This window comes from Atractosteus spatula, chromosome 14, assembly GCF_055471065.1.
Source record: "Atractosteus spatula isolate fAtrSpa1 chromosome 14, fAtrSpa1.hap1, whole genome shotgun sequence".
NCBI lineage: Eukaryota > Metazoa > Chordata > Actinopteri > Semionotiformes > Lepisosteidae > Atractosteus > Atractosteus spatula.
In genome coordinates this window covers 8358366-8502544 of record NC_142719.1, presented here as the reverse complement: position 1 = coordinate 8502544, position 144179 = coordinate 8358366, and the positions used below count along the sequence as shown (strand labels likewise).

Sequence of the window (144179 nt, the reverse complement as noted above, 5' to 3'; positions counted from 1 at the left end):
TAGATACTTTTAGCTCTTCTTTTAACTTCACTTTGCCAGTAGCGCCATGATTCCCGATAAAGGGATGCTATTGTTAAACAAGGCACAGCATGTTTGCATTCAGAATTTATTTTCATTATGATGCAACACGCACACTAGATAAAAAGGCTCCAAAGCTATGCTTTGTTTCCTGAAGTGACAGCTTGTTTAATTACACTTATAAACACCCAAAGAGAACACGGTGCAGAAATTTCATTATGTGAAAATTCTTGCATCTGTCACAGGGGAACGTAAGCATTCTGCTCCCTGTGCCCAGACTGTGGCTGGCAAAGCTCTGTGCTCAACTTGAGTTTGCTGGAGCCTTAGTACTGTCTATTGAACAATATGATCACACAAAGAAGGTCGTGCTCAATAAATTAGCTGTGTGTCCTGGACTTCACATACCAGTGAGGTTTTAGTGAAATTCATGATTTGAAACAGAAGGAAAAGTCTAGCCTTGAGGATGCCACCTAGCTGGAATACACTCTTCTCACTAATGTAGTTACAGTACGATGGATGTATCATGGTTCCTTCCGATAAGATCCAACAGCTGGGGGTACCACCCTATACGAACCAAAATTATACAGTAGCTAATGTAGCAGCATCAGCACGCTGGATTTGAGGAAAGCTTGTGGCAGCCCAAAAGGTGTCAGAAGTCAAAATGTTTCTCGTCAGTTCTCCAGCCCATTTCGCTGCCAAGCACTTGAATTTTAGAACTGGTGTCTGAAACCTAGCAATTTTAATTTGCTTTCTTCACCCGCAGTCCAGAGTCCAGTCTCTGAGTACATCACTTTCTTAATGCAATGGATTTTAACAACTTTAGCATAGCCTCTTTATAGTTCAACTCCGCACCTCGTTCCAGTACCTCTAATAGGTTTCTTAATTGCTTCTCTGCATGACACTGATCCTGATGGAAACAGTGCAAAAATGATTTGATATTCTCTTTTCCTAAACTCTCTCTCTCTCTCTCTGTATGCCTTTGAAAAGATATTAGCCTGGTAAAATAACTCTGATTAATTAACTTGGATAGAAGAGAACTCTGGCCTCCTACACAAGAGGATCAGAAGTGATTGGACTGTGCACTGAGGTGCCTCACAACAGTTTTTGAACTGAATTTGAAATGAATCAGGAACAAAAAAAACTTTCACTCAGTGTCACCTATCACATTTGGAACCACTTGCACCTATGAAGGAAGTCTTTAAACAGGCCTCTTCCAATACCAAGGGCAAACTAACTTACCTCCCTCTCCAGGAATGAATGTCGCAGGTACAGTACGTGAATTGTTTGCCTTTCCAGCTAGACCTGAAAGAAACTTATGGTTCATTCCCGAGTACTTGTTTCTAAGCTGTAATGCTAAGAAAAACAAAAACGGGTATCAAGAGTTGTGACAGCTACTTAGAGTTAGATTCTACACACAATAGGCATAATTTATTTCCATTAGTGAGAAAACAAGCACATAATTTCAATCGAAGTAGGGGGGGAAACTGTTAAATTGATGGATACCAAAGACTATGCCTGAACAACTTTCTCACCAATTTTAATTAAGTGGTCACAGGTGCTATGCAATATTTCCCTGTGACAGCTGTTTAAGTGTTGTACTGTACGTCGTACGTATAACCAGGCTCATTTTTCTGGGCCAAGACTATCATTCACAGCAGGAGCTTCTTCTTTTCCTTGTCTCAAAAACTATTCTCTCAGCCGCAATTTTCTTTTCCCTGTAAATGACAACGGCAGTCCTTCGGGTGCATTCCTACAACGGCCCGTGTCGTATTGGAAACAAATGGAAAGTTCACTTCCCACTTTCCACAGGGCTTCCCACTGGGGTCCAGGGGTCACCTGTTTGTGACCCCCAGCTTCCTGCCACACTCCAGTGGGACCGCAACCAGTCACCAAGAACACACAGGGCTTCGAGCCCTTTTCTTGCCTTCCACTGTAGGAGGCTGGGAGAAGGACCTAAGTAGACTGTGACTGCTTATTTTCAGAAATGTTTGTTAGGAATCAAATAACTATAATGGAATATTAGTAATGCAATTAGTCACTTGGTTATACATAATGTTCAATGCATTCTGCAGCAATGTAGTGATGAAATTAGTAATCCTGCTTTGATTACTAAAAATTACTGCTTTGAGCCAAAAAATGTACAATTCTCCTTGAGTGATCTTAATGGGTTTTTTACTGCTGGTTGCAGAACCTTCTGTTTGAATTACAGTGCACCCTACCGTGTTCCTTCATACTTCTGTTTGCAGGCATCCTGGGCACTGATAGAGTAGACAGGACTGCTGAAAAGCAATTCAGGTTTCAAGCCCATCAAACTATGTAACCAGACAGATAGTAAACATACCCCTTCCAGGATATCTGACTACATTTAAATGCCACAGATTAACTCAAGCTTGGAATGCACTCAGAGCTGCAATTTATCAATCCATTTTCTTGTCTTGCATTTATTTGAAAAAAATCATTTTTAATTTATTTGATCGCTGAAACCGCTAGATTTTAGGAAACATTTTCTGCATTCTAATTTCTAAGAGTTTTTTTTACGCTTTTCAGTTTTGAGACCCCTGCTCCACATACTGTATGTTTAGCTGCATGGTGGCTGTTTGGAGGACACTTCAAAGAGCAGAAAAAGTCTCGTCTTGTTATCTCTCCATAAAAAGCATCTTATTCTGGCACAGCACTATTATTTCTTTTGTTTCTCGCAGTGAGTAATCATGCAAGCTTAATTAAAAACCAAAGCTATTTTTTTTTTAATTTGCAGCCTGTCAGAACTGCTAAGTTTTCTTCTGCTTCGTCAGTAGATCACCCACTACTTCAAAAACAAGCTTGTCAACTGATATTTGGATTTAGGAATAAGCCACTGTTGTCCTATATTATACAAATGTCAAAAATAGCAATCCAACGACTTGAAAAGGTATTATTTTATTTCCAGACACAGGCACCGAATTATTCCCATGTGTGTTTCCCCACAGAAGAGGAGTATTGCTAATAATACAGTATTTTCTTTAAAAGGGAAATAATTCTGCAATTCTGTAGCAGGTAGAATGGAAAAAATGTCAATCACCATGACTCATTTTAATCTGCGAGCATTAAATTCCCGAAAGGACATTGTTCTGCAGCAAATTCTGGGAATCATCTAAGAATGAAATTGAACACATCCAGCTTGCTGTTTCTGTCTACTGCGTTTAGATGAGTAGTCATATTTGAATTATTTTGTATGGGACAAATTCAGAAGGGTGTATTGTGACATTTTTGTTTTGTCTTTTTTATTCCCAGAAATGCCTGATCTCAAATCTGAATGACTTTTAAATAGTGAGCATAAAAACTGATATTTTTCAACCTAAGGCCATTACAGTTTTTTTTAAGTGGCAATACATAAAGACCATGGCACTGGTACTTTATTGGTAGACTCTGTGTTCCTCTCTCACTCTCTCTCTCTTCAGATTAAATTATGTTCACACTCTTTGTCGAGCTCTCAGTGCTTCATCTCCTTTGCTCTGTGGGTAGTGAACCTGCTTTGCCTGATCAGGATCCCTCTCAAGCACAAAAAGCTTTTTGCAAGATCAAACTTATTTCTGGAGCAAGCATAATCTTGCAGGGGTTTAGTTAAAGTGTGAAGCTTGTGACCACGCCACTGCACAACAGGGCTGGGAAGTGTGCCTCTGTGCTTTAGAAGTTTTCATCGTCTACTGCATTTTCCAAAGGCTGATTCATATGAGCCTGAAGGAAAGTGTTTCATACTGAAGAGAAAGGAAGTGCGCCTTGCTTAAATGAAGGCCTCCTGAGACATTACCGCCATCCTCAATGGTATTTGGCATCTAGTTTAAAAAGATGCCCAATGTAATAAGATCGTGGTGCTATTCATTCTTTCTGCTTGTGTGTGGAGATTGGGAGACTTATGGAACTTGACTGCCTTTACCGGCTCTTACTCCTCATGGGAGTTTCTTTGAACTACTGCTGATGTGACCGAAATCCCTGTTTCACCTTCATCTTTTCAGCAACCAGCTACTTGCCTCTTACTTTTCTTATCAGCCAAGAGGCTGCCTTGTATTTATTAGGTACTGATGGTAACAGAGTGCTGTGCAGTGGTAAAGCGAAGGCTAATGGATTAATTAGTCTCTCTGTGGGTGCCCCTTGTGTGTCCACTCTCTTGTTTTGTTTTCAAAGCTATTTCTCAAAACGCATGTCCTAGACACGGAAGTCCTCCTTGGGGGGGATCTGAAAACACTTCAGTGCGACAGAGTAAATTAGATTATTCATTTCTGTGTTTGGTATAGCAGATAGCTGCCCTTTCTTGCTATGATGCTAAGGAATGGTCAATCTGTCTCAACAGTTAGACATTTAACCCCGACTCCTGCGGACTCTCATACGAATGATTCTTTAAAGGTTGCTGTGCTGTTTTGGCAAGGCTTTTAAATTTCTATCCTCAATGTACATTTCAATCGATTTGGACTTTGGCACCTCCAGAGTTGAAAATAAATGAGTAAATCAAGTCAATTAAAATTGATCGAAGAGCTAACAGCTAAATAAATTAGCACGTGAGGTTGTCCAGCTCAGGGGACTGTAGCTACGCTGAGCTACACATAGCAACTTGTCAGCAAATTTCTGTCTTCAAAGTAGAGAGACATCATAAGGATACACCAACTCAGGAGAAGAAAGGACAGGTTCTTTGCTCTTGCAAAACACGTGTTTCTTTTGTATCTCTGCAGCTGTCAGTTTATAAATAATCCTGCTTCTGCCTGCTGCATGTTAAGAACGACTTCCCTGCACACTCAAGACCGGGGCTCTGCTGCTGAATTAAGGAGTCACCTTGTGAGTTTCAAAATAGTTTCCACACAGTTTATTGAATTGAATTCTGCTGTCAAATGTTTCAGTATCCATAGGTGCATCTTCATTCACCTTCCAAATAATTGCAGATCGGATGCTACATAGGTCAGATTTTCTAGATCAATTCACCACACTCAAGCCCTGCAGCACTACTGTTGAGTTCACAAGATCTGGTTGTGTCTTTCATTTCTTACTCTCTCACTCCTTGATATGTTTAAATAATCTGATGCTCTGAAAGGGTACAGATATCAATTAAAAAAACATTAACCATACCATCACAGATAGGTCCAACTACAACAGTTTTCAAGATTTCTCAGTACAGGTACAGTACACAATATATCCAAGACCTACTTAATATTACATTTTCATTTCCAATTTAAATTCCTCATGTAAAAGATAAGTCAATATTTATTTGGGCTCCCAGTGCTTCATCTCCTTTGCTCTGTGTGTAATGCAACGTAATGCAAATACTTTTAGCACTTTTGAGACATGAGAGAAGAATTACAGGATGCTAACAAATGGTGTAGACATTCTCCCAGGTGTTCACCAGGAGAAGGTTTCAACTGCTTATTCAGGAACGGAGGTGATGCACTGCGAATGTTGTGTGATAGTAAACCCAGTGCATGTGCCGGCGTGATAATAAACAAGCAGTTTTGATAAGCAATATATGCTGTGAAATGAAAGCCAAACACGTCCGCCCTGCTGCATTTTCTGTTGAGATGATTAGTAAGTTTTAATCTGAATGCATGGTTTGTAGTGATTCATCTTGCCTGGGCTGTAATTCACTATGGTTTAGCTTATCAAATCATTTTGACTGGCAGTGTTCAGAAGCATACATTTTTGTAAATCAAAGTGTTTCAGGGTAAAAGAAAATTCTGGTATTGATTACAGCTCCAAAGGTAGCAATTTCAAGCTGAGAAAATCTGTCATTTTCCTTGGCAGATGTCTGAGGGCTTTGGATTCCTTTAGGTTTCTGTATAAATGTACAACCTTGACTTTGCATCTGGTCCCCTAATTCTTAATCACTTGAAATGCCTCTATAAATACAAGCTTGCAGCAATCACGACATGGCACTGGTTTGAGCATGAGATGAATTGATATATTGCATGCAGGAGAAAAAACGATTTGTCTGATTGAGGATTAATTCCAACACATCCTCATTTTTACATTCCCTGGACCAGTTAAGCTGTGATTTCCTTGCGTATTATCCATCCATCCATACAATCCATCCATCTCCAATGTAATAATGCTTGCATTAAGGTTTGGAATTACTAGCCATCACACAAAGCTGCATCTTCCATCTGCTGAATATGTAATGTCTAAGATGAAGGCGTGTTCTGTGCCTATTTTAAAAGTTTTGTATTATTATTCATGCTGGTTGCAAAGATGATGAGAATCTAGCATCAACGAGGATCATTTTTGTACATCTCAAGTAGCCAAGAAGCATTTTAGAAAATCATAAATAAACACCAGCCATTGGGCAGTATTGGACTGAGGCCTATTACCAGATGGGGACTCTTGCTTTCTAAAAAACCTATACACTTGTTGAAAGATTGCATGTTGTCCTTCATGACAGATATGAATTACCTTTAAGCGTGATTTATTTTTTCTGGTTCAGTTGTATTTAAATGTGTCTTATATCTGTTATGCTGCGGTCCCCGAGATCTCAGGGTAGTGGAGAATGTCAAGCCGAGCTCCAAGTGCAGGTTCACACAAGGAGCCTCGGGAGTCTTGGGGAAAGCCAGGTGGCACTGAAGCTTAATGAGAGATAATGAGCTAATAATGCAGACTGATTGAAGGATGGAGCTGTATGAATTAATGGGAGATGGAGAAAGGTTGCCTAGATGCAATGGAGAGGCTGGTTTAAAAACGGCTGACTGAAAAATATATCCGCTTAGAACAAAACTGCATTGATGCAGCGGAGAGACTGGCTTGAATACAGCTGTATGAAAAAGAGGCAGGCTGGAATAAAGCTGCCTGGATAAAGTGAAGGCTCCCAGCAGAACGAGACCCTCTGGAACAGCAATAGAGAAGGCTGGCTCTGAAAAAGACAAAATGTGAAAGATTACAGCCACAAAAAAAACAGTAAGGGCTGAATGAGTTCAGGTGGGTAGCTGCGTCAGCAAGTGTAGGCTACGAAGGAGCGAGTAATAGGTTTATTCCATGCTGAAAAGAGAAGAAAGAAAACACAACATTTCGGCCATGGAGCCTTCTTCAGGTGTGAGGAAGACAGGGCAGTAAGCAAAGGTAATGTAGCATAGGGGAACAAAAGCTGGGAGAGAGGTGGGGCGGGAGGCGGGAGCAGGGGACAGAGTGGCCAATCAGGTGGTGTGAACTCAGGATAGGTGAAGAGAGGTGTGAAATGAAACCTCAAAGGGCTGAACGCCCCTGCTGATTCAGCACTGATGAATTCAGGAAAAAAGTAGGCATTTGTCAAAGTTTCCGTACTGCAAAGGTTACCACTGAGCACTTATCCTAATGTCAGAGCACTGAATAAGCAGGGAAGAAGCCTTAAATAGTCTCAATGTCTGGCTAAGATTTGAAGGGTCTTCCATATTTGAAAGATTACTGGTCTCTGGGAGATGTGTCCTGAGCCAGTTTGCATGGGCTCGGAAGGTAAGCTGAGAAACCTGTATAAATGCGCTGGTTGCCTGGGGCAACATCAGGAAGCGAGCCGCTCCAATCCATCAATATCTCTGCTTATTTTAGCAAGGGAACACAGTTATTTTAAAGTGAGAAATTTAGAGAAGTACAGAATTCATAGGACAAATGTACTGTGTCTACTTAAGAGACAATTTAGTGCAACAGAGGAGAAGGAGCTTGGCTGGGATGCCAATCAGAAGGCTGTGGAGCTTGAGCCAGGCAATGCCCAGAGCCGTCCCCAGAGTATGACCACAGCTCCAGGCCTGGGCAATGATAGGCCCTGCACTGTGACATCAAAATGTCCAACCCTGCGGCATGCTGTGACTTTTCTAACAAGGCATGGAGCAACATACATCCAAATATGTAGACGTATATGGAGAGGTATTAAATGTGAAACACATTAAAAATGTAACTTAAAATGTTTTCAAGGCAAGCTATTAACACCAATTATTTGGCGGTTGCACATCACGTATACAACTGGTGTCCCATCCAAGGTGTACCCTGCCTTGCAACCATTGCTTGCAGAGATAGGATCTGGCTCCACCATAACCCTGTATTGGATAAAGCGGTTAGATGAACATCACATATACATGTTTATCTTAGTTAAACTGACTTTCTAGCTGTCTTCTCTTCCCTAGGCATCTGGTTTAAACTCCTGGCTTATCAGCATGGATACTAACACATGTCTGATTTTCAGTGCATAATGTTAATCTCTGCTAGGAAAGTAAAATGTATTACTCATTTCCTTTAAAATTACTTTCCTTTACTATGAGCCACAGTTATGCAGCTCCCAGATTGCTGAAGACTGAAAAATCCCAAACCCCTAAACTCTTTTTTCTCCCAGCCTTTGTCTGACCTTGGTTAGTAATCTTCATCTTGCCCATTCATGGGTTGCTGTTGGCTAGACCTATGATTAATCTCTCTCTACTTTTGTTTCCTTACATTGCTGTTAAAATCCAGTCACGTTGCACTTTCATTAACAGACACCTGACTGTAATGCTGATGTTTTGTTCAGCTACAGATCTCCCTGTCCTCTTTTCCAAAATGAAACACGTTTTCTTCCTCATTGCCACAGTCTTGGTTGGCTGCTTCTATTTTCCCCCACTCTCCTGTAGAGTGTCTGTGCAATATTTTCACTGACTAGACTAAATCAATAATGCTACCATGTATGAGAATAGGTAACCTTACTCAGTCTTTCGTTGTGAATTTGTAAGAAAAACTTCCTAATCTGTTTCGAAGAACACCATGTGAAAACTCTCATTTCGCTGCAGAGATGTTATCAGGCTACTTTGGGCATTGATTAACCACATGTGACATAAGAAATAAAGCACCGAAGAAGATTACTGTCACTTCAGATAAAAAAGACTTTGCAAAAAGAAATAGAATTTAACACCATCGTGCTACTTAGAGATCAGAAAGCAGTTCCTTCATTGCAGCAATTTGTTTACTCAAATCCAGAATGCTTATGTTTTACAGTGGTGTTCAGACAGACACTTGTTATGGACATCCATAACAAAAATATTTCTTTTGGTGAAGAAAAAGTTGAAGAGAAAGCATTTTTGAGGGTAGTTAAGAGTAATGCATTCACAGAGAAATGTAAGTGTGGATCATACATTAAACTCCCAATCATTCCACCCACACTACCTGTGCAGGATGAACCTTTCCAATCTAGAAGCAGAATTGAGGTTGTGCCACTCGACAACAGCAGACCCGCAACTCCCAGTAACGTCTCATGTGAAATGACCTGTATGGCCATGTAGTGCAGGTACGCAATGTGCAGAAGCCTGACTGCTTGCACCCCTCTTCTCAGTGCTAAACGAGGTATCTAGTTTCATTAATGGAGCCTTTAGGAAAGCTGTGTTTGTTCTCTACATCCCTACTGCCCCCTGTCTTATGACAGTAATACATTTCAGTAGCATGGATGAAGTGAATAAGAGTTGGCTACTCCAAATGTGAGCCAGAAAGAGATTAATTAGCCGGAGAATGTCAATTAGTAGCACAATAATGTAAGTGGGCCTGAATAGATAAGCAAGGAGCAGGCTGTTCTATAATGGCATGATGAAAATCATAAAGAGTGCCCTTTGTACAAGAAGAACAAAGCGAGTTCCAGCCACGCATAATTAATCTGTTCCTACTTCTTATTGCTGCAAAGAAATAAGAAAAGAAAGGACTTGAAAATAATAATTACATGAACACTTTAAACTTTTTTTGGAAATATTACACTGCAAATTTTGCTGAAAGCTCCCAGTGCTGAATCTGTCTGTGATTAGCTAGCCAACAGAACCCACAGACAGCAGTGTGACCAGGCTGGATGTGATCGTCCCCAGGTGGCCCAGATGGGAGAATGGGGGAGTGGTGTTGCCCCCCAACATGTACAGTAGATGAGTGATTACACACAGTGTATCTAGCAGTGATTTGTACCACTTACAGTGCCTATAGTAAGTCTACATACCCTTTCCAAAGTAACACATTTAGTGGCCTTATAGCCTGAAATCGAGACACATTAAATCATAATTTATTTAACCCTTATTTACACATTGTAACACATAATCCCTGAAAATCAAATGCTCAAACATTCTGAAGATCAATTACAAATGAAAACCTAGAAAAATGAGTTGGATTAGTGTTCACACCCCTGAGTTAGTACTTGGTGGAAGCACCTTTTGCTTGAATTACAGCTATTAATTCCTTTTGGATAGGTCTGTACCAATGTAGCGCCCCTAGATTTGGCAATGTTTGCCCATTACTCCTCACTGAACTGTTCAAGCTCAGTCAAATTGCAAGGAGATCGTTGAAAGACTGCAACCTTCAAGTTATTTCACAGATAGCTAAATACCTTGGGAAACCACTCATGGCTCAAAACAGGGCCCCATTAAAGAAATGTTATGAAAGTTCAGAGCATCTGACAAGTTAATATACTGTGAAGACAGTAAACAAGCCCCTCCTTCCACCATTGACCCCTGGCATCTAGTACACAAGCAGCCACATTAACAGAATAAGCCCAAATGATTCCTCGTGCTTTTTTTCTTTTATCAGCTCCATCTGGTACTGTAGTGCTTGATTGGCAGATCTAACAACCACAGAGGCCACAGACAATCAAGTCAATGAGCTCAATCCAATTAAATATTGTATAATTTTGCAGCAGAAAAACACACACATTCTTCACAACTGATAGGTCACACCCTAACGTCATAAGGCAGTGATAATGCTATGTTGTTATGTTTTGTCATTATGATTTTTAACCATGCTTAACAGAAACCCAAAGGGTCACATGTCAGAAAAATCAAGAAAAGATACAAAAATTATCAAACTGAGCTTTTTCACTAAAGGTATTAAATTGTCATGTAAGAAGTGTCTGATTCAGCACAGATTATGTTGCTATTTTTCTCTCAAGAGTGTCTCAGAACTAGCTGAGTGATGTGTTTTTTTTTTCATTTAATAATTCATTGTGCAAAAATGCTAGACAGTGCCAGAACTTATCAAGGAAAAAGATCTCCTTTTTACAGCTCTCATTCTACATTCTCACAACACTGGTGGAAGATTTTATTGCTTCCCTTCACAGGTTTAATTAAAATCTTTCCTTTCACAAACAAAGCTGGGTTTGGATGAAATGAAACAAGACACTAGTTTTTGGGGTACTATTTTAGTGTCGTCATACAGAGAAACGTAGACCATCAGTGTCTTCCCTGGTGTGTTCTGTGTACTGTATATATTTATTTGATCTCTCTAAGTCTAATGGTTCAATGCAGGGACCTCATTCACAATTTTAAATTTTATTCACATTTGTATTATTTTTACTTGTGCATAAAAGGATACAACTTGTGGAAACACAATCTGAATGCAGAGATAAAAAAGTTTGGGCTTAAATGTATGTTTTGGTGTCTATAACATGTTTTAACTGTGTAAGGAAGACTGGAACAAAATAAAAAATATTCTCAACTTACATTTTCAATGAGTTTGAACACATTCTCACACACTTACAGAACAACATGAAGATAATAACAGCAAATGGTTATTGATCCTTTTCTGGTAAATGCTCTACTGTTCAATAATGAAATAACATTCCTTTCCCTGCAGGGAGAATGGTAAAGAAAACATTAAGAGTTCAAGTAACTGTTAGTAAAGATTTTTTAACAAGAGCAATGAATGATTTTGACAAGGCAATCGCTTAACATTACTGAGTAGAACTGATGGCAGAATATGCATTAAATTGTATCTCATTTCAAGTTGGAATTCAAGGCCAAAGTGAGTCATGCTTTCCTAGCCATCTGCAGTGCTGTATCACAAAACACATTTTCTATGCTTCTATATCTTCTCATTTTTTGTCTGCTGTTTAATATGAGGTTCACCAATGAGCACAGACTACAAAAGCCATGGATGTTCAGACGCTCCTGGAGAGTTTTGAAACGGACAGATTGGTAAGATGTTTATAGTTGGTAGCACAAACGTGTTAGGTCCGGAGGTTTGGATACCAAATGTCACAGAGTGGATGATCCCCACTGGTCCACTGTCCAGGATTTCTGTCCTGTTTAGCATACCAGAGAAATCGCAGTGAAGCTTTGCTCATAGTAAGTGCCAACTGAGATCCACCAGAGTCTTTGTGATGCATTCCAATGAATTAGAATATGAGGCAGGAAATGTGTTTCACCCATGTTGTTTTAAACTGTTAATTAATCCTAACAGATCTGTATTTTATAGACAATAAAGAAGACTTCTATCTTTATGAATGTGTAAATAAAAGTTTGGAAGGTAATGAGGAGGAACACATGAGTCAATTATATTTGATTGGCAAATGTGATGGATCAGCTACTACAACAGTTCGTACTTGCTGCTCATGTACAGTTTACTTGGAGTCCTTTTGATCGTGTTTCTGAAGATTCTGATCAAAGCGAATTTAAGATCACTAAATGGCAAGCTTGGTTTCTTGTCACTCAGATACGCTGCTTTAATAACTAAGGTGTTATGATGGTAGAAAACAATATTACTCATCACATAGAAATATCGTAACTCCTGATTGTTGATTGTGTTTGAAATGATTTTCAAAACCTTGTGTAAGAGGTGCCAGTTTTCAAGCAGATTTTGCTATGTGCAAAAGCCCAACTTGTGATTCATTGAGGTGTGTCTCATCTGGAAAAAGTGCATATTGAGGATACTCTTGCATGGTTTGCATATATGCTGTGTAGCTATACATTATGAATAATTTGACAATAAAAGAACCAGCAGGCACCTTTAATTAAATTATTTATTGAATGCTATGGTTGCTCTCAAGCTATTTTTCCTAATACATTTACACTCTTTTACTGCAATGTCGCATAATACATGTTTTCATTGTATTTTTCATTTTATATATATTATATATATATTAAATATATATATTTATTTAGGTCTATCCTCGTTAATGTTCTGGTATAAAACTGTACCTTAGTTTTTAATGTCTGGATGCTGGACATAATAGAACCATATTAGTAAATGTAGCCATGTTGAAGAATTGGAACCTGCAAAAGATTAATAACAATAATGCTGATTTATTTTCACAGTTTCAATCATTTTCAGGGTAAATATTTTTTGCATCTTGTTTTTTAGCATACTGTATGTCTTTCTGACTTTGGAAGCTATGTACTTGGTCTGAGATGACTTTTAGAGAAGATGCAGCAGATGCCATTAAAAGGTTTCAACATTTTTAGGCATTTAAAAATCTTGTTTCAAAATGTTGTTTATTTTGTTACTTTGAATACATTATTAACCCAGTTGTATGGGGTGGACTGGAATCTCTGAGCCCAACTGCAGTGTGAAACCTTCAACCTGTATGTTCAGAGGCCTGGTCACTGCTGTATTCCTGCCTCTGTTAAAAAAACAAAACAAGTTTGGCCTTAATTTCAAAGAAAGTTTTTTTTTGTTGTTTTTAGTGTGAGGCTGTGTCAGGTTGTCAGTGAGTTTGAACACCGCACCTGTTCTGCTAGACATTGGAGGGTGGTGATTTGCCCTGCTCTATATAGCTAACCTCATTGTGTCCACACATATCCATTAGTAGGAGAAGCATAGCCATTATACACATAAAGAAAGAGGAAATGCTGAAAGAGCTCTCAACACCCTGTGTTTGCCAGAGCCCTATCTGTCAATGGTACTGGTGCACTGCCTGCAGATTTTGACATGTTCAAGATGCATGTGATTAAATAGGATGCCAATTTTGGGTTCCAGGCTCTAGCTAGTTTAGATTCCCAGCATGTCAGCTTCATGTTCTGAATCAGATGGTGTTTTTTTTCCCTTTCTGAGAGAAAGACCAGAATATATTAACTTATCTCCACCTTCTGTGTATGAAACATAAAACTGCAACTGGCTGCTACATCCTAGGGAACTAGAGAGGAGAAATCGAAAAATGTACCAACAAATGGTTTTCTAGTCCTGCTGAGCTTAATTTAACTCGCAGTTTAACATCTCCTAGCTGTATATTCTATGACGTTACACAAGATGAGAAGACTACAAAACAGCTTTCACTTTTCATCTTGTGAGGCTGAGAACTGCAGGTGTTTTCTTTTTGATATTTTTTTCCTTCTTCCTGGTTTTCTCCACATTTTCTAAAACAAGGTTATGTACATGTATCTGATTGAGCTCTTTTATTTTTTTAAGGTTACTGTTTGTAGTGATTTCAGGGTTTTTTACTGAGAGCAATAGTTAGAATTTGTAACAGTAAATTGAGACTACTTGACTACTTTAAGAAATCAATCAAACATCATAATTTACAGTCTCACACACAGATTCTAAACATACAATTATTATTATTGTAATTATTATTGTATTTTGATGTTATTGATATAACATCAAAAATATGTATAACACAACAAAACACAATAGAATATATTTGTGGAACGATTTGCCATGATATGAAAGGCTGACTGTTTATTCAAGGATTACAAGAAGAATAGTTAACTTTAGAGTTATTATACATCGACTTTAAGGTTTATCATCTAAAGCTTTTAGCATACTCAAATAATTGCATTATATTCATGTTTTTAGATACAAATAAATGAGCATTTTCTATCTTGAAATATACATCAAATGTGCTTGTAATAATAGTTCAACTCTCAAGAATTATAAATGTGAAAGAATAATTTTTATATCAAAGTTCTGCTGCCCAATGTTTGAGTTTGACCACTGAGAAGAAGGAGCTGGACTGGATTGGTCTGTGGTTTGACTTGACAGCTGCAATTACTGTGAGGCCACGAAGCTGCTTGGTTGAGACAACACAAAGACTGTTCGAAATCTTTAATAACACTTAATTCTAAGTGTAATAATAGGCTTTGCCATTACAGTTATATGGGACATTCTTCTTTGACCATTTTCATTCTTGTGTGGAAATAAGTTAATAACCCTTGAATAACTGTTAGAAAATGAGTGTTACTTCATAGCTGCTAAGACCTGACAAAAAACAAATACTGAATGAACTAATAAAATGAAAATGGGAAAAAATGCAAATCAATTTAAAGTGACAAAATTAAGTTTTTAATAAAGAAAAAAAGCTCATGGAGTGATTTATTTGCAAAATTATTGCAGAATCAGTAGTTATTTATTGTACAGCCTGTGTGCAAGACATTCTGATCATTTGTTGGGAGAAAGGTTGTAATGTAGCTTAAAAAAGAAAAACAAATCTGCCTCAATTTCAGTTATCTCATTTTCTGATAAAGCCCTTGTAGGATGTGGTATCCCCCAGGATGTGTGGGAGCCCCTTTGTGTAGAGCCAAGAGAGGCTGCACATAGTAAAGTCCTGCAGCAATAAGCAGAGTCTTTGACATGAAACTGGATAAACTAATGGCAAATAGAGCCAGTTCCAGTTAGTTTGCAACTGAAGGTTTTGGAGTTGCCACACAATCAACAGAAGACCAGTTGACTCCTGGAGAAAAATAATAGCCAGGTGGTGAAGCTGGATGCCGTGGGCTCAGTGAATTGAAAAATAGCTAAATCCTGCAAGCTAACAAGGAGAACAAACCTATTGGAGTTCTTTCAAGTGCACTCTGCAACTGCATCAGCTAACATTCTCCTTGCACTGTCCAGCAACACTCTCATCTCACTTGTTTTCAGTCATAATTGTAATATAGGTCTTTTGTTTCTTCATAGTTGTGGCTTCATTGTTTCTAGACTGTTTTTCTTACTTTACTGTTTCTAAATTTGGCTTCATTCCCACTTAATGAAAGCTGTCAAGCTAATGAGCCGCAGACTGAGCGATTCAGGTGAGAGCTGCCATGGTACAATCAGGTGAGCCTTTTCTCTCTCCCTTTCTCTGTGTATGGCATATGCCTGGACAATCTCTCTCTTTAATGTGTATACTTTGCTCATTGTACAGATGACACTCCTCTTTTTAAAATATAATTTCCCCTTCATAAATAGATACTTGCAATAGGTTCTGCTTTTAAGAAGAAGTAAGAAGATATTATTGATCATTTCCATTATAAAGAAATGGGAAACTTTCTTGGAAGGACTTTTCCCTCTGAGAATAACACCCCCCCCCCAGCCTTGTTTATTTAAACAGAGACTCCCCAATATATATACACAATATTTTAATCCTGAAAATTGGGGAAAAAAACTTTTATCCTCCACACTGATGTATGTGTTGGCAAAGCAAGACTTTCAAGACTGTATGTATTGTGATGCCACATGGGGTAGTTCACAGCAGGGGCACAGGTTCTAAGTGGGTCCCTGACCAAAGATGCACCAAAGAAGACCAAAGAAGTCTGAAATCAAAGTATATTTTATTTGTAATTAACAGTTTACACTGCTGGCTTATTTCTGGCACACCAACAATGGTGTATAAGGCAGCTATATGCAGACCTGTAGAGTTATTATAGAGGTTGAGCACAACACCTTATGTCTTCAGTCTTAAATCTGACTGGTGGGTGAGCAGCTGGTGCTGTAGTACAGTAGCCTGTGCAGCAGCTGTTATTCAACCCAAAGGCTTGTTTTATAGCCAAGCAGCTGGAAGGGTGAGTGAGTAACTTAAGCTGCAGTAGTGGGACTTGTGCACAGCAGTTAGTCTTCAGCTAGAAGGCTTGTATTATAGCTGAGCTTCTGGAGTCTTCAGCCCTGAGGCTGGAATGATGAATCAATAACTTAATCTCCACTAAAGTGGCTTGAGCAGCAGCACAACAGCTAGTTTTCAGCCCAAGGACTTGCTACTGTATTTAGCTGAGTGGTTTAGCAGCCTGTGCATTACTAATAATTAATGTGATGATCCTGTTTGTGTGCTGGAGCAGGATGCACAGCTGATCTTTGCTCCAGTGACTGCCAGCGTTAACCATCTTGGTAGCAGCAAATTCCAATTGAGGTGTCAGGGAAAGTATTGCCTCTCAAAGAACCCTGCCCCTCACAGCATCACAGTAATCATTGTTTCGGAGAAAAGTAGGGTTTTGAATGCATGTAGGGTTACAGACATGACAATCAGTTATTCCCTTTGTAATTCATTTGTGAACTCCTTAATCCAAACAGGTAATAGTTAAGGGTTTCAGTTAAATAAACAAGTTTGAGATATACTTGAAATGTGCAGTGTGCCATTTGTTTATGCCTGCAGCTGTACATGGGATTAGTTTCAGACTTCAGGGGCAGTGGAAGTTTGATCCCAGGCTGAAAACACCTTTTCAGATTGTACAGTTTTGATAGGAGTAGCATTCCACGCCATTCTAAAAGTTTTTTACGCATTTCTCATGTCCATTCTAACCTTTTTCTACAAATTTACCTCACTCATAGAATGCTTGTGTTCTGCCAGGATTGCTTTTCTGGAGTATGATGACACCATGATTTACTGTACAGTATATCAAGTAAGAATAATTATTCAATAAAAAATGCAGTGCCTTGTTTAACAAGTTAGCTTAAAACTTATATGTTGCATGTTTTTACCTCCAGGGATCCTGTTCATGTAATGAAACTCTTTTGAAACCTCATGACACGTTACCTAATATGTAATTTTTCTGATGGCTAGTGATATCTTGCTAGAGCTGCAGTGACAAGCACTTACTTTGTTGGGCATCTAAAATAAAATTAGCTCAGTACACCTTGGGGAAAGAGCCCAGATGATATCTAGATGGATCACCTCCAATTTGCAGGTTAAGTGGTTTCCTCTAGTAAACTCTTATCAACACAAGCCATGCTTCAGTTCTTTAAATCTGATAACAGTTCATAGCATTGACTAGCACTGCACCTTAGCCTGTATCAGTTGCTTCTCACACCGAAAGCAACAAGACCAAAGTGGTGCTGTCTCAGGCATTTCCAAATTTATGTCTGTTAATTCAGGTAGTTAGCCTTTTATCATTTTGATGACAGACGTTTCTTCTTTTCTGTTATAGATTACATATTATTCATTTTAAGTATCCGAGAAGGCAGGCGCGGTGTTGGATGCTATCAAATGTGCTCTTGTAATGAAATTCGCTGACAGAATGTATTTAGTCAATGAAACTGAAGGCCTGAAGGAGAATATTCATTTTGTTGTGCTTCTTCTTTTTCCGCAGCAAAATTATCTATACAGTTGTCAAAAACAAACCCCTTTAAAAGGGCCCCTGATAGATATTTTTCCTGATGTTTCAGCAGCCCACATGTGTCCTCATCTAGAACGTTGTATTCAGTTCTGTCCTTCACATGTTTAGGAGGGCAAGGCATGGAATGGTAAATGAAAAGCATCCATTAAGCCCCAAAAACCGGGAGATTCAATTGAGGTCTGGAGAAGATAGAGAAAAGTAAACAAAGAACATAAACAGTAGTGGACTCTGAAAGTACTTATAATGTGTAGTAAACATTGAGGACTTGAATGGGAAAAACAGAGGCAGGCACTTTTAGAAAATAAGCTTAGGGCTGAACCATGCAAAAAAAAGTAGCTTGTTCTTCTTGTAGTCTATCTTCTTATGAGCCTTAATGCTCAAGAGAGACAGGGCTTGTGTATTCAGAGGATGAGCTCTGCTCCTTTATTTTTTTTTCTGAGTGAAGTATGTGACGTGCTTCAAAGCAGCCTCTCACAAGGTCAAAGACATTCCGATGAATAGAATAAAACAAACACAGAAGCTTATTGAAAAATCTGGCCCCTATGAAAATCTTACTTATTAAAACAGTGGACAAGCTGCATCTCTGCTTTCATCAACCGCGGTTCCTCTTCACCGTTGTCTGCTGCGTATTAAAAATGAAATCAGATTAAGAACTTTAATAAAGGGGATCATTTTCTGTGCTGATAGTTGTTGTTTTTTCAGGGCAGCATATTCTCCTCCCTGATTGAATTATTTCCAGTCCCTTCATGCTTGTCTTCTCTGTAAAACAAAACCGAACCATTGGTTTAAAAGCATTTCTTGCAAATTGCAAATGAGCTTTAACATTCAGTCCTTGTGGAGGCATTGCTCCTTCGCTGCCACCAGCAAGAGAGTCTTTTATTTCTGTTTAAAATGAGTTGGCATTTTGAGAGGCACTGAAGCTAGTGCTCGCCCCTTCCCCTCCCCCATTCCATTTTTTCTCTAATTCAAATGGCCATCGCCTTACCCACAGCTGTAATGCATACTGCTGCAGACCCTGAATGCATTAGCACAGGATGAGGGATCACAATGTGCTCGTGTCTGTCTTGTGCAAATAGACGTGATGTTATAAATGAGCTGCCCAAACAGTCGTATTGCTTTATGGTAAAATATCCTCGGGGGAAGAACAGGCATACACTGTCTGTGGAGAATTATAGATCTGCGTGTTCTTCTCTTGCTTTGAATTTTTGTTTTTTAGTTTCCTTGTCCAGATCTAGGAGTAAAGCTCTGGATGATATAAAATTATACATAAACCTTATAAAAAATATAAAAATATAAAATTGAACAATAATACATATTTGCTCAATTCAGACACGTGTGTTTAGAAATACAGCCAGCATGTGAATATGTCTGTGCATTTTTTTTTTACAGAATTATTTTGGAATGAGATAGAGAACTTCTTTCTTGTGATTGGCAGTCTTGCTGACACCGAACCCACCGTTGATCACCTGACCCGTTTTTAGAAACTGGTCCTTATGATCACCCATCTTTCCACTGCCCCCCACCCCCCCCCCAGCCAGACAGAGAATTAGTGATGAAAGGATCAATTTCAGAGGCATGCATGTAGCCACAGACTGGCACCTGCAGACAAGCCTCAGTGACATTCCTGGCACCATGCTAGAAACATGCTAGAAACATGCTAGAAAGGCCCATGGGAAGGAGCCACAGTGGCGTTTCCTCAGTACCTCAGTAGCTGTCCTGCAGATGAAGTGCTGCCTTATGAGATGTGTGGATAGATAGCAGTACATCATGAAAAAGCCAGAAAGCAAAACGAATGCAGCAACAAACGCAAGTTGCTCTCAGAGGGACGTAATGTCTATGTTGCTATCACAGCAACTTTTCCACCACTTGGGGAATCTTAATGAATGGTGTCGATGTGAAGAAATACACGCCTTTAGTTTTGTTGACACCCAATTAAGGGCAGGATGAAAGTCTCTAAGGCTAAAGTGAGAAGCCAGGGGGAAAAAACGGTTGTGACTATCCCTGGCTATCATAAACAGAGCCCAATTCTTTCCACACTGAGATTAACCCAAACAGTCATTCACCTCACTGGCAACAAACCAGCAGTTCTCATTCACTCCGATGAGAGTGCAAATGGATGTGTACAATTTGCTATTACATGCAAAACAGTAATAGGGAATGTGACAAATTGTGGGAATGCTCAATCTGTGCTGAGTAATACAGCATATATTTTTATTTTTTTTACATTTTCTGCTTCCTTTTTTTTAGAGAAGGCAATCTCTGAATCATTGCTAGGTCTGGGGCTCAGCACTCAGGAAGTGGACCCAGCTAGCCACAAAGTGAATATCCCTAATAAAAACCTTGTCAGTATTTTAAATGTGTGCAACGTCACAGCAGACTGAAACCATTGTAGTTTTCTTGGATAAATATATTTCCTGTTCCTGGAACCATAAAAGTAGGATATCATCACCTTCATTAACACCCACGTTTATATTTTTATTACTATCACTACTGCTACTACTACTAAGAAAATGACCACTTCTAGGCTGATATTCAATTAAACAAGATTACAGTATGTGTAAGTTAAGGAAGTAGCTGAAAAAAGCAAATACTCCAGGCATATAGGAGAATAATGCAAGTGCTACATGAAATCACACAGATGGTTAACTCAAATTGTACATATTCATCTAGTAAAAGCCTGCTGTTCATTTAAGTATGTTGTATTTAAAGGTCTGGTTGAAGTAGAGAATTTGAAAAGGAATATATATGACCTTACGCCATAAAGCTGATTTTTCAGAAGGATTTGTTTTATAAATCTGCTCATGTGTGTGAAGATATAAAGAGTAATAATATGATCTAAAGCAATCATCACAATACTCTGATGCAGAAGCAAATCAGTATAATAATTTCCTCTTTTTTTAAACAAAATGCCCGTTAAGCAGAAACCTTTTGCCTGTGGAATTGCAGGTACCCACTTTACATTAGTTTCCAATCTAGCACTTCTTTGTAAAGAATTTATAATGCTATTTGGAATCTCTCCTAAAAAACTCTCTCATTTAGCCTAAGGACTTTGCCACCTAAAAACTGAGGCTTATTAGTTGTGTGACTTTATGAAAGACATCTGTATCACTACAGTGCAGTGTTTTAAATACACCTGAGCAATGTTTGCAGTGTTATTGTAATCAATGCACACCTAAGAGGTGAGATCAGAGCACAGATGTTGGGTGGCAGACAGTTAAGTGTCTTTTAAAGCCCGATCACTGTAAAACAAACCCCAAAAATGTCAAATTATGTCAAACATAATATTCACAGTATCACTTTCCACTTTTATTTTACACTCTGTAAAACCACCTTGCACAAACATCTTTGGTTTATATCAATTTATTTGCAACTACAACTGGAATTGCAGTGAATCTACAAGATAAAAGCATTTTTGCCCTGCTGCAGACTCTTGATGTAATCTCAGTTTCATGTTTATTTTGACCTTTTTCACAACAGCACGGAGTACTTTTGAAAATGTTCTTTTCCATTGAAGCAGCATGTCTCTAAAATAGATCTTGTTTTCTCTGAACCCGGTTTGAGCAACAACCTGTAGTGTTCTGCCCTGCCTGCAGGGGAGTATGTGCAGAAGGAGATTTTCATGCATGTCTTACATAACAAAACCAGGTGTCCAATGAGCGGGAGAGATTAAAGAAAAAGAGAAACCCTACCACACATTATTGATTTTCAAACAATATTCATTTTTAACAGCAAAAAGAACCTACCAATCTTGTTAAAAAAGGGAAGACAGGTTTGAAAGTGAGGGTCATGAGTGATTTATCCTTTCCCCTTTGAGTCTGCTTTGGTGAGAGATTTTTAAAAGGTCAAATCAGACAAGGAAAGAGAGACAAATTCACGAACACAGCTCTCTATTTGGGAGTGTAAAGCCATAGCATTTCTTTGTGGATGTTTTGAGCTGTGTTTGACATAAAAATCCATAAACTACATTCATGGTGACAAACTGTTGACCTGATTACTTAGTTACACCTACATAATACAATGAATTAGTTCAGAATTGCATGTGTGAACATGAGAATACTAATGATGTTTGGTTATAAAAAAGACAATAGAATTTATGCAGCAAAAAAAACATTTTAAAATGCATCTCATGCTGTGTGGCATAGATTTGAAATGATATTCTTTGAACAACAAATAAAGAATTTGCATACAGTACCCCAAGTCTATGTAAATGATAACTATTGTTATTTAACACACTGTAATAAACTTAATGATGGGTAAAAAGCAAGCAAGATATACAAGAGTGAACCAGATGTTCTGGTTTCTTTAGCCTTTGGTAGATTAGATAAGATGAGTAAATAACAATTTGTTTTTAGAATTTTAGGCACCTTCAGCGCTTAATCATCATTTGATAAGTGACAGGTAAGAATATTTTAAGCTGCACTGAAGATCATATTAAGAACAATCTGTGAGTAAAAAACAGGTTGGTATGATTTGAAACCTTCACTGTGATTAATGGGACTCTGTTCACAGCTTACATCATGTGCTTAACAATCCGTTTTCAGCAAAATACATACAGTATATAGCAATTCTTTTCAATTACAAATAGTTGTAAGGTGATCGTGGTATTACTTGTAGAGCAAGTCTTATGAGAAAGCAGCAGAACTCTAGCCTTGCTAACAACAGAAAGGTATTCAGTACTTCATTACAGCAAGATGTCAACAAACCTCCCATTAACCTCTGTTTAGGAACCGATAGTTTCTTTAAGTTAGTTAGATTGGCTTTAAAGATGTATGATGTTAAAATATAAGCATTCGGTTTTACTCACTGTTTTTGATGAGGAGTCCTACTCCATTGGGCCCCTGAGCAAGGCCCTTCACCCCAACCGCTCCAGGGGTGCTGTATAAATGGCTGACCCTGTGCTCTGACCCCAAGCTTCTCTCCCTGTCTGTGTGTCTCATGGAGAGCAAGTTGTGAAAAGACAAGTTCCTAATACATGAAATTGTAAACGGCCAATAAAGTGATCTTATCTTAAATGTGACTGTAATGGCATGTCTGATGAGTGAGGGAGCAATGGAGTAGAATTGCATTCCCAGTAGAAGACCAGTCCTCATCGACCTGTGCAGGAACCTGTGTTTTTTGCGTAAAGAGCAATTGCAGCCAGTCTTGCCGTGGCTTGTTTGTTTCTGTCCAATTATCCATAAGACATCATTGACACAACAACGTTTCAAAAAATCAATATGCGGAATTGTGCTAAATGTGTTGAAATGATGGTGATTGCTCATCATGCTAGCTGTGGGTTGCAGCAAGTGGTTCATATTTGGAAGGACCATCTAGAGTTTCAATGCTGTGAAAGTGCTTGAGCACATCTATCCCTCCCTTTCCTAGAAATTGTAAGGCTGGATAGTTTGGTGAAGCTGAATCGATGTTATTAGACCAGCATAACTACGGCTAGTAGTTCTGATATCCATGTAGAGATATACAGTTGTGGGTGTTAGTGCTAGAGTAGTTACAGTATCTAAGAATCATTACTCCTACTTGTCTACATTACTTCGTATAATTTCCTGTATGTTAACAGGTTGTGGCTTTCAGGTACAGTAGCTGTTTGTCCAAATTCTCCCGGCTATGCCATTTACCTGTTTGTCAAATCTTTCAGCTATAAAAGCATACTGGATGATTAAGGAACCAAAATCATCTGTCAGAAGCATCATACTCCTGTAATTATTTATAGATGCATAAGATCTTAACTAAACTGCATGAAACGATAAAATAAATAATAAATAAATAATCACCTTGGTGCACCTGTGTTTGGGATTTCTTTTTCAGGTTATTGCCCCTACAAACTCAGTTGTGCGTATTCATAATTGTGCATTTGAAAATACCTTAAAGAATTTAAAGTCAGCCAGATTTCTCAACTCTCAGTGCTGCGATCACACAGCAGTCAAGTGCCATTTTCCTTATGATACCAGGACAGTGGTATCATATGCACAACAGGTTTGGGTTATCCCTTACCACTCTTACCAGGAATCAACAGCTTACGTGTGTGGTCTTACTCCATGTTTCTCAATGCTAAATCCATGCCATTCCCTGGAGCAAAGCTGGCCAATCGCTGCTGTAACATTCCCGGTTGAATTGTATTCTCTTGATGTTCTTTAGCCTAAACTGTCCTTCAAGGAGGAGAACCTTAGTGAGCTAGTCCCTAGCACACAAAAGGTTGAAAACCACTGTTCTAATTGATAATGCATGAAAGGGGCGGCAAAGTGTCATTTAATTTACTTAATCGAGTTTTTTCTAGCAATTTAATTTTTCATAAGCGTGATCTTCTACCTGGATGTGTTCATAAAGTCACTGAATCAGACATTTTGACTAGTTTGGCACAAACTGATTCTGTAGCATTCAGTCCTTCAGTTCTGTATCTTGTAATGCTCCATCAGTGTGCTGATAGAAAGCACAGCACAAGCCTAATACTGTAACTGCAACTTCTGCAATATTGGGAATTAAGCAGGGCCATTACGGCCATTATATGTTATATATTTAATCTGAATATGGTTTGCTACACTGTCTTCTAAAGTGCAAATGATGCAAAAATAAAAAAAATGTTTGCAAGGTATTACATTTGGGAAGTGATAGAATGGTAACAGGTGATGGGTTTTTTTTTGTTTCCCATCTGGAGGCCCAAGTGAGGATCAGCAGTGTGGAAGTGTCTAATTGACAGTGGAACAAGAAGCTTGCTGAAAGCCATTAGCCACCTGTCAAAACCACAGTTTAACAGCACGAGCCTGACAAGTGCTGACGTTTCCTACAGTATGTTAATTAGCATTGATAACAGGTGGACATAAAGTGACGCAAATGGGTCCTGGGTCGAAACGGAGCGTGACCTCATGTTGAAGGTCCTTAGCTTATCTCCCCTGGTTTTGTTTCTCACTTATAAAATGGCATTTTGTCTGTGTGTGTATGATACAGACACTTTCAGAAAAAACGAAAAAAACTCCCTTTTGTACTTAATTGCAGTTTTAACAGTTTGAGCTGGGTCATGTTCTCTCCTTTCACTGTATCTTAATTAAGTGCCAGTCTTTTTGTGGTCTGAAAAGAAACTGGAGCAGCTCTGTACACTAGTAACTTAGCAGACAGATGCCATGGGCTTTCTTCTTCTGTTTCTTGTTTTTTTTTTATTTTAGAATCAGCAATTATTTTCTGTCATATACCCGCCCAATTTGAAGTCACCAAGTGTTCCTTTTCAGGAGTTCGCAGCTCTCATGAATTATACAGGTAGAATAAGACAGGGCAGAGAAGCTCGGTCGACCCACAAGCCATTCGTTTGACACTCTTCAAGCTACACTTTCCACAGCAATTTGCAGGACAGGCTAGTGCTGACTGCAGCAGTGGTGTGTTCATGACCGATGTCACTTCAAGCCAGCCGGCACCCAGGAACTCACAGGAGTCACTGTTTTTCGAAGAGCTCCGAGTGGCCTGATTGCTGAAACCTGGCCGTACTCTCAGCAATTGCCAGTGATAATAACTCATATCTTTACTGAATGAGCTTATGTTTTGTCTTAGCAGGCTTCTAAATTACTGAATACTACTTTTTGTGTGCTAAATACTGCTTTTGTGGTTTATATTGCACATTAAAAGCATTACTTTTTTGTCTGATGTTATTGTTTTCACAAATATAAATGTCTAAAATGTGGAAACTTTTTTTTCCCATAATATTAAATTATATGGTATTGTTACATTCTAAAATGCAGCATAACTGCAGATGATTAGTGAACTTTCAATGCCAAGAGTTGGCCTCTTTTTAGGTGACAGTTTCATACTTTGCTGAAGCTTTGAGGAAATAGTTTTTTAAAGACCAACACTGCAATTGTTCTGTTTCATCTCACCACAAACATAGCTAAATGAAGCTTTATCCCATTAGTTCTTTCAGTCAGTGTTTCCCAGCAATTGTAATTGTATTCCAGCCTGTCATTGAAACTCTCTCATCTCGAGAGAGCTGACAGTTTTTGTTAGTTGGTTTTATGCTCAACACTTACTTTACAGGTAACTTTAACTTTAAATTTCCAATATTCAGCAAAACCTTTTCCAGCTCCTCTCTTCAGCTCTCGGGTGAGCTTGAACAGTTCTGTAAGGGTGAATAGGCAAACCCTAACCCTGCCTAATCTATGTGAGCTATATTGGCACAGACCCATCCAAACAGAATTTGGCTGTAATTCAGGCAAAAGGTGCTTCCACCAGATCCTAATGACTTATGCAACCCATTTTTTCTAGGTTTTTATTTGTAATTACTTCTCAGAATGTTGGGCTTGCTTTTCACTTGGGGGATATGTTACAATGTCTAAATAAATGTAAATTAAATTAGGATTTAATGTGTCTTGATTGCATGGTCACAAAAAGTGTGTTACTTTGGTACTGTAGGTGCAGTTCATACTCATCTCTTGGTTGGTACATTTCAGTAATCAAATGCTTAAAATCTGGAAAAATGTACTGCTATCTCCAAAATATAACTGTAAGCTACCTCAACTGAGGTCAGGTGATGTTATTCATAACACTTCCTTTCTGGAATACTCAAACAGGTCTCAGGAAACCAAATCCAAACAGAAGGTAGAAATATAAAATATATATAATAAAATATAAAATCAAAACTCTGTTATCTGTTGCTGCACTGCACCTGCAGCCAAAATATTTGGAATCCCAATCCACACGGCATGCTGGGAATGTGCAAGCAGCAGGAACAGCTGGAGCAGGACATGCAAGGTATTCCTCAGGGATCACCCTCAGTGGAGGTACAATGAGGACAATGGAGTGTGGGGCTGAACTGCATCTTTCACTGGTTCCACCTTTGTCATCCAGCAAGGGAAGATGGTGGAAGTCAATCTAATGCTTTCCTTAGGCCACACCACACATTGCCTGGCCCTATGATTCTATTAATTCATGACCACTTCCTCATGGTCTGGCCGGCGGATGTATGTTGCAAAGAATTATGAACCCCCGCTATTTAAGGAGGAAAGTTGTCTATCATTAAATATTGCAAATTAGATTGTTATGCACAGGGGCCTTTGGAAAATAACAACAAATAGTCCAAGTACATAATATAGAATCTGTACTGTAGCATGCACACTGTCAATAACTGGCAATGCTCACCACATGATGGCATATTTATCAATTGGAAGGAAACCGTGCCGAAGCCCTAGGATTGAAACACGGGAACTGTACGCCTAGCTGGGAGCAGAGACACATCTCCGGCCCCACTGACAGCTTTTGCAGTGTCATCCATAAACCTAGTGGAAGGTCTGTCATGAATGGATTACAATCATAAACCCAGCAGTGACAAGAGATAATCTGTCCTGTTTCTTCACTGGGAAAACCAGTTGTTTCTGGAGAATAGCTTGTCTCAGGTGATTTTTTTTTTAATTAAGTGCACCTCATCGTTACACATTACAGGTTTACTGTGCTAACAGGACAGGCTCTCTAGATAACAACTTACAGCTTTTGTTTGTTTTATTACAAAGGACATCTGTGATCTAAATTATGAGCTTTTGACCTTTTCTCTGTTTGCTTTTTAATGAGCACCTTCTGTTTGTAAAAAAGTAAACAATAAACTCTGTGATAATTATTTAAGTGATATGAAATGATAAAAATAGCTTTTTTTACTTTAAATAGAAATATCATACTATTACTTAAATATAATACAATTTGCAAATATTGCCTTTAGCTATAAATAGAAATACTATTGCCATTGTATAATGCAACTACTGTATAATACCATGTTTATTCCTTTCAGGAATAAAAACTATGTTTTTGGAAAGTTTTAACAGACTAAGGAAGATGGGGTTAATAAAAAAAGTATATGGGAAAATTAAGTAATGCATAATGTATAATTGCTACCAGCCTGACAGTGAGTATGTAATAAGCTAATTTAAAAGGGCAGTTAGAACTTAAACTGTATGGTATTTAGTCCAACTGATGAATATCGGGTTACATTTAGGCTGGGTATATTCACAGGTCTGTTCCTGCTGCAATTCCACTCTTGATATTGTGTCATTTCTGATGCATGGTTTCCAGTTAATCCATTATATAATCATGTGCTATTCAGATTAAACTCTACATGTAGTCCTTTGTGGAAACAAATCACTGTTTTAATGAATAGATATGCATATACAGTAGATTATTAATTTGCTTGATCCTCTCAAAGTGCAACAAATTCTTTCCTTTTTCACCCAGACCATGAATCAACACAGATGCAGTGAAAACGTGTAGTATTGCCCTGTGCCTCACTGTAAACAGTCCAGGCATAGAAATAACAATGGGAGATATCTGGAAATCATACAAAGACTCTATTGTTTTTGTTTACCATTACATAAACAAGGTAATCTAGTAAGAAAATAAATTTTATTTGATTTATAAGAAAAAAAACTGGAAGCTTAGTAAACATCTGTTGTTATTAAATGTAGTAGGCCAAATGTAAGAACTTTTTTTTAACACTGTGTTGCAATTGTGGCATAGAAGGAAAACATATAGAATACAGAAAAGAACACAAGAACCCTCAAAGATTGTGACAAATCTGTTTTACAAATAACTGCAGATATCTCTACTGGGGAAATATCCTATGTCCACATGTGGCTTAACAATCTGAATTTCAGGTTTGGATGATTTGTAAATATTGAAATACTCTTCTCTCTCTGGAGTACAGCAGTGTGGCTTGCTGCACAAGTCAGGACTGAATCGGCGGACACAACTGAGGCCCTCCGACCTTTGCTGGTATATGAAGCACAGGGAGCTGTAAGCCAGAGAAAACCTGATTTTTCTCAAGACTGCTTAAAACCAGAGTGCATGAGAAGAACCCCCTAGAACACTCATATATTTCTTCATTCTAGACTATCCAAAAACAATGTAAAGAGTTGTAAAACACCAGAATCTTAAATTGACTTCTAAAGAATCAGAATCACCTTAATTCACCAAGTACCTTTAATGTATAAAGAAATTTATTCTGGTGAACTTGGTGCTGCAGAAACATTGCATATACAGTATACCATACTGTACATAAACAAGAAAGTAGACATCATTAAGACAGTGAACATATAACAAGGAATTCTGGTTAAGCAAAAAGAAAGCCCTATAAGCTGGAGTAAGCTGTTCAAATACTGGGTGGTTCTGGTTTTAATAGACTGGTAGCATCTTCCTGAGGGAGGTTTATCAAACACGTTTTAGCCTGGGGACATCAGCAATCTTTCCTGCCAGCTTCTTTGCTCTGGAATTGTACAGATCATCAATGGAGGGCAGATGACAGCCACTCACCCTCTACGCAGAGTGAACAGCACAGTGCAGTTTGCCTTGGGAGCAGGCAGACACATTGCCAAGCCAAGCTGTTATAGAGGCAGTCAAAATGCTCTCGATAAAGGTGCTGAAAAACTGTATTAGAATCAGTGGAGAGACCAACCAAGGTTTTTCAGTTGGCACAAAACACAACGTCTGCTGTGCTTCTTTGTGATACTCGTGATATTCATGTCCCATTAAGGGTATTTGAGATCATAAATCCCAAAAACTCCCCCACACTCACAGCCACATCAGTGATTACCAGGGAGAGGTGTTTTGGAGCACGTTCCAGAAATCAACCACCGTTTCCACTACTTGAAGGGTATTAAGCTCCAGGTGGTTGTTAGCACACCATAATACCAACTGATTCACCTGCCTCCTGTGCATGGTTACCTCATCATAAGTGATGACACCCATAAGGTTGAGGTCATCCTCAAAAACGTAATTTGTTTGATAGAAGAGTCGCTTGAACTGCAGTAATTGCTGTACAAGGAATAGAATAATAGGGAAAGCACACATCCTTGAGGTATATCAGTATTCACAAAGAGACAGTCTGACAAATAAGGGCGTAGCTGCATCCATTGACTTCTTTCTGTGAGAAATGGATGATACAGTGTGTCTGTAATGTTGTTTTAGGTTTCTGGGAAATTCATCTGCTGAAGCTTTAAAATTGAAAATAAATCTGAGTGTTAGTTAATTCCACCATGAACATCTTTGCAATTTTGTAATACCGATAGATTTTGAGTAAATTAGCCTAGAAATCACTGTACTCTCATGTCCAGATTTCTGAATATCAACACAAGTTTCCTTTAAAACAGTGGTTACAGTACATTCCTGAGGCGTGAACACGTTCTGAATTTGATCATATTTGGGCGCTGAGGCATCCATGCAAAAAGGTCTTTTTTTTTTAAAGGCACTGTATAGCGATAAAGAAACACCCAAATATGAACTCAGAAGAAGTGGATTACTTTCCCTGTTGAATCTTTTAAAAGAGAATTTAAAGTTGATGACTGCATATGTTTTTTTTCAAGATCTAGATATTGGCCAGAATTTGCTTTGGCTTTATTAAATAGATTTCTGGAGCATTTTTAATAATTTAATTTTATACTCCCCACCTTACAAAGAATGCAGGTGGGTATGCACCTCTTCCTCGTCTGTTTCTAAAAAAATAATCCAATAAGAAGTCAAAGATAAAGATCCTATGCTTTTTTTTTTGCTTTCTGCAGCACCTCTGATTACCCACCTCTGTGCAAACCGCTAGCTCAGCGCAAGCAGGGGGTCTGAATGTCCCTGCTCTAACCTGTCCTTCACACGTGCTCTTTTATAAACGCTGCCACTTTACATCTCAAAGTGGGATCGATGAGGTCAATATCCACCCTGATCTCCAGGGGAGCTGAATCTGTGCATGGTTTCCTGATGCACTTCGCACACCGTCTTCCCTTTCGCTCAGCTGGGCTCTAGCAGGCTGCCTAGGCAACGAGTCAATATGTTGTAAAACCGCACAGTGAGCCCCACAGATTCTTTCCAAGGTGGAGATTATTATTGAGCCCTGCAAGCATAATTCCAGCCCACGAAGACCTTCACATCCAAGGCCATCGGCAACTATTGGATGACCTTGAAGCGGTGGCTTTGACTCCATCACCCTCTATTCCATTTACTTAGGAATTTCGTTTTGTAAATCCGTCAAAAGTACCACCTTTCTTGTAGCAAGTCTCCTTTTAAGTGTTACAACATGCATGCACCCACTCTGAATTAACAGCAGACACAGCAGTAATTCTGCACCCCAGCAGCAGTTAAATCACGGAGCATGGGAATTCTCTCTATTAAGATGTACAATATCTCAGATCCATCCATTTTCTATCCACTTATCCAATTCAGGATCACAGGCACATGGCAGGGTACACGCTGCCCTGCCGGTCCATCGCAGGGCAAACGCAGACACAGATACAGACAGGCACACACTTGCACCAGGGCCAGTTTTCCCAGAAGCCGATTAATTTACAGTAGGAGGAAACCAAAGCACCCAGAGGAAACCCACATGAACACATGGAAAACATACAAACTTCACGCTGACAGTATCGCAGGAATAAGAGCCAAGGCCCCATTGATGCGAGGCGGCAATGCTTACCACTGTGCTTAGTCCAAATCTTATAATATGTTTTTTTTCTAATTCATATAAATGCAGTCTTCATCTAGCATGTAGATTATTCCAACAGTTGTGCTTTGAAATGCTGTTCATATTCATCCTTTCCTCAGACACATTGCTCCTTTAAAAACTCTACGGAAATTAAGTAACCTGAGGATACACACATACAGTAACATTTTTTCATTATCACAGACTGGATAGTAATAAACCCTTTTAAAGCTCAGGAAAGACACTTACAGATGGATAGTGCTCCTGAGGCATGTTACTAAAGTCAGAAACCAAATACTTTCGAAATATGTAGACACCCTTGCATTTAGATTTCCCTTTTCAAGTCAATTTCTTTAGAGGTTGAGAAAGTATGCACACTAAAAAAAAACACGACATAATTTCCTAAATAGGTTAAATCTGCTTCAGCTTTTATTTATTTTTTTGTGTGCTTCCGGCAAACAGTTGTAAATCCATCAGTGAATGCACTCAAAAGCAATCTTCTCTATTTCTGTTTGGTGGCTATCCTGCTGTCTTGCTAAGTCGGGAAACTATCAGAGAAAAGTGAGTATCCTTTATCTGAAGAGCATTCCTCAATGCACCCAGGCTATCAATGGAAATACATTTATTTCTACATATTGTATACTTCAACACTAGAAACCACTACAGAAGCTAAAGGCTTGACTCACAGGTAATAGATCTTGATACAGTATATTGGATCGTATTACAGATTTCAGTCAGTGTCACAGCACACACTCTTTCCTGATTACCTTTAAAGACTGAGCTTTGCACCAATATTTCCAGGTTATTCAAGATAGGTTCAGGCAAGTTTTATTTTCTTTTTCCATGTGGCATTATGTGTAAATGATTGCCTCTATCCCAGCTAGTAGCTTAGGAATTACAACTGCTGACATAACCAATATGTCTAAAGGACGCACAAATCAACCTTATTCACTGACAAGCAGAACCCCCTGTGAGACATACGAACTGAAAAGAATATTAATTTAATTATTACCATATTTGATTCCCTTGCCCTGCAAATAATGGGCTGCAATATTATTGATCAGAAAATAACAGAAATCAATCATGTACAGAGTCATTAGGTACAGGTTCCAGCAGCCAATAAATAAACATGGTGAAGCAGAACGATGTAACCTAATTTACCCATTACTCAAGTGATTTGTGAATGTTTCAGAAAAACACAATTAAGACAAACAAAGGGAGAAAACGAGACACTGAGTGCAAATATACCTGGATTGCTGGTTTGAGCTGGGACATAATTAAGAAAAGTAAATTGAAAACTCAAAGAGATAGTGTTAGTATCTTCACCATTGCTTCAGAATGGTAGACAAATACATATCGTAAGTCTTGCAAGCAAAAGCTTGCAGGGCAGTCTAAAGTTATCAATATGGTTTGGAGAGGCTCAGAGAATGGTCAACATTAGACCAAATTGCACATCAGAAGTATCTTTGCATAAGTATGACCAAAGAAGTTTTCCCTGTTTAACATTTGGAAAAGGAACATATTAGTATTGCCAGCTTATACACCTTAACACAGTTGTGAGACAATGTGGAGCCTTTCTTTTAGGGCTGTCAGACAGATGAATTTGTGGTCAATTCCTAATATCTGTATTTCCATAATTCAGTAGAGTTCTTTAAGAAATACCTGTTGTCTTCTTATCAGAATTTTCTTTCAGTGTTATGTTATATGGGAGACATGGTGGTGCAGTGGTTAGCATTGTTGCCTCACAGCACTTGGACCCTGGGTTCAATTTGTGGGGTACTACCTATATGGAGTTGGTATGTTCTCCCTGTGTTCATGTGGGATTCCTCACCACAGTGCAAAGACATGCTGGTAGGTTAATTGGCCTTTGGAAAAACTAGCCATGGTGTGAGTGTGTGTGTGCCCTGTGAAGGACTGGTGTCCAGTCCAGGGTGTACCTTGCCCTGTGCCCATGGAATAGGCTAAAGCAAGTCTGCAACCCTGAAGTGGATGAAGATACCATTAGAAGATGGATAGATAACATTATATTATTGTTAAAGTGCTTGTAATATCACTGTACTACACAGTAGTGTTGACGTATTCACCTCTTTCCAACAATTTTGTTGAATCACAAATTTATGTCTATGCGATATTTAAAGTAAAAAATTCAGTCAGAAAAGGAATGCTCAAATTGAACAAATTTCTGACGGATAAAAGTACAATGCCAGCAATACTCTTCCCTGGCACTCCGTCTTATCTTACATTAACATACTGAAAAGACCAGGATTCAAGGCCAGGGGACATCAGATAGTGGCTAAAAACAAGAGCTTGCAAAAGCATTGTTTTCTGCCCCAAGGTTGTGTGGTTTTGTTTTTCACTCTACATTACAGATGGAATTTAGAAACAGGCACTGTAACACAGAATTTGCATTTATTTCTGAGTTTCCCACTGCTGGGCATTTTTTTCATTGTTTTCAGCTAGCTCTGGCAGCGTTTGGCCTGATTTGAATCTTTCAAGTATTCCCTGATTGGCCACTGAACTGCAGCAGCAGCAAATCAGCTTGCCTGAAAATAATCACCTTTCTTGACAGAGTGTTTCTAGCACACTGAGCACCCTGTATGCATAAGTCTTTCACAACCTGTCATTAAGCATGCCACTAGCAGTCAGAGTGGGTTTCTTAGGGACTGGCTTAACACAGGGCACAGACATCTGTCTACTGACTAGTGATAATATGACAGAATGGAAATATACAGCTATTCAGCACAGTTAGAATATGTATGCACTGAAATGCAATCTCAGAAGGAAAGGCAGCTGATTTGCCTTGTGGGCTGCAGGTACAAAGTTGTGAATGATAAGGCTGTGGAGTTTAAACATAACTTAAAACTGCAGAGAAGCTTTCCAGTGGCATCAGTCAAAGGGTCAGAATATTCTTAGCCTTTTACAGGCTGATTGTGATGCTTGAATGCCATTACAGTTTCACTGCTGCAATTTGACAATATCTGATTATGCTGCAGCACAACAAAACTACACCCAAAAATAATTTTCTAGACAGACATGCAACTGTTTGTAACTTTCTAAGTTGTTTCATGCATTGACAGCTGTGCATAAAGATTATTGCAGGGGAAAGTTTTCTTTCAGTGCTCAGCTGTAAGACACTTGAAATGCATATGCAAAGAGAAACAAAAAGGCACAGACATGTAATATAATATTAGACTCTCTCACAATTTCATAGTAGTAGTAATGATAGTCATAATCCTTCTTGTAAGGAATATGAAATGCATTTATATGTAGGTGTAGACCATAGTTTTATAACAGGCTTTATCTCTTAGAAAGAAAGGTTTTTTTCCTGATTTCCAAACTTCAACAGAAAGAAGAGGTGTGGTCTTTGTCTTTTCTTATTAGTTTTCAGGTTACCTAAGTAGCTGTGAAGCGATACCCAACTTAAATGTACTGGAAAGTCCCTTTCACAGTTCAGAGCCATTTCATTCAATGAGTGACTGCACTCTACAATCATTTCTGATCCAGGTGGAGAGAAGATGTGGAGAGGTCTGGGATCCTTATTTGTCAGGATACCTCCAGCACAAGTGCCTTTCATTTCTGGAGAACTGCAGCATCTTCACATTTTCATTCCCACTCAGCTCTTAATCTACACTATATTAGCCCATTGTTGATTTAATTGGACAACTTTAACACCAACTTCCAACTCTTGAGGTGCTGATGCTTTCAAGAGACCTATAAGATCTACTAAGGGAGGAGCCCTCTTTGATTAAAACCACACTCCTCTAGTCTTAGATGATCATGTTTTTTAGCTGGCAGACAAAAAGACTTTCCGTGGACCAGGACAATTCCAGTGTTTTTGTCCAATTACCAGCTATGTCCAGGAGAGACGTGTGATTTCAGGCTTTCTTACAGTGGGCACACTGTAACCAGGTTCTCCTCTTTGCTGCGCCTGTGAGAATAAAAGAGATTAAGTGTCGGTCCTTTACCCCATCCGAAAAACAATCCCCGAATCCCCAAGGGCTAGAAATGTCAGGTCCTGCTTCTGTGGACGTATGCTCAGCAGGCCACAGTCAACTCAGAGAGACAGAGGACGAGAGAGTGCAGAGGCGTATTCAGCCAGAGCTGGAACTGAGGAAGTGACACACCTCTCAGCATCGATAACAGCCTTCAGCTAAAGAGCTCAACAGGGACTGTTGGTGGGAGACCTCGCTTCTTTCCGCTTTCCTCCTCGTTTTTAGCCAGCCCGTTAAACGATGGTGTTGAGAGAGTCATAAAAATTAATCAATTGCATGGTTAAGACTGCGCTCTGCGGACAAGGCAACCAAACACATTTCACCTTCCCACCCGCCTGAAATTGAGACAGATGGCACTAACTCCGACTTATGACAATTCTGTCTTTAAACTCTTTTTCCGTTCCTCCTTCCTTTTGCCTTACATATTTGCAGTTCTAAACCTTGTCTCACCTTTGCTAAGATGCATTCCATTGTTTTGCTGTGTTGCAGGAAAGTCTCACGTCTTACCCAATTGTCTTGAAGATGCTTTCTGTTCTACTAAATGACAGTCAAACCCTCTTATATACATGTTTTAAATCAACTCATAACCTTTACAACTCACTACATTTTCATACAGTAAGCTCCTCAGTTCTTTCATTGATAATTATCAGGGGACATCTAATATTTAGGACATTGATTTATTAGAGTACTGCTGTGGACGATCAGAATACTCCTCCTGTTCTTCTAATTCTTCATGATTCTCCTATTCTGTACTGTGTCCTGAGCTCTAGTATGCAGAAATATGGAGAATACAAAAAAAAACTACAAAAGAACAATACCAAGATGGGAAAGATTTATTTATTTAGAATAAACAATAAATACTTACTAAATAATTTTAAAACATTGTCCCTTTATGAACTTTTTTTAAAACAAAAGACTAACTTGTCCTATCTTGTTCAGTAGAACCCACTATATTAACAGTTGTTAAGAACAAGAATCTTTCATCTTAATCCACAATTCTCCTAATGGTATTTTAAAAAAGCCAGCAGATAACCTGTAACAAAACCCACCCCCACTCCCCAGCATCACATTTCCTTTCATAATGAAATCTATCCAGGTTAAAAATTAGTTTTATATTTATTCTTGCATTCTTTCTAATGTAACCCATTTCATGTTATAAAAATCCTTGTCTGTGGAAAATATGTGGAACTCACCCAAGCATTCTGATTGTTCTCAAATTCTGTTGTGTTGAAGGTGACAGAGGTGAGAATATATAATATAAATTACCTGAGCAGCATCTTATAGGGATAATTACCTTTCTTTTTAAGGCTTTAGGAAGAAACCATTTTTTCGCACTTTGGGCCTCGGAAGGGGCGTTTTGTACCACTAGGATATCTCTTGCAAGTGTTAATCAGAGTATGTTGGAGGCATACTTAACTTGTCAAATTCTCTTTATGAACAAGATGAGGACCTATTATAAAGTTATCTGACCTGGATCTGCCAGAACAGGTCATAGATAAGGTTTCATTAAGGTTATATACCCAGATACATGCGTTGTGTGAAACTGCTAATGCTCTGCTTTTATTAGGACTGAAGTGTTAAAGGGTTCTGTTTTATGCAGAGTAATGTTCAAGACCTAACCTTTTGGAATTAAAAGTCCTGGACAAAGCTGCAGTGCTCAAATCAGGGAAAAGGGTCTGGAAAACACTGCATCAGAAACAGTTGATGTTGGAATCCCAAGTAATTGTAAATATTGTTTGTTGTGTTTTATCCTTGTTAAAAATGACAAGAGGATGTGTGCTGTAGTCAGTGAACTTCAGATAAATTGTTTCTTATTATTAATTTCCCTTATTTAGTTAAGCCTACTACACCCTCCACTATTTTTCAATATGATTTTGGCTTAACATTATCTTATTTGATCTTCTTGGCTTGAAATGTGTTTCCAACAAAGCCTCTGGCATTTGTTATCTTTTTTTAATTAATCTGAGAGAAACAACAAGGTGACCTTGATATTTGTTGAACAATAGCTCCATCTTAATGAAACTGTGGTTTTCTCTTTGCTGATGAACTGGCAGTCATTTTGAAACATTTATTGGAGCAAATGGTGGTGGGATGTCATGCATTGAACTCACATCTGTGAAAATAATTGAACTTTACATTCAAATGTCATTACCTGGGATAATAAATTACCCTATTTTCACAAATCAGTCTGCTTTGTTTAAATACAGTATACGTTAAAAAATAAATTGAAATTAGCCGGATTTCAATTTGTCTTTCTACTGTGGGCTTTAGTCTCTACTAGATAAAAGCATTAACAGTTAATGATCCTAAACTAAAATAATGAAGACTTTGAAGTCTTTCTTGTACTTAAGGTACAAATACATAAGGAAAGGCTGATCAAGAAATAAATGTATTTTAGATTTTTGCACTTTAAAAAAAATAAATATGAGACGTTAGAAAAAAAATACAGCAAGAATACAACATGTGCATTCACAGGAAACAACTAAGGTAGAAAAAGGGACTGCTATCTGTCCCAAAGACGAGAAGAAGCCTCAGACTTCACTGTTGCAGGTTTTGCACTAGCAAATTGACATCTGTCAGAATTATCCTGCAGATAAATAACCACTGAACATGATTTAAGGGACTCTTATTCTCCACCCAAATCCTCTGTATGTTTTGTACACAGCGCTGGTTACTGACCTCTCCAGTTAAACCTCTCCAGTGCCATTGGAGAGTCAGTAGCTACGGTACTATAATCAGCAAACACCAGCAGCTGCCTCACTGCCTTCAGTTCGTTGTAGAGGTTAGTTTCCCAATTCCCAGGCAGATGATGGTTCTGAATGCAGTGGGAATTATGGGGTGTTAAACTGACAGGTGCACTTCTGATCAAAGTGGGATGAGTTTCTCTCCCCTGCCCACCTCCCCCCAGCATCGCTCTGCTCTCCCACACAGTCGTCACAGCTCTCGCCTGGATGGCTGTAAGCGGGGAAGACAGCACTGTGCAACAATGCAAAAAGATCAGATGTCTCTAATACCTCTTTCCAATAAATTCATCTCCTTGATGAATTTGATACTAACACTGAAGAGAACTATGTGGATTTAGCTTTCACCACTGCAGTCTGCTTTGCCAATTTTTGTCTTGTTTTATTGCACTGGCATTTAAAATGATCGTTATTAGTTACGAGCTATCTTAACAGAGTTACGATGCTATGTTCTTGTGCGCTGTTTCATATTCTCATGCTTGCTCCCAGGTAATATATGAATAGACAATTATGAGTCTCTGGGAGAAAACTGACTCAAATTGGCTTTGCAGCATGAATCCGGAATGCATCACTGACTTTGACCTACAGCTCTGCGACCCCTTCAATCGACTGGCGTTTCTGATTAAAAACCCTCTCCTGCAGCCTCCTTGAGCAGGACGGCTTGAGACCAGTCTGTGATGTAATTGGAACTGGTGCAGTTTTCTTCAGCAAGTGAAAGCTGCTTCTTTGTATTCAAACTAGAGTATGACTGGATTTTGGTGTGCGATATACAGTATATATGATAGCACTTTTCCCATTGTGGCTTAAGCAATGTCTTCCAATAGAATTATAAATGCCAGTGATAAGAAAATCAATCAAACAGGCGCATCAGCTGTTGGCAACAGTTTCTGTAACAAGAGCAGCTTTTCAACAAAGCAGGGACATTAAAAAGAATGATCAACTAAGAGTGTACTTAAAAGGCATATAGGAAGCACACTTCTTTTAAAACTATAAGTGGACAGCAGTTTAAATCGAATGAGGAAAAAAGACGGGACTAATGCAGCTAATTTAAAGGAAAGCCTGCTTAACTGATCTTTAATTAGAGGCTTCTGTTACAAAAATTAGCAGGTGGCTTTTTTCAAAGAATTGCAAAAGGCTGTGTGCTTTCTGTGACATTCATCTGGGACATCTCAAATCAAATGAAATACCGTCTGGAAAGCTTTCCCATTTTCACAGCTACTGCTGCCAAAGAAAAAAGAGCATGATTCTCTCTCTCCTTTTGATCCCAAACAAGCCTCAGTCCTTGTGAAAATAAATAAATCAAGTTTAAGCCTGCAACTGCAATTTGCAGCATCGTCAGATAAACCTAATTGTGTGTTTTGGGTTTGCTTTCTCCTTTTTAACCTTTTCCAAGCAAGCAGTGTCTCCTGGAATGAGGTTAGAAAGAGAAAGTTCTGGAAGAAAGGGTTTCTGCCAACAAACAGCACGTAGGGCCGAGGGAAGGTTTTGACTTTCTCTGTCTGGGGTCAGACGTCATTTGGGGATGAGGATAAAAGAAACTTGAACCCCCTAAAAGCAAACAACATATTAGCAGGTTCCATAGGTAAAATTACAAGTCATACACTCTGTGAGGGTGTTCAGACAATCAATGTGTGGTGCCTTTGTTGTGATGGATGTTGAAAACATCAAAAACACAGCAAAACACAAAAAAACAGTCAGTACAAATATTTTACAAAGCGTGTGACCTAGCATCCACTTATAAACATAATTCTTTAATATTACACACCGTGTGGGCAAAATTCAGTTTATATCAATTTTCTGCAAACAAGGCTCAAGAAGAAAATAGGTGTGCCCCAACCTTTTCCATTATCTGTATTAGCTGTCGTATGGTGCTGACACAGAATAGCCGCCGTTCTCCAGCTAGGACAAGTCCTCCTTGTATTAACTGCTGACCAAGAGGATGCTTTGAGAAATGCAGGCATTGTGTTAGGCTGAGAGGCGATCAATATGGAGCAACAAATCAAAATTAAATCTTAAAGTATGTGACAATAGCTCAAGTGATATGAATGGTCAGTTGAGTGTAGTGAAGTGTTCTGTTCTCTCCAGTGATTTAAATCATATGAAGGGGTAAAATCAGCTAAAGGAAGATGTTCCTGAGGGGGATGTCTTTCTGCCTTGATGTCAATGGTCCCCACCACCTACGCTACATAGTGATAACAGAATCACAGAATTGATCACTGTTGTTGTGTCATCAATCCTAGGAGTCAGTAGGTGTGTGAAAGACAGTTTGGCAGAATCTGCTGATACTTCATGTTGAGCACCGTGTCATTGCATAAAATGTAATTATTACCAATGACAGGCCTGGCTCTCTAAGCCTGCACATGTTCTGTCATTTTCTATGCAAGTAAGCCACATTCTGCCTCAATCTGGCAAAGCCAATTATGTAAAGATAAAAGATCAAAGATAAAAAAAACTAAAGACCCTTTCCTCCAATGGCACTTAAATAGGATCATACAGGGCAGCACAGTTATAAAGCTTTCCATGTTTGCTAGCCACATAGCAGGTGGAATAGGAGGGTAATAAGAACAAACGTTTACTTTTAACCAGAGAAGTAAGCCAGGTAAGCAACATTTAGAGTGATAGAGTATTACTCTGACTCATCTATTTTTACTCAGTTTAATAGCTTCCTGTGTTAATTTTTCCCTTTGTATTTGTACTGTAAATCTAAGACTCTGGTAAATCATAAAAACGTCCTGTTTCATATCATTAACTGTTAAAGCTTTTATCTAGTAAAGCAAACAGTATAAAGATTAAATGAAATCCAGGCAATTTCAGTATGCTGTTCAAATGTATATTTAAACAAAGCAAACTGATGTGTGAAAACAGGATAAACTATTATTCCAGGTAATGAAATTCAAATGTGAATTTCAATTGTTTTCATAGAAGTGAGTTCAATGACCTCCCTCCACCATTTGCTCCAATACATTTTTCATTATGACTGCCAGTTCATTATGGGTTTCAGAGTATGGGAGTGAGCTGTAACACCACTTTTAGGTTTCCATGAGAGATTTCCTTGAGAGACCAAAACCCTTCAGCTCACATCCAAAGAAACCAGCCCTCTAAAACATGCTCGCCACCCTGCTGGGGCAACGTTTTTCCCGTTTTTATTTTTTTCCTTGCTCAAGGGAAAGAGAGCCCTCTGCTGGCACATCTCTCTTGTTCAGTAACCACCTGGTCTGCACTTGACTTCTCCCTCGGAGGTCCCCATTGCAGGTACTAATGAGGATCAATCTTCCCAAGCCTCCAAAGATCTGATTTAAACGGATCTTCAAGACGGCGTGACTGCAGGTATTCCTCATTACAGCGTTCAGTTACGAATCAAACAAGCGTCAGCTGTACCCGTCTCCCATTTCATTTTTGCCACAGCTCTCAAAATTCATGAATTTCATCCACTAGCTATTATCTGGCTCTGTTTCTTCTGCCATCAGAAGCTTGGTTTCAAAGCAGATGAAAAAGTTATTAACGAGACGAGAGGTTTCAGAGCCGACTGATTCAAAATGCCTTTTAATTGTAGCAAAAGTTCAGCTTCTGAGTGAAGTGTTCTTAAAGGCAAGCTTTAACCACTGACAAGATCTTGTCTGTTGTGGATTTTGCAGTAATGTTATGGGACACACTGCCTAGCAGGTTTTTCATTGACTTTCAACAGAAATTTGCATCTCAGAAGCACACTGAAGTGTTGCAGCTTTTGTTTGGCATTAACGGCTATTTTGATTGGATTTTCTCGCCTGCATATCCTTACTTTGAAAACCCTTTTAATTTTTTTATTAAATTAAATTTAAATAAATCAGCCTGCTTTTTATTTTTATTTTTTTGATCCAGCACAAAATGTGCTTCCACCAGACAAAGTAACCAACAACTGTGACTGAATTAATAAGCATGTTGAGAAGCTCTAAATAAATTGTGCTTGTCTTTTCACTATTCATTTTGTTTCCTTTATTTTACCATTTTTAAATAAACTGTAGTGGTTTGATTCATAGCTTCCAAAATATTTCTCTGATAGTTAGAGAGATTCCACTCAGTGAAACGAGAAGCACTTAGCTCCTTTTCAGTAGCTTAATTTTATAATAGGACTTGAATGTCACTGGTTTTCTTTCTCAATTGGCTTCATATTTCATAGAGAATAATATTTCCATCTTTGCTGCATGTATACTGTTACAAGATGAAAACCCAGCAAGCAAAGGGTGCAAGGAAGGATATGCCCTGGACAGGATGCCAGTCCATCACTGGGGTAAATAAACATGTACACAGAAGCCAATTTGCCTGCCAGTATGTCTTTGGACTGTAGGAGGAAACCAGAGCCTAGCACATACATCTCACTTACAATTTAAATAGTGGGAAGATAGGCTTGTTGGTTCTCTTCTTTGACTCAGTATTATCCAGCACAATACTGCGGAAGAAGAAAATATTGAGCTCAAGTCTTGTGATTTCATACAAACCCCAGCAACTTGGTACATTAGTATTCAAGTAGACTAGGATTGCCAAAATGGTTTTATTAAGAATTCATGTAATTAATCATTCAGGTTATAATTTTATTTCACTCAATGATGGGAAAAAGAGCAGACGTTCAGGAGAGGGGACAGAGGGGACTCTCTCTCCTTGCTACCCTATGATGTCACTTCCTGAAAAACTAGAACCGCCATTGTAAGCCTCTTTCTCTCGCTTGCGCTGTTCTTGCTGCATCCCTTCTCCTTCTCATCTCCAGCTGTGCGACCCCCCACCCCCAGCTTGCTTCACTCCTCTCACTGCTGGGGGTCCTGACTTCCTCCTCTCACCGCTAGCTGGTTGGCCCTCAGCCAAGTGAGTGGAGCCGAAGATTCTTATACCCAGCTTCCCTGTAAACATTCCTACAGTAAATGTATCGTGTTACTGGGTGACGTTATTCCATGTGAAACACCACACACCACCTCAGAATGAAATCATTCTCTTCTGGAGGCACGAAAACATCTCAGTGGGCAGAGATCATGGTGAAGTGCTTGACCATTCTACCCTTGACCGATCAAGCAGAAGACAGTGTGCGGAGATGCTTTGCACTCTGCTGACCATTGCTATGTTTGGGCCCAACAGCAGTACAAATACAAAGGCTGTTTATCCAGAGGCTGATCAGGCTTTTGCATCAAGACTGTCAGGCTTCCGTTCTAATGCTCAGAAAGGTCAAATCCTACTGAATTTGTCGTGTTCATATTTTGGCAGTGTGTTATATTTCTTACTGAAACATCATTACTATGATTCTTTGATCTGTATTTTTTATCACGTTATATGATTTTGTTTGAAATATAATCTTTGAATAAGTCCATTAAACCCAAAGGCTTTGTTTTTCCTTTTGAGCATATATAATATCTCCAAGCCTTGAAGTGCACTGTAAAAATGGGTGGTTTTTTTTGTCCTTGTCAAATCTCTTTGATGATTATTTATGTCATTGTCCATAAACAAAGCAGAACTTGAGTGAACTGGACTCCCTAAAGGCAACATAAATGGTTCACTGTCAGGGCTATGCTAAAACGACTGTCTTCTGCCACCCTTTTTTAGCTATCAGGTCATTTCTATAATAAACCATTCTTCTGCTCTGTATTCTGCTTGCTTTTTACACAAAATAGCAAAACACTCCAATATACAAGCATGTAATACAAATTGTAATTTCAGAAAGCAGGACTCAGTCTCCCACTGACAGCTGCCACATCCATTAACCTTGATACTACAGTGGTGTCTTTTCCGAAAGCCATGTCTCTATTAAAAGGCATGCATTTAAAAAAAAAATACTACCAGGCTTCAGATTGGCTAAACATGTAAAGTCTCTTGCTCAGTGCGTAGATTATTCTGTATGATGGAGACAGCACACATGTGAGTCTGGGCCATGTTACAAACCAACTCTAAGCAGAATTTTCTCGAGGGTTGCAATCAGCCAGCCGCTGTTCTCTCAGCTTTCTGACAAACAGCAACTACTAGCATTTCCTGGCCTCTTGTGGCAGCAGTAAGAGACATGCCACTCTTCCTCCTGTTGGCACTACCTGTCCCGTTTGCCATTGGAGTGCCGTGTCAGCTGGGCGTATGAGAGGAGCCTGTCTACAGGCCTCGCCCTCTCCCGAGCAGGAGGAGCTGTTGCCAGAAATCCAGATTTTGGAGTGGTTGGGTAAATAATAAAAAAATAATAGGCACTCCCAAATTTGAAAAAGAACATTTTTTGTTAAATGTTGATCAACCTCAGATGTTGATTGGAAGCAGGTGGCTATAAAGTGGAATAATTATAGTACTAATAAGGTTGTTTCTGTTACTGTTATCACACACCCACCCCTTCTAGTCTGTTTTTGAAAAGGAAACTTGTTCTTGCACTTGCAATTTCAGACATGAGGGCCAGGCTGACACAGCACCTGTTTCATTTCTTTGGCCTAATAAATTCAATACACACAAACGCGTCATGAAATATGCCTATAATTAATAACTATGATATCTCTATCAACACCACTAGCCCTCTGGGCACACTGCCCAAATCCTGAACCATGCATTGCATTGATTTAGTGTCTTGGGCTACAACTATGTATTTCTTCTTCACTTCCTACAATACAGAATTTAATAGACATTCATGCAGATTTCCAATGCAATGCATTTCAGTTTCATTATTACAGTTTATTGGCTACAACCTCTGACAACCCATTATCCATTCACTGAGCTACCCACTCTAAAGATGAATAAAAAATGCAGCTCAAATGCATTCAAATTACAAGTAAGGCCGTTGCATTTAAAAACTTGCATGCAATGCTTCTAAATACAACAGAAATATCTTTGAGATTAAAAAGTTGCCCTGTTAGTATGTTTCCAATAACTTGCACAAGAGGGAGCAAACTTTTGAGAGTTTCTAGTGGAGAGTTACATTTGCACACGAGCCGCAAGAAGAAATAAAATCATTTCAGCTTTGGACAATTATTCAAGTAGAAAGGTCAACTGAAGAAGGACCCACACAGTTGTTTTTTTGCCATTTACCCCTATTTGGTCTATTAAGAGGTTGTAATGCTAAACTACTGAAGTTTCTTTCAAGTAAGAAAACGGATTAGTGCTTTCTGCTGCCTTAGTGAGATGGGGCATTTCAAGATGGAGTATTTGAAGTCACAGACAATCTACTGCAGTTGAGATTTTTCACTTTTTCTTTTTGCAGTCTCTGTCACTGCAGCACCTGTCAGGGTTGCACTGCAGGTCTCTAATTGAGGTTGACAAAGCCCCTCTATCATGCCTGTGTCTGGTTTAAGAGACGTGAAGCACATTATAAGTTTTTTTATTATTGAAAATGAAATGCGTCAAGTCTAGATTTCCCAGCTGGGAAATAAATCCCTGATCTGTGGCATTAGAGACAGGATTCACTTACCACCAACACATACAGTATGTTAAAACAAGGATTTAAACCTTATGCACAACAAATGAAACCTTTCTGTGAAAAGAGTTAAACAGCCCTGGCTCTCAGAAGGCATGTGAGTACAATGATTTAACCTGTTCTGCTGCTGCTGACTAATTCCAGTTTTCATGTTGCTGTTATGTTATTATTTGTTATTAGCTTGTCTTTTTATTTCAAACTTGCATGTGTAAAATAACACTGCTAAAGGCTATCTTGAAACTCTAAAGCAAATTAGACAATAATGATTTTTTTTTTTAAATCCCACATTTCTTCTGCACTGCAGTGAAAAGCAACACAATGTAATTTCAGTGGGTCAGTTCCATTCAGTCTCTTTCCCTTTCACACCTGACGGAATCTAGCAGAAACCATCATGATCCATAAATGCAGTCTATTTGTCCAGGTTAAAAAATGTAGCATGTATTCACCATCATCCTGATTGTTTTGCAGATACCCCCCAACATTCATTACAGTAGCACACCCAAACATAATCCCCCTGTCCAGTTTTCCCACAATGCTTCTTTGCCTATGGTTAATATATCTTTCAGTGCAGGCATCAGCATGATGCATAAGGCCATGCCGCTGAATAATACTGTGTTTGTGCCATCTCTTTGTTGTGCTTCTTGTGTAAGATGCACATAATCTCTGTCACAGACTCACATTAATTCTGCAAGGGCTCTTTATGTAAATACAATGTTTGTATTATTTCGCTGCCTTGCACATACCTGTTTGGAATGTTTCATGCACATTACACACCGTCTTTCTCTTATGGTTCCATCCTTAATACATTTTCCCAGTCTTTCAATAAAACCCCTATCAGGAGCTTGAGAAGAAATACTACAGAATGCATCAGAAAACACTGTGCACATGTCTGTGCTCTCTCAGGAAATCCGAAGGATCAAACAGCATTCCTCTGAGTTAATGCTAATGAGAATGTAGGTGTGAGGGCTCTGCACGACCCTGTGCCACCTCATTGCTAGAATTATTCAAACATCCTAATTTCACAGTGTACACCAACACTTTGGCATAATTAGAATGGCCCACTTGCACCAACAGAATAGGCCCCTGTTCAGCTGCTGTGGCTAATAGTGTAATCTTTAAATCTAAAGAGGCAGTTCTGTTAATTATCTCATTCAGGATGAGGTGCCAAGCACAGGCTCATTCATAAAGCTGCAAGCATGTTGCCTCCAGGGTACAGACTCACACAATTCTGCAGAGCACTTTGATTCAGCAGGCACTGTCCATGCTGCTTAGCATGGTGCATATGTGTCCATCATCACAGCCTGTTGGTAAAGTACACTCAGAGTCCTTTCTACTGTTGCTAAGCATTCTCCGCTCTAAAAGAAAATGAAGCATATTGTTGTAAATGGGACCGTCTAATGGACATCAACAACTACCACAAAGACAAGTGTTTTGTTCCATTGTGTTTACTAACCTGTTATTTTATGCTTTGGTACTTTTAACAGAAACCTTTTTGCTTATCATCCATCTGTTTTCTAACCACTTTTTCGAATATGGGGTCGGGAAGGGCCAGAGCCTATCCTGGCAAACAACACTCACAAGGCAGGATAGATCCTGGACAGGACATCACTCCATCAAAAGGCGACACACAGACACAAACACGCCAGAGCCAGTTTTCCCAGAAGTCAAATAACTACTGATATGTCTTTGGACTGTGGGAGGCAACTGGAGCAGCTGGAGGAAGGGCAGAACGGTGGCACTGTGGCTAAGGATCTGCGCCTGTGGCTAGAAGGTTGCTGGTTCAAATCCTGGGCTGGCAGGAATCCTACTTTTTTGGGCCCTTGAGCAAGGCCCTTCACCCCAACCACTCCAGGGGTGCTGTATAAATGGCTGACCCTGTGCTCTGACCCCAGGCTTCTCTCCCTGTCTGTGTGTCTCATGGAGAGCAAGTTGGGTATGCAAAAATACAAATTCCTAATGCAAGAAATTGTATATGGCCAATAAAAGTGATAATTTCTTATAAGAAATGTACATGAACACAGGGGGTACATACAAACTCCACACAGACAGCACCCCAGGGTTTTTAGCCCAGGGTCCAGCACTGTGGGGCAGCAGTGCTAACTACCACTACGTCACCCTTTTGCCTATTAGACAGATACAATATTAACTGGTAACATTAATAGGTTGCACTCATTAATCTCTCTTTTGAGATCTTTCTGCCACATATAATGAGCCAATCTGTCCCCATTTTAACACAAAGAGCTGCATAGCTTGCCCATAGCAATCTGGTTCTCGGGGAACATTTGGGAGCTTCAGTCAAAATTTCAAATCCCTACACATACTTTAGATTATCCCCCACACAGACATCTGCAGTCAAATCCGCATTCCCTAAAACGTCATCTGCTGTGCAGGTCCAGATATAAGAAATACAAAGCACAATAAGCCTGCTTGCAGAAAATGAAGCTGCTGGTCTCTTTGAATTTAGCTTCGCTAATCTCACAGACAGGATCGCCTTTTCACTCACCTGTCATTTTTTCAGGCATTACATTTTAAACCCTTACCTGCTTCAAAAGCAGTCAGATGAACTAAATATCGCGCAAGGCGTGAAAATTGGTGTGGAATGCTTATTTTGTCATCGGCCGAATCAAACAGCTGCACATTTCTTTAATTTTTTTCTCCTCCATCAAGGCTGCAAAGAAGCAGAGGAAATTACGAGTGAAAGACACACTGAAATATGATGGGATCCTTTAGTCATAAATTGAGCCCATTGAGTACAGAGCTGGCCACTTCAGAGTTCAAAATAGCTGCCCAGGGCAAGACCTGAAGGCAACAGCAGTACTCAGGAATGAAGATACATGAGAAGATTTCCTTGTGGAATAGATCATTTGACGAATCGCCACCCTTCCATCATTAGCAACCCGAGAGGACTCTGTAAGCTTAATCAGAAGATATGATCATATAAATACAAGCAGGGCCAACTTAAATACGTGCAGAGCTTAAAGGCTGAATGGATTATTGGTTGATTTAAGATAAAGGGGCTCGTAATTAGAGGGGGCGGCTTTGCTTTTAATCCACAGGATCAATAATCTGTTCAACAAGGAAAGTATCTTCAGTGAAGGTCTATAACACAGTGAGAAAAGGTCCTTCTAGAGAAACAGAACAGGAGAGTGGTCCTGGGACATCTCTTTCAGGTGCAGGTTTGTGCTAATAAGCCTGTTTTGCCTGGTGTTACAGCTCATCAAGCTGTGGAAGTATTAAGGATTTCTGAGAATGTCATTATCATGCACAGTAATATTGTACAGCCCAACATGCCACACAGGGACTGATACCTTTAGTACAACATACAATCCTTAGAGAGGAAGTAAGCTAAAGCTGCTGACATATTAAAGAAAAACTCTACTGCACACATTTATTTGGTGGGTCTCCCTGCAGTAAGTGACAGATGTCAGTTCCAGTTGGCTTATTTAACCTGAGCTGCTGCTGACACTGAAGGGCTGAATAATTTATTCTGTTTTGTTCTGTGTTGTTCTGTGTCTCCTGCGCCTGATGAGCGCTTTGTAGTTCTCCTTTGTATCTGCAACAGATGATGGTTTATTCATAATTTATATTTATTAGTAACTTCCAAGAATATGATTTTTGATTCTGTACTTTTTATTTTGTGGCTCTGTTCTGTCGTTTGCTGGACACGTGGTAGCCATATGGATTTGCATCATATCTGGTTTCTTAGATCCTGTTTAGCTCTAATCAGTTAGTTTAGTCTGGGACTAGTGTCTCTGGTATAACAAAATGCTTTTGTCTTTCAATCTACTGTACAGACAGCGGGGGGCACTGCAGCGCGGAGGTTAGCATGGTTGCCTTACAGCTCTAGGCCCTGGGTTTAATTCCGGTTTTGGGATGCTATCTGCATGGATGTTCTCCCAGTGTTCCCTGTTCCCAGTTTCCTCCGAGTGCTTTGGTTTTCTCCCACAGTCCAAAGACATACTGGTATATTAATTAGGCTTCTGGGAAAATCGGCTCTGATGTGAGTTTGTGCACGTCTGTGTTTGTGTCTGTCTGCCCTGTGGCGTCCCGTCCCTGCGCTCCTTGCATGCTGGGATAGGGTGACCGTGTATTGGATAAAGCAGTTAGAAAATGGATGGAAGGGATGGAGAACAGCGTGCGAAAACAACTCAAGGCACCAGTTCAGTGAGATTCACCCTTGTTTAAATGCTTTCATTTTAAAGGCACACATTTCACAGTTTAAGAGCGAGTTGTGAATCATTGAGGATATTCCATATAAATATGGAGTACTAGCCATGACTGATCTGACTGCATGGATTAGGCATTAGGTGAGTTGTGTGATTGATTTTGTTCTCAGTTCCCATTACTAGTGTTTTTCGTGTGAAATAACCACTACAATTATGAGATGAGGAGGAGAAAACTGGCTGATCACAGCAGTAATCATGAAAGCTAGACACAACACCAGGATAAACAAATCTTATGCATGCAGAACATCACATCAGAGGTGACTCCAATTTAGATTTGCAGCATTCTCACACTTGACATGTTATTCATATTCTACTAATCAGCCAGGTGAGAGGTGCTGCTCTCTCAGTCCAGGCTGTTTCTGTTCACCATGGTCAGGTTATGGTAGCCGACAAGTTAGTTTGCTCACTATGAACACCTATGACACAAGACTACAAACAGCATTGTTCTTACATTCTAAAGTACATAATTCATTTTCTATGATATAAAATGTATTTTCAAACTGAGAATGCCCAATGTTAAAAGTGCAGTGTCACTTTCTCTGAGACTATGTTTTAAGAGCTGTAATTCTGCATTTTTCTAATGTGGATTTTTTTTAAATAGTAGGTATTATCTTGACAGGCATGTGTAAAGTGTCACTTTGGCAGTTGCCTGGCGGGGACAATTATGCTGTATTTCTGAAAGCCGCTCTTTATTCTGAGGGGTGTGCAAAATACATGATGGAATTATATTTGCTCTGAATTGGGTTTTGGAAAGTTTAATTTGCAGAACTGCAAAGTGCAATTTACAGAACTTTAAACCAGCAGACCTTTGTATATTCAGTGTTCAATTCTTGGGGCTGCAGATAAAACACTGATTATTCCTATTTTTAGTTTTTTTAAATCATGAACTAAGAAAACTGTTTTGTCCTGTGTTCAAACATATTCCTGCTTGAGTGTCTTTCAGGTGTCTCTCAATTTTAAGATGTTACTGTTTGACCGGAGAAATGACTTCAAGATTGAGTGGCTTCTCGTTTATTCATTTGTTTTCTGTAGGTAAAACTGCATACAAGGGGATGCAAATTAAACTGGACAAATGTTGAACTTCAGGTAATAACTGCGCAATGAATCACTAATGAGGGTCGAGTTAATACTGGGTAATTCGCACTGTGTTAATGTGCTCTTTGTGTATTATTACAGGTTATAAGGTACTGGAGCATCACCTTTTCATTACCCTCTTCTCATTGTGGTCCAGCCAGGTCCGTGTGGGACACCCTTCCAAGCCTGTTCTCGTGCTGTGTGCTGCTCCAGTCTCCTCTCCTCGGGGAAACCCTCAAGGCCTGTGCTCAGCCTCTGCTCTTTGGCAGGAAATCAGACAGTTTCCCCAGGATTTTTCCTTCCGTGCAAGGAAAGCGGTGACCTCTAGTGTTGGCCCCAGGGAGTCCATGCAGAAAAAGTCGTAGTAATTATCTCAGGTTGTAAATGAGAACAGAGTTAAATTTTATGGAGCTGTTCCCCACTGGCAGTGAGGTTGAGGAGGGTACAGTGTTCCTCACATTGCATGTAACTGGGAAGGACACCATTTTTCTCTTCAAGTTTGTATTACTGTTCATTTTTAATTTATGCAGCACTATATGTGATACATCATCTCAAAACACATTACAATAAAACAAGAGAGTATTATTACAAAAGGGCATATTCAAATTAATCCAACAAATTAAACAGAATTAAAGGAGTATAAAAGCGAGTCTTTGAAAGTGTGAATAATCTGCATGACACTCAACATATCAAGCTGGGAAATCATTGCACAACCATGGAGACACGTTCCTCCTAGTTAAGTACATATGATGCATTTTCTCTAAGCCACCCTAGAAGTGTTGAAGTTGGAGCTCATTATGAGGTAAGGATATTTATCCTGTCATTCCTCATGTCAGCCCCATTATATTGTTACAAATCATAGATGTGATTAAATTACACAACAGAGAGGTGTGGTGTAGGGAGAGGTGGCATCTTGACTCAAAAGATGGCCACCTGCTAATTGAGAAAACCTGAACAATGAGGCACAGCTGTTTTGAATGAGTAGTAAGTGCTAGAGGGTGTGAGATTTCCACTTGAGGGAAAGAAGCTGTCCAATAAGCTCTGGGTAGAATTCAGCATTCCTCTGGGATAATGAAGCTTATAAGACCCTGGCCAAACGGGATCAGCCAGAAAAGTTAGTAAAGTTCTGGTGCTTGGTGAACAGTTAGGCTCCATCTGATAGAGTTGATCTGAAGTCAGTAACATTAAGATTAAGAATTGGGCAACAAAGATGTGATTAGGCTGAATATGCCAATGCCTGGTATTTAAGACACTGAGCAAAGATTTGGCGAGAATATTCATTGAGTGTGATGAGCATGTCTGTGAGCAGAGTAAAGGGAAGACTGGCAGAAGGAAGAGGAAAGAAGGAAAAAGACAACTAAGTACACCAAAAATAAGTTGTGCTTCCAATGTGGGGTTGTACAAGGATTGATGTGGTGTGTCCGCCCGAGTTTGTCACAGGCTGTTATTAAATCGGTATTAAAATCAGGCCCTGGCACCAGTTGGCTGTGCAAGCAAATTATAAAGATTACAAGATTATAAAGTCTAAATTGGACAAAACATTTCCTACATTTACAGTACGTATGACAAGCCTGGTGCCTGAACAGAACTCTGCCTGACTCATCTACTAGCTGCCTTGTGTACTGCAGGAAGATGGGACCCAAGGCTTGTTGGGATGAGGGCTCATAGAGCCATGTCTGTTCATTCTGGCCCTCAATGCTATGCTCAGCATTAACTGCAATGCAATGAATGAGCAATATTACCCCAAAGAGCAGATTAGTAGACATACCTGTATTATTGTTTCACAGGGTCAAACAGAAACAAACGATTGCCCTTCTAAACCAAAGTGCACTAGGGACAACAACATCCAAGGAATTAATGCTTGGAATACTTGGTGAGAAAAGGTTGGTTTAACCCGGTTGGTTAACATGTACCCTCCTGGCCAAAGGCTAAGGAGGCTCAAACCCCAGTCAGAGAGGAGTGAACCAATGGACAGCTGCAAGTTGGAGATGGGGCAGAGGAGGGAGGCTTGAGAGGAATGCAAAGGGAGGAGTTTGAGTTCAGTTTGTGTAGGTAGTTTCGTGATGATGGTGATTATGTGCAGTTGTGTGAGATTAACATGTTATTGTTATCACTCCCGAAATTCAGCTAATAACTTCCTTGTACAGCTCTTGAACTTTGAAGGATTTTTATTTTTATAGAGCAGTAGTTTAGTGGTCAGCATTTTTAATCCTATTTTCTACTCTGTCTTCTGGGTTGTGTTTTCATTGATTCCCTCTTGGCACTTATCCCTTCTTTGTCGTGCTTATTAACTATTCCTGCAGGACTCAAAAACAAAAGAAACAAAAGTTGTAACAGTATAGCTGAGCCGATTGTGAGAACGTCTGAGCAGGAATCCAATTACTTTTCTCACGCAGGGCTGCTCAGCCCACAACGCACCGAGCACCACAGTAAGTTTCCTCACCTCAGTGCTACGCATTTGGCCCCAAGGGAGAAGTTTTTACAAGCTGCAGTTCTCTGCAACACACTAAACTGAACAAAATACGCGGAGAGCAGAAAATGACACAAAAGGACCGTAGACGAGCAAGGAGGAAAATGCAGTACCATTCTCTTTTTGACCTTAAAGGTACATTGTTGAATCTTCATTCATGTTCACCACAGCTACAGTAATTAGAGTACTTCACCAAGATTGTATTCACAGATTTATTATTTTTTAATTAAAAGATTTAAAGGTAAGACGGGGTTGCACAGTGACACAGTGTTTAGCATTGCTGCCTTACAACACTGGGGCCCTGTGTTCAATTCCAGACATGGGGTACTATGTGCCTTGAGTTTGTATGTTCTCCAAGTGCTCTAATTTCCTCCCACATTTCAAACTCATACAGGTAGGTCACCAGGGAAAATTAGCCCTGGTGCGTGTGTGTCTGTCTCTGTGTATGCCTTGTGATGGACTGGCAACCCGTCCAGGGAGAATCCTGCCTTGTGCTGCTACTTGCCAGGACAGGCTCCGGCTCCCCTGTGATATTGAATTGGATGAGGTGGTCAGAGAGTGAATGGATGGGAGGATTTAAAAGTACGATCTGGGCTGGTTTGGTTTTCTCTATGAGTTTTGTTTACAACACTCTGGTTAGAGAGTAGCCTGTTTCCCTCCATGGCATTCCATCGGGTCAGTCAAAAAATTATCTGATTTTTGTATTTTCTGCAAATATGAAGCTTAAATCCAATAGCGGATTTATGCTGTATTTTATTATCGTCTTTTCTTGCTCCCACTGTAGAATCCCCCTGCAGATTCCTCCATGTGTTCTGATGTTTTTAGAGGCCATCCAACCCACTTTGCCCATGGTCAGCAGCTAATTAATTCAAGGACCTCCTGTTTCTTGAAAGAAGCCATGGTATCAACTTCAACACTTTGGCTGTGTAGCTTGTTTCACACTCCTACCCTGCGGGTAAAGAAGTGCTTCCTGCTCTCAGTTGTACATGCACTTCCATGTAGTTTCCAATTGTCTCTTCCGATATATGTTTACTGTTTATTCTGAAGCAAAATGCTGTTTAGTCCTTGTCAAAGCCTTAGAAGATTTTGAATACTTCCATGCGGTCCCCTCATATTCTGTTCAAGACTTAAAGGGTTTAGTTCCTTCAGCCTGTCAGTGTAGAATATTCCCTTAATCCTTGAAATGTATCTGGTTGCTCTCCCTTGGAATGTCTGCAGAGCAGCAATTTCCTTTCTACAATGTGTTGAACAGAACTGTACAAAATATTCTAAATGAGGCTTTGTAAGTACAGTACCTTCTGCAATTAAAGCTTTATGTAAATTCTATGCTTTTAACATTTTGTTAACCTTTTTTTTTTATTGCTTCGCCATTTTGTAAATGCAAGGTTGTTGTTACAATTCAGGTTATGCTCCTAAGCGTAGGTGTTCCCATTTAGCAATTATTTCCTACATCTCAGTTTATCAGAGTCTGGAATGTGTTATTTACCTCAATGTCCTTGGATGCAGTGTGATCTTGGCAATATCTCACAGTCCTTTACTGTGCATCCTGTCACACTGCTGCAGTTTGAATGGTGGAAGAAGGACTGCAGAAGATGATGTGATCTGATGTTCACGGCCCACTGCATATTCATCCGTTGCATATGTGCTTTGTGGATAAGTCCTCGACTGGAGAAAAGCCTGGATATTTCTTCAAGAACGGGTGTCAATCACTGCAGGAGATACTGACAGGCTCCAGCAAAAGAGCACAAGGGAGCAGAATGGTTCAAGAACTAAGACAAGAAAAGCAGCTGTATGCATTAAACAAGCAGTGTAAATCACTTTCAAGTCACGGTTTGCTGTGGTACCCTTTTTTGTCAAAAGAAACACTTTTACAGGCTCACAAAAAACCTCATTGCAAACTAAATTATTTTCTATCTGTTTTAATTTAAAATAGTTTATATTTTCTGTCTTACAGGCCACAAAAACTTAAATTCCAAAAGCAGCATTATTAAAGAGTAGTTTTGCTGAGATTAAGAGTAAGAGAAAAAATATTTCAAATATTTCTTTAATCTTATTTTTTTACGTTTAACTCAGTAAGCAATGCTTTCAGCTACTAAAGACAGAATGTTTCAACCCTTCCTCAGCTATTCCTGCTTAATTCAGTGGGACTGTGATGTCCTAGCCAACATACATGTATCAATTCACACACAACAAAGTATTATTTTTCATTTTGTTGACTCACCCTCTCACGAGCAGCGTGGCATCCCCTTTGTCAATGTTAACGGGATTGCTGCATCTCCCAAGTCCAGCTTTTCCTTTCTGTTTTCAGGCTTCAGATATTCTTCTGAAAACACTTTTTCTCTTCTCTCATCCATCGCGCTGATGGCCGGTTTAAACAAGCAACCCATAATGCTTATGCTTATCATTATTCCATCTATCAGTTATTTTCACATTGTTTGACAAAAAAATATAAAATCCAGACCTCACACTGCTGGGGCCCTGGGTTTCAATTCCTGGGGTGCTATCTGAGTGGAGTTTGTTCACATGGATTTCCTCCCACAGTCATACTGGAAGGTTAACTGGCTTCTGGGAAAACTGGCCCTGGTGTGAATGTGTGTGTGTCTGCCCTTTGCTGGACTGGCATACAGTCCAGGGTGTACTGTATCTCGCCTTGTGCCCCTTCCTTGCCAGGATAGGCTCCATCTCCCCTGTGACTCTATATTGGATAAAGCAGGTAGATGAGGATGGATGCATATAAACTCCATATCACTCATGCTTTGTCTACACATTTAACTAGTTTGTTTTACCAAATTACATTCATGCCATCCCTTGTACCAGCTACCACCTAATAAACGTACAGGATGGGTCACACCTGTGAACCCGTGCTGCTTCAGTGCTCCAGGATGATCTGAGTTGTGTTTAAGGCAGAAAGCAACGATGCCAGGAAGTGTTGGGGTCGAACTGGCCAATCACAGTGGATTTCTTTTGTGACTAGCTGGTTTAAAATAGCAGCAGCAGCCTGCCACACGCAGTTAGAGCCCTTTGCTTTGGAATTACCTTCATAAATAATGCTTCCTGACATCCCATTGGTTAAAGAAGAGATTGTCCCTGAACTGGTGAATTTAGGGTGACAGACAGGAAGAGGTAAGAGTTGCCTCTGCAGTGCACTGAGTGTATCTGACAGTCTGGTGGGCTACTAAGGAAACATAAGAGACAGGGACAGAAGCAGCACTGAAATGAATGGAGTGCAAACAAATCACAGCAGCTTATTTCTCATTGCAGAGCGCAACGTGCAGCTCTCACAAGTCTTTTCGGCTACAGGACTTTGAGACAACAGCATCATGGCACTCTTTAACGGTTCCTTCTTGCTGCATTCAGTGGCGCTAATTAAGGAGCTGGTAGGAAAGAAGAAAAGGAAGTCATATGGGACAGTGGAGCAAAATGCTGAGTAGCCATGATTTCAACACATCATCAAAATGGAAACAAAGCCACCCCACCCCCACTCCCAAACACACATGTTCCGAGTTGCACATTAACCCTTACTATTACCCGACATGGTTACTGAGTGCACTGGAATTAAGTTCATTTTATATGTTCTCTAAATCACCATGGATTAGGGCATTTGCTAAGAAAATAAATAATAATCTGTAACTGGCTGCAATTGCTCTTAAGTTATTAAAATACATTACTGGTTCTGTTCAACCAGAGCTCCAAGCAAACCTCATACTGCAGAGCCTGCGAAAAACAGAGGAAGAGCATAAATGCCTTCAAGGCCAGTTCTGATCTTTGTATTGCTTTGTATCTTTACTCACTAGAGATGTTTCCCATTTAGGATAGCACATATCTGAAGCTGCGCAGGTCTTTTTCCTGAATTTCAGGAATACTTACATAGACATAGACATGATAAATTTATATTTTAATATCCACTGTGCTAAATTTTATATCTCTACTTTGTCTTCTTACTTTGTCTACACATGAAATAATGTGTGGTCAACAGACCTACTGTTTAACCAGGTAGAGTTTGTTTTTATTTCCGTTTAATAGGAATGACAACATGCAAGAATCTGATGCTCTCTAAATATTTATAGAGTATTTAAGTATAATAAGTGCTGGCTTTACCCTCTTGTCCTGGCCAGAGGATAAGGAGGCTGGGAACCCCCATGCAGAGTGAGGAGTGACCAAGGGGCAGCTGAAAAGGTGGAGATTAGGTGGATGCATAAGACGAAAAGTGAAAAAAAGGTGTTTGTGCTTTGTGTGAAATATATATCTAGCAAACAGCGAGAATGATACTGATTTCAAACAACTGGGTAAAATTGGCTTGCGTGTCACTTACCTTCCTGAATGTCAGATATAAGAACTTTCATTTAATTATTAAAGAGACCCTCGAGCTGTAGCCCATTCAGTCACTCCAAATACTCCGTAAGGACGCATTTTGTTTTGAGCTGAAATTGTATCACTAGCAGATGACTACCACAAGACAGTCAAGTTGACTAAAAAGAAAAGTTTACACCTTCTTCGTAGATGATGCCTGTGTGGACTGTGCTTGAAGCAGCGATGAAAGAGAATAGAGTCAGAAGTGTAGGCAGAATAAAGAGGATGTCTACGTCAGCGGAAAATGGATAAGAAGCAACAGAGCATCATGAAGTTCAGTGTGTCTGTTCAAGAGTGCTTTGTCTGGGTGATTCTGAAGCTGAACAAGGACTATGTACACAGAGCGCACAGGGGAGAAAAGGAGTTCAAAGAAGAGTAGAGAGAAACCAAAGAGATATGGAAATTAAAGATTAATATAAAACTGGAGCTGTCTGTTTTATTTTTTAATGTTTATGGGGAAAGTCTGTTAGTGTTGACATCTCAATTTCCCATTAAACCTCCAGGGACAGTAAAGAGTGTTACAAAAAAAAAATAACCATGATTCATACAGACACAAGTGGCTTTTGTGTTTGGGATACCACCTACAAATCTTTGGGAGATTAAAGGAGTCTGTTAAATTAGAATCGGGCAACTGTGATTAGAAACTAAAGGAAATATTGACTTTATCCTGTACTGTGGTAACGTTTTTAAAGGATAATTAAAGGTGCTGACTGTGTAATCTCTCTTTTGTGGAAACTGCACATCACAGGGGAGGGACTGAGGGTAGTGTTTTGTGTTCAAGAACACAGTCCAGCCAGTGTTTCTTCAGTATTTAATTTGGGTTGTGGTAGGAGGCGGTCTCCAAGGAGGCTGGTCTGGGGGAACGCCTAAACTGGGAATCTTGTTCTGGGTGGAGAAACATCTGTACACAGCGGGAGGGTGCTGACATGGAGTAAAAGTTAAGAACAACTTCTGCCATTTGAGCTATGCAGCCCATACAGTCAGAGCCCCTGCCCTCCGCAAGAGTTAGTAGCTCACCTGCATGCATGTTGATGTTGGATCTAGTTTCTTTATAAACTGAAGCTGACAATGGACATAGATGTCAGAGAACAGTTGGTCAGTTATCAACCCAATTAAAAGGATCATTTAGAGTTAGCTGATTGAACACAGCCAGGCTTGATTACAAGCAGCCTTGCTCAATATACACCTCACTTATTTTGACCCTTACCATCAGAGTCAAGTTGCCAGCACAAAGATTCAACAAGCACATTATGCCACCATCAAAGGAAATTCCTGAAGAGATCAGAAAAAATGTTTTCTATCAATCTGGAAAGGTTATTTCACCGAACCACAGTGAGAGCCATAATCTCCAAATGGAGAACTCTTGGAACAGTAGTAAATCTTCCCAGGAGTGGCCAACCTGCCAAAAGTTCTCCAAGGGTGTAGCGTAAAATCATCCAGGAAGCCACAAAGGATCCTAAAAAAGCATCCAAAGAACTGCAGGCTTCTCTTGCCTCAGCTAAGGTCGGTGTTCATGACTCCACGATCATAAAGAGACCGGGCTAAAATGGGCTTCATGGGAGAGTAGCAAGGCGGAAACCACTGCTAACCAAGAAGAACATAAATGATCGTCTCTCATTTGCTGAGAATCACCGCGATGATCCCTAAGCCTTTTGGGAGAATGTTCTACAGACAGATGAGTCAGAAGTGGAACTTTTTTGGGCCCCATTATGTCTGCCGTAAAGTAAACACATCATATCAGCAGTCACACATGGTGGTGGTGGTGTGGGGATGACTTGCCATAATTGAAGGAACCATGAATTCTGCTCTGTATCAGTAAATTCTTAAGGATAATGTCCTCAAGCTGAAGCTGAAGTGTAGTTAGGTCATGCAGCAAGACAATGATCCAAAACACAAAAGCAAGTCCACATCAGAATGGCTGAAAAGAAGCAAAATTAAAGTTTTGGAGTGGCCTAGTCAAAGTCCAGACCTAAACCCAATAGAGATGCTGTTGCAGGACATGTAATGTGAAGTTAATGCTCGAAAACCTACCAATGTTTCTGAATTAAAGCAGTTCTGCGAGGAAGAGTGGGCTAAAATTCCTCTACAGCGATGTGAAAGACTGATATTGAATTATAGGAAGCATTTGGTTGCAGTCATTGCAGCGAAAGGTGGCGCAACCAGTTATTAAGTGTAAGGGGGCAATTACTTTTTCACAAAGGGGATATGGGTGTTGGATAGCTTTGTTTATTAAATAAATGAAAGAATCATAATAAAACAGTGTTATTTGTTCACTGAGATTCCCTTTATCTAATATTAAATATTGTCTAAAGATCTGAAAACATCCAGTGTGACAAATATGCAATAATAGAGGAAATCAGGAAGGGGGCAAATACGTTTTCACGGCACTATAGTTAACAGATTCTCTCATTTTCATGAATATACATTGCATGAGTGCATTACTGTTGGAAAGCATCTGCAATACAGTAATAAACACTGTTCAGGTAATGTATTGTACACATTTTGACGAATAATCTCCGCTCCTGATTGGTTTTCCCCCATCAGCAATCGCAATGTTCAAAATTTTTTTTGAACTGAATTTTTTCAGTCTTTCAATGGCTCCATAAGGGAAAAAAATTGGATGTTGCAAACATATTGCAGAAACCCGGCAAGAAACCTCCGCAATGATGCCATCCCGAAAACAATGTCAAACACTATGCTAAAAGTTGTAAGACCTCTTCTGTTTAATTTTCTCTCTCTTCAACTTGTTTCCACATGGGTCTCATCAAAGATTGATGAATGCAGAGTGTGACTGTGATTAAAGGAATAAGACCATTCCTTTTAACAGCACAAAGCTAACAAAGCATCTTTGTAGCAAATAATAAAAAAAACTATATTGGCACTGTTATTCTTAAGAGGGTTTTATCCTGCCCCTCTGGGTCATTATTCAACATTCTGCTATCGCGCTCTTTCTCTGGGAACTATAAATGGAGAGATGATGATTGTCACTCCATCAGCAAGATCCGATAGTTAGCTCTCAATTGGAAGAACTCTGATCTCTTCATACATCCTTCTCTCCCCAGCGGCCCTGATATATTCATGTTTTTGTAAACCACTTCAGTAGCTGCTCAGGACTGGGGTTTGTGCTGTACATTTAAGACTAAAATATTATTTTCCAGGGTATTATAGCAATAAGTGCTAATAGCAATGTAATTGAACCATCTTTCAAACCGTTTCCTTTTTGTTTCGACGTTATATGAAATGCCACGGTCAGCTCGCACCTTGTTTGTTTTTCTTCTTTTCTCTCTGCTTTACTGTAATGTTTTTTGTGCCTTTGCTGTTGTTTTTGTTGTATTAACAGTTTTCTGCCTGTTTGGGACTGTGCCCCCTCACCCCCCACTGTGGAAATGAAAGTGTGTGATTGATTGTTCAGGCAGAGTTTTAGGTCCAGAGGGTGCAGCTGAATAATCAGAGAATTAAACACAGGTGCCCTCTGTTTATCTCCTCCCCCATCCTCCACAACCCCTGGGTTATCTGCTGTGCTGAGCTTAATTTTTGTTTAGCTTGTATTCCTGTCCCGTGGAAAAATGATTAGAGCACTGTGTTATTCCCTTTGTCTTTCCTACAAGGCTATCAACACGATTAAATCAATAACCCAACACCGCCTTGGGCTTATTGGGGTGCTCTATTTTCTTGAAGAATCTAAGTAGTTAATTGCAATGACAAAGCCTTGCACTACTGCATTGAGTTTCACCACATGGAATAGACCAGTGTACAGTTGCTAAATTCTAAGGAGCTTAATTCAGCAGATAATTTGTGAAATCATCACATCTAGGCTTAGGGGAGAATTCAAGTCCCCAGTCAGTTTCGCAGGGAAAATAGAACAGTCTAATACTGTTTTCATCATACACACAGCGCAGAACACAATGGCTTATTTAGGCGTAAATATGTACTCACTGGACAAACCACTAGAAACAGATTACCGCCAGCTGAAAATGTAAGATGTAAACTACTGAAATGGGCTGAGAGACCTGAGTACAAACTGTTACTTATTTTAAAAGATATAAAATGCTTACACTTAACTTCTGCCATGCGAGAAAAAAACCCATTGCTCTAAGGAGAAAAGTCTCAGCTACTGTGTATCATCAGATATGACATAAATACAGTTAGGTGTGCATACAGTACGTTTCAGCAATGTATTGGTTTCTCACCAGAGACATGATGGATTCTTATCTTCTGTGCAGCAGAGATTGTTGTGCTATGCAATGTCTAATGAAAAATAAAACATTGCACATCCAAAAAAACTAATACTTCTGAAGCCAGTTCTTCAGCAGCACTCCTGTTAAATGGCACATACAAAGAAAATGTCAAATAATCTTCATGTCTCACAGACTTCATTTTTGATACAAAGAAAGAGACGCATTTCAAAAATATCTTCATAGCAACACCTATCAGAAACAGAAATCCAAACGCACCCGGTGCGTGATTTGAATGTTAAAATTCTGCCTGTCTAAATTGTTTTAGTATTCTTTCAGGGCCGTCCACACACATAATGTCTCAGGTGATAAAAAGGCAGAAAGCTGTGAGTTTAAGCCATTAAATCAAAGTGAATCTTTTCTCCAAGTCATAGTATACAGCATTCCAGTACTTCAACATATAGGCTAATACCTAGTACCCAGATAAAGAGAAACTAATTTCATATATAAATAGGACACATTTTTAAATACATATCTGGAAATGTAATACATTTGCTTAGTATTAAATTTATAGCTTCTTGAACTTTTCTCTCCAGATATAAACCTGTCATTGCCTCATTTTCTGCATGAGCCCCTCTCCAGTAAATTACACAGGTCACCCTCAATCACTGAATTTTAAAGACTGAGTAGACTTCTAGATTTTTTTAAGAAGCCTTCAGTTTCTAAATACTTCGCCATGGTGCTGTGTAACTCCAGTGGAGTGTCAAGGATGGGTTAAAACACCAGAAGGTGGCCACAGAGAGATTCCAGATACAATACGTGGAAAGAACGTAATCAAATTCGAATGAGGATGTCGGGGGCTTAGCGTCACTGCTGTAAAGCTACTGTAGTTTCCTACAGTATACAGGAGTTCATTGATGTTTTAACTCATTCTTGACACTTCAGATCCTGCTGCAGTTACATACTATTTTCGCAACACAACTCAATCCACACTGAACCTCTTTAAGTGACCAGTAAAGCCATATGTATCTCCTAACATGCAGGATGTGGGGCACTGTCCACAGTTGCAACCATCAATGTTTCCCACTTCAAGCTGGAGTCAATGTCTTTGAAAGCTATGCAAATCCACGTTCTACCATGCAAGGACATGCAATTGGAATGTATTTGGAACAGTTCTGATATTCCGTGATTAAACTTGATTGTATCAATTGTATCCGTGCTTACATCAAGAAAAGAAGAAAATCCATGAAGCTATTAGCCCTGACTTTTAAAGGTTTCTAAGAAATAGCAATCGTGAATGGTTCAGATCCTTAAAGTTTTGTCTCCGAAACTCTTTGTTGCTCGAGGATTTGTGTTTTCGTTCAGCTTTTGATTTGCTAATCTTTGAAACAACAGTTTGTGTCACAATGGCTACGTACTGAATGTCATATTGCTTGGCCGCACCAAAGGACTCCAGACAAATCAGGCATGCAAAGGTCAAAGAACTTCGCTTTCGCCTGGGATCAACCCTCATCTGTTTGCTTGTGCTTGGCTTTGACTGGGACATTTTTGTCTGACTGATGTTTACAGAGGGGGAGACTTCAAAGACACACAGGACCTACAGATTTACAGCAGAAAGCTGCTCATCTTGAATTGTGCTCAAGGGTGAAGGTGAATGAAATATTTATTTTTACCAGTAGAGGGCAATGTAATGCAGTTCATTCAACAAACTGTCCTAAAAACCCCTTTTAACAGTGTTCTCATTCATAATTAATCACTTCTTAATAAACCCCAGAGGGCTGGAATAAATTGACTGGCAGGCCACATGACCCACAGGCCATGTGTTGTGCACCCCAGTATCAAATGGTACAGTTAGATAGCTTCCATATAAAATCAATTTAAAATCTGAGGAAGCAGTTCTTATTTCCCAGTGGTGTTCACCTGTATTAAATCTGTATGTCTAGTGCACAACAGAGAGAATTCAGAAATAGAAAAAGTAGGTATATTATATATTGAGTTTTAGGGAAAACATCCAAAATACTTCTATGGGGTCAAGTTTTTTGAACTGATGCAGAGAGCAGGTGCAGAAGGATTTGAGTAATTAAGAGGCTCTTACCTTTCAGGATATGTCAGAGGAGAAGAGACAGGACCAAAGCTGTTTCAGCACTTATTTGTACAGTGGGAATTTTTAATTAAGTCATTTCAACATAAAAAGGCAGTTAAATAGGTGAATCTAGGACAGCAGTTTTAAAAAAAACATTTACTTTCCCAATTATATTTAACATCCAACACAGGCTCATAAAATAATACTCCCTCAGCTTAGCAGCAAAGACACAGGCATGCTCTGCCCCTGATTATGATTTTAGTTTTGAAAAGAGTAACCCAGGCTCCAGGATTAATGACAGGTCCTGGGCTCACACCTCCAGAGGCCTTAAGAAATATTTAAGGTTCGTTCCCAACAGGCACACCCTAATTGTCATTATCCTGTCCCCCTTAAACAGGGGTGACAGCAGAATCTATCAGGTTTTCAACCAGGATTCTGAAAATTGGGAGCCCCTGTAGTTGGATTCACACTGGGACCTCCAGCTACATTGCCTCTCTCTTCAGCTACTTGCATTTCTCCAGTTATGGTGAACCTCAGTCTGCCTACTGAAGTTACCTTCAGAGGCAAAATTCCCCCAGGCACGGTCATTAAGCTTTACAAGAGAAGAGCAAGGCATTCTGAGTTATTCCCTAGATGGTGTACCATTCTCTTTTCCTTGGAGCAGGTTAGAAATAACAGAAACCTTAAGCTGTGTGCTGCTAGGTACCCTGGGGTATTAGAAAAATACAGTGTGTTGGAAGTATTGGTGAAAAAATATGGATGACTCTGTACTCAGGCACCAGCACTCAAGGGAGACAGAACTTCAAGATGCTAGGGACAGGTTATTTGTAATGCAAGCACTGCAAGTGTGCGTAGCTATTTCACCTGGTTAGCATCGCCTGCGCACCACGCTGGGGCTCTGGAGTCAATCTCTGGGGTGCTATCTATGTGGAGTTTGTGTGTTCTCCGGTTTCCTCCCACAGTCCAAAGACATACTGGTAAGTTAATTGTGGTTAAGCAAAGCTTTCATGCTACTTCACTAGGCTGTGTAAGGGCACTGACACTTTTCTTAGTGTTACTCTAAAAAGGCGCTTTCTTTCAAGTGCTTTACAACAATGTTCCAACACCTATGTCGCCAACAGATGATGTAACCATTTGTCGCTGATCCATTCATTTGTATATGGCTCAGCACTTATTCCATACAAACTCGCTTTTCCAAGAAAGTCATTACTTTAAATGAATGACATGCATATATTTTTTCTATATATATAAAACCAAGCAACTAACACACTGATTATTAGGAATAACATGGGTACAAATTCAAATAAAATTATTTAAATTAAAACACAATGAAAAGTTTGAAGTATTTCTTTATGACAGTCACATTTTGGAATCTGGTGCAGTTCTCACTACTTACCTTTCCAAAAGACCACAAAAGAAACAGCAGAAATGTACAAATTCACATATCGAACCAAAAAAAAGATGTAGCCAAGACTATTCGTTTTAGATGTTATTCTTTAATTCAGAACTTGGAGTCCACTGATTCTAAAGTTATTTACTCTATGGAATAAAACAAGCTGGATTACATGAAGGGTTTTCACCAATAAAACTTATATATGTCCCTTATGACCTCACATAAAATTCATTGTGAATTCTTTGGTTAGGAAGTATGTAAAAATACCAGTAGAGGAAATTCAGAAGGTAGGGTTAAATTTTAAATTGCTCTTTTAAAGAATTCTAGTTGCGGATTTGACATTCCTGAAAATTGTTTCATGTTTGATGTATTTTTATAAGGAAGAGACTGTCAAATCCTGTGTATTGAACCAATAATTTGCCTTTAAAGTATGTTTAAAGTGCCTGCAGTATGCTTTTTTAAAAAGAAGCTTGGAGTGATCCAGGAACATAAAATGGTAGTTTGACACTGCCCTCTAGTGTCTTAATAAGAGTATTAGACAATTCCTAACTACTGTACCAATGACAGAGTACAAAGCTCAGAACAGCACAGAACCCCAGGAGTGGCACATCACAATTGATAACTGCTCAGCTTTGCTCTGGTTCAAAGTATTCAAACATGAGAACGTGTCACAAATTAGGAGGCTACTCAGCCCATCCAGGCAGTTACTGTAGGTAGTCGGTAATTGACCCAAGGATGTCATCCAGCCATTTCTTGAATAAAGCCTGGGTAGCAGCTTCACAACATGATGGATAGGTAGCTTGTTCCATACTCCCACAACCCTTGAAGAAGTTCCTCCTGCTCTTAGTTTTAAATGCATCGCTGTGTAGTTTGCACTTGTGCCCTCTGGTATGCGTTTCATGCTTTTCTGAAGTCCACCGGTTTGACTGCCATTACCTTCCAGATTGAATACTTGTATTGTTTTCTGCTCAAGACTAGGAAGGTTCAGTTTATCTAAGGATTTTCAGTACTTGTATCAAGACCCCTCATAGTTTCCTCTGCTCAGAGGTATAGGACACTTGCTAAAGCCCCAAAACATACAGAATCTGGTTCCAGAGCAGCACAATCTTTTGTGACAAACAGTGACCAAAAGCATACACCATATTTTAAATGAGGCCTTGCTATGTAGTGCATTTAATATTAAAATCAACATTGTATTTCATCTACATCAATTTGCAAAATTAGATAAATTTAAAGTAGGTGGAGGGGGCTCATCTGAAGAAGTTTATTGTAAAGGGATCATGGGCAAGTGGAGTGTTTTGAGAACAACAGCTGTAGCTGTTTTTCAACAATGTCAGCAAAATGTTTGCCACCTGTAAATTCAATTTATTCATGTTTTTGTATTTATTCAAAAACTGAATCAGTTCTGAGATCAGTTCACCCAAAAGTCTCTCTGCTCCTGAACTGTCACCAGTTCATGCTGCTCTACTGAACAACCACAAGGTGTTGCTCTTTTCACAGATAACACTATATTACAAAGATGGATGTGATAATCCACCAGCAGTGATAATCGGATGTCAGTGAAAAAAAGTAAATATGACCAAAAATCCCAAATCCTGTATGTCCAATAAGTTCTATTTGGGTATTCACATTTCAACTGCCTCATTAGTTGTAGTACCTATTAGTATTTAATTACTTCATCTTACTTGGCCAGTGTCAACCAGCAACAAATGAAAAATGTCTTATTTTTTAAAATAAGGTTAATGAGCAGAATTAGAAAACACCAATTATATTATACTCTACTTAAAAGGTTTTAGGGCTGATAAAATTATTTAAACCTGTAAGCTTTCTTCACTTGCAAACTGCAATTTGCAATTGCAAACTATACAGAAATGTACTACTTGTTGGCGAGGTCTACAAAACTATTGTACAAATGGGTGCACTACTAATTGGGTTCCTGAGGGTTTTTTCCACCAATTTGCTTCCAAACAAATTCAAAATAAAGTGTGAACACCTTTCTGCATTCAAATGACAAAGAACAGTGCCTGTCACTGCCAGGGATTTTCTGCAGAATTACAAATTGTTACCATACTAAAACCACAGTGAGGCAAAAGATGTGCAATTTCAGTGACACGTTCTAAAGGAAAAAATATTTTTAAAATTTCTATCAATGTTGACAAAAAATCTTTGTAAACTGCCCTAATATATGCATAACATGCTTAATTGTGACTACCAGTTTTCTATGACTGTTACTCTACATCTTTAATTGTTTAAATCAACAACCTACCTTATCAGCACACCTCTCCTACTGTTTAGAGTAGTCTTGACACAAAATCACTCTTTTCAGTTACATGAGTACTTACACAGCCTCCACAGAAAATATTCTAGATTAAAAATCATAACTGCAAAGGAAAAACGTGTTAAGAAAAATGAGATCATTTAAACCATCAAACTCAATTTGTTGCTTAACTGGCAACAAAGAAAACATCAAACTTACAGTACAAACATCTACTGAAATAATGAAATGCAAAGTTTTGAGGTGTTAATAAATACTTTATTGTTGACCTTAAAAAGAAAACAAGTGTTTTAGTAAAACAATTTTGAAAACCTAAATCCAGCAACTTAAAGTAATACCAGGGTGAGAAAACTACTTACAAAAACAACTTTTGTAGTGCACCTAGAGTGCACAGTTCTTCAATATTGATTAAGTTATCACAAATTCAAATTTTATTTAAGTACAGACAATGCATTTAAGACATTGAACACTATTCAGAGTAACCATGTTTGGCCATCAGCTGCAATTATTTTATGAAAAATAACTTAATTTAACCAAAAAGTAATTCCTACTTGACAGCACAGGAAAATTCACTCCCTACCAACACTGAACAAATATTAAATTATAAATCCTCCAATAACTGTCTGAATTCCATTACTAAAATAACAGTGGAATTATTTTCTATAAAAAGAAAGTAGAAAGGATGATTTATAAATCATAACATGATGGGCCTGTAAAACATCTTGGAGAGATTGAGACATTCATAAAAGGTTAATATATTGTAGTTAAACTTTTAAGGGTCTTCTGTAATGGTTTGTTTCCAATGTCAAAATCTTCTATCAAAACCCAGGCAGTAGATGTGCAAGTCCCCCTTATCATATGCAAGAGATAAGATCATGATGAGTCAGGATCCTAGCCTTTAATGGTGACCTACCCCACCAACCGTTTCAAAAAATAAATGAACAATCCATGTGATACACCTCAATTTTGTCCGTTCACTAATATCTAACCACAATGAAAAACAAAAACTTGTTTCCCAGAGTCAAATACGTTGTTCCAAGAGCTGTACAGGATTCAGCCCATGCATCACATCTGAGACCAACATGCACATATCATCATCACATCACTTCCAATAACTGCTTATCCATTTCAGAGTCACAGTGGCCCGGAGCCTATCCCGGGAAGCATATTGTGCAAGGCAGGATACACCCTGGACAGGACCCAGACCATCGCAGGACACACTCAAGAAACAAACATGCACGTACTCACACCAGGGCAAAATCTTACAGAAGCCCCCCCCAAAAAAAACTACCAGCATGTTTTTCCGGTCTATGGAGACAAAACCGGATCACCCAGAGAAAATCCATGCAGACCCAGAAAAAGCATGCAAACTCCACACAGATAGCACTGCAGAAACTGAACCCAGAGCTACAAGGCAGTAATGCTCACCACTGTGAAACCATGCCACTCACATGCATTTTTATAATTCCTGAAGAGTTTAACATAAATATACACAGTTTAATACCACATTTGTATTTGACACTTACTATCATCTCATGTTAATCTCATTTGGATCCAAACACTAATATTTTTGTCTTCTGTCCTGAATCTACCTCCCGTTTATTTCCAGGCATGTCTTCCTATATAGATATTTGAGATGCTCCATTTGAAGTTTCAATTAACTACTTCCCCCCCCCCCCATCAAAAGCATCTTAAATGCAATTTTAAAAAAACAGAGGTCTTCAATTCCATATCTACTCTTTTCCCAATGTTGCCCTCCAAATTGTATCAGCTTCTTTTAAGTTGAGGAATTATTCAATATCGTCGGGTCCAAAAGTAGAGAGCCCTTCAACCTTCATTTTATTGTCTAATTTGTGTTAATACAGTACTTACATAATGGACACAAACAAGCTCCCTGAAACACCATCTCAAGATACTCTATTGCCTACCTACACAGTGTTCTGAGTCACTAATGATGTGCATATAGCACTACAATGCAGACAGGCAAGCAAGACAAGTCTATATTTATAAATGGGAAAAAAAGTCAGAAAAGGGAGAAATTAAAGCAACATTTTCAAACCACAGAGAGCACTCTTTAGAATTAGAAAGTAGATTTCAAACACTGGTCTTGAAAGTATGAAGATTGGTATGACACTAACTGTGTGAGCAACAGAGTTAATGTAAAATTAGATAAAAAATCATTTACACAGCCCATGCAAAAACAAAATGAGGGAATTCAAACCCCATGTACTCATTTAATTGCTACAAAATGCATTTAATCATGCGTTCAATTGTAACAGTTGTCCAAGATTCATCTAGCCAGAAAATGATCATAATGACAAATTACCTCTTTACCTTGAGCACACTAGTTTGGGTCTGCTCTTCTAGTTTATAATGCTATCTTATTTATATGCTGTCTTATAATTCTGCTGCAGGTGTACACTAATACCTTTTTAAGGGCTAATCTTCACTTAAAGCTCAACATGAAAATTCAGCACAAATGTTAAATTGTTACAACTGTTTATTGTGGTCTGTGTATTTTAAAGAGGTCACAATTTTCTACCTTTTCAAGCCCCTGGACTCCCCTCTGGTGCCAGTAGGGTCACACAGATGCCTGAATGCGTTTCACCATCTGAACAATGACATGATATTATACCACAATCCAGCTTTTCTCTCGCACCATAATTTATTAAATCCTTCCACATGTTTTCTGATTATTCCCAAGCAACTCTTAATGACCTGACACATTAAACTGCCCAAGCATGTTTTTATTAGAACTAATGTTCATTTGACAATAACAGGGTATGTTTAAGGAAATGACTTCAGGTGCAGTGTTCATCTGGCACATCTGAGGCGCTGTTTGTAAATAAGCTTTTTTAATTATCTATTTAAAAAGTGTGGGCATAATATCACAGAAAGGTGCAACATAAGAGTCTAGTTAAATACTAATTAAAACAGAACTAGAACTTGTATGTTAAGAAGAAATTTCAAATAAGATTACATACCGATGCAATAGTTTAACTTTTATTGGAAACCAAAGGAAAAAAAAAAAGAGGCATTACATGTTGATGAATACATCCCCCAGTTATAACTCTAATAAAACCTAAGGATTGAAAACTTAGGGAATCTTTCATTATCCAGTCATAACCTGAAATCAAGAAGCAGTTTGTAGTAGTACCTATCAGACGATAACTAATTCAAATGGTGCTTTTTAACACTTTGACTTCAAAGCCTTATGTGTGGGAATATTAATATTAAAAAAACAGTACATGACTTTTCATATTCTTTCATGGGAGTGAACAGCTGTTTTGGTTAAAGTGGTCACATCAACATGGAAACCAAAACCTTAAATTTAAGATAAAAGCTATAATAGTGAAGAGATGCTTCTCAAAGTGAAGCAGAATGCATCAGGTGCAGTCAAGAGAACGCTGTTAACCAATTCCAAGGCAGTCTCTCTCCACTTCACCCATCTTCACACACAGGGGTTTGATAACTAGATAAGTGCGCAAAATAACATGCCTCTAAATTTGGCAATCACTTGACACTGGATTTCCCATTATAAATTGTGGGGATGGATTTGTCTGATTTTAATTTTGTGGGAGCTTTTTAATATGGGGAGTAATATAGCTACTGCATGGAATAGTGATCAATTTTACAGTTCTTGATTATCTCATCAGTCACGTTGAAGGTTCGAAACCAGATTATCGTGTTGGGCTAAATCTACAACCATCGAGAGGGTGAAAATATTCTTGGTTAATGCTCTTTTAAAGTTAATTTGCACAACTAACTACATTACAGTTACAATTTAAGTTACCACAGGGCACAGTTAAAAGTACTTCAATTATGCAGTGAATTAAATTAGCTCAAAAATGTAACTCGAAATGTGGGTGGATCAAAAAAATCAGGAGACACTTGAGGAACTAAGTTTGAGACCCGTTCTAGAAAAAGGTTTTCTAATTCGCGTCTGGATATATTTTCCTCAATATTTCTGAACATTAAAATACAGATATACAGAATAGCTGTAACATTCAGCATTAGTATGGCCTCAGCTCCATCAATCTGGGACTAGGTGTGAAAATAGGTGCTTGCGTGTAGATATTAAAAGAGCACAAGTAACAAACGCAATAGGAATAGCACTATCTTATTATATTGTAAAAGCCATTTCTTTGCTTTTCTGTTTGCCAAGGCTAATTCGAGAATCTTCAATGTACCAGATGGAATTTTCTTTATTTTTGTATTAAACCTAGATCAGGAAAAAAATGACATTTGAAATACATTCTTACCCTGGAGTCCAAATGCTATCTTCATCTCAGACCCCCACCTAGCAAGTCGACAGCATGACATGTCAGGTCAGGGCAGCCTCAAGCTCGCTTCCCTGATAGATAGTCAGGTGACAAAAGGAAGGAGTTAAAATACAAAAAGTAAATACTTACATAACTCTTGGATGTCATCTGAAAAAAGATTTTCTTATTGGTTGGTTATTAAACCAAGAGCTGGAAACGCCATGAGCTTATGAGTAGTAATCTGCATCTTTCCATATTATGCCGACTTTGAGACTTGGTTTGGCGGTGTCTTTCCGTGCCAATAATGAACAACAATTTACTCTCCAGTCGAATCTGGCTCTCCTCAAATTTGAATAAATTATTAATTAGGCAAATGAAATGAATTATTTATTATACAAATTTTAGATTTGAGAATCAAACAACATTAATCAGGATTTGAGGTCTTTAAAGTTTAACTTTCACTTTAAAATCTGCTGTAAAATGTACAGTTCACAACCAGTTCAATTCAACACGTTCCAAAAAATATACATACATATGGAAACTCTAATCAGGCTTGTACTCCAATTTCCATCTTCCATTACCTGCCATGTGAAGTATTGGAAACAGAAGGCACTAATGTCATGGTCTAAACATTTTTTGGCCTTGTTCATTCCAAATGAATTTTAAATAAGAAGGTGATTGGCTTTTTTCAGGGTGATTCATTTCATATTAAGAGCCATATTACAATTTATTGATTCAACATCCAACACGTATGCACTACATTGAAAAATATGCTTCATTTTTTTTTAAAGACTGTTAAAACACCATCTTTTCTTTTCCATTCAAAGAGAAGGGATGAGACATTATGATCACCTACTATTCAATCTCACCAAAACTCAATTAAAAAACAAAAAATGTTTGTTTTAGAATTTCCTTGTAACCTTAACAATCATCACTGCAAACTATAAAAATATATCCATGACTACATTTTCTAGCCACATCTTCACATCAGGAACTGTAAAGAAGTCAAAATGCTTTAGTTTGGGTGTAATTTTTTTTTATATTGTGATCGGAAAATTCTGAAATATACTCCCTTAGCACTTCAACATAGGAATGTTTAGTGTAAATTCAGTTTTAAAATTGTTAATGATAAAAGCTGCTCATCATATCCGAGTATCCCATAAAACCAGCAGATTAAATACCTTTAAGATGTTCTTTGACATGTAAAGCATACTTAACTTTTCAAGCCTGATCTACATAACTCAAATATGTAAATGTTTTCTTAAATTTTAATATTAAATTGTGAACGTTTGCTTGTATATGCCTGTACAATAACTGTGAACGTCAGAGTCGCTATCATGAAATAGTTATACTGCTGGAAAATGCCGTAGGGTGCAATTTTGCAAGAGGTTTTCATTAATTTTTTATTCATCAGAATGTGGAAAATGAATAGCTAATCATTCAAAGAGCAACAGCAAGAACTGCAGTACATGAGTGATCAAATAATTCCAAAATTTCTGGCAGGATTCTCCACTTGAGCAAGAAGGCTGGCATGTGGATTGTTCCAAGTAAAAGTTTTCAAAATAAGTCCGTTAACGGATAAAAGCTTCTTTGATATTCATCCCCAATGCATACTCAAAAAAGCCAAAGACCCAATGTGCACAGACTGTTTTATTGAAAATCATTAAAACAAGGCAATAAGTTTGAAATATAAAAGGAGCTTTTTATTACTAAAACAGTTAGTCGCAAAATCAATAGCCCCTTCTGAGTTTTTTGTGCTTTATGTTAGCAAATGTTACAATAAAGGGGAAATGAACTCATAGCCCTGTTTCAAAACATGGGTGTATGTCACTGCGTGACTGCAGTAAATTCAGAAATTTGATGTCAAGGTAACTCAATGAAAGAAATACAGGTGCATACTCCCAATACCTAGCTTTGCTCCTCAGTGATGTCCCTGGAACTGCACTCACGCATTCTTGACGTTCTCACAGTACTCTATTTGGACATTGAAAGTATACTTAAATTAGTATGACTATTACAAATGTGAAGCTATTAAATTTTTTACTTAAATTTCTAAATCTATGCATCTACAAAATCTGAGCTGTCAGATTTTATCAATGAACTTGAACAATATCACCAGTACATACTCACAACTCCTTTGAGATTGTGCTTACTACCACAACCCACATGAAAGGTAGTCATGAAACATCAATAACTGAAAACTGGTTTCAAATGCACACTAAAAATGGAAACAAATCAAAACATGGGGCTCAAACACACTATTGTGATGCTTTCATGTCATATTTTGTTACTGTTTAGGTTTGAAAGGACCTTTGCAAAAATGTGTAAGGGCTCTGCAGGATTCTTCATAAAAACGCTTTTCAGCACTTTAAAGTTTTTCCTCCAAAGTCAAAGTAGTCGATAAAATGTGCAAATCTTAAATAAAGCAGTGAAATAATTGTCAGTCAACACCTTCAAAAATTAGACTTGAATTTTCTATACATGATTAAACATTGACTAGCAAAACAAAGTAATCTCTAAAGCTAAACTATGTGTAGTATAGACCCCGACACAAAATGAGACATCCTGGATTTAACAATTAAAGGTCACTATGCTCAAGAGTGTTATATTATAACTGCCTTGCAATGTGTATATACAAAAAAATTTGCACAGTGTATTTAAAGAACTTCTATTATTAGGTATAAAAATCATACTTACCGTTAATGAATAAATTAACAGCTACAATTCACATGTTCAAGCCCTAGCAATTCTGGAGCTTAAGATACTAGTTTTGGAAACTACTGTCAGAATTGACAGGATCTTAGAAGTAGGTGCAAATGAAACCATTCCATTCCAGAAGATTATGTTCAAGTTCTCTTAATATTTTAAAAGAGGCACTACTGGGTCCAGCAATCTGAGCAACAGTACTGACAAACCAGTGCATACCGGCTGAAATTTCCATGTTTTGAATCTCCTGCATACTGTCAAGATCTTCAAATCAAAACTGCGCTTTAAGGCTTTAAACTTTAAGATCTATGGATTCTAGCAAATTATTCAAGGTTCTATCAGTAGCAGTAGTTTAAAAAAGCATTTCACCTTTTTGGCAAGTGTCATATAAATGTGAGCACATGACAAAATATACCTATATAACACTGGTCATCAAAAATGAAGCTATGTATACATTTTTCCTTGAGGGACAGATTGTGTGAAACATTCAGGTTAGAATTTCACTGTGGCACTGCTGTTTCTCCAATAATTAACATGATGTCTTTAAAAGTTTAATTTGCTAGTATATTAAGCATGGGCATAAGATACTAAATCAATTGCGTTCAAAAATCTATGCAGTGGTTTCACAGAACCCAAACAGCACTAATTTGGAAGAAGTTACTGTAATTTCAGGTAAACATTTATATAAGTATTACCATTCTTGGATGTGTGCAATTTGATTCATATGGCAACTGAATTAATGATTTCTGACAATGGACTTCATTCTTTAATTTACAATGACAAAAGGTGTGAATTCCACTTGAGATATAATCTTCTAAATAAAATAAATTAACTAATTTCACAATAGCTGTGACTTCCAGAATGCAATCATCTAATCTTTCAGCACTGGCATTCTCCCCCACCCCCAAAAAAATATTACTCAAGTTCTTCATTAATAGCATGTTTAAAACATGTAAAAAGTCCATATTTTAATTTCCACATGATGCAAGATACTTTTACCTCCAAGATTATAAATTTAACTTATGTTAAAATCCTATAAATAATGCACAATATCATGTAGACTCCTGTGTAAAAAAAACTGATGCTAATATCTTTCTCACAAGAATTGTTAAAAATTAAAGCAACAGATATTTGTTCATCTAGACAAGACATTAACGACCACAAGTAAAACAAAGCATATAACTGATCATCTAAATTCCATAATGGTGAATACAACCAGTTCACAGAAACTGGTAGCCAATTGATTGCCAGGTCATTAGATGAAAAATGGGTAGTCCTTCCAAGTGTTTAATGCAGACGCTGGGTGCCAATTGGATCATCAATTTTGTAGAATGTTAGTCTTCTGGTTTCCCAAACATAAAGAAGAGCCAAGAGGCTCAATATGGTAGAATCATTCTTCTCAGGCTGGGAAAATCCTTTTAACAGTAAAGACAATAGAAAGGAGTGCTTCCTATCGAACTGGAACACATGAAAATGTAACTGTCCGCCAACCTTGGAGGCGGTCTCCTCCAAGCTTCAGACGTGAAGGTCCTGACTGCAGGACATGGTGAATGTTTTTATGTTTTTGGGAGGGGGGGAGAGGGATTAAAACATCCAATGGGGAAAAAAACAAGTGAAGAAAATACTGAGCAAACCGCAGCATGTTGGGTTGTGCTTAAGGCCAACCTTAACATTCTGAAGTTTGATTCACCCTGGCATAAAGCTGCACTAACCTGCTCTTTACTTCAGTCTTTTCTTTCCCCAATAAGACACCCATCAGCAACTCAAGCCAAATTTAAGATATGATTGACTTTGGTGGATAAGCTGCATTTCAAGTGTAACTGGTTTGGGGAAGCTTCATAACTGAAGCCTTCATCTGAGGAGTAGATGGTTCTCAATGTTTTGACCAGTAAGTTACATTGCGTTTTTAAACCAATTCTTGACTAAAATCCCAAAACTGAATTTCCAAAATTAAAATGATGGAAATGACCTGCAGCCCAATAGTTCAAAACCAGAAATCTTCCAGCAATTCTGCTGCTCCATTTGATAATCACACACTACATTCAGGACTGATAACTTATTGGGATAAAGGTCACAGCATACTTAGCAATCCTCCTACTGAGCAAAACATCAAGAATGTGAAGCTAAACCCCAGAGGAAGAGAGAACTTCAGTTAGTCGTGAAGAGTTGAAACCAAGCTCACCCTTCATGAAGAACACAGCTGTGATGTGTTCCTCACTCTATCGCTGGAGCTGCCGCTTCTTCACCTGGGTAATTTGGAATAAAAGGAGAAACTTAAAAAAACAAAAAAGTTTAAAAAATCAGAACTCTACTAGGAAAAAAAAATACTCTTAGCAAAATCATGCTTCAACCCTCATAATTTTAACCCTTTGGTTTACCAGAAGGGGGGGGGGGGGTTCTCCACAATAAACTGATGCGTTGTCCACTTCGAAACGGATTCTATTCTCAGTTTGCATTGCAGTACATTAGATTATGCAGGAGAGCTCAAGGGTTTCCAAAGAAAGAAACACATTAATAAATGTACACCACCACTGGAAGCTCACCTCTATAATTAGATTCCATTTCCATGCGAGCTACGTTTTGAGAACAGAGCCCACATTGCGTACACTTAATGTAAACTGGTACAGTCTCACTTTCTACGAAGAAATTTTGGATTTACTTTAGGATCTCAGTAATGCTCTTAAGACCAAATGATTTCACTTCCTTCTCTTCAGGGTCAAACTGGTAATGATGTCGAAATACTTTCTTCAAAGTGAAGGAGTTGATTCCAAGCCTCCAGTTGATTCTCACTGTGATATTTGTAGGGTTTGTGCTTGGCAGGAAAGACCACTTCAAAATACTTAACCCATGTTCTTAATCCATTCTGGAGAGTACTAGACATCTCTGCCTTCGCATCCACACAAAAATACAAAATATAACCAAGATAAATGCTGGAAAGCAAAGGGTTAAAATCCACCTGTTTAAACAAAATTTAAGACTGAAATACTCTTTGAATAAACCAATTGAATTTATGGGCAGGTCTTTCCAACTTTGTTTATACTTTGGACAATGTTTTAGAAGAGTAGCTGTTCTGGCGCAACACACAAAAGCAATGATCATTCCTGTATACAAGTGAATTTTGAGGTGACCACTGAATACTTTGATTTAGGAGCACAATATCAGCAGTTACAAAAATGTAATTTTTTTAAACAATTTGATCACTCACATATGTAGTTTTTCCACTCAGACATGGTCCTTTGAGATGTAACCACTGAATTAAATATTTCATGACACAACTGAGTTTGAAATAGTTGATAATTGAATGATGTACGTTTGAGTTTTATTGAAATGTAACAAGAACAAGTTATAAATACAAACACATCAAAGAACAGATTGCCACGGCTCTTATGGTTTAGCCAAACCAAATTTTCTAGGGCAAATTTGAAAAACGTTTGAAGTTATAACAGTTTAAAAAACACAATTTAACCTATTGCTACAAATGCTAAACATACAATTGAACGTTACTTCCCAACACAAGAAAAATTGCAATTTTTCTTTCTTTTCTATGGATTTTTTTTCCCCCATTTCCGCAAAACAATCGAAAATAAAGCTCTAGCTTTAAGCTTTTATATACAAGCAAATTCCTATGGCAGTCTATCACAAATCTGAAGGGAAAATGTCCAGAAAAAAACATTTGCTTCCTGCAGGATACTCATGATTAAATGTCTCCTCAAACTTTTGAATGAGCGTCCACGGTTAAAATGTTAAATGTAGGCTTAAAAAAAAAGTACAAACAAAATAAAAAAAGAATAAAAGCATTTCATGTGTTTAAAGCCAGAAATGTCCCAAATAACCACAAGGAAAGCAAAAGGATAAGAAAAATCAGGAAAGGTGTATATATACACTTATCTTCAGCCGAATACATACTGCAGCCAATCGATACTTGAACGTAGATGAGGTTAAGCCAATTTGTGTGTTCATACTATTTTTTGTGTGTGAAGGATGAAGATTTAAAAGCCAATCAAAGCTGCTGCCAATCTCCATTTTTCCCCAATACCCTCTCTTTGTCTACTTCCACTGTTGCCCATAAGAATCCTGATAAAACTCCTGGTTGTCATTATTGTAACCATAGTTACCGGAATAGTCGCCACCCTGCTGCAGAGGTTGCTGGGCGATGGGTTGGGAGCCCCAATTCTGCTGGTTGTTGGTCTGGCGGCGCTTGGAATCAGGCTGGTTGTACCCATCTGCCTTCCTCTTTCCACCCACATTGCCTCCACGGTTTCCTCTGGATCCCCGAGCACCTCGGCCCCTCTGCTGTTGGGACGGACCTCCTCTGCCACCTCGAGCACCCCTAGGTGCTCCCAAAGGTGCACCCCGCTGGGTGTAGCCAACTCTTCCTCTGGGTGGTGGGGCTCCTCTGCCCCTTGGTGGAGGAGGAGCACCTCTGCTGACACGGCTGCCTCTTCCTCTCATAGCATAGCCATCATCGTAACCATAGTAAGGATCTTCATAGCCACCTCGATAGTCATGGTAGTCATAGCCATAGTAATCATCATAGTACTCCTCATAGCCATAGTAATCTGGAGGATACACATATCCACCCCTGCCTCCTCGTCCCCTGCCTCTGACAGGTGGAGGCATTCGTGGTGGAGGGTAATAGTAATAATCGTCATACCTAGAAAAATCAAGAGGGTACAGGTTACATGAGACCCGACAGCTTCTGAAGTTAGAAAAACAAAGCTTATTGATACAAAATGAAATGAACACCAGATTAGCAAATGATCTTTGAATCATAAAACCATCTTCAGAATGCTTTCCTGGAACATATCCAGGCTAAAACACCCATCCATCATAGGGCAAACAATTAAGCACAGAGGAACAAGTTAAGAAATCCCACTTAAGAGGTCACTTGTTTAGCATGTAGTTGCTAATTGATCCAAGGATCTCATCCAGCCATTACTTGAAAGAAGCCAGGGAACCAATTTTAACAACATAGCAAGGCAGTATGTTGCATATTCCCACAACCCTTTAAATAACAAATGCCTCCTGTTCTCAGTTTTTAATGCACAAAGCTTTAATTTGTATCCTTTGGTTCACGTTTCACTTTATTCTGTACAGGTCCACTGGCCTGACTCTGTCATTGTCTTTTAGTTTGAATACTTAAATATCAAGTCCTTCATAGTGTTTTCTGATCAAGACTAGAAAGGTTCAGTTTAAGTTAGTTAGTATAGGATATTCAATTAAGCCCCTTATTCTAGCCATCATATCTGTGGAAGGCGAGAGGAAAACTGCATGGGGAAAGCCCATGTGAACACAGAAAGTACATGCAAACTGCCTTTACAAACAAAATGCATTGTCAACTGCATACACTAGACTAAAACCCTTACCCTGTATTTCTAGTAGTCTGTCTGGCAGCTTGACGTTCTTTGCGTTTCTTATCGGGGGGTTTTGCAAGAACTATTTCAATCTCTTCTCCCTCAAGCTCCTTTCCGTTCATCTCTTGCATTGCCTAGAGTGGAATATGGAAATAAAATGTATTTTTATAACCACTAAGGAAAAGCACTTCACAGTGCGGATATTTCATATTTAATCATTATTATTGGAAGACTTGAGAAGTTGAAAAACGTCCATATCGGAAATACAAACCGTCAGTAGCATCATCAAGACCAGGGCCAATAGGCCTCTACACTCACCTTGACTGCTGCATCCCGATCTTCAAAGTGAACGAAAGCATAATCTTTAAGCTTCTTCACTCGCTCCAATTTCCCAAACTGAGAGAATGTTTTCTCCAAAAGCTCCTCAGTCACAGGAGTAGCGAGGTTCCTCACAAACAGCACCTTAACCTGTTAAAGTGAAATGGAAAAAAAAAGTTAGACATCACCTAGCAGATACTAGATCACAGCTGGGACACAGTTGTTTGTATATATATACACACAAGCACACCAGAAAAAGATAAACTGGAGCTTTCCAATTTTTAATGTAAACAACAATTTTCCATGTTTAAGCAATATATTGAACAGAACCCTACTGAGGTGTTTTTTTTAACATGTAGCAATCAATTTATGTGCCATGGTTCCATTTCACTTCACAACACCTTGTTGAACAATACTCGTTTTCTTCTTTACAATATGCCCTATTTACAGTAATTAGAACAAATCATAAAGTTGCTGTAAGACATCAAGAATTAAAAAAAACAACTCACTGTTAATATTCTATTATCATACCTTTGCCATCACCTCTGGGTCAGGCTCCTCTACAGGATCAGCCCACTCCACAGTGACTGGGTTGCCCCACACTTTGACTTTGCCACTCATCAGCCTGCGCCTGGCTTGGGCTGCAGATTTGTGGTCCTCATACTCCAGAAAACAGAAACCCCTGTTTTTCTTTTTATCATCAGGCTGATGGTACAAAATCACTTCCATAAGGCCCTCTGGAAGATGCAGAAGGGAGAATGTCAAAACTTTACACATGTACTTGCAACAAAGTACGACAACATTAAAGTTCAAGAACCATCTGTGGTATGATCTATAAGAGTGCCTAGTATTCACATTTAATTACACATTGTTAGTAAATGAAAATTCGATGTCCACAGCCTACCTGCAAGGAGACATCAGGTCACTTACTTCAATAAGTGCCGTTTCACAATTGAAAACAAAAGCTACCTACTACTTTTAAACAAGATACTATACTATTATCACCCAACTGTTTACCTGCTGAGATTAAGTGATTCTTAGAAGCAGCGATACAAAACATTTAACATATACATAACTCCATTACTCCAGTTCTCAACTAGAATTACATTATCCAATGTGAAAAAAGTAAATGACTTTGTATACGACAGTGAAATATAAGAAGAGGACTATTTTTCCTCTAACCTGTGACTTTGCTGAAATCTTCCAAGATACTTTCCCTGGTCTTGTTCTTTGGAATTGATCCAACAAACAGTCGATTGTTTGCAACAGAGATGCAGACACCAAGGTATTTACCAGACCGGATTTCATAGTTATCACACTAAAAACAAAAGGTTCAAGAAAAGAAAATTTCCCAAGGTTAAGTGCTTAACAGCGCAATATCGATAACAATATTTTAAACATTCTGTTAATCACCTGAAAACAAAACCAGAGACATTATAACAAGGACCTTAAACAATTTTTACTTAATAAAAGCGCCAGCCTTGGCTTGAATGAAAAATTTCTTACGAGTTTGACAGCCTCTTGTGCAGCTTCCTTGTTGCAGAAAGTGATGAAAGCATATCCTCGGTTCTGACCGGATAAGGGGTCCATCATCAACCGCAGATCCCAGATTGGGCCAGCTTTCTCAAAAAGAGGAACCAACTCGTCCTCATACAAATCTCTTGGGATCTTTCCCACAAACACCTGCACGGTTTAAAAAAATAAATCAATTCTACAGCCCAAGGAACACAATTTTAAATCCACGATTAAGGACTCAGTTGAAATTGATGTAGTGACAGATTATTAAAGGCATATTTAAAATTACCAATGGAAAACGGTTTTAGATCTCAGGGTCATTTCAAATTCTAAATTACAACTAAATTGATATGCATGAATGTGCTCTTTCTAATAGGTCTTCCAGACCAAAGGAAAGAAAACCTGGAATAAAAAAAAGAACTGAAAGACTGAAGATCCAATTTCTTAATTTTGGTGAACCCTGACCATCCTTTGTTTAAGATGTTCTGCCAAACAGCATAAAAAGGCAGTACTAGCCTCTGTTCCCACTCCTGGCTGTGGTCCCGAATAAACTGATTCAGGTGGAGGGCCCCCATACTTCCTCTGCCCTGTGGTCACATCCAAAGTATACCCTGTCCTCTCCAGCAGAGCCTGCAAAGTAAAGGAAATACAATCAGAATTGTTTATATTCAAAAGGCATCACTGATATTGACACTAAAAGGATGTGCTTTTAGCGGGCGTAAAAAAACATTATACGTAGTTCACCACTTCCAGGGGACAGTAAAATAATTCCACACAAAAGGTTATTGCAAATAACTAACAAAAGGTACATCAGTCGAGGACATCAAACTTTACACATCTCACTCAGTTATAAACCTCACTGCTGCAAAAGGCAATTTGTCTATTGTCCTCTGCTGATCAGTGTTCAATGGGTTTAATAATTTTCCACAACAATACAAAACCTGTTTTTAGTCATAAATAGGTTAGATCTTTGAATTGTTTTTGAAAAGTGATTTGTATCTTTCTGACAAATTTGCAGAATCCATACATATGTACTGTAATTGCAATTTACGTTTGTTAACACACAACTTTTACAACAGTATTTAAAAACTCCATCTATAATCAACAGCTCTAAAAACACTTATGAAAGGCCTTCAGAACAGCCGAATGTCACTCTCAAGCAATGGGCTACATGGTCTGAACACCATAGCAAGCTTCCTTAAGACAATTCAGACAAACTGGCAAATCTGAAACCAAACTCTACTGAATGTTCTAACATATTTAAATAATAAACTGATCCATTCCATATGTTTTTACAAATACTCTACCTTAATCTTAGATTCATCTGGCCCCTTTGTAGATTCTTGTACCTTGCTTCCTTGCTTCTCTCGCTGTCTGTAGGTTTTCATTACTCCACATAAAAATGCACTTTTGTTCTGAAACAGAAGGCAGAAAAATTAATTTAAGCAAAGGAAGAGCACTAAGACAATGGAAGGTAGGGATGGGATGGGAGGGGGGGTTCCAAATGCTTGCTAATAATGAATATAACTATTTTAAAAAGCAAAATCACTCTACCTCTCGAGAAAAGAAAAACAAACATGATTGCTTTAATGAATATAATCACAGTTAATTCAAAAATAGGGGAGCTATAGGACATGCACTCACCTGTACATGAGACAAGTCACTTTCTTTAAACTGCTGCAGAACGGAGAGAGCACCTTCTTCATTGAATTCTCGTAAGGCATCAATGGCCCTCTCGTCCAGATCTGCGTATGCCACCAAACCTGTAATTTGCGGTGTTTAAGTCATGGCACTCTCACCAACTGCTAACACCAGACATTCTTCCAGGGACCACAAACTTTCCTTCATACCGTGTCCCTGCTGAACACACTACCAGTGTCACTGAATCCTTCCACTTGATCGATTAACTTATTACTTCCTAAGACGTCAAAGGAGCTACAACATCCTGCCCCACATAACCACCCTTGAGAAAGATGGAGGTAAGAGGGCAAAGGTGAAACATTTTGCCATTTTGTTTTTCTTAAAACAAAATTAAGAATGAAACACTAAGCACACAGCAGGTGAGGAATAAATGGGAACCGGCACATACCTGTTTGGAAGATATTGTCCAACCTTTCTGCTACTTTCTGTGGTAATCCAGCATCTATGAGAGTCTGGTAGTTTTCTGTGTGGGTTACATTTGAGGTGTCCATTGGCTCGTCCTCCTCCTTAACCTGGGCAGAGTTACCATTCACCTCAGCAGCCATTTCTCCTACTGTAACTGAAGAAGGAAATTAACCCGATGAGCAATTTTAAACTTTCATGCACATCAATAACATCCGAAACCGTCATCCGACATTTTCAGAGACATTCTCTAGTAGATGTACGGTAACACTACATTCAATGACCAGATCAATATTCTAAAAGGTAAAAATGAGAAACGGATGCAGAAAGGCCTCAAAACCTCAAAAGAGGCAATAAAGTTGAGTCAAACACACCGTGTCCAAATACTCTCTAGACAAACTTTGAAAAGCGTGCTTGCACTTCATATAGAATTACAAATGTCAAAACTGTCAAATTCTTTATAGTTCTCTGCGAACATTATGCAAGTCTATTAATGTTGTAATGTGGAGAAATATCAATGTTAGCAGGAGTTCTATACAACTCTTCCATTACAAAACGGTTTTTTCCCCGAAAATCTTTCACTACCGACTCTTAACAACAGTTTTTTTAAATTAAAACGTAAAATCCAACAATAACTGTAGCATATACTATTTCTATAGAATTAAGGGTCACTGATCCAAATAATTTCTCAGTGGCATCTGTGGGGTAAAATTAATTAAGATAAACATTCAGAATGCATCTTATTCTCGTTGTATTGGTTAATGCTTAACATATTGCACACAACGTTCAAGAAAAGAATCCCTGTTTACTGACTAAAGAAATTGATCTTAATCAGCTTTGCGTGCCGGTTTTCCAGACCATGCTCTCTACAAATCCAAGCGATGCTGGCGATGGCGTGACGGATCAACCGCACACAGCAAAACTGGGCAACTGGGCCGACAAAAAATGTATTTAAAAAGTCAGCGACAGCGGAGCTACACGAAACACAAGCGGGGTGGCTAAATGGATCTCACTGCTGAGGCATACGTTTTGAAAAAAATGGAGGGACTCCAGCAGATCTCGTCTTTTCTTGAGGGGAAAAAAAAAAAGCATTTCTGCCTAATCCGCTGGGAGCGGGCAAAACTGCCAATGGAAAATCGTACTGATCTAACCCAAGCCGCCGCCGAAAAAATCCCTAGGCTAATATGGAATATGGAAGGCATTTTAGGCAATATACTACACGAATTTGAAAAATTACAGCGTATAGTAATTTGCAATTAGCATTAGCTAGATCAAGTTCTTGTTTACCAGAGCTTTTCTCTTTTTGTGTGCTGCAAAAAAAAAAACGCCAACCCGAACGCAGTAAGTTACAAGACCCAAGATACGGCAAAATACCAAAGAAAATCGGCAATAATTTTGCAAGCAGGAAGCCTGCGCCCGGTTGATGTTTTGTTGGAATTTTCCGACGGGGACCTGCGGGTTTAAACAATGGTTTCTGTGTAAATTAATACCAGCAGTTGGGACTGCACACACGGCCGAAGACAAAAAATCCGTTCCGCCCCCTTTGGTGCACAAATTTCAGACAGGCCTACAAGAACGCGAAGCTCCGAAACCCCTTATTGCGATTACGTATTCTTCTGTTGCATACGAAATGATGCCTAAAGATCCTTCTGCGCCTACCCTGGATTTAAATCTGGGTTTATTTTACTCTCAAAGACGCTTAAAAAAAAAAACGAGCCCACCTCAGAGGGCCTAAATAAAACCCTTCCAAAGCAGAGACCATCCCCCCCCCCCCCAGCCCGAGAAAAACACATCCGACCGGCTGAAACTTACCGCTCCTTTAAAGCAAGAATTCCGAAACTGCAGCTACCCGCAACTGTCTGCGGCCTTTTTTTTAAAAAAAAAAAACGTGTCTTTAAAAAAATACTGAGACGCTGTTGTATTTTAAATCTGTCTGTGTTCGAGGAAGGGTTTATAAATCTGCCCACGGGAGAAGACTTAAGACAGACCAATGCTCGTCCACGGCACTTCCTCGCGGTCAACCCGACCCTGTCTAGGGGAGCGCGCACGCCACTTTGCCACGGGGTCTCCCAGCGCACTCTCCAGGGCCGCCGCGAAGGGGAAGAAAGCGCCAATCAGAGAAGCGAAACGGGGAGACTGGCGTGAGCGGCGGACCAATGAGAGCGAAAGGAGCAGCAGGCTGCAGCCCTGCTAGCTGGAAACAGAAGCAGCTGCGGGCGCTTTGCAGCAGAGTACGAGTCTACAGAAAGAATCCGATCCCGACACCTCCAGTGACAATGGAAAATTACAGGAGCAGTGCCTAGGCACGGGGTACATGCAGCACAACCGAGGCTATCACGGCATGGTGATGTAGACCCGAGTCATTTTCAGAAACACAAAATAAGACGACGCACTGCCTTGAACTCTGTACAGCTGTAGGCATTTTACGCGGTAGTTCTCTCTTGCTCTCGATATTAAGTCTGTTTCGGACGATGATGTTATTTTTGAGTTGCTTGCTTCGAAATCTCAGCAGGCTGTAATAGGGAATCGTTTAACCCGAACTACGTTAAGAAAAGACAGGGTGCAAATGCTTATATCCTTTCTTTTCATGTCGTTGTACCAGCACAGGTTCTGCAATATTAGTAATCTTTTTGATCTTCGTAAATTCCCGTATCGCTAGTACCTGGGCTGAACGGGCTAAATTGTGATGCAGCTCGTAAGGCACGACTTCATGATTAAGGACATAAGGAAAATCTTCCCTATTTCTCATCTCAAAAGTCACCCCCACAATAGCCTTCGAAAAACTACAAAAAGGTAATTCGATGGAACTGCAAGACTACCATGCAAATGCCTTGTAAGATCACAAGGTATTTTTGGTTCAGAAAAAAGGAATTTAGGGATATGAAATTAACACGGCTTAGGTATCTGCTCTTAAAGCCAAGTAATCCGCATGGCTTGTAAATAGAACTCATTTGTAAATGGCACTTTAAATAACTGCTGTATTGAGATTCCTGCAAACACCAGAGAAAATAATGTGTTGACACAGGGGCACCACACACTTCACAATCAAATCCAGACACTGCCCACAACATCCAAACAAAATAACCCATGAGAGCAGCGGATACTTTATATAAACATTTATTTTCCGAGTGAAGACGGCCAGTTTATACAAGAACTCCATATTGTTTCAGGACTTCAGTGTATTTGGCGATTTTGCTCTCGACGTTCTTCTCCGCCTGCTTCTTCAGCTTCAGCTCAGTTTTCTTCTTGTTGTAGCGGATCTTGGACTTCTCCTTCCGTTTCTCCTCAAGGGTGGCTGTGATGGCCTGGTACTTCCAGCCAACCTCATGGGCGAGGCGGCCGAGCAGGGCAAACTGGAGGGGAGGACAAAGACAGAGCAATGAGACCTCATTCGATGGGACCTCAAACCTGAGCTCCCCCCACCCCCAGTCCTTACTTCTTTGATAACAAATACAGTGAATGTGTGTATTTTTCACGTTTCCAGTCAAATGATCAGAACAAACCTAAGTAAGTTTTCCAGTCCTGACCACTACAAGTATATAGGGACACAAATCATGCATATGTCTGCTTTCCACCCAGTGTACTTGTAAGTATATCGAGAAGCTCATTTTTATCAGATTCTCCATCACCCTTTACATTAAATACTACAGGTCTACTGGAATCCTGTGCTGCCTGGTCTCAGATGGTAGTGCATGTCAAGTATTCTCATGGTCGTGAAACTCGAATACTTAACTGTGGAAAAACATCACTGACACACAGCACTTTTAAACGCTCCTGCCTCAGAAACTATATGAACCATTTGAAAAGGGTATCAGTATTTTCTAAAAAGCTCCTCTAAAACCACAAGTTTCAGACATTTGCCAGCTTTTAAAGGCCAAAACCAAAGGTTTGTTTTTTTTTTACACAACAGTCACCTTGCGACTTGGCTTCAGGCGCACAATCTTCAGAGCAGCTGGCACCACCATACGCTTCCTCTGCAGGACACATTGGGGAGGGAGAGAGGAGGGGTGTCAAGTTTCACCGAATAAAACCAAAGCCTTTTAAAGGACAAGAGTCAATGTGTCTCAGATGTGTTTCATGTTCTCATTTAAGAATATTCAAACAATGTAGGTAGAATAGAAGCATCATCGACAGCGCACATCAGAGGATCAGGTGCATAAAGTGTGCAGGAGCCACTCACTTTGTCATAAGGAGGGGGGATTCCATCGAAGACCTTCAGTCTCTCCAATGCAGCCTGGCCTCGCTTTGTTTTGTGTGGAAGCATACCTGTTTACAAAGAAAGGCATAATTACTTCTAAAAAGTCACCATAATTCGCATGGTTTTTTTTAATTGAGCACCCCTTTGCTCAGCATTTGGTAAAGCCATGTTTGGCCCCATGCAGAAAAATTATTAAATGGCATCTATATAGAAGATGCAACTTATGTTAAGTATCAGGGCTACGTTCCTGGAAAAAGACTTTAAAAAAACCCTTCCAGAAAATGGAAAAGCATCGCTTTGATTGTAAGAAAAGTGCTGGTTTAACTATTATGGATATACACTATTAAGTCATGTTTATATAGGTTTAAAGAACATCTGAACTCAGCAGTCAGATCCATTTTTTTGTCATCAGACCAGGTCAGGTTCGGGATAAGACTCATCACAGTTCAGGAAACTGCAGTCGAGAGCAAGTTGCAATGCCACCCGTTTAGGTCAACGCATGCTGTGGCTTCTGTAAGCTGCAGTAACATCGAAGGCTCCAGCCCTCAGAGCGCCTCACCTCTCACTGTCCTCCAGAAGATCCTGCTGGGGGCTCTGAAATGGTAGGGCCCACGGGATGGGTTGGTGTTCATCCTTTTGCGCAAGAAGGCAAGGTACTTCACTGTTCAAAGACAAAAGCTAAACATGAGCATGACCAAACTGTGACAGCATTGTGCACTTACTGTGCTACCCAAGACAAAGACCAGCTTCTAACTCCTGCTAAGCCACACATGCAGTATACATTGACTTCAGTTAGCCACTGACCTAAGTTCTCAGTTTGGTACAAAAAAAATTGCAAAGCCTGCTAGGAATAATGAATAGGTAAATTCTTTACACCATGACCAGAAAATGCATGATTTGCTCAGCAATTCTGTTCTAAGATCTTGCGTCACCCACAAGAAATGGCCATTTCCAGTTCGCTTTAGTTACCACTATCCTTTTAAACTGAGGGATCCCCCGCAGATATGCCAAAACATGGACTTAAACTGAAATGCAGAAAGGTCACTTACATTTGTTCCGGTAGAAATTCCCAGAGATATTGATGCCCTCACACCTCACGACAACCACTTTGTGGCCTGTAAAAGTAAGAGGTGGTCAGGCACGTCGAAGGACTGCTGGACACTGCCATTAAAAACCACCTGCCGTCTCAGATGGTAGTGCATGTCAAGTTTTCTCATGGTAGTTAAACTCGAACAGTGTAGGATAAGCATCATCATAGACAGTCAGGTGTTTGTCAGTCCATTTTTTAGACAACTGAACTTCTTTAATGACCTCCAAAACGTTTATTCTAATAAACTACTTCAATTGGTAGTTTGGTAGTACAATCTGTAACTGCTTTTAGCACTTACAGATTGTAGCAGAGGTAGAAGTGAAAGATTGTGAAAAAGGTGACATTTACAACCAGGTACAAGCTGATTATGACACCAACCCTGCAAACAGAGGGGAAAAAGGCAGTGGGCAGACGTCCCGGATGGGACACTGCACAGGTCCTCTTTCTTGAACAAGGGATATCACTTGGGTTGCTTCAGACAGAACTGCCCAAATAAACGACAGAAAGAAAGATTCTTACCAAGCAGAACCTGTTTCGCCACAATGGCAGCCAGGCGACCAAGCAGATGGCCTCTGCCATCGAGTAGCAGAACCTGGAGGAAAAGAATATGACGAGTTAGAGCCGACGAGCTACTGCTGACCACCAGGGCTTTGGGAATGAACGCACTGCACCTCAGCAACTGCTACGTCGACAAGTATTTCGCCACTAATTCGGGTGCAAACATTTTAAACTAAACTGAACTCAACGTCATATTTCATATTAATAAAGATGGTCAACATCATATATAAACTGAAAAGGCCATCATTAACTGCACTCGCTAAGTAACACGCGTTGATAAGAGTTGTGCTGGGCACATTTCTACGGGGATCCAGATTTGGTTGCAAATTTCAGAAACTATCACGCGTGACAACGTCTGTCATGAAAATCAATTCTTCACTTACGGAAATGCTCCACCGACACCCAGCACCACTACAAAACGTTATTTTGTTTCTCAACACAAATCAATCACAAAAAAATAACCCTGAAAGGAAGAAACGCTTAACAGCACTTTCAAAGTAATACGTGAGTAGAACAACGTGTGGCGCTTTAATAAAAAATAATCGTTAAGTACATTCGTGCTTTACGACGGATGAAAAAATGCAGCCCAGTTTTTAACCGAGGTTCTTCACAAAAGAAAATATTTTTACATGAACCAGAGCTGCCTACAATTGTATAGAATACCGCACCACACAGAAATGGGTCCGCTTCATCACACTGGACGCAAGCATGAATGGATTTGGGCCTACAAGACACGCAGAACAGGGCGATGGGAATTAGCTCCTAACAGGCTTGGAGAGAAACTCAAGATAACAGGGAGGAGGAAACAGAGCAGCAGCACGGACATTTTTGTAACATTCTTCTACATGTCAGCCTAATTCGCAAATTGAAAACCTGACATCGTGCCCCAGAGCCAGGCAGTACTCCATGCCGGTCCAACACTCCTATCACAAGGCAAAACAAAACCACAAAATTCAACTGATACACTGCACCAAACACCTCGGTATTAAACACACGAAACAGAGTGACTTCCACACAGGCACTGACCCTTCCTCGGTTCCAGAATACCCATCTTTACCCAACATTTTTTGCCTGTACACAGCAGCCCCGTAACACACCTTATTGAAGCGGTCCGCCATGATGTGGGAAAAGAGAGAGAAACGGGGAGGCCGCGAGTAAAAATCAGGGGCGGGGGAGGAGCTTCGTGCAGAGAGGAAGCGCTGTTCGTGAGCCGGCCGACGAACGTATGACGGCAGACGTCATGACGTCCGGCAGTGGCTGCTGACGCCAATAATAAAGAAAGAAAGAGGTAAAGCTTAACCGCCAAGACCTCGTGGCGCAACGGTAGCGCGTCTGACTCCAGATCAGAAGGCTGCGTGTTCAAATCACGTCGGGGTCAATTGTTTTTATTAAGATTTTGTTTTTTTTAAACGTTGACATATATAACAGGTCACATATTCGATGTTTAACTGCAGACCCTTGCGCTATTTACAACCCCGGTAAATGGTAATATTCTAAGTGTCCCGTGTCTCACCTTCAGCCCTAAATCTAAAGTCTAGGCTCTTTAAATCTAAGATTTTAAAAACACGTGTATAAATATACAGTTTATCAGAGATGACAGTCCCTGAAACGGGCAGTCCACAGCGTTGGATGCGTTGTGCGTTACTCTCTAGTTCTTTTACATCAGTATGACTGTCTTGCCTAACTTCCTAACGAAACGTGGATATATTTATCCCTAGAGAACTTTATATGCCAACACAGTTTTGTCAAGACTTTGGTACTACAAAGCTTCGTAGTTTTTTTATCAAATTAAAAAGAATTAGCTGGATATAGTAAGGTAGTCCCAAAAACCTTTACTGCAGTCTGCACCCCTTTGGTTCCTGAAATGTGTTCAGTAGGTCCGTGCTTTAAACCTAAGCTTTATCATAAATAAAAAATAACTACTTCTATATTATTATAATTCTAAAACAATCTAGCATGTTTAGCACCCCAGAAAGGACAGCTGGGGTGTTTCATACGCCCCAGGTTAGGAGCCACTGCTCCAAAGAGTACTAAAATTGCCTAGTTGATAAATTTGCTAGCTAAGCTAAGCAAATTACAGTAACAGACAGCATGTGGAGTCCAGGCAGGTGCCAGAATGAGAATTCCAAGACTGACTAGTAATTTAGTAAAAATCCTACACGATAATTCTGGTCCAAATCATTCTGCATATTCATTTGAGACACCCCGTTTGTCATACCAAATTGATGATCAACTTGGATCAATAGTACTGACAGTTCTCCCCAAATCTGCATGTGTAAGGTCGAACAGGAGAGCTCTTTCTGATTTCTGTAATTAGAGCAGGGTTCTCCGGTATCTGTGGGTTTTCATTCCTCTACGGCTCTCTCTGACCCACATCTCCTCCTTCCTCAGTTACTCCTGCTTGAATTAGTTCCAGAAAAGATGAAGTGACACTGGCTTCCCTGATCACGACAAATCAGTGTCCTGAAAGCAGTGCTTTAATAGTGACGTATTAGACCAGCTCGATGTGGTTCTTCATAGCTGAAAATCCCCCTTTCACAAGTGTGTAGTTCCTGGTTTCAGGTCCAATCCACAACATTTCCAGACAGCTGGAGGGAGACTACCTTAATATGGATGTTTATATACTGTACAAAACAATACAGGCACGCAGCTGACAAATATACTTAAATTGAATCCCCAAATAATTAAACTTCTATACTGATAAAGGTAGGATGCTGATTGGTATTTTGGTTAAGGATTCTTAAACAGAGATGCAGAACAACATCACTCCTTTCGCAATTCCTTCATATAACAACATGTATTATTCCATAGTACCACTTATACCAATAGAATCACAAGCATTTATTCGTTCTTATTCATAATGCTTATGAAACATGCTTTCAGATGGGGAAAAAAGAGGAGGCGAGAAATGACGAGGACTTTCTGCAGATGCAGCTCAGGCCCTGGAGTGTTTGTACAAAAGTTTATTTTGCTTGATGTGTTTAATGCAGGGTGTCATGATGTTCAATTAGTTATGATTGTCACATAGCCCCATTCAAATAAAGCATAATCAGTATTTTCCCTAACAGAGTAAAATCTAAGATACAGTGAGATTTTTTTTACAATAAAAACAACACAGACAAAAGGTTCCCCGTTGAAAATGATATGTGCATTTACTCTCAGTGACACAGCATGTACAACAGAACATCAGCAAAGGCCGAACTGCAGGGCGGGCAGCACAGGGCCCGTGAGGGGGGGGGGGGTTCGCCTGGCAGATCCGCCCCACTCAGTCGTCGTGCTTGAGCTTCCTGATCTGGCCCTTGCGGCGGTCGATCTCCCGCTGCAGGCGCTCGATCTCCTTCTTGTGATGGTCAATCTCCTCCTCGTGGTGCTTCTTCAGGGCAGCGAGGGCCTCACGCTCCTTCTGCCTGAAGAGGGGGCAGAAGGAAAAAAAGAGCAGGGTAAGAATGGGGATAAGCAAGCTAAAGACATCAACAACAACAACAACAACAACAAAAGTCAAGCACAAAATGGGAGCAAAATCAGAGCCCTGGTTTGTTATAAGGACCATTAGCCCTGATGACAACTTTCACACTTTCCTTGCTTCTGGTGTCCACTCAGTCTCCTGTATCGCCCCCTTGTGGTGGACCTAGCCAATCAATCAATCAATCAATCAATGTTTATTTATCAATGCACGAACAGTACAGCATACAGCGGTGTTGTCCGCAATGAAACGCTTTATCAGCGAGCTTGTTAAGAGGGAAAAAAGAGGAGTAGGACAGAAGTTTATAGGGATTAGGTTAGGATTGCAATACAATAAATTAAATAAATTACTATTTACAATACAGTTACAGATTGCAGGAACGTAACACAAGGATAGGAGGTATTTAGCGCTGTTCATATGGACACCAGGAGCATGCGGTGTCTGACCACCTGCCGGCACCTCTTCAAGACCCACCTGTGTAGACTCTGCCTTCAGACTGTGCGAGTCGCCATATTAATTTCTGCACCGTGTGTCATTTTCATTTTAAGCTTCCACTGACCATCGAGCGGGCAGAGCACCTACTTGAAGTATCGCTCCTCCTCGGCCGCCTCCCTCTTTCCAAACGCCCCGCCGGCCTCACGCACCGATCCCCCGCCGCCGCCTCCCTTTCCTGCCCCCTTGCCCAGCTCGCCCAGCTGCAACAAGAGGACCGCGCATTAAAACATGACGAGTCCCGTGTACAAAATGGCACGATTCACCTGGACAGCGGGCCATCCATTCATTCTCCAACCTCTTCTTAGAATTCGGGGTCGCAGGGGAGCTGGAGCCAATCCCAGCAAGCAACAGGCACAAGGCAGGGTACACCCTGGACAGGACGCCAGTTCATCACAGGGCTCAGACACACACTAACTCCCACCAGGGCCAATTTTTCCCACCAAGGTTACTGGTAAACCCATCAGTGTGTCTATGTCTTGTCGGAGGAAACCCATGCAAATAGGCTGAGAACATAAAAACTTTACACACACAGCTCCCCAGGCTCGGTATTGAAACCCAGGGTCCCAGCACTGGAAGCAGCATGTCTAGTGTAGGAGCTCTTATTTACTGTATGTATTTGCTGCAATGGCAATAGAATAAAGATCTGAATACAACTACACAAACAGGCTCCTCAACACCCTGGAATCTACTTGCACCCGCCCCAATTCCAGAAACAGCGTTTAAATGTGTATTTAAGTGTGTTGTGTATATTGTATTATGTATTTGCACTATCTGCACTTTGCACTATGTGTATCCTGTCTGCAATGTCTATGTCAGTGTCCTGCCTGTATTTGCACCATGGACCAGGAGGAACGATATTTCGTTCCACTGTATACTTGTATATGGCTGGAATGACAAATAAACGTCAACTTGAACTTGAGAGGGCAAGACTTTACAGCTGTACTGATTCCCCCATGGCATGCTTCCATAATTCTTCAAACAAGTCATCTAACAATCACGTTTAATCTCCTGAATCCACCTACAAATTATTATTATTAAAAGCAATTGTGCCTCCTTTCTCTGCAATCACTTATTCGTCCTTTGTATCTCTATGCGTAGAGGGCAGCTCTGTCTGCAGGTTTTCATTCCAATTTGACTCGTATCGACCTAAACCAGTTTGCAATTGGCTTAATTGGACCAGTTTTCTCAATTTCTTACTCCTCGGGTGATGCTGCTTTAAAGAGGCCTGAAAAACCTGCAGACAGACTCCATGACAGCAGCTCTCTAAAACAGAGAGAAAGTTCTTTAAAAATCCCTTCGTCACTCCAAGGGCTGAGGGACGGTGAAGTATGTTAACCAGCAATGCAGTTGCAGCCAAATACCCGGCTTGTTTTATGAAATCACTGGATCAAATCCTCAGATCAGACCGGCTGATGAGCCGAATGGCCTTATCTTATTTGCTAATCTTATATAAACTGTGGAACGTTATTGTTAAACCAAAAGAAAGTTCACTGTGCGTTTTCAAATATAATTGAGTTAGTGACCTAACCCAGACCAGCTATTTCATAAAATAAACGTTTCTTCAATTAATCGTCTCTTCAAATGATTAAGAAAAACGAAGTTAATGTAAATCGTTGCAACAGCAATCATCGTAAATACCCATTTGTTACTTCTCTCGTAAATAAAGGTGAAGTTAATCAAAGACTACAAAACGACAAGAACAGACTTTCAGGGCCGCGCATTCTTCATTGCTTTAACAGCAGAATAATGTGTAAACCTCACTTTCCCAGGCTTGGAAATTTTACATTTTCGTAAACACCCCCTTACCTGGCTTGAATCCGATGACATCCTAATCTGAGCTGCGAGGAGACCCCTAAAGTTAGACCTCAAAAATCTGGCCATTTTCTATTCCCCTCGCTTCCAAACAGTCGCTGTCAAGTCAGGGTGTCCTTGTGTTTTATATGGAAAGCCTCGGGCCCACCAACACCTTTCACGGAGTGTGTTTTTGTACGGTACCTTTAAGATACAAAGATCGATCTCCCTCTGTGAATATCACTACAATAAAATCAGTATAAACATATATGTCTCACTATGAATAACAACAAACTCTGGACATGTTGGACGCGCCTCTGCAACACGTTAGAGATTGTAAACCGCAGTTAATACTCTACAACCCCGGGTAAAAAGTACAGTTGGCCTTTACTGGAGAATGACATCTAGGGGGCTCTCGGTCAGAGGTTAATTCTGTGCAGCACAGACCCATTGCGGGCACACGGCGGAGCAGTTTGCCGAGTATGCGCTCGACAAGTAACAGTCTGTCGATGCAGGACAGCTTTCAGAGTAATAATCCTTTTCAGTACAGAGACCATTTCAAGAAAATCTAATGCAAGTGTATAATTACTTCTAAAAATTAATTTCTATTTTAAAATCTGATTGACACGTCTAGTATCCACTATGATGCAGGGAGGGTGTGAACTTTCCACAGTGATGTAGCAGACTGGGTGGCAGAGGAAATGTCCATTTACCCGGTGGAATATGTAACATAAGGTTAGGGTATCTGTTAACATTAACAAGGTAACAATATATTATTCCGAGGTAAGAGAGATACGTGTAATTGCTCTAAACGGCCTACTATTTATAATAGACTAGTCCACTTAGGCTGCAGAAAATGTTACTGTTTTGTACCCTTTACAAAGCAGATTTCATTATTGAGGAAATTCTTCATTGCACACAAAAATCATTAAGACAATTGTTGTTGTTTTTTTATTTGCGATACAGCAAAAGTACATCAGTCACTTTCAAATCAAACTTTCAGAGTAATACGGCGAGCGAGTCTGCATCGTGTTGCTGTGACCGGGAGGCCCGCTCACAGACACTGAACTCACACGACTACACAAAGGAAAAGCAGGCACCAAAACAAAACAGTCGTAATTTTACAGTTCTTCATCAGCATTTTACCTTTTTTAAATCACCAAATTAAATAAATATTTACAATTTCAAAGTTAAACCAATTTTCCAAATTTTAGTATTACAATAAAAAAAACAGCACCCTTTAAGGGATTTTCAAAATTCAAGAACAGAACATAAAAACCTTCCATTTTCATCAGAAGCCCCTAATATTACTTAAAAACTAACATCATCCCTTGTCTATACTCATTATAAGCTGACAGGAGCTCTGATCAGGCAAGTTTAATTTCACTCACCCGAGAGGCACATTCAAAGCCTGTCATGATAAAATTACCCTTTTCCACAATTCCAGGGAATTCCATTTCAAACTGCTCTAAAATAAATCACAGGTTTGATATGGGGTGGATATCTTGTAGACATTTTATATACACTAAATACTGTACAGATATGCCAGTCTACAATGTTAATTTTTTTATTAAATTGAAACATCTCATGTATTACACAAGAGTCCGTCATTCCCGAAGATTAGAAACTAATCCCTTTCCTCCCCATCTCCACTGTGTTCTCTGCAAGGTATTAACAGTACTCCAGTGTGATCGTAATAACCCCCCCCCCCCCCCCCCCAAAAAAAAAAAATGGCTTCAGACGTATTAAACTGATCAAAATTGGAGGCTGTAGGTTAAGAGACAAAAAAAGGGAATGTATTGTGAGAAACAGTCGATAATTTTGGTGTTTTCTAAGGGTCAGTTATCTGATTTAGTCAGTTATATTTTACCAGATGTTTCATAAACTGACTGTCCAGTTAATGGTTGTGAAGAAGATTCGTGTAGATGGTGTTAGATGAGAAAAAAAAAACACAGCAGGGAAATTAGATGAAAACAAGCTGTTGAAAGTTCTGAAAGCAGCTAAAATATATATTTTTATAATGGAATGTTTTTCTGGTGCAAAGACGACTTTTTTGCAGTTTTCCAATGAGAGTTCAATTTCTTGGAATAAACAGATTTACCCCCCACTTAGCAAAGATTTTAGTTTGGGGCTGCTTTTTCCGTTTTCACCGTTTCGAATGCAGTGCTGAAAAAAAAACCACAGAAGGAGAGAGATGAAGGCAAGAAGGGGGAAGAGGAAGGAGCCGTCAGAGGGCCCGGAGGAGCCTGCGGGGGCCTGTCTGTCGGGACCCCCTCCTGCGGGGCCGTCAGTCTTCCTTCGGGCCCCCGAGAGCCTGCAGGCGCTCCAGCAGCGGGGGGTGGGAGTAGTGCCACATGGAGAACAGCCAGTCCGCCACCGGGAAGCCCAGGTTGTCCTTGTTGAGCTTGATGAGAGCGGAGTAGAGCTCCGAGGCCCTGCCCATGCCGCGGGCAAAGGCGTCCGCCTGGAACTCGAACCTGCGGCTCAGGACCGTCAGGCAGAAAGAGAGCAGCTGAGGGAAGAGACGAGCAGCGTCAGCCCGCTACAGCAGGGAAGACGAGATGCAGCACGACCTCACAGCGGCGACAAAAACCATGCAGGAAAGTTCAAACGGTCTGGATACTGTTTTTTTTTATGAAGTTCATTCTGAAGCATCGGTTTGTAGGGCTTTTTTTTTTTCCCGGTGGAACATTAGTTTAAAAAATCTTTCAAGTCTTCCTTTCACTTTTTGTTTTGCACCGGATAAATCTGTCTTTGAGTTTTCCTCTCCACGTCTAAAGAAACAGTACAACAACAACCGCTTCCACTAAAAAAAGGAGCAGCAGAGCAAAAGCCCTGAGCATGGACTGAACTGTCCATGTTTCCAACCAATTCACTTTTAATAATAATTCTTTACACGTAGATGGAGCTTTTCTGGACACTCCTCTCAAAGCGCTGTACGAGTAATGGGGATTCCCTTCCACCGCCACCAGAGTGTAGGCTAGTACTCTCACCACACATCATCTATCACTGGGTAGGAGAACAGAGTGATGAAGCCAATTCATAGAGGTTTATTATTAGGAGGCCATGCTTGGTAAAGGCCAGGGGAGGAAATTTGGCCAGGACACCAGGCTAACACCCCTATTCTGTTCAAGACATATACAAACACAAAGGGAAACTTCAGTGAAATGAGACTGAGAGCTGATCTTATTCTACAGTTAGGAGTTAAAGCAAGTTCAGCATTCTTCTACTGCACATTCAAGTTCTAAAACTTTTCCAAACTCATCAAATTTCAGTCGTAAATACCTACGAAACACCCATTGCGTATCTCAAGTGTCACACAATTTCAGAGTCATACGCACCTTCGTTCACAGAATTGCATTAGGCTAAAAGGAAAGACTTGGAGAACAGTACCTGAAGGTAAGCTAGAGTAACATAAAAGAGTTTAGAAAAATACAGGCGCACAGTGAATTGAGCATGACACTGCATGCTGTCAGAACTGTAAACAGCAATGGAGCAGTTGCCATGATTACCTCATTGTAGGGGGAGAAGATGAACTGGAAGATGATCATCAGGCCAATCAGGGTGGGCTGGCTGTCGTGGAACCCAAAGGCAGCAAAGAGCTCCTTACGACCAATCAGAACAGCAAAGAGGAAGAAGCACAGGAAGGAGTTCATCTGCAGCCGAGGACAGAGAGGTAGAGTAAGAACCACAGCCTGCTGACAGGAAATATCAAAACAGCTAACAGGATGTAACACATACTGCGCAGGATTCAGAAATATTGACTGGCCATCCTCAGCATTTTCTTCCAGTACGATCGCCTGCATCTGAGGCTGTTATACGAGTAATAGTATGTGGGACTCAACTGCGTGAGGATTTGTAACAAAACTGAAATCCTACACATTGCCTGCCACTGGCCAGAATGTCAATTCGGATACTTTCTTTCAAAACAAACTGAAATCATTTGAACCATTTTTTAAATACAGAAGGGTACAAACAACTTCATATATGAATAAAACGTTTCCAATCTAAATTGTCAAATATGTATCGGGAGCATGTAGCACCGGGACAGACATTTCATCATCCACATCATTTGGCAAACCAGACAGTTCGATCCCAGCACAGGACAGCTCATTCACTCATCCTGGCCCTGTGGGGTGTCCCTCTCAGTGAGGTTACCTGGCTGATGACAATGTTCTTCACAGTGTGGCCCAGTTTCCAGTGGCCCAGCTCGTGGCCCAGCACAGCCAGAACCTCACGGTTGTTACAGCCCTGCTTCTTATTCTGGAGGGGGAGGGGGGGAGGGAAACGTGTTATAACAACTCATTCACTTCCTACGACGTCTGCAAAATGCACTTCACTAGGAACACCGTCCAGGAATTAAGTGTAAAATGCCCCTGGCTGTAGGACAAGGAGCCAAGGACCCCCCTACAGAGTGAGGAGCGACCAAGGGGCAGCTGCAAAGAGTGAGATGGGGTGCAGAAGGTGAATGCGAAGGGGAGAAGGGGCTTACGCCTAGAGGAAGTGACGTCAAGAATGATTACAATGTAGGACAGCAGAGGCTGTTGAACTTGGATACTGTTACCCCTCCCGAACCTTCAATGTAAACTCCATGTATATGGCAGATCCACATCATACCACGCATCCCGATATGAAGAACTCTGGAAAACTGGGAAATCTGCTCGCCGTTTTAATACAAGGGAGAGCCTTGTGCCACCCACAGGCCCCACGTGGTACGATGGCACATCGGGTTTGACTCACCTTGGGCCTGGGCTTGGCCTCGGCGGCGTCGTTCTCCTCGCTGTGCTCCGGCTCCGGCTCCCCGGACTTGTTCAGAGGAGAGTAGTCCTCCAGCAGGGTGTCAAAGAGCACGATGCGCTTGTTCTTGAAAAACCCGTAGAAATAGGCATTGCTGTGGGACGAGCGCTTGGACCCTGAAGGACAGAGAAACGTGGATCTGTACTCATCGGGGCAGCATCTACTGCATATTCAAGACTGGTCACAGAACACAGGTGCACATTACAGAAAATAGAATGTGAAGCCAAGGTCATACATGACTAGATTTCACTGTAGCAGAATGTTATTTTTGCCTCTAGTTGCAACCTCACATAAACCCAACTAAGCAGCTTACCTTCCACCACGTAGACTTTAGTGAGAGGGAAGCTGATTGACTTTGCCATGGCCTCAATGTCCTCCTTCAGCTCCCCTTCAGGCAGGGGGGTGAACTTGTCAAACAGTGGAGCAATGTAGTCGGCGTAGACTGTCACCAGCACCTACGATCACAAGAGGAAGCTCACACGGACCACCCGGCTCCTCGCTATGTACTCGTCGTGTTCCTATGCAGGTTCGAAAAGCATGCCAGATACCAGCATCTTGTGCCAAGACACAAGAGATTCTGCGTTTGTTACTCCTTTTGCCGTTTCGTGTGTCGAGAAAACACTTTTAAGCTCATATGAACAGCTCTACAGAGTGGCCCATACATTAAAGGAGTGCTGCAGGTGTATTGCAGGACAACTAACCACATAATAAATTGACCTGCTTGAGGTCCGCAGCATGCACACTTTTTCATAGATAATCATCTTTTTCCTTTCGTTATTCTCATTTTTCATGCATTGCAGATTTTGATAGCAGGACAAAATGACATGAAACATCCATCTAGCCCAGGTTTCAACTCATAGCTGCTGCCTTTCAATGTCCTTCTACACCACCATCTTTCTTCTCTACTCACTGTCTGAATCAGTGGTTCTCAGCCTTTGAAACTCAATGCCCCCCCTTTCTGTTAACACAAACCTACAGCCCCCCAAACCTTGGTATATGGGCTAATAATTCTATTTAACCTTGTTTAACTGAATTAATTTCAATTGCTGTTTGTGAACTTACTCTTACATCAATGAAAAATAATTTTTACAAAACAGCGAAACAGATTGAAGGTGGTATGATCCAGATTCACATGTGAACTTCAGTGTATTTAATGTACGAGTTCACCTCCAACATTATCAAAGTGAGCTCTGCTGCTGCATATTTGCCATAAGTTTTGACTTTCTGAAATGTCACTTTCCACATGAAGTCTGCTGCAGTGCTTATTTTTTATCATCACAAGGGCAGAAAATCCTACGTTGGCAAAATAGGTGGATAAGGAAGGCAAATGGGATGAGGGTGTGCAAAGCTTGCTGCTGGTTTTCGGGTAGACGGGAAAGAATTTCAACCAAAACGACTCCAAACTTGGCTGATGTCTGATATAACATCTCAATTGCTCATTTCTATGAGTCCTCACATTGTTTACTAAACTAGACCGAATTGTTCACTAACCAAATTGAAGCGTGGATCATCACAGATTATGATGTGACATTGCTAGAAAAACGTAACTTGGCTGAATTCGCAGCTAGAGTAGATATTATTTCTGGTCGTTATGAGATTCAATATCCGCATGAGCTCTGCTTCTGTATTGCTAACAGCACAGATTGAGATTACTTGGCAAGAAAATGGCGACCACAGTAAATGCAGTCTTAAGTCTTAATGAAAGTGTCAATTAACACTTTCTGTTGATAAATTACTGTGACTGGATCACACTTCATCAGCAAGGTGATGTTTTGTATCCTGGTATTGTACTGTTGCCATACTTTAATATTGTCATTTAGGTTATATGTTATGAGCTCTTGATGTGCAAGACAAATTCCCTTAGGGGAAATAACCCATAATTCAAGTCAGTGACTAAAACACTAAATATTGAGAGAAGCCTAATAAGAAGGCAGGTCATGCATTTCTGCTTATAAGCTGCTGTGAAAAACACTGCCATGTAGTCAGAAACATTTAGTACCTTTTTCAAATCAGCTGTATATAAAAAGCTCTTGTGTCCCCCTGTGGGTCCTCATACAGTATGTCCCTCTTAGGGGTTGCTGCCACTGGTTGAGAAGCCCTAAATAAATGCCCTGTTCCAGAGATTCCTAAATTCTCTAAATGAATAGGACAAGGAACTTCAACAGTGATGCATCCGAGTTGCACTTCTACATCAAATATCAAATTCTGTCACCACTGACAGCAGCCTTTCCTCCCTTAACTGGCTACTCTATATCCAGGAAGTACTCATACCCTTCACAGGAGGGTGCACTGAAGGGCATGTACAGGGTATGATAAGGGCCTGCTTCCAGTCCTTACATGACAGCTGGCAGGATTAGGGCACTGCCTGAGCAGTAGCAGAGAACCAGTGTCAGCTTCTGGGCAGCGAATGACACAAGCCTGCTAGTCTGATCCCAGCAGTCAGATGAGCTTTGCTGCCAGAACGCATACGGGGGTGGTGTTTACCAAGCAGGAGGGAGAGCAGACGACCACGTGGAACGTCCCTAGCAGGAAGCGTAGCCCTCAAGGGCTGGAATAAGACAGGATCAGAGGCGATGAGAAACTGAGCCTTTGGGATCCAGGGTTTGCGACTCACAAGAGAGACAGCGAGGGTGAACAGCCAGGCGTAGATGAAGAAGTAGTCTCCGCCGATTTTGATGATGTAGAGGAGCAGGGAGGTGACGGGCAGCAGGATGCACTGCGTCACCACAAACTTCTTTACCGCGTCCTTCAGGAAGAAACCCAGTGTCTGAGAGAGAGAGAGAAGACAGAGGTGAAATCAGTATGCAGCACACCTAGAAAAGATACTAGATCACTCCAGCTCTGATCCCTTTACTAAGAACCAAGAAAGGTCAAGCAAAGTCAGGGAAGGATTCTAAGAACTCACTTTACAGTTCTAAAGCCAGCTATTATAGCTTATCCCATTCACAATCCCATATAGCTGCATAAATCTCAAAGGGTATACTCGACTGAATTTCTCTCACAAAGGCAATATGAAGGAATAAAGAAAAAGCTATATTGACATCTGTGGATCTCTGAAGGGTGAGCCACTGGAACCTGCAGCTACATTTCTGTCTTTCACATCTGCTTCGGTTGCGACTAGTAGGGGGGTTACAGCTCAGAAAAGGCTGTTCTGCTTTTTAACATCCAATAATGCGAGGCTTAGCATGGCAGTGGTTTAGACTCCCCAAACTCAGTAACCCGTAGTGTAGCTGGGGAGCGACGTGCATGGACGGTTTAAGCCGGAGAGCTAGTGGGTGGCACAGTGGTGCAGTGGTTAGCACTGCTGTCTCACAGTGCTGGGATCTTGGGTTCCATTCCTGGGGTGCCCTCTGCCTGGAGTTTGCATGTTCTGTCCGTGTTCGTGCAGGTTTCCTCCAAGTGCTCCAGTTTCCTCACACAAAAATATACTGATAGATTAACTGGCCCCAGTGTGAGTGTGTGTTTCCCTGCGATGGACTGGCATCCTGTCCGGGTCGTACCCTGTCTTGTGCCCCTTGCTTGCTGGGATAGGCTCCAGCTTCCCCGCGACCCTGTACTGGATAAAGAGGTTATAAAGTGGATGCATGCTAACGTGCCAAGGAGGCAGTACCTGCTGGTTGAAGCCGTGCTTCTCCTCGATGACGAAGGTGCTGTAAATGCTCCAGGGAAGGCCAGTGAAAGCACTGAAGAGAGTGGCCAGCAGCAGGAACATGAGGGACTGGGAAATCTGGGAGCACAGACAAGGTCTCTTACAGCATGAACTTTCGAAAAGCCTTTTTGGCTCCAAGGCTAAATGCCCCCTCTGCTTGTTTCTATTGCCCAATATCTGCAGGCTACACATCTAAAAACCTTCCAAATATTTTCAGAACAGCAAAAGCAAGCTTTCATTTAGAGAAAGATTGATTTAGACCACCTTCATGGGCTACAGGGAAGTCACCTACAACACCAGTAAACTGATCCTCGGCTCACTCCCATGCATGCAACAGCAGCTTAACAATCCACGACCTTTCTCTGATCAATGCAAGTGAACACGGTCTTCTTTTTACCTTTTTTTTTTGGCATTTTGTCTTTTCTCAACACGAGGTTTGGAATTGCCACTTGATTCCTCATGTCTTTGCTCTGACTCTGTGCTGCACAGGGAGGATGAAGTCGGACAGACCTGCTCCTCTGACCTGCCCACGCATCAGAAGTAAGTGACTGCTGACTACATCAGACTGTTTGATGTGCAGGAGGAACAGCACATATTACATAGTGTCTAAGTCATTGGGTGTCAACATTATCACTATCTTATTTGTTCAGGTGGACAGATTCCTTGCAGTAGTTTATCCTTAGACTTACGATTATTATATAACTAGGACTGTAGTTATAGACATTTGTGCTCTCTCTTGGTTTTACTACTATTTTTCTCTTAACGATCCAGAACCTCGTTACCGTCGATGTAGCTGCACAAATGAACGCATGTGGTATTTTGTCGCTCCAGGCAATAATAATCGCAAGAGTGCTGATGAATGTGAAACTGTACTTCATGGCTAAATACCAGATTGCTCGGCATTATCTTCTATCATGAAGCACTAATCAGTGGCATGGTTGCAAGATTTCACTTGGGTAGTTGCAACAGCTCCGCTTCAACTGAAATACTGCCACACCCTGAGAATTTCAGACGCTCCCTTACGGATTCTTCCCCTGGCGCCAGCCTTGCAGACAACCCAGGCTCACACCTACACTTGTGTCTGGGCCACTGAGGTCTACCTGTGCTCAGAGTGAGCTGCTTTGCTGGTCAGGCCACACCGAGACCACATTAGCACTGAGCCCTGTCTTAAAGAGCACATTATTCTTGCATCACTGCTCAAAACTAGGGTGCTAATGGGGTCTCTGAGGGGGAGGAGAGAATACTAAAAGAAGTGCTCTAAGGCTTACCTCATGTTCTGGTCCGAGTCCAACTCGCTCAATGAGACTGCCTGATACCTTCCACAAGAAAGGAATCCCTCCTAACAGGAGAATCAGCTGTACAAACACAATGGCTGGTTTTAACTGGGGCAGAAGACAGCAGAGTACTAAAACAAAAACTACCTGATCATCAGAAGCTATTTTGTACTGCACTTGAAAGCCCTCTCTAAGTTTCTAATATCTATTATTCAAAGCAAAAGTTATTTTTTTTATTTCCCCTACCAGATTTCTCAAGTTTTATAAAGGCCATTTTCTCCCCTCTCTAGGTCATTGTGTGGAGTGGCCAGTACTCTCAGCCACATGCCAGTCTCCTCCTGACACCGCAGTCCAGTGAAGCCAACAGGGAGACCACCGAGAGGGACACACTCACCGTCCCCTCTGTCTCGGAGTACAGTCCTGACCAGAAGCTGAAAGTGCTCTTGTCCAGCTGGTACAGCCGCGACTTCTCAAACGTCTCCGTGTCCATGATCCTGCCCAGTTCCATGGGCACGTGAGTGGTGGATCTGTACACCTTGCGCTGCAGGCAAAGAGACAGGGAGACTCCTTATGTCCTTCCTTTACCGTCTACAGAAGAGAAATGAGCTTGGCAGGGATGTAAACGACAGGACACAATACATAACAGAAGTTGGGTCATCAGTGTGCGAGACAGATACATACATGATGAAAAAATAAAGTAAAATATAACATATCAGTTCAAATTAAGCGGGTTAATAGCAATAGGAGGCTGCCTAGAGCTCTGGGTCTCTTGTCAGCAGGCCTTTATACAGGATGACATGCTTAACCTCTTATATTACTCTATGTTCTCTGTGAAGTGTAACGTTTTATTGCACATGTTCACAAAACAATGGTGGAAAGGAAGTTTGGACATACTATAACACCCCGCCTCTCCAGAGCCACAGATCTCACAATGAAGGACAATAAGAATACATAAAAACTGCGGGTATGTTAAACTGTAGAAAAAATATTTTCATCTGTTCTACTGTGTCATCCGTTTATGCCATATTAATCCATACCATATTTTGGCAACTTTAAAGCCTTATCCTCAACCGTTTTCAATCTGGTTGTTAATGCCTGTTGTAACGCCTGTCTGGTTGTTAATAAACCTGAAATGTCCAAGTGTTAACGTTTATAGGCTCCTGGAAAACAAATTAACCTTGTTTCTCTTTAAAGGCATGTGATTTTAGTAAAATTTTAGTAAAATCACAGCCAATATTATTTCATTTTGTGGACGCGTTCCATGGTAGATTTAAATGCGATCTATGTAATCGATCTAGGTTGCACAATGAAGAGGGTAAAACAAGACGGAGAATTTCTCAGTAATAATACCAAATGAGTCTTTGTCTGCCGCGAACCTGGGAATAGGCATCTTCGGAAGCAGAAAACAATAAGAGGGACCAATTAGCAATGCCGTGTATTCACTAGACGCATTTTTTCCGAATAAAAAGGATAGTGCATGGATGTACTGTACGTGGTGGTTAATTCCTGGTATTAGGTTTCGTTTCCCTGTCATAGCGCTAGAAACAAAACGTGGCTCTTGAGCTCGTAAGAGTTGCTCTCAAAGCTGCTATTTTTTTTTTCAGTAGTCGATGTTTTTTGCATTAGGTAAGCCGACGTTACACATCACTTAGAAAGGCAGAATGTGTGTAGCTCACCTGTCTGTACGCGAGATAGGCCTCCCATAAATAGACTGTCCACGAGAAGAGTAGAACCGAGTAGAAGATCTTATTTTCTACTGAAAGTTCATATACAAATTCCAGCATTTTGTTCTCCTTACTCAGACCGGCTTTCGGAACCTTTACTTCCAGATCTCATGAAAGGGTTTCAAACTCAAAGGCAATCGTCGACTTGGCATTAACCACTGTCGGAAGATTGTATGTAGCACTCGTTGTTTCAGATAGAAACGTACGCTTTGAGCTTTAACCACCGTGCTGATATTTGTAAGTAATGACAACTCATGCTAGGCTCGCTTTCCCATTCATGTTAAAACCGTCTGAGTAACACCCATTTTCGCTCCCCTCACGATGTCTGCGCCGTGAGCTCCAATCACTTCAGTTCCGAGCCGATGTGTTCCGGCGGCAACATTTTTTTTTCCAGATCACGTTTTAAATGCATAAGAATCCATCTTCTCTGCATTTAAAACCCTTCTGCACTACAATGTTTAATTTCACCAACAGTTCTTATACCACTTTATATTTTATATCTGATTTTTTTTAAGTGTAAGTTTGTGATGTGTTTTACTAGATAAACTGGTAATAGCAAACTGAAAAAAAATATGTACAGAATTTAAGTTCCACGATAATGTTGCAACATAATAATATTCATTAATGACTTTTGTGATTTACACATATATGGTACAAAGCAAGAAAAAGCTGAACAATTCATAGACGAAAACTGAGAAGGAAACCATTTTATTAGCGCAATATCTTCATGCTTCTCACGGAATTGTGGAGGTAATGACTGCTCGCTGCCTAATGATGTGAATAAGTAATCCTGCGCGCCCGTGGGTTGGTCAGCTAGGCAGTTTCCCAATCTCCAGAGCTCGACGAGTGCGCGCTGAGAGGGAGCGAGCCGGGGCTGCAGCTCCGAGCCCGGCGCGGGCCCGCGGGCTCGGTGCCGCGGTGCAGGAACGCGCTCTCCAGAGCGCGCATCCTGCGCTCCAGACGCCCGACCTTTGTCAGGAGCTGGCCGTGTAGCTTCCACATCTCCCGGGCCGGAGAATCCTTCCAGTCCCGGCCTGGGCCTCTCCGGGGCAAGTCGGGACCCTGGGGCAGGAGGACAGGGTCTCTGCTCGCATCCCAACATCCTCGCAGCTCACTCCGCGCTTTCTGCAAAAGCATGCCGCCGATTAACTTAAATGTGGCTGACGCCTTTATCCAGAGCGACGCACATACAGGCCATCGTAATTGTAAATGACAGTTTATACGGGTGGGTATTGTAAACGAATAATTTGAGTGTAGTACTTTGCTCAAGGGTACAACGGCAGACCCGCATGGGATTTGAATCCACACGGTTCCAGCTCGGAAAGAGCGAAACCGCCGGCCCATAATACTGCCCCCATACACATACATCTGAACTAAAATCCTTCAAAGCTTTCACATTTTATTTCATATATTTGGGACACTACGACTGTGGCTTTGCAGAGACAATACACAACTGCTCATAAAACATTTTTTAACAGTTTACTGTCTTGAGGCTACACATCAGTGAATTAATGGAATGTGGCTGTCGGAACATGCCAAAACGCAATGAAGAACTATTAAAAAAAAGATTCTTTTAAAAGATGATTTTCTATGATTTAAAACTATACTATAGTTGTAGCTCCAATTCCAAATCCCGTCACTTTAATACTCTTACGCCGTTAAAAGCGTAACCTCTGAAGACACAGGTGTGGGCGCCTGTGTGAGATCCTCAGGTGAAGCCGAGTCTTCTGCAGTCCGCAATGTAATGGCCCAGACATGTTTGCTGGTCCTGCTCCACGAAGTTGCCCACCCGCCCGACGAACAGCACAAGCGAGGAAACTCACCGCAATCGTTAGTGCTGCGTTTGTACCGGTTTGTGTCGCTGTAAGTAGCGTTTGTGCTGCTTTTCCGAGATATAGCGCCTTGTTTTTTTCGGGTAATCACGTGACTATCCACAAGGAAGTTTACGGGTACTAACAAACTCGGTACTTGAACTCCTGATTGTGATTAAAACAATGGGGGCAATTTGTTTTCCGAGTCTGTCTGGTCGGGTGGGGTGGATGTTCCAATATATTTCAATATAGCGCCTTCTTTTCCTGGCAAAACGGCAAAGTCACGACCACCAGATCTTTCAGTTGTGATCTTTTGATCAGTTCACCCCAGACTTTGCAGCCTTCACACGAATTACATTTAGGGAGGAGTTACTATGTTAGTTCATTGGGTAAGGTGTTTTCTTTCTTTAAATATTTAACCATGTTCTCGAAAATGTGTTGCTTGTGTACTCCTTCATTGGTGAAGAGACGCCAGTTTCCAAATTACCGCTGGTACAACACGAGAGCCCATATTCCCATTTTAGGTATTCGTTTCAAGATCGATATAATTTAACAATAAAAACAAAATTGAAAGCACGAGCATTATTATATAATGATCATAGATTTAACATTTCTATTCATTTTTAAGTACAAGTACAAGTACAAGTACAAAGCAGAAGGTGTTTTCCCCTACCTTAAATATACCATTAAAATTGTTCAGATACCATGTATTCATTACAGAAAGCAGCGGAGACAGTTATATTGCAAATAAAAATGTATTTATTTAGAAGATTACGGGACATTGTGAATCAATAAAGACGTTAAAAAATAAGCCGATGTAGTTATTTTGCAAATAAGTAAAGCATTTAAAAAAAAGATTCTCATTTACAGTAAACAAGCCGATCCACCTGGCGCTGCTGGCTTGAACAGCTCTCAGACCCGTGATTGGCTAAACCCCCAACAGTTCGGCCGCGATTGGGTGAAAAGTGAGAATCGAAACTCTGATTGGGTAAAGCGCCACAGCCGAGGTTCCGTGTGTACTGTGTGTGCTGTATGAGCACGCTGGATATACAGTAACACATCCATTGGTTTCCAGTTACTGATCAATCTAAAAGAAGTCGCAATGAGGTCAAAACTGAATAGCAGACAAAGAATGTCATGGCATCCACAGCGCGTTCACGACTCCGATAGCATGTCACAATAGGAGTGCGCGCATCACGATCACATCGTGATACCCATTTCCACTGGCGCATCACTGTCATGGCGCCACTGTAGCCATATATCGCGATATGACATACCCGACAAAACGCCCCCGCCCCCATGTTGCGACATGGAACCCACATATTGCGATATGGCGTACCCCCGACAAAACGCCCACCCCCATGTCGCGACACGGAGTCCACATATCGCGATATGACAACCCCAGCAAAAATGCCCCCCGCTCCATGTCGCGACACGAAAGGCGCTATATCGCGATATGACAAAAACTGCCACGCCCATGTCGCGACATGAAGTCCGTATATCGCGATATGACATACCCTGGCAAAAATGCCCCTGCCCCATGTCGCGACATGAAAGGCGCTATATCGCGATATGACAAAAACTGCCACGCCCATGTCGCGACATGAAGTCCGTATATCGCGATATGACATACCCTGGCAAAAATGCCCCCGCCCCATGTCGCGACATGAAAGGCGCTATATCGCGATATGACAAAACCGCCACGCCCATGTCGCGACATGAAGTCCGTATATCGCGATATGACATACCCCCCCCCCGCCATGTCGCGACATGGAATCCATATGTTGCGATAGGACATACTCTGTCAGGATATGCTGAACACCCATGTCGCAACACAAAGTCCATATATCGCAACACGTCCTATCTGGGTATATCATGTCCGGATATGACGCCTTTCTTGCAACAGCGGTACCAGGGTGGCATGGAAGCAAGGCGCCAGTCGTGATATACACTACTATCATGACATGCTGCGGAGATCTTGTCGCGATAATATCCCACAGTTACGCGTTTGGCAACAGCGTGTCATGGTAGGGAAAGAAAAGGAAAACGTGCCTTATAAAATAAAAACCATAGATCTTACAATCACGGTGATTTTACATACATTACAACCACAGGTTTATGTCATAGATGGTTAACTTGTTGGCATCCGTCATGTCTTAGTATTATTCACATCTAAGGAGGCTCATACGTTTATGGATATTGATTGTCTTTAAAATGGTAAGGGTACGTGCTAAACTGTAACAGAGCGCTTGAGCTCGGAAGACGGGGTCACTGGAGGTCAAAGACACCGTGCATGGTCACGTGATCACCGGAAAAACAACCGGCACAAACCGACACAAACGCAGCACTAACGAATGAGGTGGGTTTCATAGTTTGTGCTGTCTGCGGGGGGGGCAACTTCACGGAGCTGGATCAGGTGTACCAATTCAATTCAAAGCTGCCTCTCTCCTTTTCAGAGCATTAAGTAGATTCATAAATAAAATGAAGTGCTAAAACGGTGTTTTTCTAAATGGGTCTATTTCCCTCGAGAAACAACATAAAAGAGTAGAAAAACGTTGTCGGGGGAAACACGAAATGATTGAAATCGACTTGATTTCAAATCAGCCAACTCTGGGACCAAACTATAAAACATCCCCGCACCGATCCGAGTTAAAGTAAACGCATTTCTGGCTGATCTCAATTAACACAGAACTCACCTGTAGCATAGACTGCAAGTGACCCCAGTAGGCACAGCAGAGAAAAACAAGGGCCACCAGCAGCAGGATAGTTGAGGGAAGAATGATGACATCAGAAGCGCAAGGCGTGGGGTGAGACTCCCTACGCACTTGGGTGTTACAGGGGTGGGGCACTGGGGTCTCCCTCAGCGCAGTGCGCACCCTCGCCCACACGGACCCCTCCACGGATTCTGAACGCGACGCCATTGAAGCGGGCTCTTGCCGTAAAGCACATCATTAACACCAACACAAAAAGTTACAATCGATGAAGTCGCCCACCAAGCCGACGCAGGTCCTGCAACGTCACAACGAAATGGATGACGTAAAACAGTCTCCCCTGTGACGCCCCACTTCCAGCTCAAGGGCTATCAAAAGCCCCTGCCATTGTTTACACGCCGTTGCCAAGCAACGGTGAAGTGTTGTGCATCAACTCGGCTGCAAAATGGACGAATATCAGTCTACCGAAGAGGTAATGTATTAATAATTTATATTCCAACTTGTACTAATGTAACAGAATACTTTGTAGGGGGTGCAAGGGTTTTTTATTGCAGTCCTACGCCTTATTTTCGACTTGCATTACCTGACACTATTTGCTTTCCCTTTTCTCGTTACTTTTAGTTTGTGTGCCCTGTTTTTCTTACCGATTTCTTGTAATGGAACGCATAGAGATGTAACTCACCGATTACGACCGGTATATACATGATCAATCAGGGAGTCTAAGATGTTTAAAAATAATGTACGGGATGTTTTATACGAACACGCGTACTTAAATGTTTCCAAAAACGAAACTCAAATGATTTGTATGAACTCCAACAACCCAAAGACTTCGCAGTCATCTTTGCCGAGTGTGTAAAAATCCGAGTATGCCAGCGAAACACGATAGAAATCGCTAGCGTTTTGAACATTTCATTGAAACCCGCGCCTTTCCCAACAGACTGCATTCGTTGTTGATGATGTCAGCACGATCATCAAAGATGTAAGTACTCACTATACGATATCCAAACAAGATACTACTTGATTCCTTTCGAACTCTCCTTATTTTAAAAGACGATAACACTGTAACCAGAGTATCTGTCATAGAAAATGCTTAATATTCTGGCGTCATAATAGGACAGAAAAAAAGTATGAAGAAGCGTGTAATTATTTAATTCAAGCATGAATGGCATATATCCCTTTGCACTGTATTTATTCGAGCCGGTCCGATGTGTAAAACCCTCCCTCACCATACACAAGCGTTAGATTGACGTTGAAATAACGCCAATTCGGCGATGTGGTATGGTTTTACTTTCCCGAAAGACACGAAGCTGCTTTTTCCACCTCTGTCGCGGCAAATACCTTAGGCAAAGGCCATTCATTTTTGTCCTGATGATCCCAGGCCGTAGAGAGCACGATCGGCGGCAGTGGTTACCAGCACAACAGGGTCAACCAGTGGACCTCCAGCGTCGTGGAGAGCAGCCTCAATCAGCTCACCAAACTCGGCAAACCTTTCAAGTACATCGGTGGGTCTTGTTCCGCGCATCCCATTTCTGCTACCAATATTTGCAAGGTAGTGGTTGTAGCAGAATTACAGTAACGTTTACACCGCTTTGCAAAATATTAATCGACGGAACATTTAAGGTTTTCTTTTAGTACATTTTGATTGACCGCTTTTGCGTGTCAAACGAAGTCTCGTACCAGCTAATGTTGAACAAAGGCCCGAAGAAATCCCAGATTGCTAGCGATGTAGGTGTCCTTTTGTTTCTTTCTTAGTGACCTGCATTATACTGCAGAAGAACGGGGCAGGTCTCCACACCGCCAGCTCTTGTTTTTGGGACAACACGGTGGATGGTAAGAACAAGGGGCACTTCGCCTGCCCTTTTCAGAGACGAGCATGCAACTGCGTTTTCTCGAGATCAGATTCCGTCTAAAAAGAGTCAATGCATGGTCCTTTAGCGTGGGTTTAGAGAGAATTAACTGCACATTGTGGAACGTCATAGTGCTTATTACCAGAAACAGATTTCACGAAGCAGATCCTAGAAATGGTTGCACAGCCTCAAGGGGGTGGTATTGTATTCGTGCCGACTGTCTTGGCACACTACTGAAAAAGAGCATCGCCAGTTTACTGCCTAAACCTCACCAACCTCAGCATAAATGCGACTGTTCATAATATGACACATCCTTTTCCAAGTCTAACACCATTACTATTTTCCAAAATGTAGATGGATATAAAATATTTAACTGCTTATGCACTGGTGGAAAAATTAAGCATAAATGCAGTACCTGTATATACCACCTTTAGCCTGCAATGCTGTACCTAAAAGCTTGGTCAAGGGGTATTTCAAGGACGACAGAGGTTCTACAATATGGTAACAGGCTATAGAGGCAGCATGCCTACATCATAGCATTTTAGAAGAGGATAGAAAACATCTTCCTTTTTCTAGAAGTCAAGGTGGGAGGTCAGATATACATCTCACTCACATATTGCTTTGGATATTAATGATAGGCAGTAGATTTCATAGGAGTTCTACTTTATGAAAGTTAACATAAACCTATTGCAGTTACGAGATAAGCAATTCCAAAAGTGCAAGGAACAACCAATGGATATTAAAACTTGTGGACGACTGAGTTGCTTATTTTATTTTTTGTCCTTGCAGGAAGCTGTACCGTTAGATGGGAGAACAAAACAATGTACTGCATCGTCAGTGTTTTTGGACTGGCAATTTAGTAGCTTGAGGCTGCTCCATGTCTGCAGAGCTGAACCAAGTTTCAGATACTCAACCTCTCACTTTGGGTGAATTCTGTTTTTCTTATGGACTCGCCCTCCTGGCTCCCAAAGCAATTGGTGTAGTCATGCTTCACCTCATTTAACCAGTTTCAGTAACATCATTTTCTTTTGCTTCCTGTTCACACTTAGATAAAAATAGACAAAAGTATTATTTAAATCTGATCTGTAGCTTTTAACCCTTAATCATATTAGTGTAGAAGAACAGATCTGTCAGATCATACCAATGTGATTGGATACCATGACTAATAATAGCAAATGTACACTTAACCTCTTACTCAAAAACGAAGTATGAAAGATGCCTACCAGTGGCTGTTGCTTTAACTCCCGAAAGAAACAAGACTAGACAAATACCATATTAACTGGTTAATCTAGAATACTTGGTTATCTCATGTGAGGTATCAGTCAGTTGGAAGGGCCTATAAATATTCTGTCATTCACTTACGTACATCAATGAGAAACTGATGGTTTGTTTATGGACAGTATGGATGTAATGTGCAATGTAGGCTTCATTTACATAAATTCATTTCAATACACTTCTCAGTTTTTTTCTAATATTCACTTTTGTAAATATGTTTGCAGTACACATACTTGTTAAAATAATTTTCAAATACCACAAAGTCAGAGCTCTCTGGGTGGACTGCAGTAGTTATCAACTTCTTTCATTATATTCAGCTAAAATTAATTCAGACTGAGCAGGTTTCAAATTAGTAATATTGTTAACAAACAGCAACAACTGCTAGCAGTTCAAAATTAAGAATAATCTTTGAAATCTCACAGCACCTTCAGAAGAAATAAAACTTCCACTTTAGAGAGACAAAGTTTTATTTTTAGTGAAATAAAAGTTTTCTTTAATGGGAATTCCTTTGTCCAAATGCCATCTTAATTTAATCAGCCTCATCATTAATACAACATAAGAATGGCTGGCAGTTTTATAGTGTACCTTGGTAATTTATTAAACCTGATTTTAAAACAAATCCAAGTTTACAATAAGGCAGAAATTCATTCAATAGCATCCACTGTAGGTTTTGAATTTCTAGAGGCTCCTTCAGCAGTATTACCTTGTCACTGACGCCAACTTTTGCAGCTAATATGCATGTTCCAGCATGGTAAGGAAAAACTAATGTTTCTGTCTAAATATCTTTCACTTTAATGACTGGATTACAATCCTCAATTTGAGGTTCCAACAAAATAACCTTCACATGATAAAAACATGATTGATCTCTTGTAAGTACTGTATGTGGGACTATACTGGCAGGATCTTGGTTAAAGAATTCCCCGTTTTAATTAGGAACCGTCTGAAATTATTTTAATGACATTTCTAAACTTTGGGCTGTCGGAGATAAACTTTTAAGTGCTTCTGTCCTGGGGTTGCATAAAGCTAGTCAATTTTCAGCACAGAACTTACAATTTCTGGGGCCTGCATTGTGGCTAATGATGAGTAAATGTATGCCATGTATAGGCAGATGCATTGTCTGAAAAGAATTAAAAAACTGAACAACTAGCAATTAATAAATCACTTCATTAATGATATATCACACACCAGATTACACAGATAAACCTAAGTGCAAGTGCATTAGAACTGAGAACTTTACACAAAGATTTGTAAAGATATGAAGCAACCTACCCCAGCCAGCCAAGATCCTCAGATCCAACTGGTTACAAGCAACCAAACAAGTTAGATGGGCAGAATGGCCTCCTTTTGCTTATAAACTATTTCCCATCTAAATGCTTCTATACAAAAACGGGTCACTAAAATTACTTGCAACTCTGCAGCTGATGTCCTTGTACAGTGTGAAGACAAAAAAAGTGTAATTTATTTGGTATTTATTTAAACCAAAAAAACCCCAAAACATAGAAAACCCACTGTAGTGTACATTATATTACAAGGGGCACCCCTTCTGAAGTGCACATTCAAGTCTCTCACTTAATCGACAATATAAAACTCGGCCCCACCCCAGTAAAGAAAGAGTTTATGTATACAACCATGCAAAACTTTCTCAAAAGGGTATAATTAGTATAATTTAGCACCATTGAAATTATTTTTTTATTGGGATCGATTTTGAAAAAGAAAACGATGGGAAATGCAGATATGCATTGTTACATTTCTATGAAACCACTGGTTATACCTTTTTTTCCAATTGATTTTGTTCCCACTTAAGGGAACTGTTCTTTTACAGTTTTGGCAATTATTATTTAATAGAAAAAATAAAAAATACTGAAACAGTCATTAAGTTCGGTACGCAACACACTATGAGTTTGTAAATTTTAAGAACTTCCAAGGCGAAGCTGATCAGTCTTTTTAGTTGGGAAGAGATCTAACAAAGAGGTTGAGAACTTGGACCTTTCCAGCACCACCACGGGCTTGAGGTAATGAAGCTGTTTGATGGCCAGGTCCCCACAGTCTGTCAGTGCTTTGTCTAAAATAGACCTCAAGTTTTTCACTGTAGCGGACTCTCCCGCAGACAGCCGTGGTTTGAAGGCTGACAGTTTACCATGAAGCGAGCAATTTCGGGTACGGGCAAGCGCAAGGCCACTTTGGCTGTTCTCTTTCACAGAGCAGCTCCGACGATGCAGGTCCCGGCGCCTGGGCACAACCTGAGGCTCCGGGTGGCGCGAGTCCCACGGGCCACTCTCCTCAAACTCATCTTCTTTGTCCTCGCTCTCCTGGATGAACTTGAGGAAGGACGACTCAAACCCCATGGGCTTGTAAGCCGTCAGATCGAACGTCCTGGAGGTGGGGCTGTGGGGAAGGCGGCTCTGTTGAATGTCTTTGGGACCTGGAAGAAGTGGCTCTTCCAGTTCATTCTTGCGTTTCAGAGGTTGGCGGCAGGGATTGCTTAAGGCTCCCAATCCTTTGCCACCACCTTTACCGGAATAATCTAGGAAACCTTCGTCTATTGTGAATCGGAGCGAGGAAGGGGGAGGGGCAAGCAATTTGGGTTTCTCCTCATGACTGTTCTTGAGGGTCCTCTCCCTTCGGTCACTGTGTCCATTTTTTAAAGCCTCTCCATACAGCAAGTCATCAGCGTCAACCAAGAGGTTATTTTCAGAGCTCTCCTCACCAAACCCCATAGGGTCCTGCCCATCCAGTGGGTCTGTTTTGATAGAGTGCAAGCTCATAGGAAGCTTTGGACCCACATGGTTTTCTGCCTCTGCTTGGTACTCTACCTTCAATACCCCATTAGGGGCTCTATCTACCTCTGAATGAGTAGAAAGCGCAGATTTCTTCTGAATCAGTTCCTCCAGCTTCTCTGCATTGTTCACCAGCTTCTCATAATTCAATTTCACATAGGTAGAGGACAGCCGGTGGCAGCGAACATAGTGCCGACGCAGGCTCTTCTCCAAAGTGACTACAGAATCACAATCCTGTAACATGCAAGGGTAAGCAACTGCAAAACAACGATCTTGGCACATCTGCAAGGCCTCTTCAGGGGTTCGGAAGACCAGGTTACGATCCCTTCTTGATGAGCTCTCCTTTTTTACAGTTTGTTCCTTGGGGGTGTCTTGAGCCCTTGAGGTATTTCTCAAAGATTGCCTAAGAGGTAGCCTGGGTGTGGGGCTTGTTTTACGTGGCAGTGGCTGGGTGCCAGCAATGATTAGCTTTTTTTGGCATCCACTGGCAGACTTGTCCTTCTCGTCATTCTGAAGCCTCAGGACAAACGAGTTATAGTAGTCCCAATGACTATAGAAAACATGCTGCTTGTAACTAGAGTGCTGGGAAAACACACGAGTGCAACCCTCAAATGAACAGCGCAGCTGGCATGGTGCGGTTTTCTGTGGGCCCTGGTCTCGGTGTATGTGACGAAGGTGCCGGAGCAAGCTGCTGTAGAGATGGTAACTGGCCGTGCAATCATTGTAAGTGCAGCTAAATCTAGGTATGGGGTCTTCTGAAGCAGGAGTTGTTGAATCCTGGGTTTCTCGATTTAGTCGGTGAAACTCACGGTAGTGTCGTGCCAGGCCAGATGAACTGTGAAAATGTTTTCCACAGCCCTTATGCTTGCACAGAAACCTCCTGGGTTTTACCAAGTCCTTCCTGGCTCCTCCCCCTTGCTGCATGTCCCCTTCCAGACACAGCTGAGACCGGTTGTAGCGGTGCACTGACTGGAGGTGGCGAATCAGTCCATTCTGGTTGGTGAAGGCTGAGCTACAGCCCTTGTGCACACAGTGGAAAGGCTTATGGTATTTGGTTAGAATGTAACAAAGGTTGTTCTTTGCCACTAAGCGCCGGCTGCCTCTTCCTTCCCGAGTTACCTCCTCCTCTTCATCCTCCTCTTCCGCATTGTCCTGCAAGGCCAGAGGAGACTGAGATTGCACATCCACTTTCTTGTTCTTGTCCTCCTGCTTGATTTCAAGCTTTGTTCCCTTTTCCCACTTGCCCTCCGTCAACCATGTGCATTGTTTATTCTTTTGGTACTTCTGTGTACAGTCTGTAGCCCCTTTGTTTTGCTGCACCTTAACACACTGCTTCTTTTCTGGGCGACTGGTATCCTTTAGGTAAACACCACTGTCTGGGGGATCAGGGGCATTTGCCGTTAGGTTCTTGCTGCTTTCACTTCTCCTCTTCAGGGAACAGCTCATTTGCTCCACCACGTTCTCACTAAGGTGGTGTTTGCTAATAAAGTGGACCCTCAGTTCTGACTTCTTACTAAAACTCCTTGGGCAAAGGTGGCACCTGAATGGCTTGAATTTGCTTGACTTGAAGATTTCCATCTCTTTTACTTTCTCCTTGGAAAAACCATGCTTTTTCAGGTAGTGCACCATAAGGGCAGAACTGGTGACGCTTCTGAAGCTGCATCCTTTTACTTCACAGACGAAAGGCTTTGTAGTGGGCTGAACCAGGAACTGATTTATGTGTTTGTCCTTCTGTGGAGACGGAGAAGGGGATTGCGACGCTTCGGCCTTTGACTTCTGCGTAGGTGGCTGCCCTTTAGACACACTACATGGGTCAGCCTGCGATTTTGAAGAAACCTTCTTCCCTACTGCCTTGGCAGGGGAGTTAGCACGTGCAGGGGCAGGTGAAGATATCTGTGAAATGGAAGACCCTGAGATTGAATTGCATGGGACTTCTGAACCAGGCAAGATGGTGTTATTCAGACTCAGTTGACTGAATCCCAGCAATATGTCCTTTAAATAATCATCAACGCACGAGCTTGGTGAAGCCGACGTGGAATTATCCATGTCTCCTGCAGGAGGAACAGAATTCTTCTGGCTAGTTGTCGGAATTGGCTGTGTACTTGAATGACTGCGTGCGCTCTGATCCTGATGACCCTGCTGTTTAATACTCTTAAGCTTTGAACCCTTTTCCTTGCTCTGTTTTTTTATACTCTGCCCCTTTTTCTCATGCTTGAACTGCGCAGGGTGTACAGTCTTCAGATGCTTCTGGATGTCTCTTGCCAGGGTATACGTCCGGCCACAGCCCTCAAAACCACAGGTAAACCTTTTGCCATCAAAACACACAGCAACACTGGTCACTGTTCCAGTGAGCTCCTTACTAGCTGATGGTTGAGAAATGGAGGTGCAGGTGTTAGATAACGGCAATGACTCCGTTTCTTTTTTTATGCCCTCTACAGCCTCTTCTAAATGAGATTTTCCCTCATTCACACTTTCAGTTTTGTCTTCGGCAGTGTTCCCGGCAGCCAGTTCCACAAAGGGGTCCACGGGTTTCCGTTTCATATTTCTCTGAGCGATGAAGTCCTCCTCGGTGAATGTCAATCCATGTACAGCCAAGTGCTTGAGAAATTCCTTTTTAGAGTAATAGAACTTCTTGCAGCCAGGATGGACGCAACTGTAGGCAGCGTCCCTGAAATGTTGAGCCTCATGGTGATAGAGTTGTCCCAGGTCACTGAAGGTGAGGGTGCAGCCCTTCAGCTCACAGTGGTAGCTCAGGCGGTAGCCATGACCTTGCTTGTGCGAAACAAGCTCATTGGTGGTGTTGAAGCGAGCTCCACAGCCAATGGCCACGCACATGTAAGGCTGCTCTCCATAGTGAACGCGTCTATGCTTTCGATGATGATAGGCAGTGAAGAAGTGGCGGCGGCAAAAAGTACACTTCTCCCGACGGTCCTTCATCTCCAAATAGTGCTTTATGTTGTCATCATCCTTTGCATGCTCTGCTTTCAAGTGCACACTTAAATATTTGAAATGTTTAAAATTCCGTGTGCAGTCTGTAGCAGGACATGGGTAAACATCACGGTCTTGCAGTTCAAAATGAGTATCAATGTAGCTGAAAGTGATGTAGTCATCTTCAGCTGGCTTACTTGGTTTTGTCTGCTGCAGTAATTGCTCCAGGACATCAGGGTCAGCTGTCGACTGGTAGTACATCATCAGGGATGGATCCAACTTGATCTCCCCTGGTTCCATATCATCCATATCCTCTTCATCCACATCCTCCTCCAGCTTTATGACCTTCTTCTTTTTCACCTTTTTCTTTTTCTGGGAATGTGTGTTCTTCCTAGCTGGCATCCGAATATGCTCAGTAATATGTGGCATAAACTCCTGCTTGCCCTGAAACTTCTGGAGGCAGACAGGACAGGTGAAAACACCATCTACCAAATGCATCTTGGAGTGGTGTAGGATACGTGCTTCAATGACCTCTCTCTTGCATATCTGGCAGAAGAACTTGTATTTTAGCCACCTCTGGTACCGCTCTGAAGTACCAATCTCTTTCTTTTTCTTCATTACTTGCTTCAGGGGTTGTCTTTCCTGCTTTTGGTCCATCTGCTGGTCATCTTCAGTCTCTTGTCTCTGGTCAGTCGTAACAGCATTAGAGCCACACTCAATCTCTTCCTGCTCGTGCTTGCTGAGAACTTCTCCTTCTTCTTCTTCTTCTTCTTCCTCTGACACATCAGAGGGTTCAAGACCAAGGAGTTTTAAACAGTGTCGCTTCAGGGTCTTCCAGTCCCAGAATTCTGGATCAAAAGGCCAATGGGCTTTGAGGGCAAGCAGGAGCTCACAGCGCAAGGAGTTTGAGATGATACTGTTTTCCTCGTCATACTTTTGGTCAGGTTTCAGATAGAGCTCTTCCAGAGAATCATAGGCCTCTTGTGAACGGCTGAGGAGGAACTCTGTGAGCTGGCAACCACGGAGAACCTCGAGGTCATCTGGCAAAAGGCAAGCCACCATCTTGCAGACAGACGTCTTGGTCTCTGCATCATCCTGCTGTGGAATCTGCAGCGCTCTGACACACAGCTCAATCGATGCAGCCAGACCCAGTTGCTCTGCCTGTGTAGAAAATTGCAACAGATATGTCAAAAGCCAGAGAATGCAAGCCGTTTCAATTCCGTCATCGCAGTTCCCACTCACAGGTCTGAGAACTTTTTACCCTTGTAGAAAAAATAAATTAAGGCCTTGAAAGTTATACTTTCTCACACTGATGGCATTAATTCCTGAATGTTTATTTTGATGTCTTGTATATAAGTTAAAGACACCAATCTGTCAGACTCCATGATGGTTGCTTTTCATGCAACAGTTCAAATGCCTGACAACTGACAAATGTTTGTGCAGTTCTGTGCTAATCGTATCCAACTTAAAGAGACTGCACTTATACAAACTGAAACTATTACTTCCCTTTGTTCCACCCAGAAAAAAATGAGTAGAAATGAAAGAAACATTTTTCAATAGAAAAGACGTAATTACCTTCACTAACAAACTAAACAACCAAAGTCCCCATTATTGCACCATATGACATTTTAGATAAAGACAGGTAAACGATAAGGCATATGAGAAAGAGTATGTAGGACATACCTCTGTTTGGATGACTTTGACCAGGAAAAGAAGATGGTACACAGTCTTGGCAATGAGACCAAACTGCCGGCATCGATCCAAGAAGGAATCTAAAGAGGGGTCTATTCTTTTCTGCAGCTTACTCCAAAAAAGAGTTAGTTCCCTAAAGAAAAAAAAAACAATCAATAACTATATGCAAGCAAACACTCAACAGTTCTACAAAACTTTAAATTAATATTGGACTGCAGATTTATTGTGCCAAATATGACAAAACTTAGTTTGTGTGTAATAAAATACTTTGGAGAAATAAATATACCTAATGGAAAAAAAAGTTTGACAATCTCCAGAAGCCTTCCTGGACATCGAATGGCATGCATATTTATGCTAAAATATGACTTTGAGAATAAAAGAATGTCAATAACCCTGGGAAAGAACATTTAACACTAACATAGAATCTGTTTACAGGGACAGTGGATGATGACACAGCTAGTTTTGAGAATGAAATAGTCAATATGTCTGGCCGATGGCATGGCTTCTCTAAGCGTCAGCAATCTGTACCATGAGACTCACCATGAGCAATAAATGTTCTCCTGCTGCAGCTGCTGTGTGAGATAAGTCGTGCAGAGGATGAAGGCATTGTTTTCCTGGCCATCTGCTTCCAAATTGCAGATTATATCTAACACTTCTTTACCATCCACATTGGAAATCTAGAATATAAACAACAATTTCATGTGGTAAACAATCCAGCACTTTAGAAAGAATTTAGAAAGAACCTGAGATACCTGGAACACAGGAACTGTAAAATGAAATGGAAGTGTTAAATTTGAACCTCCTTTATTTCCTGGCTCCAGGTGTTTTGATAAAACAGCAGTTCCATAAATATTTGGTCTTCCACCTTCTTTAAATTAAACAAGAAACACCACACTCTAATCTAAATTAAAACTCAATTGCTCATTTTCTGTAAATGTGGAAAAAGCAAAATAATATGGACCTTTGCTAATTCACCAGCATGTGAGTTTAAAAACTACTTAAGTGGGGAACAAATATAAATCTTTAAAAATGTACAAATCAGAAAATAAATTACATACAGTTGGATTTGTAAAGGTAGCTGTAAGCAAATAATTGCAAAGATTTTATTAAAACCTCTGTATTTTGTGCTGTGCTATCTCTGATTTGTAAGTGTAGTCACCAAGTCTTTCTATGTATAGACTACACAAAGCAGTATAAAACTGCAGCTACTGACTGCAAAATTATCTCTACAGCTGTGCTCACACCATACAGACAAGATCTGTAATGAGCATCTGTGGTGGGGAAAAAAAGCAATCAACCTGCTGTCTGTTCTCTAGAAACCTACAATCCCCAGCAGACCACTGAACTGCAATGCCACAATCATGTCAGACAGAATCTGGGGACGGGAATACAGAGTTTAAAAATTATAAACTAAAGTCCATGGTTTAACAAACCTTTTTTAAAAAAAGGAGTCAGATCAGGAATTTCCTCCAAAAAGGATAAGAAACCAAAACATCCTCAACATTAATATTCTATACAGCAGTGGTCAGTCATTAATAAAAACAAAGGAACAAGTAATAGGTTTATTCCATGCTGAAAAAAAGAAGAGAACACAACGTTTCGGCCGTGGAGCCTTCTTCAGGTGTGATTAATAAAAACAATTTGTCTACCAATTCACTGAAAAACAAGATGCCCTGCAGGCTGTATACTGACCTCTTTAATGGCCTCCTCACTAGGCATCATGCTGCAGAGTTGGGAGATGTACATCTCACGCAAGCTGGTCTTGTTTGAAATGTGTTCATTCTCCAAGCAAATCTTGGCCAGTATCATGGCCTTGGCCACTTCTCCTGCATTCAGCAGATGTTTTATCCGCATCTCCAGGAAAGCAGTCCCCTCCAGAGCAATGTACTTACTCACTGAAACAAGAGAGCAGCACGTTACTGAAAGGGCACGTCTTCCACATGCCCAGGGACATCTGCAAAAGGACACCAAGTGTGAAAAAAAGTCTAAATGTACAAGAGCTGTGGGAATAATTACTGGACCAACTTGGATAATGATTAATTTAAGGTGAGTAAAAAATAAAATCAAATAGTCTGTACTGATGGATACACTACTTGTAGGAAGAAGTGAAAACATGGTGATGTACTGTGTGAATCAATTATGCTTTCCTACATTTTAGAGCTTACATTTGGAGGTTTAAATCATATGCAAAATAAATTCAAATGTGACCTTTTCACTTCATTTGAATTATCTGTTAATTAACAATGGATTATAAATACTTCTTAATTCATTTTTTACAAAAGAAATGCCTCCAAATAATACACAGTTGAACAGTGATAAGGTACTTCCACTACTGAAAAAACTACAAAAGCAACCTGTACAGTTTTAAGCAAGTCTTAGGATGACTATTTCTGACTGTTGCACTAAGAATTTCCCCCCCCAAAGAAAATAGTGAAAATAAGACAGCTAATGTAAAGGGCAAGTCCACAGCAGGCTCTTGGGACTTGGTTCACCTTGCTCGGGGTCAACGGGCTGTGCCGTGAACAGGCTGACAAGAACAACGTTCTTCCATGCTCCACCCTCACTGGTGATGCGCAGAAGAGCCTGCAGGTCCGTGTTCCCAAACTCCACCAGAGTATTATGGGCCACCTGCAAAACCCAAACCCAGTCACCACCCTTGAGTTGCTCTAAACTGACATCACATTGCTGCTGCTCAAACAGGATTTTGCAATTCAATCTTTTTTTTTTTCCTTTTCAGTAATCAAATATGTTGGCAAATGATTTTTAAAGAACAATCAACATCTGGTCCAGGGTTCTGGTCCTGGAAAGCCTCAGTCCAGCAGGTTTCAAAGGTACCTTTATAATAATTTCTGAAGGCCTTCAACAAATTAACCATGATTAATTAAACATGTAGCATGTTTAAGTAAATTAGAGATTATTTGGAACAAAAATATGAATAATCTTCATCCTTCAGGTACCAGTGTCCCCTTCATTGGACAACACTTTGTTTCAATGATATATTGCTTAAACAAGTGTTCCTACTCCTTCCTAAGTGGTCTATAAGAATAGCTGGATTGGGGCTCTCCAGGACCTGGGTTAGAGACCCCTTGATCAGGTCACATTAACAGCCTTATCAGACAAGCTAAGCCAAGCCAGAAAAATGAAGAGATACTCAAGTTTGGCTTGGCTTAGTCAAGATGTAAAACCCACCTAAAACAGAGTGTGCCTGTTAGGCAACAACACTTTTTCCTATTTAATTTCAGATTAAAAGAAATTCACATTAAATTACTATTACATTTCCTATGAAAGGAAAAGAGACAGGCTAACTGAACAGATGCCAGAGTTTTAAATTTTACAAAGCCCAACGTGTCCTGTAAGTGTTATGTCTTTTTCTGCTTATGTGCACCAGAATACACCAATTCTGGACTTGAAAGCCCTGGTGTGTCACATACAGTATATATGTGCTCCCCAGCACAGCAGAGGCATCACAGAAGGTACTATTAGCCCTGGTGAAAACAGTTTGTCCTCCCTCCCGCAATATTGCTTTCATATCAAAAAGCTTGCATTACCGACCCATACAGCCTGTATCCAAGAACAGCAAACACATGGTATTAGAGAACTGGAAAACATGCATCATTTAAAAGCACTGCATTTAAGAGTTGCACACTCAGACTTTTTTCTTTCTCTTTTGATATCTGCTTACGGTATAAAGCTTCTTCATTTTTTCTGTAAATAGCACTCAGTTTATACTACCCCTCTACTTCACCAACTGATAAAAGCATGCCACTTAATCCTGACATGTTCTTAATCTGGCAGATTCAGCTTTCAACTTTCCTTCCCCCTCCTCACCTGAACAGTGTGGTGAAACTGTAACCAAGAATCATATGGGATTTCATTATCAGGCACTGAAAGCAGCAGTTCAAAACAGCTCCTAGAACAAACACACACCGAGAGACAGGTGAGAATACATCAGAGAGATAATAATGCAGTTCCTCTTTTTTAAAACCTTGACCTTCGTGTTGAATGCAAGTCTTCAACAGAACACGATCTCTTCGGCTGATTTTTGAGGTGGAATGCAGAATGTAGAAAAATGTTGACCGTGTCCTACCACTTTTGGAATTCATAAGTAATTCATATACTTAGAGCAATATGTTCAAATTCATAATGGTTTATCAAACCAATGCATAATGATTTTTAGAAATAGGATTTAGGATTGTTTTCCCTTTAGAAATAGCAAAGGTACCATAAGGTATTTTATTATTAGCTAAGAAAATGCTTTAACATGTATCAAGACAAATACTGAATCTAAGCATGTCTGATGTATTACCAAAATTCTTTTCAAAATCTGTTTGCGTTAAAAAAACTGCTTAAAATCTATAGTATTTTACCACTGTTGGCAATGGAAGACTTGCAAGCAAATAAACTGACAATTGAAACCAGTAATGAAATTACAGCAATGCACTAACTTGATGTGAACCTGTAATGGATGTATTTCTCATTAAATTGCAAAGCTGCAGTAAATGAAACCATTTAGTGACCAAGTTTGCAGCAACACTTCTGAAACTTCAGCATCTCAGGTTCTTCCTGCAGTAAGCAAGGAGGAGCTTTAATATAAGAAATAACCAGCATAACTCACAGTGCTAGTCTCTTCAGGACCAAGGCCACGCTGTCAGAGTCACAGCTGAGAAGAGGCCTCACTGCAGCGAAGCTCTGGATGGACAGCCGATACACCTCGAGAAGAGGCAAGCCGTGCTCCACCGAGTTCCGGCTGCCAGCATACTGCATGAGCGCCTGGGAAGAGAGGAAACAGTAAGGCTGGACAAACCTTATTAGAAGTAGTGATGCAGAATGAGACTGCAGAGACACTAGATGGCACGATCGAACAAAGAAAAAAAAACAATAACACAAAAAGGTTAGATGCAAACTTAAAACAGCACCTTTAAAATAGCAAAAATACTGTTTGTAATATCAGGAAAAAATCATTCAATTGCATGTGGATCCAGAAAAGGCAAACATTTATTTACCAGTGGCTTCTCTCATCTCTACAGAGAGTCGGTGGATAATGTGTCTATTATTGAAATTCGAAAACTGAGTCAGGTAAAGAGCACCAGTACCCCTCATTCCTGGGAATACCCAGACATATTTCAAGACATAAGCATGTTTCATATTAGACTTTAATTCAGTCACATTTACACCACACCAGTACAAATCATAAAAAAGTCACAATGAAACCACTATGATCACTGGGCACACCTAGAAATGAGCACCCCAATGCAACCTCAAAGACCCTTTCATTGAAAATAGCCTACTGACTGTGGCTTCCTGATCTACTTCAGTAGCGTTTCTGAAATCTAATGATACTATGGAAAACAAGCTACACAGCTCTTTTGAACCTCCCTTGGTACTCTAATTTGATATGCAAGTTAACAACAATAGTCATCTCAATTCACATTGAAAAAAATGTTAATCACATCTATATTGTGGATTAAAATAGATCATATTTATGAAGATAAAAAATTAATCTGAACTGTCAAAATGTGAATACACAAAGCTCCTCAAAAGTTTTTTTCTTTGATAAAAGTACCTGCTGCTAAAATACACAAAAAGCAGGGTGCAGCTTTATTGTTTCCTATGCAAAAGAAACATCACATTTCCATTTGTATGTTCCATTGTCAATCTATCATGCTAGCCAAAAGAACTAGAGTAAAGAATTCCCAAGGAGGCTTGCTTCTAAATTACAAGAAGAAAAGATAAGCCGTTCATTATGTGTTCAAATAAGACCGTTCCAGGATTTGTGTGGGCTCAACAGCTTTTGTAAAGTGAGGATCTGTTATCAGGGCCTTATCTAGGGCTGTCCCAGGGTACAGGGTGAGGTTTCCTCACTTGATAAGGATAAGACTTTCCTTTGCTCAGGGGTTATTGTAAGTGTCTGGGCTCATGACTGGCGTCCAACAGATTCCACTGCATGCAGGCACTGGACAATGGACATCCAACCCAAAAATGTAATGTGTCCCTTGCTTAAACAAGACGGAAAATGATTTGAGGGCTCCTCCTGAACCTCTGGAAAGCTGTGAAGAGGAGATCACCCACAACAATAGCTGGTACCAGGGCCCGTGGTGATGTTCGGACTACCTGCCTGAGGTACCAGCGGAAAGAGAAAGACCTCTGAAAAGTCAGGCGCAGCTATCAGCTGAGTGCTCAGAATTAATGCTGAATAAGCAAAATATTTGACTTTTGGGGTCAGTTACCTTTCAGACCAGGGGTAGGCATCCCTGGTCCTAATGTGTTGGCTTCAAGAAGGTTCTTAAAGCACTGCTAGTTAGCAATATATTAGTACTGGGACAATGGCTTATTTGACTTATTCAATTAACTGGTTTATCTCATTAAGACCCGAGATAGACGGATACCCAGAAACAAATGTGGCACTTGATAAAATAGGTTTTCTGTCCTTCTTGAACTTCCACAATTTTGGTAAGAAAAAAAAGAGATAAATTGTGTATTTAAAAGTATGAAAATTTGTTTCTTTTTGATGTTTCAATATTAATCACATTTCGAAAAGAACTGCACAGTAATGTACTCCTGAACTGGACAGCACCTGAAATTTACTAAAAGTGTATTTGCCAAAACAACTAGGCCTGAAGAAAGGAACACAAAGAATCACACAGAAAAAACATAGCAGAAAAAGGCAATCATTTTGATTTCAAGGTTCAGAAAATTAATCTCATCAAGTTTTAATCAGACATACCTTCACACCCTGAGTCAACGTGCTAGGTTTTTAATAGAAAATAAGAAAAAAAAATCAAAAAGTGGTAAATTATTCTGAGACTAATAGGGGCACATTTTAAGAATTGTGTTCCGAGTTTGCATATCTGACACAAAAGCTAGCACAAACCTGATACATACATCTTATGTACATTCCCATAATAAAGGATGTTAGTATCAATATTTCTTTTAATGTCAAGCAGAGTGATATGCATTTAAAGACACTGTTGTATAAGCCCCTAATAAATTAATACAAACCAATGAAGATGAAATGTGAAACAAACAATATTTATCTGACAATACAAATTATAAAAAACCCTTAAAAAGGAGAGGCACACAAATAAGTGACTTAAATATGGAATTATCAGTTTCGATATCAGGAAACCTATGCAACACATTTTATTGATTCAACAGTGATGCATTTACTAGCAGCAGCATGTCTGACGTATTGTAACAACACCCACTAAGTAGCTGGCTACGAAAAAAGAATCTGGCTCTGTAGGAAGAATAATCATTCTTCGTTTCTGCATGCAGGCAGCTTTGGTGTTTAAATGCAAATGGGTGTGACAAAACAGCTAGGCAGATAAACTAATATAGAACAATAGTAGGTACCTCCCTGTTTAAGAAAAGCAGAGTAAAGAAAGAATATGTAACTATCCTCAACAGCATTAGAAATGATACTCTATTTTAAGGAGGATCAGTATGGATCCATGTTCTTATGAATATGAACTTGCCACCACCCCTACATTTTAAAATGTATAGTTATGCAGAGAGCGGATATGACACCTAGATAGAGTAAAAATAAGATGATCCCGGCACTTAAAATGCTTTAGGATTTATTTAACAGCAAAAAGTAACAATAAAGGAGATAAACAGAAATCACAACAGGGACTTCTAAGGGTCCGCATAAAGTGGTGTCTTTTCTCCTTGAGGATTCTAATAGGACTCAAAGCATAAAAAGACATACATTTTCAATTATCAAGCACACATATAAAATTCATCCATTAATCATTCCTAATTCCATACCATAAATACACAGAACATGCATATCAAGTGGTTGTGCACTGAGCACAACCCATAGAGAACTAAAAGAGCAAACTAATGTTTAACACATCAAACGGGTGATCAGGAGAGTGGTGTCAGTATCTTGTATTCTAAAGACAAAGTGTGAAGTCACTGATGTTAAGCCAAATACCTGTCCCGATATGCAATCACGGCACCTCTGCAGTTTAAAATACCCATGTAAAAGGTTAAGGAGGACCTTTACATTCACCTATTCATTTGAGTACACACACACTCTTTCTCAGCACCGTACCGCTAACTGACTGTATATAAAGGGGCAAAGGGGGAAAACAAACTATGAGAATAATGTCCATGAACACAATGCCACTGATACAAATTCTCCAAGATTAAAAGAGCATTTGAAAGCAACTCAATTAGGACTTAGGAACAGGCTGAAAAGAACCTCCCTGTCTATCAGCAACTAACAAATATACACCTGAGAGAAAGGCAGTCGGCTGGAATGGTGCCTAGACAGCTTCCAGCCATGAAAAACCAGTGTGCATTGCTCTTGAGTGTAGTCCACAGGGAGCTACTCCAGACTGTGTGGCTTTTTCACTCAGACAGGTATACCCAGGGAAATGTCAAGATCACCACTGGCAATTCCCCAGATGTCTTCTGTAAAAAAATCTTTTCCTAGGCACAGGCTATTTCAAAGCTCTTGTGAACTAAATTTAAGAGCCGTATTCCCGGTGGAGAAAGTGTCCTAATCTTCCTTAGATATTTTTAACGTCTTGTAAATTGCTTGTATCTTTAAAATGCCTTGCCTGCGGTGTTTTGGTCTGCTACCTTCAAAGAATTTATTTTGAAGCTTGTTGACTGCTGACAACTACACTTCATCATTTGCTGTTCCCTATAGTACCCTAACTGATATTAGAGCACAGTACAGAGCTCACTATATATCTGTGGTGTAAAATTAGTGGTTATGGAAAATGGAAAGGCAGGACAGAAGAGATTTCAGGGAGGTTTGAGTTTAAAGTGGGTCAGATCCTGAAACTAAAAATGTTACAAAATGAGCACAGTATCTATTTGGTCTCAAAAGCAGAAATTAATCTGGCAGTTTCAATTCCAAAAATGCAATGGCACTGGTGTATGTATTAGTTTGTGATCAAATATATTTAGAGATATGCTAGGCTTTAAATGTACTTATCAAATGCTGCTTGGGTTTCAGAGAAGACTTAAACCAAACCAATACAAAGGTGAAACTGATGCATGAAACTTTTTTCTTTTTCAAAAGAAAAGAAGCCATGAGGTCTGTAACAAATGTAGCTGCTGTAACAGGACAGCCCTTAGACATGAAGTCAGCCAATGTAACCATATGCAGAATTACAGAAACATCTAGCTCAACACATTTTCTTTATGATCCTGTTCTATGGATACAATACTGGGAAGTGATCTCAAAACTAAGCCTATCCTCATTATTGCTCCAAAATAATAGCCCTCTGATATAATGTACTTGTGATGTTTCCTGGAATAGCTTTATTGTCTGCTGCAATACATGGATATATTTTGGATAGAAGTACTATTGATCACATTGTATTTGACTTGTAAATATGATAGTGGCAAGAGATTCTAGGCTTGCTTTTGGACTAAATCTGCAAGGTCATAACTGCCTCTACCTAAAAGCATTACCAAGGTTCCTGGCATGTGTCATGTCCTCATCTTGTGTTTTTAGTGCACACAAGGTTATCATGCACACAGAATTCTAGGCAGAGGAAGAGACAATACAGCTGTTCCCTCCCGGTAAGTTGAGCAGGAGGTTTGCCTGGAAAATGGCTCCTGCCAGCCCCTGGTCACTTGAAATTCTACAGGAGCGGTTGCTACAGCAACATGCCTGCCTTCAGGGAGCTGCTGAGTCCTTGAAAGCCAGAGCAAGAGAGAGGAGGAAGATGACAGCCTCTGTGAACTGGAACTTTAGAAACCAAACTACTCTTATTTCCATCATCAGGATACTGCTCTGTCCCTCCAAGGGTCACCTGAAGCCTGGTCCTATCCCAGAGGCCTACAGTACGACATGACATCCTTTCTGAAAAGCTGGTCCATCAGAGCAAGTTCATATACATAGAAATGATGACTTTATAAGGCCATGCCTATAAAATGCAATTTAAGAATGTTGACGAGGGCTCCTTGTGTAATTTTCTTTCAGAGTCCGTTGGTAAAATAAAAACTCAAAAGAGGCAGGCTTTGGGTAAGCAGTTTACAAATAAGTAAACGTCAAGATTTCATTTTGAAAGCAAAGTTAGGGCAGCTGCTAAAACATGCCCACCAGCCAGTGCAGGGAGAGCAGGCAGGGATAAGACCATGAGTCCTGACCTCACATGAAGCTCAGCTGAAACCTGCAAAAAGCTGGAACCTGATTAAAAGGAAACTAGTGGTCATAAGAAATTAAAGGCTTATACTTCACCTCAAAGAAAGTTCTAATGAACTCCTTTTGACTTCTGCCTGAAACAGCTGTATAGCGACTGTTCATTTTCATAAATTTAAAATAGCACTGATGAGCAACAATCTGGCATATGATTAAAAGCAAAAGACAGATCATCTCAAGACAGAGCCATTATCTCTTACCAACTAAAGCATAAAAAAGCAGTCAAACTCTTTGGATAGCTGTTCAACTTCACAGATTGCAGGAGCATAACCTATGAAGGCAAAGAAATCAAAGAAACCAGCGCCTATTAGTGTAAAACAAAGCCCAACAAGAGCAGTGTAGTTTTACACAACGAAACCACACTGAGATGCACTAGAACAGCGTTTCTCAAACCACGGAAAAACTCTGTCTCAAACTAGACCATTACAGCACAAGTATACACAGAGTTTAAGAACGTACAGTAAATCCAGCAAAGTGAAAGATGAGGTTTTATTATTAATACTAGTACTAATACATTTCCCTAGTATTCTCCAACCTCCCCCCAATCAAAACAGTTCATCCTGAATTGTGTAACTGAAATACTTTAATGGACCACGGGGGTGGGAGACCAGATATTTCAACAAATAATTCACTGACAAGTCAGCGACTAAGAGAATTTCCTTTATGTCCTAAAATCTCAGTTTAACCCCCTGAAAGGGATACTGGACTAAAGAAAGCTTCATGTTAATGAGAATCAAAAGTGCAAAAAAGCTTAGCTTCCTAAAATATCTAAGCAAACAGAGAGCATTAAAAGTCACTATTTATACACACTGTGCGAGAAAAAAATAAGGATTTTTGGATATTGATTAAATGTTTTTGGCAACACTCTGATTAGTCAAGACTGAGTGCGATACATTTGAGTGGTTTTGACTGCTGTATAAGTAGTAAATCACAGCATTAGTGAAAGCTGATTAGGCACACGTTATGGGATAAATTAACAAATGTGTGTTTAATATCAAATCTGGTGAATATAAAAAAATAAAACACAAAAGGAAGGAATCAATAAGCTCAAGGGACTGGACTACAGACAGGACTAAACCTGCACACTGGAACTGACACTGGTCATCTGGGGTGCTCACAGATGTAGGCAAACAGCCCATTAATTTCAGGCCATGATCCATGAAACCACAAGTCACAATACTGCATTATAATCGATGGGGAAACCTGAGCAAGATGGTGTGAGTAGGAGAGCCTGAGCTTGACAGAACTCCACTTGAGCAGACCGATGACTGCCTGCCTGACCAGGAAGTACTATACTGATTGAGCCATGGCCCTGGGACATCTTGTGTCCCTTTCGGCAAGGTTAGCTTAACGCAACAACACTGCAGCAGGGCAGTACAATGTGCATAAATCTCACAACTTATAAGATGAGAATGTGACTTGTATGCAGTTAATGTTCTACTCGTCAGGCTTCGGCACCACTGAACATTTTTGAGATGAGGTGGGATGAGGCACAGCATCTGGGGCTCTGAGGCCAGTGAACAGGCAGGTGCTTGTCTGGGCTATACAAAAGGAAAGGGACAGAATCCCACAAGACATCATCATGCAACCAAGAGTCTCAGATGTATAGCCTAGACTGCTTCCAAGAGGATACTACTAACCTGTGTCTTTTTTAGTCTAGACCCCTGGTTGATCAAGCATGTAGATGACAAATGTTAATTAGCTTAAAGAACTGTCCTGTCTGTTAAAATGTCAGTGAACCTCCTACAATAGAAAATGTCATTTTGCTGCTAAGTAATGCATTTTTTAATGCCCAATAGATTAATTCATTTAGTACACTGAATATTCAAAAGTTTTCAATGTTTTATAACAAGATTCTAGGTGCATTGTTTACAATTCCAAGTACAGAACTGAAGAGACTGGTGTCTCTTGACAAATGCACCATTGTAAAAGGGTGCTTGGTGGTGCGCAAACAGCAAGCAACGCTCACAATACACAGACTAGCCTTGAGTGAGCAGCTCAGATACATTCACCTCAGTTCAGCACTCACCTTTGTAGTGAAACTGCAGTTATTTGCAGGAAAACAATGGTTGTCTTGGTTACTATCTTTCAGTTAAGGGCCACTTATCTTAACTGACCTTTTCAGGTAACCCCCCTTGATGCTGTGGGTTTCTGTCAGCCCACCGGCACCAGGATCGGGCCTTGCTGCCTCATTAGTCACCTACACTTTGAAAAAACTTGATCTGTGGCCACAACTGACTCTTCCCTTTTCGACTCCCCTTGTGTGTTTCGGAGGCATTTTGACCAACTTTTTAATCAACAATCAAGCAGCTTTAAACAAGTTTTGAACTTGTTTAAAACAATTTTTACTCGCTGCGTTAAACAGTGAAGTCATTACCTAAGACTCAGCTTTTCTTGCTCTCCTGTAACACATACTGATATATTTCAATCAAACACAAACACCCGACTGCTGTTTTATAATTAACAACAATCGTCAGGAGCCCAGCACAGTTACACTGACCACGTCTCCACCTCAGCTTTGTGAGCAGCAAATGTCACAAGAAAGCAAGACTGCTCAAGAGGGTCACATGCAAAATTAGAAATGGTGGCACTTAAGATTCAGTGATCTGGACAAATGTCTTACTGATAGAGCCATTGTCTACTGGGTTCTGGGTATATAAAATACTTGGTTGAATATCGATTTTGGCTAATGCTGGGGGGGCAGTAAGCAAATGATCCCTTATGTTCATTTTCCACTTTCACTGGGATGAATCCCATTAATCTTAGCAAGAAGCCACTCACTAGTCCCTGCACCTCTTTTAAAGGGCAAAGACACTGCTGTTCAGTCTCAGTCACCCAGAGGCAAACAGTCACCAAACATTATGTGGCCACATTTGCAACCACTTTAGTCGCAGTCTGGAGCCTTGCTGGATATGTCCCTACTTTCTGGTTATACTCCACTACACGTGGTGACACATCAATTATAAAACCGCATGCATATGTGCCCAGGCTGTTCCACTGATCAGAACGCGCTGAATCAAACACTCAGAAGACAAACTTGGACCCTCCAGCAACGACTCAACCTGGCCTCTGCTGTCAAGGGTTTCTATTTGTACTTGGAACTAGGACAGTTGAGCCTAAATGTAATCCAGTTACTGCCAACAATTACAAAGCCATTGACATGGGGTGCCTTAACACAGAAAAATGAGAACTCCCTCACCAGCTGTACACTGCCTAATCTTGGCAAACCATGGAGAATTTCATGACACACCTGGGGATTCCCAGTTACAAATGGATGAGTGTGACAGTCTCAATTCCCATTTCTGATCTGGTTGTGGGACTCAGCTGTGTTTTTTTAAACTTGGGCAACCTAATTCCAGCCAAGACCTACACGTAGCTCAGAATGAGTTTTTTCACACTATGGCAGGCTGATATTTTTAACCTGGCATTCTCAGATGTGCAGATGACAATACACTGATAAAAGCACATGCAAAAGGGCAAGTTGCTAGATAGAATAATCATCCTATGATCCCAACAGTGTCACAAGGATTTTTTTAATAAATGGAAATGATAGATATTAGATAAGGTAAGATCACTTTATTACCCATATACAATTTCTTGTTTAGGAATTTGTCTTTTCACATACGCCAGCTTGCTCTCCATGAGACACACAGGCACAGAGACAGGGAGAGAGAAGCTTGAGGTCAGAGCGCAGGGTCAGCCATTTATATGGCACCCCTGGAGCAGCTGGGGTCAAGGGCCTTGCTCAGAGCCCCAACGGATTCCTCTGCCGGCCGCAGCATTTGAACCAGCAACCTTCCAGCCACAGGCGCAGATATTTAGCCACAGTGCCACCGCAAAATATTAATTCCTGCTATAGTAATGGAAGTCAGCAAAAGGATTGTATATATATCAAAACAGTATATAAAACTACCTTGTGTTTATGGTAAGAAATCTGATGCAGTGCATGTTATATTCCATGTGAATGTCTGTCTACAACTCATACAAAAGCCATGAAAGACATTGCGAGCTCTCTTGTACTGCTAAGAAAGATGGCCTAATTGATCAGCATTTTGAGAGTTGTGATCACAGAAGTGAAACTGAACACAAGCAAGAAATCAACAGTATTTAAGACTTAAAAAAACAAAGATTGAAATTTTTGCTAAAAAAATCGCTTGACAGAGAAATTATAGTCAACAGACATGCTGCTAGGAAATTCATAGCTTGTAAGGATTATGTCACTTTTACTCTTAATTAAAGCCCAAAATACTGACAATTCAAAGCACAACCTGAGGCAACGCCAAATGCCCAACTCAACACCTAAAAGGAATGTACTTTTAGCAGATTAAATCAAACAACAGTGAATTCTCAAAAGTTGGCACAACTGCCAGGAAAAGAATACAGCTACATTACTGCACCCATACGCTTGTCTTCTTTACGCTAAAAATCCAATGCTACAGTAAGAGACTCAAAGACTATAAGAAAGACAGAATTTATCAGACGAAATGAGACATTTTGATGGCACTCAAGTGCATGAGTATCTTCAAATCTATGTAAGTATAGGATATGAGATACAAGAGAGATAACGTATTTTATAAACATGCACCAAAATTTAAGCTACCACTGAAATTTTTATTTTCCTCGATCTCACAATCCTTCACAGGGTAAATTACATTATTAAACTGTGGATACTCATAGCAGCCCACTGAACTGAACTGCAGCCCACACCCGGGGACACGCAGAAGTTCTTTCCATCCCAGAGACTACTCAGCAGGTCTGCCCAGGCCTTAAGGGAGTGCAAGACCTTATACTGATATTTTAATTATATTAGCAATTTATGTCCTGTAACAAAAAAACGATCTTTGATTCTGCTGGGAAGTCTTTTCATTCTTTAGTAACTGAAATTAAACCACGTTCTCAACAGTAAAAAATTTCAATGACTCCTTAAGATTGTCAACCTCTGCTTCTTACAGTTCAGTTTCCAGAAATTAATTCACCCGTTTATCATTCTGTTGATTCTTTTATTCAACCTGAAACTGGGTGGCCAGTTTCATAAAGCCCGGCTAACGGTTAGCAGGGTTCTCCCTCACAAACCTATCTTGGCTGCCTGCTTTCTTATCCGTTTAAGTTTCTGAAGACTGAATACTGTACAACTCTGAAAAACGCCTGGAAATTTTGCCACACCTAACAGAACATCTTAACAGCCGATTGTTGGGATGAATTGGATGAATTGGTTACTGCACCTCAAAAATAATTTACATAACACTCATTGGCATCAATTAATTTGCATAGAAACCTTACTCTACCGCATCTGACTGCACCTGTTTCTCCAGGAACATCAGCTATTCAAAAGGCCCTCTAAGTTGTGACCAAATATAATATAAATTTTTCAGAACAGAACTGGCAGAGAAAAACCATACAGGCACCTGAGTTCATGCAGAATTGTAAAACTCTTTAAATCATTATTAAGAAGATTAATATACATAAGGTAGACAGAGAATATATTGCAAGGAGATGTTTTAAAGTTTAACGAAGTCTGATAAAAATGAATCTTCCTCGGTCTGACAATCCTTCACAGGGTAAATTATATTATTAAACTGTGGATGCTCATAGCAGCCCACTGGCTGCCATAGTTAATCACCTACTTCCTGAAGGGGTAAAACGCATTCCTGCTGCAATAAATATCAGATATTTGCTTTATATACAGTAGTACACTGTTTGACTCAATAACTCAGACATAAGAGAATTACGAGTATTGTCAAAACCTCCTATGCATTTTTAACATTTTATACTTTTTAAATTAAATTACTGAAATTATAATTTAGTACTACACCCTTGCCAAATTGCATTATATTCTATTACACCACACAACAATAACAGTAATGGCTTTGGAGGCTTAAATGGGTTAATATATTGGCAATATTTCAAATATTATAACATACATTACATATTGATAATCAACACTAAGGAAAAGACCAGATCACTCCACCCATAAAGCTATAAAAGGTGGCAGTGAGAGTACACAACAGGGTAAGCATCAAAGGATAAAACCTATTTTCCCAACTGTTCTTAAAATACATAAAGCAACATTACTATTAAAAATAAGAAGCTGACTAGTAACACTTTTGCTCTGGCTGGCACATTTTTTGCTCAGTAGCCAAAGGCGATTAGTAAAAAAGTCAAGCTCGGAGAGCTCTCAGATGGCTCTAAGTTGACACATTCAAATATTTCTGCAGCAATATTCGACTGGCTTAACCAAGCATTTACCCAAGAGAGGAAAAACACAGGGGAACCTGATCACTCGGCTCTCAGTTACATTCCTCAATGTGTCCTTGACTCTCAAGCTGGACATGTGATCGGCTTATAGCCGTGTTTACTGTGGACATGAAGAAGAAGCTACCAGACAGGCTTCTTCACAGCTTGGCATCCCAATGACTGTATACCACTATAATTATTATTATTGTTGCTTTGCCTAGCCCAGCACTTGCTGTGCACTTTTAGCTTGTACTAGACATTTTTTTTAATTTGTGTAGTGTGCTGTATGTACAAGATTGTTACTTACCCAATGTAAAATTCATTTTGTACGTCATACTACTACTAATTTGGCTAATGCTTTTATCCAAAGTGATTTACATTTGTATCTATTTATAAAGCTGGGTATTTTACTGGAACAATTCAGGTGAAGTACCTCTCTTATGGCTTCAACAGCAGTGCCTCACACGGGATTTGAGTCCAGAACCCTCACCACTGCTCCACGCCAATGCCAAGTTAAGCTGGCTCAGAGCTACTAAGCAAATAAACGATATCCTGTGTCCAAGCAGCTTCTTGACAGTGGAACTATTTCAACCACAAATATAAAAAAATGAACACTGAAAAATACAAATTAAAAAAGGACACAATAATGTGCACTGAATGTGTGAGTGCAACTTTTCTTTTAATGCAGTGAGTCTGCATAAAGTAACACTTTTCTTACTTAAAAGCACAATTTGGATGTTTGCTTTAGAACAGAAGGTGCAAGCATGCAGCACCTCTGTAGCCTTCCTACAATCTTATCAAGGTTGAGTCAACCTGAAGTGACCCTAGCTTGTTAATGGCTCACATTTTCCTATCCCAGTAATCTTACACCATGAACAAAGTGAAAATGCCATCCATTTGATTCTAGAAATAAGAAGCATGCAATATTTTTCGTTGAACAAGTAGTTCTCGATTTCTGCACTCTTACATTTTGCATCTTTGGTTTATTACTCTTCAAAAATATATAGCACTTCTTAATTTAGGACAAACCGGTTCCCAAATTAACATACTGTTTGAGACACTATCTGCTGCATGTACCCCTAAATAAGAAAAAAAAGTCATCTTTACTGAAGACATTAAAATAAATGGAATGGAAAAGGACTGAAGATAGCAAAGCAACTTAGTTGAACCTATGACTACAGCAATTTCCCACTTTCAATTTAACTCAATTTGAAACTATTGATATTGTTTGCTCTGAAGCAGAGCAGCTCACCGAGGGGTAGACTGAACAGTCAAAAGGCATCTAAGCAGTAAGTTCACTCTCAATTCATAATGAGGTTTTCAAACTGGGAAAGGCTTTAACACTTGAGTTTGAGCACAGGTTGTTCATACACAGGTAAAACCATGAGCTACTGTAGGTGAGCAGCATTTGCCTTTCTTTGTGTAAATGTGTCTATAGGCCACAAGATCAGACAACCCCCCCCCAGTGACAAACACTATCCCACAGCAAGGAAAAGGACTGTGAATTTGAGCGTGGTGAAGCTGTGAGCAGCTGGGCTGTGTAATTACTACTGAAATAGAACAACACGATATCAGAGGATAAAAAAGGAGAAGCACATTCAGGAAATGTGCTGGCCCCTACAACAGCAGCAAAAGGAAAAGGGTGCTGAAAGAAAGTAGATTCTTCGAAGTAACTAAATACAGTACAAAGGCTTACGGAACTAGCCTGTGAACACATTTCACACGAAAACCAGGCATTTTCATAAATGGGATGCACTTTACAGAGGACAGAATATTTATATGCAGCTTTTAAAAAGGTCTTAGCAATTCTGGCAGTAAGACAGTAATGAGACTCCTAGGGTGTTCTCTTATATCTCATGTGCTTTCTGTGTTTAGCAGGAACAATTCTAAAAACATGGAACATAATCAATTACAATGGATTAAAGAAAATAAAGAACATTAATATTGAGATGAGTTCAATATGATCATAAGCGTTACAAAAAACAAGACTGGCAGTCAACATGTCAGCCTCCACTTCATCTCAGGAGCAATGCATTTTTCAAGTCACCATGCTTCATGACTTCCAATTTATACACGAGTCTTGCAATGACTGTGAGAGTGCATTATGCTACCTAATGCTCCACCAAGAAGTCTGCATAACACATTTCTGCATGCATATATAAATGCTGTTTCAGTGCATGTCAATTATACTCCATTTAAACACACCATACCTTGAAAGGTTGTTCAAATAGGTATACAACCTAGACTGCTGAGAATATCCTACTACAGTATTTTTCAAACTATCAGTACCACTGCAATACTATAGACTTGTTTTTCTGTGAGTAGGCTGCAGACTATTCTAAAAGCACAAAGACAAAACAAATTGCTTAACACATCTACCAAGACTTGTTGCTTTTATCTTAATTTTCTAGAAACTTCTCATAACTGTTAATTATTTGAAATCTGGACAGAGATTTTGGTCAGATTCAAATCAAAGCTTCTAGGGATACTCCTCTTTTCTTAATAAAATGCTCCTCACATTAGTCTTGAACTCCATTAAGCACTTCCTGATTTCTATAAACGGCATGCACTGACCCAAACAGGCATGTTTTCAACATGCAATCTGCACATCAAGGCAAAAGGGCAAGAGAAATAATATGACAACGTTTGGAGGTCAGATATAAAAAGGCACCCTTGTTATAAAATCAAATCAATCATCGAGTGGCTCTTTTTGCCGACTTGGCTATGTGCTCATGCATAGCTTATGTTTATTGTGAAATGTATATTTATCGTCCTAAAACTGCGCCAACGAGTTTAATTAAAAAAACATACAGAACTTACCATGTTGCTTTATCCATAGTAGATCGTATTTAAAGTAACGACTCTGCTATTATTACTGAATCTATCCAAATCGCTGTCAAGTGACGTCATTGGACACCTTTTAGTTTTGTACAACGACTAAATGTGAACTCTACGTCCACTGTTCATTACACACCTAAGCACTATCGTCAAAGATGCCTTCAAACGCGCGTTTCGTTTATTGGCCGGACTGCCACTTTTTCAGCTCATCCCAGCATTGAGAGGAGCCGTGGCTCCAACCAAACCAGAGTTACAGGTCCAGTACGACCAGGGGTTTGTATACGTAGATCGTGCAATCGTAATACCTGTTCGACAGCAATCGACGCCTGGTTTTTAAGATTGCATAGAAACGTGCACCACCACTCTGTCTCTGGTTTCTTAAACCGCACGTTTAAAAGACTCTGATATCACCGCATAAGCTACTGCATCTCAAAATAAATACGGCGTGTGTGTGTGTGCGTGAGTGCAGGACCAACAAGATGCTGCCCCGCCCCTACAATCTGATACTTTACACATTTTAGTTTTAACAGAGAGGGGTGAGCGCTGGGCTATTTACCGCTACGTCGGGCTTCAAATTGATTTTTTTTAACCAGGGAGAAGAAAAAAAAATGTTTCCGTCTCGGAAAAAAAAAGAAACGTTAAGTCCCTTTCCGCGACCCATCAGTTACTAAGGTAGGAGACCACAGCCGTCCCCGACACCAGCACGCAAACCCCGGGTATTTCATGCAAAAAACATCGAACCCCCCATCTCCGCACCCTCTTGGCGAAATACGACATGCACGTCCCTTTGTTTCCCTAGCGGGGCCGCCTGCCATTACAAAAAGAAAATAAGCACGGGGAGAAAAAAAAACAAGTCTCTAGCTGCGATCCCCCCCCCCCGCCCGCCCGCCGCCTTCCTGTCTCTCGGCCCTGCAGTTTCTCTCCTCCGCGTACGCGAGCCAAAACATCCCGTTTTTTTTGTGTGTGTGTGTGCGCGTTTCAGCCGTTACCTGGCAGAAGCGGTTGCAGTACTCGGCGGTGGAGGTTTCCGAGACCCCCTGCCCGCGTAGCTCGTCCTCCAGCCCGCCCAGCGTGTCCAGTAAGCTGTCCATGGCGCAGAGAGAGTGCTCGCCCGCGTCTTGCGGCCGAGCCCTACCATCCAGCCTGCTGCCTCCCTCCCCGTCCGCCATCTTCACTGTCAGCCACGGCGCGTACGCACTCACGTCACGTGACCCGCTGCGGGACGGCTTCAGGTACAGCAGCGCTTCCCCCCTCACACACACACGCTTTTTTTTTTTTAAACTTGTCGTTTTCAGTGATGTCGACGTTCAGGCTTGAGTCATCTGGCTGGATGGTCGTCTTTTTCTATATGGGGTCGGCAGAATCAACGTTTTATGATTAGATTTATGTTGATTTCTTGCTCCAAACACCCACGACCCTTTGTGTAACGAAGCACGGTCTGAAGTACACGTCCTTTTGAAAGTCTGGTTCACAAGTCATTCCGCTTTAAGCGGCGGTAACCATATATATGCAAATGATAGGAAATCTGTGGTTGGAGCTACTCCCATCAGCTGCCCCAGTGTTCGACACTTTTGCTGAAGAGATGAGTCACATAACACTTTTTATGTGTGATGATTGCAGACAGTGAAACACTAAAACTTTGCAGTTATGTCAGGAATATTAACTACATTGAATCCATTTATAAACTTTATTCTGACTCTTTTTTATCTGTGCATAAAAACTAAACTCGATTCTAGTGTACCACAGCTTTTTTTTTTGGTTTAATACGTTTATTTATTTTCCACAAGATACATGTCACATCTATGTCTATAATCCCACGGAAATACGAAAATATATTCAACGTTATAGATGGGCCCAGAGACAGAAAAGTGCTCTACCTACCTGCAGCAAAGGATATCCAATGGTACCGATTTCTGTCAAATGTTTAATGCGATTAACCCATTTTTGGAAAGTTCTCCTTTTTTTTGACATAAGATCAGTGATTTGCATTTCACTGACGATAGCCCCCGTGTCTTTTGAAAAAACACCTTTCTGGTCTATTTCTACCTCTCTACCCTGTTTCTTGATAGAACTCCATCAGGGATTGGAGCAGCATTCAGCACATGTTAAAAACACGTTTTTCTGACCGTATACATCCCAAATAAATTTGAGTCTTTTGAAATGCTCAAAATGACCATTGACGAAACTGAGTGTGTCAGGAAACATTTTTTGGATCATGTGTTTAATTTTCATGTGATAAGTAGCCGCAGGAGTGACATTTGGAACTCAGGCAGGCCTGGGGAGGCTTACTAAAAACAAAGATGAAGTGAAGGCTTCTTACTAAGGAATTAAACAATGCTGGGATCAGCTTGCAAATCCCTACCAAAAGACAGCCCGCATCTTGGGGTTTTTTTCTCAAAAAACATCAGGGAGCTATAAATATGGAAGTCCTTTGCAGGTTTGGATATTCTGTGTATCACATCCCCGTTTCTTTGTTTTCTACACAGCTGTGCTGTAATTTCTCAGCTAACCTTGCGTGCTGTTATTGTTGAGTGCCTTCCGCCGAACTTGTCTTGAAATTGTCACATTGGTGTCAGTGGTGGGAAACTGCGAATTTAGTCCGAGTCCCTGCGGTGAAACACCAGAGAGAGAAGCCCAAAGCCCCAAGCAGCTACTACCCACTAGGCAGAGCACAGTGTTTTACAACACAGCTGAAGACCTTTCTGCACCTCACACAGATTCACCAGCAGCAGCGTTTTAATAATCACACCTTCCATCCATTGAACGACGGGTCTTCAAACTTTGAATCAAAGTCTGACCATTTTTAATACCCTTTAAAAACTATCGCAAAAGTAAAACGAAAACACTTGCAAATCCAGGGTAACAACGTTAAACGCGGAAATCCACACGAATTAATAACAGAAATATCTGCTTGGATTTGTGAATTGAAATTTTAATTATACCAGTGGATAATTATATAATATTTAAAATAATTTAAAAGTATCTAATTATCCCGGCGTGTAGT

At 40.2% G+C, this 144179-nt stretch overlaps 6 protein-coding genes and 5 non-coding genes across 15 annotated transcripts; 2 read left to right on the top strand and 9 right to left on the bottom strand.

Annotated features, from left to right (window-relative positions):
- Positions 1–67836: 67836 nt before the first annotated feature.
- hnrnpr (heterogeneous nuclear ribonucleoprotein R) lies at positions 67837–85918 on the bottom strand. 4 transcript variants are annotated; one of them, XR_016094102.1, is made up of 14 exons: positions 85671–85918; positions 83845–84015; positions 83400–83518; positions 83063–83170; positions 82272–82385; positions 81747–81923; positions 81423–81558; positions 80772–80977; positions 80241–80390; positions 79935–80056; positions 78684–79222; positions 76751–76814; positions 73771–73836; positions 67837–71954 (listed from the first exon to the last, which is right to left on the bottom strand). XR_016094102.1 is itself a non-coding variant. In XM_088931746.1 (13 exons), exons 2-12 carry the CDS (start codon positions 83999–84001, stop codon positions 76783–76785), a joined length of 1860 nt encoding a protein of 619 aa, XP_088787872.1. In that variant the 5' UTR covers positions 84002–84015; positions 85671–85918; the 3' UTR covers positions 67837–71954; positions 76751–76782. The 4 variants fall into 4 exon arrangements, 3 of the variants coding, with proteins under 3 accessions (XP_088787872.1, XP_088787873.1, XP_088787871.1); XM_088931746.1 differs by lacking the exon at positions 73771–73836; XM_088931747.1 differs by lacking the exons at positions 73771–73836; positions 76751–76814 and having other exon boundaries at positions 70329–71954.
- Positions 85919–86959: 1041 nt separating this feature from the next.
- rpl13a (ribosomal protein L13a) lies at positions 86960–90857 on the bottom strand. Its single transcript, XM_088931741.1, has 7 exons — positions 90802–90857; positions 89666–89738; positions 89106–89171; positions 88616–88717; positions 88039–88124; positions 87773–87832; positions 86960–87211 (listed from the first exon to the last, which is right to left on the bottom strand). Exons 1-7 carry the CDS (start codon positions 90820–90822, stop codon positions 87002–87004), a joined length of 618 nt encoding a protein of 205 aa, XP_088787867.1. The 5' UTR covers positions 90823–90857; the 3' UTR covers positions 86960–87001.
- LOC148820557 (small nucleolar RNA Z195/SNORD33/SNORD32 family) lies at positions 87531–87614 on the bottom strand. Its single transcript, XR_016094187.1, has one exon. It is a non-coding gene; the product is annotated as a small nucleolar RNA Z195/SNORD33/SNORD32 family (small nucleolar RNA).
- LOC148820556 (small nucleolar RNA SNORD34) lies at positions 87916–87994 on the bottom strand. The gene has a single exon (XR_016094172.1). It is a non-coding gene; the product is annotated as a small nucleolar RNA SNORD34 (small nucleolar RNA).
- LOC148820555 (small nucleolar RNA SNORD50) lies at positions 88435–88504 on the bottom strand. Its single transcript, XR_016094178.1, has one exon. It is a non-coding gene; the product is annotated as a small nucleolar RNA SNORD50 (small nucleolar RNA).
- Positions 89237–89319, bottom strand: LOC148820554 (small nucleolar RNA Z195/SNORD33/SNORD32 family). The gene has a single exon (XR_016094186.1). It is a non-coding gene; the product is annotated as a small nucleolar RNA Z195/SNORD33/SNORD32 family (small nucleolar RNA).
- A 153-nt stretch (positions 90858–91010) lies between the features above and the next one.
- Positions 91011–91082, top strand: trnaw-cca (transfer RNA tryptophan (anticodon CCA)). The gene has a single exon. It is a non-coding gene; the product is annotated as a tRNA-Trp (tRNA).
- Positions 91083–92830: 1748 nt separating this feature from the next.
- On the bottom strand, positions 92831–95608 carry atp5if1b (ATP synthase inhibitory factor subunit 1b). Its single transcript, XM_088931744.1, has 3 exons — positions 95469–95608; positions 93750–93862; positions 92831–93111 (listed from the first exon to the last, which is right to left on the bottom strand). Exons 1-3 carry the CDS (start codon positions 95541–95543, stop codon positions 92970–92972), a joined length of 330 nt encoding a protein of 109 aa, XP_088787870.1. The 5' UTR covers positions 95544–95608; the 3' UTR covers positions 92831–92969.
- A 782-nt stretch (positions 95609–96390) lies between these two features.
- On the bottom strand, positions 96391–107222 carry zmpste24 (zinc metallopeptidase, STE24 homolog). 2 transcript variants are annotated; one of them, XM_088931739.1, is made up of 10 exons: positions 106850–107222; positions 105568–105714; positions 105168–105254; positions 103861–103977; positions 102865–103017; positions 100564–100705; positions 100194–100366; positions 99612–99716; positions 98966–99109; positions 96391–97965 (listed from the first exon to the last, which is right to left on the bottom strand). In XM_088931739.1, exons 1-10 carry the CDS (start codon positions 106955–106957, stop codon positions 97741–97743), a joined length of 1401 nt encoding a protein of 466 aa, XP_088787865.1. In that variant the 5' UTR covers positions 106958–107222; the 3' UTR covers positions 96391–97740. The 2 variants fall into 2 exon arrangements, with proteins under 2 accessions (XP_088787865.1, XP_088787866.1); XM_088931740.1 differs by lacking the exon at positions 105168–105254 and having other exon boundaries at positions 106850–107213.
- Positions 107223–111821: 4599 nt separating this feature from the next.
- On the top strand, positions 111822–114716 carry dynlt1a (dynein light chain Tctex-type 1a). The gene is made up of 5 exons (XM_088932260.1): positions 111822–111891; positions 112357–112398; positions 112798–112921; positions 113172–113249; positions 114056–114716. Exons 1-5 carry the CDS (start codon positions 111865–111867, stop codon positions 114124–114126), a joined length of 342 nt encoding a protein of 113 aa, XP_088788386.1. The 5' UTR covers positions 111822–111864; the 3' UTR covers positions 114127–114716.
- A 274-nt stretch (positions 114717–114990) lies between these two features.
- Positions 114991–142354, bottom strand: rlf (RLF zinc finger). Its single transcript, XM_088931738.1, has 8 exons — positions 142165–142354; positions 126554–126708; positions 125767–125848; positions 124431–124566; positions 123631–123833; positions 122479–122615; positions 121930–122071; positions 114991–121407 (listed from the first exon to the last, which is right to left on the bottom strand). Exons 1-8 carry the CDS (start codon positions 142342–142344, stop codon positions 116452–116454), a joined length of 5991 nt encoding a protein of 1996 aa, XP_088787864.1. The 5' UTR covers positions 142345–142354; the 3' UTR covers positions 114991–116451.
- Positions 142355–144179: the final 1825 nt, after the last annotated feature.

Bases quoted from the DNA above. Each gene is read 5' to 3' on its own strand.
- hnrnpr (XM_088931745.1), bottom strand. From the start codon at position 84,001: ATGGCTGCTGAGGTGAATGGTAACTCTGCCCAGGTTAAGGAGGAGGAC. The intron at 80,391-80,771 runs GTATGATAATAG...TCACTTTAACAG, and splicing joins ACCCAGAGGTGATGGCAAAG to GTTAAGGTGCTGTTTGTGAG. The intron at 80,057-80,240 runs GTGAGTGTAGAG...ATTCCACTCTAG, and splicing joins ATCGGGATGCAGCAGTCAAG to GCAATGCAAGAGATGAACGG.
- rpl13a (XM_088931741.1), bottom strand. From the start codon at position 90,822: ATGGCGGACCGCTTCAATAAG. The intron at 88,718-89,105 runs GTAAGTGACCTT...GTCTTTGAACAG, and splicing joins GAATTTCTACCGGAACAAAT to TGAAGTACCTTGCCTTCTTG. The intron at 87,833-88,038 runs GTGAGTGGCTCC...TGTGTCCTGCAG, and splicing joins TCCCCCCTCCTTATGACAAA to AGGAAGCGTATGGTGGTGCC.
- atp5if1b (XM_088931744.1), bottom strand. From the start codon at position 95,543: ATGGCCAGATTTTTGAGGTCTAACTTTAGGGGTCTCCTCGCAGCTCAG. The intron at 93,863-95,468 runs GTAAGGGGGTGT...CTCTTGTTGCAG, and splicing joins TGTCATCGGATTCAAGCCAG to CTGGGCGAGCTGGGCAAGGG. The intron at 93,112-93,749 runs GTAGGTGCTCTG...CCCCCTCTTCAG, and splicing joins GAGGAGGAGCGATACTTCAA to GCAGAAGGAGCGTGAGGCCC.
- zmpste24 (XM_088931739.1), bottom strand. From the start codon at position 106,957: ATGCTGGAATTTGTATATGAACTTTCAGTAGAAAATAAGATCTTCTAC. The intron at 103,978-105,167 runs GTAAGCCTTAGA...CTGTGCTCCCAG, and splicing joins GACTCGGACCAGAACATGAG to ATTTCCCAGTCCCTCATGTT. The intron at 103,018-103,860 runs GTACTGCCTCCT...TCTCTCTCTCAG, and splicing joins AGCACGGCTTCAACCAGCAG to ACACTGGGTTTCTTCCTGAA.
- dynlt1a (XM_088932260.1), top strand. From the start codon at position 111,865: ATGGACGAATATCAGTCTACCGAAGAG. The intron at 112,399-112,797 runs GTAAGTACTCAC...TGATGATCCCAG, and splicing joins TCAGCACGATCATCAAAGAT to GCCGTAGAGAGCACGATCGG. The intron at 112,922-113,171 runs GTGGGTCTTGTT...TTTCTTTCTTAG, and splicing joins CAAACCTTTCAAGTACATCG to TGACCTGCATTATACTGCAG.
- rlf (XM_088931738.1), bottom strand. From the start codon at position 142,344: ATGGCGGACGGGGAGGGAGGCAGCAGGCTGGATGGTAGGGCTCGGCCG. The intron at 122,616-123,630 runs GTCAGTATACAG...TTTATATTCTAG, and splicing joins GTGAGGAGGCCATTAAAGAG to ATTTCCAATGTGGATGGTAA. The intron at 121,408-121,929 runs GTATGTCCTACA...TTTTCTACACAG, and splicing joins TCAAAGTCATCCAAACAGAG to GCAGAGCAACTGGGTCTGGC.